The 108,155-nt window shown below is 39.5% G+C and overlaps 1 protein-coding gene, 2 non-coding genes and 1 pseudogene across 3 annotated transcripts; 2 read left to right on the forward strand and 2 right to left on the reverse strand.

Annotated features, from left to right (window-relative positions):
* Window positions 1–21,531: 21,531 nt before the first annotated feature.
* LOC120596456 (5S ribosomal RNA) lies at window positions 21,532–21,650 on the forward strand. The gene has a single exon (XR_005651152.1). It is a non-coding gene; the product is annotated as a 5S ribosomal RNA (ribosomal RNA).
* A 5,568-nt stretch (window positions 21,651–27,218) lies between these two features.
* On the reverse strand, window positions 27,219–27,337 carry LOC120596429 (5S ribosomal RNA). Its single transcript, XR_005651148.1, has one exon. It is a non-coding gene; the product is annotated as a 5S ribosomal RNA (ribosomal RNA).
* Window positions 27,338–37,251: 9,914 nt separating this feature from the next.
* On the forward strand, window positions 37,252–97,345 carry CLIC4 (chloride intracellular channel 4). The gene is made up of 6 exons (XM_039854546.1): window positions 37,252–37,514; window positions 69,176–69,285; window positions 77,675–77,800; window positions 83,542–83,648; window positions 92,923–93,104; window positions 93,867–97,345. The coding sequence occupies exons 1-6, from the start codon at window positions 37,443–37,445 to the stop codon at window positions 94,029–94,031; spliced, it is 762 nt and encodes a 253-aa protein (XP_039710480.1). The 5' UTR covers window positions 37,252–37,442; the 3' UTR covers window positions 94,032–97,345.
* On the reverse strand, window positions 88,018–88,136 carry LOC120596358 (uncharacterized; annotated as a pseudogene).
* Window positions 97,346–108,155: the final 10,810 nt, after the last annotated feature.

Below are 108,155 nucleotides of genomic sequence, written 5' to 3' on the forward strand. Positions count from 1 at the left end.
AGATGGCTGTTGTGACTTAATCCCTTCCAATATGAACAAACCAGTGATCATCCCTGGGGTACTTGAATACATCTAGCCAATCCATTCATTTACTTGTCCCTTTATTCAATAGGCTTTTATCCCTTCACTTGACTGAACTGCTCTTGTTAAGGTGAGCAGTAACCTCTATTTTTGCCAAAGCAAATGATTAAGTCCCAATCCTTATGGTACTAGCCCTGTGGGCAGGATTTGGCTCTGATGTCTCCTTTGCTGAAACACTCTTCACTTGAATACTTTCTTCACTTGGGTTCTAGGAGGCAACGCTGGTTTGCCTTTTAGATGCAACAGCAGTGTCTTCCTGCCTTGTTAGCTGTCCTTTTTATCTCAAGTGGATTCTTTCAAGCATGAAGTGATGGAGTTTGTCTTTCTTTGTCCTTGGTGGCTTTCCCTACATTTACTCTCCAGTCCCTTGACTTTAAATGGCATCTTTTTGATGTGTCAGATTTCTTTCCAGTCTAAACTTATCCCTGACCTAGGCCTCTAGCCAGCTACCTACTCAATTACTACATTCGGACGTCTGAAATGCGTACCGAATTGAACATGTCCAAGATAGGGTATTCTTAGTACCATCTTCTGATTTTAACCTTGTCTCATTTCAGTACCTGTCACTCTCATGTACTCAAAATTGAGTCAGTACTGACGGCAGTATTGTCTACCCTCCAACACACACACAAGCCACTCCACTCAACATCCTGAGTCAGATCATAGTATTGCTCAAAACCCTTGGATTGCTTTCTGCCTCAGTAAAATCTAAATTTCTTACTGTGGCTTGCAAGACCCAGTAGCATTGGGATGAAGCTGCTTTGGCAACTTCATCTTTTCTCAATCTGCTCAAGCCATAGCAGCCACCTTGCTCTTCCTTTAACCCATCAGAACTGATTCCTCTCAGGGCCTTGGTTTCTTCTGTTTCCTCCTCCTGGGAGGTGCCACCTCCTAATCTGCTATTTTCTTGGTTTTCCTCAGACTTCCCTAACTCCTTAATTTTATTGGATAGAAATTATTACTACATGAGATGATCTTTTTGGTTCCTAGGAACATGGTCTTGTTCTGGACTGTCTTTAGTGCCTGGTACACAGTGTAAGCAGAACTTTTTGATGAATGGGCGAATACATAAGTGATTGATTGTCATCGCCTCTGCAACTTGCCAGGTGCTACCAGGGTTTGAGGTAAAAGAAAATGAAAAGATGTGAAGATTGCTGCCCTCAAGGACTATTTGTGTATTGGAGATGTAAACATGCAAACAATTTGAAGTGGACAGAGCATAGTTTAGTAGCCCAGGATTTCTGCCACAGCTTTCTACTGTGTAACCTTGGTCAAGTTACTTGACCTCTAAGTGGTGTCATTTCCTCTACAGGTAATGATGGAATCTACCTCAGAGTTTTTTTTGAAGATTTAAATGTGTTAATACATATAAAACAATGATAGCACAGAGGTTTGATTTTCTTAGTACCATGCCATTCTAGTAATTATGGCAGATTTTAGATTAGACGTCGAAAAAGGATTTTAATAGGTCAATTTCTATTCAATGCAGTTTTTCTTTTTTTTTTTTTAGATATAACACCATAAAATTCGCTTTTAAAAGTGCAACTAAGTGGTATTTAGTGTATTCACAAGGTTATGAACCATCATCACTACCAGCGTTCTCAAGAGTAATGTGTTTGATGTTCAACCATGGTACTTCATTTCTTTTTATTGCTACATAGTATTCCCTTGTATAGGTATATCACATTTTGTTTATCCATTCATCAGTTGACATTTGGGCTGCTTCCACTTTCTGGCTGTTAGGAGTAAAGCAGCTATGAACATTTGCATACAAGTTTGTGCTGACATGTTTTCTCAGGTACATAACCTAGGAGTAGAATTGCTGGGTCATATGGTAACTCGACTTTTCCATCATTCTCACCAACGATGTGTCATTTTGATTATAACCATCCTAGTGAGTGTGACAGTATTTCATTGTGGTTTGATTTGCATTTCCCTGACAGCTAAGGATGTTGAACATCTTTTTATGTGCTGATATACCACAATGCCATTTTAAGCTGATTTGTATCTACACGAGAATATTTCTGAAATTGTGTCTGTAGGTTTAGGTTTGTGGCTCTCAGAGTCTTTGTAGAAAGTAGAGCTAATAATGCGTTTGTAAAGTGCTTTGTAGTCATAACCCATTTCAGAGGTTGGGGCTGGGATACTGGCCAAGCAAAAATTTGTTTCCATTTTATAAAGATGATCAGGAGACTCACGGAGAGTGTGGCTTAAGGTAACAGAGCTGAAGGTCTAGTTAATATTACTCATCCTACCATCTGATAACCCAATATTTTTTCTAAATATACAGATCTGGTATTATAACAATCACATAAGATGATACAGAAACACTGCCCAAATGTGTTTGGCTATTAGAAGAGCCTTGGGGTTTAGGACGTAGCTTAATACCTTGATATCCAAGTTTAGCACTTGAAAATTGCATGGCATTTATATTTTGAGATTTCAGCTCTGCTCCATCCTGAAAGATGAGCTCCAAGAGTCCATAAGTATATATTACCTTTTGAAAGCTTATTTGTGGTATTTTTCACTGGAAAGACCCATCTTAGCTTATACCAGACATTGATTGCCTTTTAACTCAGGAACTCTCTTGCTGTGCTTCTAATTGATCTTCCACACAAATCTGTTTTCAAAGGAAAGATGAATTGATTGGATCTGAAATACAGATTTTTCCCGAAGGTCTCGGCAAAAAACTTCCATATTTGTCCATCTGTAGCAAGTCAGCAGGCTTTCATATCATGAGGGTTTTTTTTGTTGTTGTTGTTGTTGTTGTTTTTGGCCAAGATGCCCTTTTATTTTAGGTGTGTGAGGAGCAGGACTCGATGTGCTGATTCGCAAGAGTGGCGCCATACATGCAGAGCTGTGGGCACCTTTCACCAGATGGGGCATTCCTAAACTCTTCAGCTAGAAGCTACCTTAAGGAAGTGTTTTGGAGACTGCAGGTCGAGACCCAGTAGGGAATTGTAAAATTTAATGAGTCGCAACCGGCATTAAAAGAAAAAAATGAAATGGTAAATTTGAGTGTTAATCACATAAAGCAGGTGAGGTATTATTTCATGAAATGTGTGCATCTGTGCATGCATGCGTGTGTTCGTGTTCTGCGTTGCGACGTAAAATGTATTCTAATGCAACTTGGTCAACAAAATAGAAAGTTACTACCTTACAGATCATCTGGTCTACCAGTTTTTAAACTGCCTTAAGTGGAGAGAGTTATGCTTCAGATTTTCTAAGACAGGGCCACTAGTGCTACCTACTTTTGTTGAAGGACTGAGAGATGATAAAGATAGGCCTTGCAAGGTTTATGTATGATAGAAACACACACATTTTTCTTTTACTTTGGGCTTTCCTGTTGGATTCTGTTTGAATAAAGGGATCCACAACTGAAATCGCTGAGTTAGCCTAGCCCTTGTCTTCTATGGAGAGGAACTGACTGCCCACCCACTCACCACAGGAAAGACATGGCTCCCCCAGGCATTTTCCATTCCATCGCACTGCCTCAGCCAGGGTGTGTTAAAGTTACCCACCTTTAATTCTGTTGTGAAAGGAAACACATCAAGTGAGGTTAGCCAGGTGCCTCTGAAGCAGGAGCAGAAGTAACCTTTAGTGGATGCTGGTAATGTAGAAGGAAAAACCATCTAGGAAAAGGAGGGTTTTTGTAAATCCAAAAGTTTGACATCTGTTCTTTCAAGCACAACCAGTCAGAAACTCTTCTGGCATTTTAAACATGGAGGCTTGGACCCACCCAGAGCAGTGGGACCTCCTACAGCCAGGATTTGCTTAGCAGCTGCCAGGTGCTCAAGGCCGCTTCAGGCCTCATATCTTGTGATCTCCACTTCCGTACCTTTGCTTTTCCTATTCCCTGCTTGGAATGTCCCTTCTTGTCTCCTGATGTCCAAATCCTTTTTTGGACTTATAAATGTATTCGAAATATTTTCTAATTATAAAAAAAAAAAATGCATGCTCACTTTTAGAGAATTTGGGAAACAAAAATGTAGAGAAAAAAGCTGTTGGCAAGCCCATCCAAATATAACCAAGGACACCTGTCCCAAGTCAAGTACTCTACTTGACAACAGCTGACCCACACTGAGCACTCTAGTCTATGGAACAAACCAGGTATGTTCCTATATATTTATAAGTACATAGTAGCTATAAATATCAGGATCATACCATGTATACATGATGTTTAATATTCTTTTTTTTCATTGGGCATATCATGAACATATTGCAGAATACATTTTAAATGTTTTCTATAACCAGGAAATCTGGAAATTAAATTATACCATACCAACATTAAAACATAGCTACAGTTCTTTTTCGTGTATTTCTTACCTAGTTATTTAAAAAAAAAATTTTAGACACCTCTCTATTTAAACTTGCCTCTGAGTAAAATGATAATAATGGTACCCACCTCAGAGTTTCGGGGAGGATTAAATGAGATGATGTTGGGTTGCAACCTGCTGAGGAGCTTCCCAGGTATAATCCGAAACTGGTCCAGAGAGAGACCAAAGAAAAAAACCACTTCAGACTGGTAAGTGACACTTTTAATAAACAAAGGAACTTAGAAGTTTGTCTTGGCAGCCTAAAGATGAGTAGGTTTCCGTACACACCTGTCAAATCTTAAAAGTTCTATGTAGAAGACTTAACTGGGGTCAGTCATGTTGTACCCAGTTGAGATAACATTTTTATCTCAAGGCCGTATCCTTGGAGCAGCTTCTCAGAGCAGGGAAGGCAAGCGGACCACATATTCCAAAGCACCAGGAAAGGGAGTGGGGAGCCTCGAACTGCCTGGGTCCAGTTCAAGGGTCAAACATCTTGTTGAACCAAATGCAGTCCCTGCCCCAATGGAGTTCATGGCATTATGGCAGAGAAGGGGCTGGGGGAGCAGAGGAACAATCAGTAGTGATAAAACAAACCATATAATTGGGGACATAAGGTATGGGAGCAGTGCACTGCATCAATAGACAAGAACAATGTTCTGCAGATAACTTCTTAACCACAGACATACTGTTGAGACTGGGCAAGTGACATCACCTCCCTCAGCCTCAAGATTGGATTCAAGAAGGTAATGCATATAGAGGGCTTAGTTCATGCCTGGCACATCATGAGGGCTCCATCAATGGGAGTTATGACCATGTTTCATCAATCGTGGAGGCTGGCAATTGGAGGATGCACTGCATCCCCTTCGTTGTAAAACACGTCGTGATTTCAGAGAGGTTAAAATGTAGGGGGAAAAGTACCTTACATTACACATTATAATGTATATGTCTTACATTATATATCGTGTTATTTTGCACAGTAGAGTCTGTGCCCAGCGACACACTCACCTGTCTGTCAATTTCTCCATCCATCTCTGCTCCTTCATTTTGTCTCCCATTCTCTCTTGTTTCAGCAGTATTCTCATGTTCTTCCACTAGGTGGCACCCTGCCCTTGGGCGCCTGCACCTGGAGCTGCCACCTTAGAACTCAATTCTACTTCTGCTCTCCCCTTTTCTTCCTCTTTCCCTTGACCTCCATCTTTTTTCTTGGCAGCAAGAGGCTCCAGTTGTCAGAGGCTTTCTGGAGAATTCCAGAGCTTGAAGAACAGTTACGGGGCCCTACAGTCCACTGTTCCCAGTTCATCCCAAGTTGGAATTCCTTCACGGCTACCCCCAGCTCTCTTAGTTCTCACTTACACACCTTCAGTGACAGGAAACGCACTACTTTATGAAGATCCTGTTATGGAAGGAATTCACGTAACAGTTGTTCATGTGGGCTCTGGAGACAAACCTAGCTGGGTTCGCATGTCTCAGCTTTGCTCCTTGCTCAGCAGGTGACTCAAACTCTTGTCTACTTTGTTTATGGGTGAATCTCTAGGGCCTGGCACAGGAGAGGCACTCATTTAGTGAGTAAGTGAATGAACAAACTCAATTTTGTGCATCAGTTTCCTTACCTGTGAAATGGGGTTAATAATAGTATTTGCCTCATAGGGCTGCTAGGATTAAACGGGACAGGACCTATAAACAAGCTTAGTCCCACACCCAGTACATAATAAGTCTTCAATAAATTCTTCTTTTATTTTCTTTTGTACCTATGAAGGGCTCTACTCTTATTATCTGAAACTTCTCCTTTAGAGCAAATTGAATTCTGAGTCTTAGAACTTCTACACAACTGGCCTAGGTCTTAGCTCTGTCCCTTGGAACCACAACTCATTCAGCTCAGTTCAGCTCAGCGTCCACGTCTTGCCTGTGTGCCAAGCCCTGGGGTTACCAAGACGAAGACATGCCAGAGTTCCTTCCTTTGGGCGCCTCTTGATCTAGCCAGGGAAAGAGATAATTGAGCAGCAGTGTGTACCTAGTGAATATTTTGAATGAATGATAGGATTTTTTTTTTTTGGTAAGGTTAAGAATTTTAATTTAAAAAAAACAAACAAAAAGAAAACCGCCTTCTATGCAAATGGAATTATACAAATGAACCTAAATGGATAAATGTGATCATTCATACCTCCTTTTATTTGGTGTGTTCGAGTAGGTTTTTCTCTCTGATAGAATTTATTAAGCCTTTACTGCACCTCATTTTATCCTTCCGCCTTCGTTCCTAGGCATTCTATCCCCATTTTATAGACAAACCAGGGCACAGAGAATTCAGGTAAGCTGGTGAGCAATAGACCCAGGATTTGGATCCTGTCCAATTCCAGAGCCCACACCTCACCCTCTAAGCCACTTTATCATTACACTCCAGAGGATGCTCTGAGGCTCATGGGAAATTTCTTGTTCCCGAGCAGTCTACCGCCACTACCTGACATTGTGGCTTCCGGCCTCTGTCCCCCATCAGAGCCATGTTTCATTCAATTGGAACCCCATGCGGCTGGTAGGGTGGTAGCCACCCCAGCTCCAGGTGGGCTCAGATGGCTTAGGCCAAGCCACACGTCATCCCATCTCCTCAGTCACCAAAAATGGACACTTCTTCAGTCAGAGCCAGTGACTGAGGAGAAGTCACTCTGGCTTTTAGGGAAGAGCAGCTGCGGCTGGCTTCTGCCGGAAGCAACTCAGAGAGCTACTCTGTGTCTCTGGACCCGTGTTGAAGGGATGTGAGAGCTACAAGTGCAGCAGCTCTCACTGACTAAAGAGGATCCCTTCTGAGGGTGAAGCTAACACAGAGGAAAGCAGAGCTCATGGACTTTAGGGAGAAATAGGACCTAGTCTGTGGTTTTATTAGGTACCTATTGTGCAACAAATTGCCCCAAACTTAACAGCTCAAAACAACAAATGTTTATTACCTCACACCGGTGAGGATGGGGAATTGGAAGAGGCCTACATGGGGGGTTCTGGCTCATGAGTTTATAGGAAGATGTTGGTTATGGGTGCACTCATCTGGAGGCTGGAGGGTCCACTTCCAAGATGGCTTCCTCACATGGCTGTTGGCAGGAGGCCTCAGTTCCTTACCAAGTGGGCCTCTCCATGGCTGATGGCGTTCACCAGGATGGGTGATGAGAAAGAGAGAGGTAGAGGGAGAGAGAACCAACAGTGCCTTTTATGACCTAGTCTCTGAAGTGGCATATTGTCATTTCCACTTTTTTTTATTCTCTGGAAGCAAGAGACGGGCTTGGAGTAGGCTCTGAAGTCAGACACTAAGTCCGGCCCACATCAGAGGGAGGACAATTAGGCTTCTTTTGAAGAGAATGTCAAAGAATTTGTGGACTAGTTTTAAACCACCACTGTGGTGATGTCACTTGAGCTGCTGGACCAGCCCACACCTGAGGATCCATCTCTGAACTATATACATTAGTTAGTTAATTCCCCTTATTGTGTAAGCCAGTTTGAGCTAGGTTTTCTGATCCATGCAAATCAAAGAGCCCAGTGCCTCATGGGAAGTGCTCTCATCTTCCTTATCTCCTTCTCCAGACCTGTCTTGTCTGACCGTGTTCCTCTCAAGTGTACTTGTCAGAGCTGGGCCAAGCTCCAGGAGAGAAAGGACAGTTTTTGGTCCTTTATCCCAGGGGTCCCCAACCCCTGGGCCATTGACTGGTACTGGTCCAAAGACTATTAGGAACCAGGCAGCACAGCAGGAGGTGAGCAGCCGGCAAGCACGTGAAGCTTCATCTGCAGTCGCCCCCAGCATTAGCATCACCACCTCAGCTCCACCTCAGATCATCAGGCATTAGAGTCTCATAGGAGCACCATTCTCTGGTGCCAGAAAGGTTGAGGACCGCTGCTTCATCCTACAACAAAGTATATGCCACAGTTCCATGACCGCTGGTAAATATAGCTGTGGAAAAACCACACTGTTCTGTTGATTCATGACTCATATATTCATCTTTCCACTGGCTGTGCCTGCTAAGACGTGACTTTTCCATCCCGGTCTTGCTCTTAAACACGGACAGTTCCAGCTTTCTCTGGGTCAGTCCCCTTTCGGGGGATGGGGATGGAAGATTCCCGTGGCCTAGTGGGAAGCGTTCTAGGTCAGCCTCCACCCTGTCTTGCTGTGTGACCTTGAGCAAGTCTTTGCTCCTCTCAGGGCCTCAGAGTCCTCCCTATGAAACTAGAAGTTTGGACTAACAAGCCTGAGGATGCTTTAGGATTTTCTTAGTTCACCTCTGTCCAGAGGAGACATGAAATTTAAGGAGTAGACTTCAGATAATTGAAGTCTTGTGCGGCCATTCACTCCTTAGCAGAGATAAATCCTCGCACTTTCTGCCCTTTCTCACCTGCCATCTCATTTGATCCTCCCAGCAACCCGGGAGGAGACAGGACAAGGCGAAGCTGCAGGATAGACACAGTCCCACCCCCAGGGCCTGTGATAAAACAGCCGCTGTCATTATTGAGTGCTTTCTGCCCACTGTGTGCTAATTACTTTATATGCGATCATTTCGTTTCAAGCTCACCCTGATGGGCAGTTACTATTATTAACCCCTTTTACAGATAAGGAAACAGAAATCCAGAGGGATGAACTAACTAGTCCAAGGAAAATACAGCAAAAGTAAGCAGTGGAGCTGGAATTCAAACCCATTTTCAAAATCTCCGAGAGACTCGGGTTTTTGAACAAATTCTGCACACTTACTCATTCTGTGGCCGAGGTAAACCATGCATCCCAGGGAAGGAGCCTCAGTTTCCTTCCCTGTAAAATGGGGATAATTATTCTCATCTGAATTGTGAAGGTTGGGGAAAAGTGTTTTTAGTGAGGGAATGTATGTGAGGAGTCTTTGTGTACTGCAAAGAGCTGTCTGAATGTAAGAAATCGTTGTTTTTCTTAATCCCAGTGCAGGAACTGGGTCAGGAAGTGGACAGGCTGAGCAGGGTGGGCCAAGCGTCCCCAAGTGGCTGTTTCCACCCTTGGCATACATGAAGTCCCCAGGAAAGGAGGGGGAAGGTCAGGAGAACAGGTCAAAGCTCTGGGTCCTTATCGAGAACATTCCCTCTACACCAAGGCCCTCCAGGCGAAGAGAAACTTCTGGACTGTCACCACTGAGTTCCAAGCATTCCAGAGGACTCAGTGGGGAAGAAATCTGTCATCACCTGACCTGGCATCAGCCAGAGAGGCCAGGATGGGTTAGCTGTCCTCCTCCCCTCTCAGCCTCTGTCCTTGCCTTGCCCTGGTCTCACTGTCCGGCACCCAGCCCGATGCCCAACCCCCACAGCCTGTCTTACCAAGCTGAATGCCAGGCTCCAGAAGTGAAGACCACTGCCCAATCTTACTGAACGGCAGCTTTGGAAGGTGACTAGAATTTGGCATCAGGATGCCTGACCTCTGGTTCTGGTTTAGTCCCTTCCCCTCTCTGGGCTTTAGTGTCTCCACTGTGAAATGAGGAACGTTAGCTGGAGGGGACTGACATATTGCTTAAGTCTTGTCCTGGGTTTAAACAATAGCCACCTGCTACTATTGTCACCGAGTGCTGCTCCTCATTCCTTCTTCCTTGGCTGCTGAAGAAACTGCTTCTTCTACACATGCAGCCCTCTTGGTTAGTCGTCAATAGTACTCTAGCCCAGGGATTTTTACACTCGAGCCATCCTGAAAAATTTGTGTCTCTGATTCTTCCTTGCTCTAGTCTTTCTTGCTCCCAATTAGACTGAGAGCTCCTTGAGGACACGAGACTGGAGCCTGTTTACTTCTGCGCTCGTCTCAGAGCCTCGTCCAAGGAAAATGCAGCACAGAATAGAACCGCAGACCCGTTGGCGATGGTGCTGTTGGACCATCCTTAAGGTCCTTGATGAACACCCACTCGACCCGCAGTACCTGTAGGAAAGAGTTCTGGCCACCCAGAAAGGAAACCCGGCTTCTGTCCCTGGCTCCACTCCATTCGGTTTATATGACTTTAGGCAAGCCCTTCCCCTTCCTCAGAAGCATCTGTGGTTTCTCAGAATGTGCTCCGTGTGGGCCAAGCATGCAGTGGATGTTCCTCAGGGGTGGGGAGAGGCCACGGGCATGACCTGGTACTCTAACCCTTACCCCACCACCCAGAGCGACTCTGCCTTTCACTTTTAACTTTTACACATTGGGCTTTCACGTGAGATTTTTGTTTTGCTTTGTTTTTAGTTTTACTGAGGGAAAACTGACATATAATAAATGGACATATTTAAAGTGTACAATTTGATAATTGTTGATGTATATATGCTCATGAAACCAACACAATCAAGATAGTGAACATATCTGTCACCCTCAAAACTTTCCTCATACCCCTTTTTAATTCCTCCCGTTACCCAGGAACCACTGATCTGCTTTCTCTCGCTGTATGCCAGTGTGCATTTTCTAGAATTCTGCGTAAATGGAGTCATACAGGATGTACTCTTTTTTCGTCCGGCTTCTTCACCCAGCACAATTCTTTTGAGAGTCATCTATGTCGGCACATATATCAGTGGTTCATTCCTTTTTAATGCTGAGTGGTATTCTGTTGCATGGATATCCCATGATTTGCTTATCTATCAATCTGTCGACAGGCATTTAGGTTGCTCTCAGCTTTTAGCTATTACGAATGAAATGGCTATGAACGTTCCTTCATGCAAGATTTTATCTGAAGACATTGCATTCAAAAAAAATAAAATAAAAGCTGGACAAGATGATCCCTGAAGTCACAGGTTTTTAAGAACCTGGACTCTGAGGCATCGAAGACAGGGGAACTGCCATTTCTGAGCCCCTATTGGTGCCAAGCACATGACTGCATGTGCTCATTTAATCACCGCAGGTCTGCGATGCAGGTGCCATTGTTAGTCCCAGTTCATAGACAAAAGAGCTGAGTCATGAAGACCTCAAGGTAGCTGTCCAATGACACACCTCTAGCGGCGACTCAGACCCAAGGTCTGGCTGCTTGAGAGCCCAGGCTCGTACCCACCACATGCCTCTGGTTCCTTGCCTTACTTTGACTCACTGTGTGGTTGACGTTAATATTTGTCTTGGCTCTCATCGTGCCAGACCCACTGGGGACATCCAGTCAAGTTTAGGAGGCACGGTGGGGAGCTGGGGCCAAAGAGTGGCAGGAAGTGAGTCAGCCACATTACCCAGTGACACCTGGTCCTGGACACTGAAGAGGAAGACAAGAGGGAGCCCTCTGTCAAGTAGAGGCCACTGGGCTTTTCACACATGTCCTCTCCTGTGATATTCACAGCAACTGTGAGGTAGGAATGATCATCTCCATCTTATGGGTGAGAAAACTGAGGTTCAGGAGAGTCTATTAATTAAGATTCTGTCAGCTTCAAGGAACAGAAACACCAACTAAAAGTGGCTTAACTTCCTCACTGGGTAAGGAAGTGAGACCCCACATGGCCCAGACCCATGGGGAGCCACCTCCTGGGGCTGGGCTCTCCTGCAGGCCAGGAGAACTGTGAGGAGGACAAAAAGTATCAAAGTTTTGCTCTTGAGGAAGAAAGAGCAAAACTTTGGGAAAAGAGACTTACTCAAGGTCATCCAGCTCGTCAGAAGTGGAGCTGAGCCTTAAAACGCGCAGTGGGTTTTGCCTTGCCCATTATTCTTCCTTTGTTATTTTCCTTGTTTCATAGAAGAGCAATTTGAGGCTCCTATTGTAAACCCAGAACAGCTCCTTCGCTCCATTAGGAGCCTAATACTACTTTATGTGCCTGCCATATATTATCCCAGCACCTATGAGGTAAGATGCTACTATACTCATTTTACAGAGAAAAACACACGGGCACAGAGAGAATAAGAAGCTTGCCTGAGATCACACAGCCAGAAAGTGGTCGTGCTGGCATTTGAACCCTGTCTGGTATTCCAGGATTCTACCACACCAAAAGGTCAAGGGTGGACAGTGGGGGAAGACTGGGTGGGTTGGAATAGTCCCCAAGCTACATAGGGAGAGTTGAGCAGTAACAGGTGAAGGCCAGCTGCTTGGGAAGCCCAGTGGCTGGGAATGGGGCTGGGGCCAGGCCAGCTGGCAGGCCCAGCTGAGCCTGCAACATGAATCCAGGAGCCATGACCGCCCACCCACCTGCCTCTCGGGTTCCAGGACTCCTGCCCAGCTTCCTCCAGGAGCCAGAAGTACTGATTCAGGTTTAATGGGCAAGAAGCACTCACAAGACAGCTCAACGAACCACAAACCCTTACAGCTCCGAGGAACTCCAAGGAGAATTATGTCCAACCCCCCATTTTCCAGATAGGAGAAACTGAGGCCAATCTCACACAAAGAGTTTTCTTTGTTTTTGTCTGTTTTATTTACTGCCTCATCCCTGTTGCCTAGAACACATATTAGGCATTCCACAAACATGCGTAGAATGAATGACTGACTCATTGAATGTGTGGTTTTTATGAGGCATTGAGCATTGCAATAGAAACCAGGCCTTCCCAACAGAACCTCTTCTCCTCCAACCCCTCAGGTCACAAGTGGGAAGATCCTGGTCGGAGAAAAGTGCCTTGTCCACAGTCAAGAGTGTTATCTTGACAAGCCACATAGGTTCTCACAGGCACGACATCGAATACATTTCCCCAGCACGTAGACACAAACACACACACACACCTCACTTCAGTTACAAGGACAGAAACCACTCAGTTCACTTAGAAATAAATGGGGATGGGGGTGTTAATGGCAGGATCTTTGTGCAAGAAACTGCAGCCAGAGCCCCTAAGGGGCCAGAGACAAAACCGGAAAATATAAAATGACATTACCCGCCACCACTCCCGCCCATCTGGTCTGCACGCCTATTTTTTTTCTCCCTTTCTCTGCTTTCACTAGCTTTCACGGTGCTCCTGGCTGCCCCAGGCCCAGCTAGCTACACGAGTCCTCTCAGACACCCACCAGACACCGGTGTCTAGGTCTCGATCTTAAATTCTAGGAGAGTAAGCCTGATTGGCCCGCTGGGGTGGGGAGTCGCTCCCAGTCCGGGAACTACTGCCCACGACCCAGGACTGTGGGAGCAGATCTCAGAATGGGGGAGCCGGTGGCTTCTCTCAGAGGAATGTGGACGGTGGAGGAAGCGATGCCTCCTAGGCTAGTCAGCTGGTCTAATCCTTCCCCAGCTCCCATCTTCCCAGACAAGAAGTCTTGACTATCTCTCATGATAGAGTTCTTGCTCCCCACATGGCACAATATCATCCATTGTCTCTAATTAGTCATTATCGGTTGAGGATTCTGAAGTCATCCTTACTTTCGATCTAGGCATTACTCATTTGCTCATGCCTGTGGCTACATCATTTAAGCAAGTTTAAGTTGAGGCAATCCAACTGTTTGTTCCCTCATTCTACCGGTTTGGCTGCTATAAACAATTTTACACCTCGTAAATCCAAACATCATGTAAGAGGGGATCTGATTGGTTCTCCCGCTTGCCAACTTGTTAGGGCTGCCCCTATTAGCCGGAGCATTCACCCTAGCCCCCACTCCCCACCTCCCGCCACACATTGGTTGCCAGACGACCTATGGAATTGTGGGAGAACCAGAGGCCCACCCATCCCCGGGCAGTGAGGGGTGGGGTCATGTTTAGATTTGTTTTTTTGCAAACGTTTTCTCTGTTTCTCTTGATTTTTCTCTGGGCCTGGGTCAGTTCCTTGTGTTCATACCCCAACCCTGAGTCTTTGTTCATTGTTTAGAGAGGCGTATTTCCCCACCTTTTTCCTGCCGATTGCACATTTTGGACAGAGCTCTGCTAATTTTGAGCATGGCCACGCATATAGCTTTGAGAAAATCTCTTCTCTTTGAGCCTCAGTTTCCCCGTGTGTATATTGGGGATACTAATTCCCACCTCGCATTGTTATTGAGAGGATAAAAGGAATCCATTTATATGCAAGTTCCTGCCACAGAGCTGAGCCCTAAAAAAACTCAGCGTCGCACTTCCTTCCAGCTTCAGTCCTTACTTAGAGCTGACAAAAAGCTAGAAAGGCAGAGATGGACGAGGGGACAGAAGAGTCCTGAGTTCAAGCCGTGGCTGGGCGTGTAACCTGCTGTGTGACCTGGGGAAAGTCCCTTTCCCACCCTGGGATCTCCCCATCTGTCAAACAAGGATTGGACCAGAGAGGAGCATTTCTCAAACTGCAGTATAGGGTTAGCACAGCATGAGAGAGAGAGAGAGAGAGAGAGAGAGAGAGAGAGAGAGAGAGAGAGAGAGAGAGAGAGATCAAACCTTGGCCAACCATGTTGGAAAAAGCCACTTAACACCTATTAAAATATTAAAGACTCCAAGGCCGTGCTGTCCGATATAGTAGTCACTAGCTACATGTGATTTTTTAAAACTAAAGTTAATTAAGATTAATTGAAATTTAAAATTCAATTCCTCAGTCTCACCAACCACATTGCTTGATAGACATGTGTGGCTAGTGATATCATACAGCACAGGAGTGATTAGAGCATTCCTTTGATGGCAGACAGTGCTAGTTGATGGTGCTGCAGACAGAAGAGGCCTGTTTCCCTTTAACCCGGATTTCCCACACACACTTGACCACACCACCTCTACAGAACACCTTTGACCAATGTAAGAAATGACACTGCCTCCAGGAACACGGTGTGGAAGGCGCTGAGCTAGAGAATCTCTCGGGGCCCTTCCAACTCCAAGAGTGGAGAAAGGGAAGCTTCTGGCAACTGAATTCCTCTTAGGGGAGAGAACAGCCTGTGTTCAGCAGGTCTCTTGGCTAAAAAGACATTGTGATTGTGGAGAGAGTGCCGCCTCGATTCAGCTGGGATGCAATGGGAAGGAGAGAGGGCAGAGAACTTAATTGTTCAGGGTAACAAAGGAAGTGGCATTTGGAGGGGAAGATGAGAGAGGAGAGGAGAATGGGGTTCAACTTGAGAGAGGGTCTGGCAATCTGGTGGGATGATGGAGCCAAGGCAGAAGGGAGAACCAGGGGCCAGGCTGGCTGAAGGACTCTTAAGAACAGAGCTCTGATGTTCAGTCATCTGTACACAGCTACATCGCAATGCAGCTCTTCTCACCCACCACTCATGAGTCAGTAAAAGTCTATCACATTTTGACACATGACCTTGGCGAAAATCAAGAAAAAAAGGGCTATGTTCCACCTTTGGACTTCCAGTAAGATAGAAAGGGCCTTCAAGGGAGTTGAGAGCTGAAGGAGATCAAGAATTCAGCAGAAGCAGGTTATATGGAAGGAGGAATTGAAGAGGTTCCCCTTCCCAAGAGTCCCCTGAGAGATTAAGAGGTGTAATGGTTCTAAAACATGTCCCACAAATGCTTTGACACTCTTCCCATTGAAATGCGGGATTTTGTACGTCCTCCCCTCGAATATGGATTCTGTGACTGCTTGACCAATAGAATACGGTGGAAGTGACCCAACTCTTAAGAGACTGGTAGGTTCCACTTCCTGTTTCTAGGGGCATTTATTCTTGAAATCCAGCTGCCATGTTGTGCCTAGGGCACATTAAGAGGCCATGTGTAGGTGTTCTGGCCAACAATCCCATATGACATTCCAGTTGATAACCAGTGTCAATGGCCAGACATGTGAACAAGGAAACCTCTAGATAACTCCAGTCTCATTCATCATGACTGCAACCGCACACACACACACACACACACACATGTCAAATACACAAACTCCTTGAGAGAGAACGCCTTAGCTGTGCCCAGTGAACCCATAGAATTGTGAGAAATAATATTAAAATGTTATTGCTTTAAGCTACAAAGTTTTGGTTGAATCATTTTGCAGCAATAGTTTAAATGGAAGAGAAGACAAGTCATTAATCGCATCACAGTGAGATAGGGTAGGAGAGCAAATTTTTCATGAGATCTGAAAGCATAGGGGGTGCATCAGCAAGGTGCTACACTTGGAGGATGATAGGGTGACATTTGGATGACTTGAGGTGCTGGCCCAGACACTGCCTAGGTGAGAGAATGAAAGGAGTCAACAATGACTCTAAGTTTCTATTTTGAGCAACTGTCCTCAGTGACAGCATGAGCTGAAATTGCGAGGAGAGGAAGAGGAAGAGCAGGTTTGGAGGAAGGTGATGAGACCAGTTCTGGATACACCGTTGCATTTGCAAAGTGTCTTCTGTAAATACCAGAATCTGCCGATAGATTAGTGAAAAAGATAAATTCTTCCTGGAAGCTTCGGCTCATATTTCCAAAGCAAAGGTTTGAGAAGTCCTAACCCAAATCTCATTCATAAGTACCCACGTTCATTAATTCACTCATTTTGTCCGTCATTCAGACAGGTAGATTCATGCTTAAGAGCACAGACTCTGGAGACAGACTGCCTGCATTCAAAGCCCAGCTCTACCTCTGAAGAGCTGCATGGCCTTGGGCCGATGACTTAATCTCTCTGTGCCTCAGTTTCCTTATCTCGAGATAGGAATGATAGTAACAGCACTTCTTTTCTTATAAAGATCAAAAGAGTATATCCAGGGAAAATTTCTTGGAATGGTGCTTGGAACATAACTACATAGTGCATGTTAGCCAGTGGTATTTAACAAGTAATTTTTGAGCATCTGCTATGTGCTGGACCCCATGCTGCACTGAGGATACATCCATGGCAAGACAGACACTGGCCCTGCCCCGTGAACCTTACATTCTAATCCTTATTTAGCACCTGGGCCCTATGTTTCCTCCAGCCCTATGTTTTCTTTCATATGTATTGTCCCATTTCCCCAATGGGGTAGGCACAACAGTGACTTAACCCCCATTTGACAGAGGTGGAAACTGAGGCCCAGAGGAGGCCATCGATGTCTTCTTTGCATAGTGCCTATCTGATGTCATAAATCTCTGTGTCCCTTCAACAAAGGCACTGTGACATGAGTGGCCTAGAGCCTCCATGTCTCTCTTGGTTAGCTGTGCTTCCCCTGCTTGCAACCCCTCCAGTGAATGAAATCACAAACATGGCCAGCCCTTGGCCGTGAGAAGAGATCTGCGTAGCCTCTCACCACAGAGGTTCTGGAGCCATGAGGTTGGGGGCATTGAGTTCGTCCTGCCCCTCTCCCTGCTCGGTCTCCTAGGTAAGGTGGGTGTTTTCCCACTTGCGATCAACAAAACCTTACCCAGTATCATCTTCGTGGATGCCTGGAATTCCACCATTCGTGATTCATTCTCTCGAGTTGAGCAATTGCTCCCAGGAACTTCTTTTCATCTCCAAAATTCCTCTGGGATGGGTTACTAACACCTTAGTGAGCTAAGAACTGGCCTTAAAGATGATCACCTTCCTTTTATAGATAAAGTCTTTCATAGATCCAGAAGGAGACATGACTTGCCCAAGGACGCATAACCAGTCTGCGGCAAAGCCAGCATGAGAAAGTAGCACTGCTTACACTGCTTCCTGTCCTGGTCAGAAGGACAGAGAGACACATGCTGCTCCTATGTGTCTTGTGCTGCTTTGCAGCCTGCAAAGAGCTTCCCCACCAGAACTCACTTGACCCATCCCTACAGGCAGGTCCGCCTCTTCCCTGATGTGGACATGAGTTGTCTGGGGGCTACCTTGACTGTTCCCTCTTCTGATGACAGAGCCAGTTTCATTATTTAGGGAACTAGCCCAAAGGTACTGTTCACTGGTCTGCCGCTGGATCCCCAGAGTGGCCCTTTCCAAGGCCTAGTTTAACAACTCCTTCCATTCTGTGGCAAGCTCCAGAGCCTTTCGATGCCATCTTTTTGTTTGTTCGTTTAAGTAAGCCAAAGTTGGTTTCTGTTGCGTGCTTCTAAAGAACTCTGATTGATAGGCCCATGTTACAGATGAGGTGAATGAGGTGTGGAGAGGAAACGTATATAAGAGATGGAGCCAGGACTCCAACCCAGGTGTCCTGCCTCCCAGCCCAGGCCCTTGCCTCACACCTCACTGCTGATTCTGAGCAGTTGGGGCCCGAGGAAAGAAGACAGAGAGGAGTGCAAGTGACCAGGCCTGAACCCAGAGAAAAATGTGGTTAATTGTGTGGTTTTGGAGTCAGGCAGACCTGAGTTTAAATCCCAGATCTGTTCCTTACTGGTGATGGGGCCTTGGACAAGTCATTTCATCTTCTCAGAGCTTACCTCCCCTCGGCTGTAGCATAAAGAAAATAGGACATTTTTATAGACATAGATCTTCACGGGGTAGATTTTAGTCTTCACACACCTTCTTTGGCTGGGTCCCCTTATGCAGCGAACAACCTGGACAACTGTACACGACAGCCCTACAGATAGACAATATCGCCTTTCTACAGTCGTTATGAAGACTAGATGAAGTAATGTACATAAAAGTCTTAGCACCATGCCCAACATTTAGTAAGTGCTCAATAAATAGTGGCTAGGTATTGTGACACCATCACCACAGGCTCATTCTGGAAGGTCTGTGGCAGTCTGTGGTGAAACTGCAAATCCTAAGCTCCTGGCTTTCTCACCACCCATCCCCAAACCTTACAACCTTTCCTGGATGGCCTCAGTGCCCTGCTTCTCCCTCCAGGGCTCTGCAGGTTTGGCCAGGCTACCGAGGAACAGAGTTCTGGCCTTGTCTAACACACCACAGCTTTCAGTTTGGCGAAGGCACAGCAATGCCAGGGCCCAGCTAGCAAGTCCTTCCAGCTCCAAGATTCTGAAGGTTCTAGTGGCCAGACTTGCCCTCCAGCCTCCTCTCTCAGACCTAAGACAGATGGAAATCAGAGTGCAGCGCATCCTCGGGCCCAGATGCAGCAGGCCCGGAAGCCCGTAGAGCAGCCCCAGCCCCAGCCCCCTCAGGCCTCCGCCCTCCTCTCTGGGCAGGCCCAAGCAGCCAGCGACAGGAATGGCTGGACTGAGGGCCTCTGGGAGAGCCACGTGTGCCAGCCCAGTGCCTGCCAGCTCTCAGGCTGATCTCACAATGGCTCCTTTCACCAGAGAGAGGAGCCGGCCCATTTGGAGCCCACGGGGTGATGTCCCAGGCCCCATGGGCATGGAGTGGGAGGTCAGGAAATAAGGAAGAGGTTGCTAAGGCTGGGAGAAGTGAAGGTACTTAGCAAACTCCCCCTCCCCCACCACCTATGTCAAGGTGACCACCCCACAACAGGGGCCATTGGGCCCAGCAGGGGGCGAGTAAGTGTGGAAGCAAATGGAAGGAAAGAGTTAGTCATGGGGTTCTGGGGAGCAGGGAGGCTGGCCCCTCAGCCCACACTCTTGCTGACATCTGCAGGCCCATAGCAAGAGGGTGACGTGGTCTTACTCCTTGAAACAGCCCTTCTAGTAAGAACTGGGGCATCCCAGCCAGGCATCTTTTGCACCCCCAACCCCACCCCTCTCCATGCCTTCTGCCCCAGGCCTCCAGGATCTTTTAAGTGAACTTGCATATTCCTGCAAGTATCTCTGCCCCCATCAGCATCCCTTCCTCAAAGCCCAAATATAATCTAAGCTGCTCAGTCCCTTAATTAAAGCCCTCGCAGCCTCCCTATTGCCCAAAGAACCATGACCTCTAGGTCCAGACCATCATTTTTGTCCACTCAGCTCCCATTCCTTTTCTTGCTAATCTCTAAATCCTTCTACTCCTGGGAAATCATCCTTCCCCAACTCTCAGTTCATGTGGTTTGGGTAAGACTTATGCCTAGGCAGAGGCATGTGACTGCAATTCGTCCAATCAGAGAATTCCACCACACTCCCACACAGTGATTGATTCAGGCATAGTCATGTGACCCAGTCCAGGGAATTAAATTCCAGAACTTGTGTTTAAACATTTGGAGAAATAAGTTTTTCCTTCCACCGGGCTTGGGACTGGGAGGGTGTCAGCCCGGAGCTGCCTCCATTTGGAAAGGGCTTGTTCCAGAGTGATGTCAACACATGGAGAAGCAGAGAGATGGGAGACCAAGTCTTGGTGGCATCATTGAACCCCTAGATCCAGCTGTACCTGAAGGAGATAAACCTAATTTTTTCAGTTTCTTGAGTCAATAGAGTGGCTTTTCATTTAAACCCCTTGGGATTATGTTTTCTCTCTCTCTCTCTCTCTCTCTTGCAACCTAGGAGTTCTGACCAACACGGAGGCCCTGTCTTATCTGCCATGCTCTGGACTCGTGGAACTTACTATTCATTCTCCCAAACACCACATGTATCCTGTGACTCCTGCTGGGCTCTCTGCTGGGAGAGGCTCACTTTTTTCCTTTTGTAGTCACTCAACTCTTAAAGGTCCAGTTCAAATACTAGTTCCTCCAAAGAGCCTTTCCCAACTCCTCCCAGGGAGAATTTGCTCCCTTTCTCCTGTCCAAAATAAAATGATTATTTGGCTGGATTATAGTGATTTGTTGGTACATTTGTCTCCTCCACTAGATTACTGAGTTTCTTGAGGGCAAGAATTGTGATTGCTCTTTCTTTTCTCAGTGCCCAGTATCTGGTCTGGCACATAGTAGGTACTCAAGAAATACTTGTGGCATGATCTGGATTGCCATCAGCTGGGAGGGCCCTGGCTGGGTGTTGACACTCTGGAAATGGGGCCCTGACTCTGGCACTACTTACCAGGCAGCTCTGGCTCATTTCCACCTCTGTGCAAATGCTGTTTGCTCAGCCTTAAGCGTCCGTCTCCCTTCAATCTAAAAATTCTGCTCATCCGTCCAGGAGCTCGGTGCCTTTAACGGTGTGATGAGAAAGCCGCTTTGGAGTCGGACAGCACTGGCAGAAGAAGTGGCAGAGTTGGGGTTGGAACTCAGGTAGCCGGGCTCTTAAGACCATTCTGTCTCGCTTCTTGCAAAACAGGGACAATACTAGAACCTTCTTCAGAAGGTGGCTGTGAAGTTTAACCTTCACATAAGTGTGAGGAGGATACCGCGGAGCTGAGCACTGCTGTTCTCACTGGTGTGTTCTGAGCCTGGTAGAGTCCACTCTTCCCAGAAAACCCTGGATCTCGGGGTCAGGCCAGAGGGAGTAGAGCTGTGGCTGGTCCAGGACGGCGTCCACTTGGCTCAGGCGGCTGCACTATAGCACTCTCTCTGCTTGGCAGAATGACTCTGCTCATAATGCTCATTTGTCCAGACGGTGGATCCACGGCGTTTGCATTCTCCGCACGAACTCCCCTGGGCCCGGAGGGGTGGAAGGGGATGGTGTGAGCTCCAACCAGGCCAGGGAAAGCTGCTGGGAATAAAAGGGGTGGTGGGATAGCCTCGTTTCTAAAAGTCCCAGCTCTGTCTACAGCCATGCCACCCTGAACATGCCGGATCTCATCTGATCTCAGAAGCTAAGCAGGGTCAGGCCTGGTTAGTACTCAGATGGGAGACCACCTAGGAAGACCAGGTGCTGTAGGCATTAAAAAAATAAAATAAAAAGCAAAAGCCTCAGCTTTGCCACTTTCTAGTTGTCAGAACTTGGGCAAATCACATCGTCTCCCTGGGCCTCGGTTCTTCCATCTGTGAAGTGGGGAAAGTAATGGTACCTCCTTCATCTGGTGGTGTGAGGATGAAAGAAGATGATGTATTTTGCAGTGTGTGCTGTGGGTACTCGATAAAGAACAGTTCATTCTTAGTCTCATTCTGCCGTTTGCTTAGCCAGGCCACCTGGGGTTCAGATCCCGCTCCACCACTTCCCGCAGTGTAGCCTCAACCAAGTTACTTAATCTCCCTGTGCTCAGTTCCTTGCTTATAAACTGGGGACAATGACAAAACAATAATAAAACTCCTAGGTGTCTGACGCATTGAAAGGGCTTCATCAGTGTTAGCATTGTTATTATTCTCCAGATCTAAGACCTTGGGCAACGACCTGCCCCTCCGCAAGCCTCCCTCCGTTTCCCCATTTGTTCAGTGCAGTTTAAACTTGACTGGAGGTGCCATTTGCTAACAGATTCCTGGGCTCCACCCGACTCTAATGACTCAGTCCTTCCAGGGGAGAGGCCACATGCCCTTTCTTCGAGGGCAGCTACTGTATCCTTCTTGTTCTTGCTCATGGCTCTGTCCCTGGAACCTAGCCTGGACCTGGCATCTGGTGGGCTTCACTAAATGTTTACTGAATTTATGTTTATCATGAAACAAACACTGACTTAGTGCTTCTTATGTGCCAGGCACTCTTCTGAGTGCTTTACAGGTATAAATACATCTATTCCTTACAATTTTGGAGAGAGAGACTATTATTATCTCCATGTTTTTGTTTTTACAGATGAGGCAATTGAGGCAGAGAGTTTACGTCATGTGTCCAGGGATTCAAACCCAGACCCTCCAGCTCCTGGGAGAATTCTCTAAACTTCTCTGACCCTGTCCCCTCTGTTCAGCAGGTGGAGTGCACCGTGTACCAGGTGGCATCCATTACTCATCTCCTGGGATGGGATTCTCCCATCCTCAGGGTGAGAGGCGGGGGCTGGCTGTGGGACGTGGGGAACTGAGCAATGGGCCCAGCCTCTGGGGGACAGCCTGCCAACACCTGTCACTCCACCAAGTTCAAAAAGAGCCTGGGCGCAGCTCACATCCTGCTGTTCTTCCGGAGCCCAAGAAGAGAACAGGAAAAGCCAAGAGGCCTGGCTTTGGCGCTGACTCATCAAGAAGTGGGCGAGCAGCCAGGTTGGGAAGGGTAAGGAGTGTGTTAGATCCATCCTTCCTTCTCTGGATACTCACTGGAATAAGGCTGAGCCCCAGAGCCAGGAGCCTGAATCCACCCCACCCAGAGCCGTGAGATGCTCAGACTGTGAGGGGAGGAAACATATGTTAGATGAAATCCTGGTCACGTAACTAACCCCTTTAGGAAGATGAAGGTCTTCGCTTGGCCAAATATGTCTGTGGCAGTCTTGGCTGTGAAAGGCACCACCCTTCCCCTGGCCACAGCCTGGAGAGCCGGAGGGCCAGCGGGGAGGCCTCGGGTGAAGAAGTAAGAGGAGACTTAAGAGCTGAAAACAGAAGGAGGGGGTGAGAACAGAGACATGGAGCCTGAAAAAAGAGCAACCTGTCTGTCTAGAGTCCATAAGTTCCTGGGGTGGAAATGTTCACTGGACTTTGAAGAATTGGGCTGTTTAATATTTGAATTCCAGTTGTTTAGTAGTGGCTCCCTCCACCGTCACCACCAACCTTCCAGAAAATCTGCCACACCCTAGCCTTGTGGCAGTGGTAAACTTGAGGAAGGGAAGAACGGGGCGGTGTCCCAGCAGTGACAGTGGCAGTGTGGACAGCACGCTGTAGAGCCAGATTATGTAGGTTTGACACACTATATGTGTAAACTTAGGTCTTGTCAGAGACTCTCTGAGCCTTGGTTTCACCTGCAAAACGGGAATGATAACGCAAAGACCAATTTTTTTCAGCACGGATATGAGTACCTTATGTGGATTATCTTATTTAAATACTTTCTACAACCCCATGAGGTAGGTGCTGTTTTCACATGAGGAAACCGAAGCAAAGCAGCTGGCTAAGTTTACACAATAAGTAGTAAGACTCAGGAGGTCTCACTCCAGAAAATGTGCTATTGACTATGACACAGATGGCATCTACCTATTAAGGTAGTTGTGAGTGTCAAGTGAATTTATGCATATAAAGCGCTCATAACACTGGCCAGGTCATAGTAAGCTCTTGTGCTATGATTAGTGAAAATGTGAATACCTAACTCAATTGGCTTAAACATTAAGAGAACTTATCATTTCACCACCAAGAAGTCCCACAGCATTCCTGGCCTCTGGATCAGAGGTGATTCAGTGGTTCAGTGATGGCATAAGGAGCCAGGAGCTTTCTGTCTCCTGCTCTGCACTCTGGCTTCCGTCCAAGGGTGGCAAGGTGGCTGCCAGCAACACCCGGAGCATCTTGCATCCTTACTTTTCTCCAGCAAGAAAAAGAGGCTGTGCCCCTAGCCAGACAGCTAAGGCCTGCCTTTCAGTCTGATTGGGCAAGGTATTGTGGATGCAACTTTAAAGAACTTGAGACACTTCTCAGCTGGAGGACCTGAGAGACCCCTGGGTTACACAAATAATTTCTATACAATGTGCTCATCTAGTGTCTAGTGGTGCCGGATCCAGAGGAGGAAGAGGTTTATTTGGACTGAGGGTGGAGGTGTGTTTGTGGGAGGCTCCCTGGAGGCTTTGCCTCTGAATCCTGAAATATGAGAAAGATTTCCTCAGCCGGGAAAGCCTGGGCAGAGGGTCAGAGGGTACAGCCTGAGCGAAGATCTGTGGGCTTCGGGAAGCTGGGGCTTGTGGGCAGGATAGGGGGGTTGGGGAACGTGGAGACAAGACCCTCAGAACACAGAACTCTCTCCTCCCTACCTCACCTCTGGGCTGGGAGGACCAACATAATAACAGCTAACCATACTGAGTGCTTACTACATGCCCGCACATCACGGGCATTTAATCATCATGACAGCTCTTTGAGGAAGTCCTGTTACTCTCCATTTTACAGCTAGGAAAAGTGAGTTCCGAAGAGGTTAAGTAATTTGCCTCAAGTCACACTGCTGGCAAGGGCAGAGCTGGGATGCAAATCCAGGCAGTCTGACCCCAAACATGTACTTTAAACATGTCCTGAACCTCCCTGGCCAAGCCCCCAACCCAGTAGGGAGCAAGAGAGCAGAGGGCAGGAGAGAGAGAAGTCCCATCAGGCCGTGAGTCACTGCAGCTGGTGGTGGCCACAGCAGGGGGAGACCTGCATCTGGCAGACAAAGGCAGGAAGCCAGGGGTTTTGTCTCTGATGGCCAGGAAGTTGTCCTCAAGCCCCCAACCACGGGCCTGAGAGACAGGGAGAAGATGGGGGAGCTGACCTGTAAAGGGGCTCAGCAGACCTTACTTACTTCATAGGACTTGACTTTTCCATCTTCGTCTTCTCATTTGAAGTAATAATCATCCTCGTTATTTCAAATATCATGCCATTAGGAGGGGGCAACTGGGATGCAGTAAAGAATGCAAAGCTGCTTTTTACCATGTCACTTAGAGGTTATTTATTTTTCTTATTAAAGCAGAAATCCTGAATTGAAAATGGTAGCAGTGATTGCCTTTGTGGCTTAGCTTTTCATTCGACTTTTCTACTTTTTGGGGTTTTGCCCAGTATTCTTTACAATAAACATATTTTACTTTTTAATGGGCTCCTCCTGAAAAGAAGATCATTAAAATTCATTATGAAAATTCCTCCATGGGATACATCTACATAAACCTATGCATATATGCATAGAATGTCTTTGGAAGGCAATCCAGGGAAATGATTAAGTGTGTGGCCTTGGGGAAGAGAAAAGGGAGACTTGGGTGCTGGGGAGGGGGTGCCTTTGAGTGTAGGCTTCATGAGACTGCTGGAATTGTTATTTATTTATCTTACCGTATGCTCGCATAACCTGTCAAAAAAGTTTTGTTATTATTATTTTTTTAAGTCAAGAAAAACAGCCAGACCCAAGTCCCAAATCCCTACTGGGTTCCACAGTTGTCACCCTTGGGATCCATCTCTGGGCTCCCCCTCTCATTCTCTGTTCTGGCTCTTTAAGAGACACCCCTTTTAGAGAGACTCTGGGTCTGTGGAAGTCTCCCAGCCAAGTGCCTGTTTCCACAGAAGTAGGTGCCTGGCATTTGAAGGAGCAAAACTACAAAGATGCTCCCCAGCCTTTCCCACTTTGCATACCCTTCGCCGAAAGTGTTCACATTAATAAGGTTCCCCTCCTCCCATGCCATCGACATGGAGGACGCTGCCCATGGGCAGGCAGCTGCTCTTCACTGGATCCTCAGGGTACCTCCACACCAGGAAAAGAGGCCCCATTTCTCAGAGCAGTACAAGGCCACCCCAACTGGTCCCTGCCCTTCTATCTAGCTTTATCTTCTCCACTGCCCCATCTCAGACTGATGGCTGGGCACCAATAGGACCTGCCACCTCAAGTCACTCACCTCTTGCCTGTGCACGAGCTGTTCCCTCTACCTGAACAGTCCCACTCCCTCACCTGCCCAGCTAATATCTACTCATCACACGAACCTCATTTTAGATGGGTTCTCCTCCAGGAAGCCCTCCTTGATCTTGTCAGGGGCTCTCTTCGGTCTCCCATAGCACGTTGGGATTTCTGAGCGCAGAATTCTAGCTGTGCCACTTTGACATTGACTGAGTGACTCTGGGCTAATTACCTAACTTCTCCGTATTTCAGTTTTCTCATTTATGAAACAGTGCTTAGCTCAGAGTTGTAAAGATTACACGACTTAATCCAGATAAGATGCTCAAAATAGTGCCTGGTACATAGTAAACACTTGATAACTTTTGGTTCTTATCACACCATACTTGGGATTGCCTGTTTATCTGTCTCTCCCCCTAGACTGTGATGAGCTTCTCGAATACTGCGGCTGGATCGTGTCATCCTGATGTTCAGTCAGGGCCTGGTACATATTTAAACAAATGAAATAATCCATTCAAATCAATCAACTTTTTTGAGCATTTGCAAGGCATGTGAATTATCTAATACTCCGTGTCAGAGACTGGGCTACACACTAAGTACTTTCTATACATTATTTCATTTAATCCTTGTGATGAGGGTTTGAGTTAGGTACTTGCAGCCTGCCCATGTCACAGATGGGTAAACTCTATCCCCTTTATCGGTTTTATTTTTTCATTGCAGCACATATTATGTGTTTATTTGTCTGTTTGTGATAGAGCCAGACTCCCAACTAAAACGGAAGCTCTGTGAGAGCGGAGACTATTCTGTGGTATTCATGGGGCCCAGAACAGTGTCCAGCACGTAGTGGGTGAGCAACTTATATGTGTGTGAAACACCCTTTGCCTCCGGAAAACCTTGATTCTCCTCCACCCCAGACTGAGACGATGCCCCCACACTGTGCTTTCATTACACGTGGCAATTATGTGTACTTCCCCCAACCCAGCAGGTTGACCTCACAGGTTGCAAGGACCTTGTTAGCTTACAATTCCTTATTTTTAATTTTTAATTTTTTTTTTATGCCGACAGCACCTGGTTTTCCTAGGTGGTCTCCCATCCAAGTACTAACCAGGCCCGACCCTGCTTAGCTTCTGAGATCAGATGGGATCGGGCACGTTCAGGGTGACATGGCCGCAGACTTTATATTACTTCTTAAAATGTGGTTTTCTTGGCCATCCCGCCAACTCCAAAAGGGCAGGGCCTGTGGTTAATAATAAGAGTAATGACGAACATTTGTGGAGTATTTAGCGTGGGCCAGCTCTCTATATGATGTATCCCCTTCAGTAGTTCCCAGAAGTCTCTGAAGTATGATGTTGTCTGCACTTTATGGGGGAAGAAACTGAGGCTTGTGGAGGTGAGGAGGCTTGCTGCAGGCGAAGTGACTAGTGAGTCACTTGCTAGCCGTGCCTGACCCAGGCAGTCTGAATTTAGTATTGAGGTCCTTAACCTCTTCAGAAAAGACAGCAGTCATTTATACCATAAACTGAGCAGGGAGCACTTGACAAGTGTCTTCTGACTGCCCCCTGACAAGCAGGAGACAGAAAAGGTGGTTCCTGGCTCCACTCCAGACAGTAGGGGTGGGGTGCTGGACCCAAGTCCCCACATGGGCATAACATTTCTCTTTCTCCTCACTCTCCAAAGTGGGTCCTACGGGCTCAGAATCCCTTGTTTTTTTACTTTGGAAAGACCAGCGAGTGAGCTCGTGCTGCCATGTTTCCGAGCTGGCCCACCTAGAAGGTTCCACCCTGACTGCCAGACTCCGTGGCCCCAGTGATGTTGATGTAAGAGGGCTGGATCGTCTTCCTGGCTATTAGCAAAAGGAAAACCAACCAACCCACAAAAAAATTGCTTCAAAAGAGAGAAGCTGTAAGACGAGTCTGCCACCTCAAGTCACTCAAAAAGGAAAGAAAAAAATCCTAAAATTTCAGCTGGGGATCCAGCTTTTCCTCCTCTTGGATCCCTTTGGTGTTTATTTTAATTAAAAATACTTTCAAACTGCCAGAAAAGTTGCAAGAATAATACTCAGAGCTCTGAAATACCCTTTACCTAGATTAACCATTTGTTTTTTTGCATTTGCCACATTTATTTTCTCTCTCTCGACAGATATTAGACAGATATAGATAGAGATGTAGATAGATAAATAGGTAGATAGATATAGTTACATATATAATTATGGGACATATATTATTTCTGAACCACCTGAGAGTCGATTGCAGATATCACACCCCTTGACCCCATAATGCTTCGGTATGTATTTCCCATAAAAAGGCTAGCCTCTCACCTAACCACAGTACAGCTATGAAATTCAGGAAATTTAACCTTCATATAATACTTCAATCTACTATCCATATTTTTGTTCTGTCAATTGACCCAGTAATGTTCTTTATAGTATTCTTTTCCCTCTAGTACAAGATCCAGTCCTAGAGCATGTATTATGTTTAATTGTCATGTCTTTTTACTCTCTTCTAATCTGGAATAGCAACCTGCCTTTCTTTGCCTTTCATGACATTGAAATTTTGAAGAATACAGACTAGATATTTTATAGACTTGTTCAGTTTGGATGTGCCTGATTTTTCCTCATAATTAGATTCAGGTTATGCGTTTTCAGCTGGAAATTACAAAACTGATATTGACTGCTTCTCAGGGTGTCACTTCTAGATGCTCCCGATGTCTGTCTGCCTGAAAAGGGTGATATTCCTTTTGATTTCTTAGTTAAGAGGCAGTCTGATTTCTCCACTGCATAACTTACAATTTCCCTCCTGGTAAGTAATAAGCAATCTGTGGGGACACTTTAAGGTCATGTAAATATCCTGTTCCTGCTGATTTTTGCAGTGTTTATTTCTGATCAGCAGGAAGAGGTGCCTCACCCCGTTTCAGTTTCTTTGTCCTTGTCATCCTCCCGTACCCGCCCCTCCCCACCCCCAGCCTTGTGGGACTAGGATGAGGCCACTCTTAGCATACTATGTCAGTGTTATGTGGGGCTTGGAGATGCTCATCCACCTTGGGAGCCCTGCCGGGTGACTCTAGGGACTCTGGTCTCTGCCTTGGCAGGGTAAATCCAGCAGTTGAAGGGTCTGGGTGGGTTCAGAAGAAAGGAGACTCATCTGAAAATGAAGATGCAAACCAGATGGGGAGAGGGGGATTGGGGGGAGACAAGCTTTGGGCTCAACTCTCAGGACCCTGATCATGTCTGTGATCAGGTAAGGCTCAGGTAAGGCTGTTGTCCTTCTGTACCCACTGTGGGTACAGTGTCCACACAAAGACTGGCAGTCCTGGTCCAAGTATGAACATCGCAATAGAAAATGTAGCTCTGTGTGAGGAGAATAGCAACTGTTTAATATGGGAAACAAACCAACCAACCAAGCCGGGGCCTCCAAGTATCACCAAACCGTCACCAAGTGAGAGAGGTGGACCGCCAGGGTGTGGGACGCAGCTGAGAAAATATGGACTTGCTGCTTTTCCTTTTCCCCTGCTTGTGGGTCTCCGGCTGCTGAGACTCTGGCACAGCTCAGGGCTGGGGAATTCGTTTATTCTTTTGAAGCGTGAAGGACACTGCTCGACTTTGAAAAAACACAGTTGCCTGCTTGAATTTCAAATAGTTTAACGCCGCCTCTGCTACCTAGCTGTGATCTATAGGGCTGATTGTTCAGGCCTCAAAGTACCAAATAAATGAACTGTGAACATCCAGGGATAGAGAAGAAATGTCCTTATTCAAGTCAAACTTTGGCTGGAAAGGATTGTTGACTTTTGCTCTGATGTTGCAGGGAAGCAGCTGGGACGGGGTCTATCACCCTTGGGTTCTCCTGGGGCAACAGCTGGCTGCTCCTGCACCTTTAGGCAGTAGGAAATGGGCACCTCATCTGAGTCAGCTCTGGTGGGGACCCTGTGTGGTGAAAGCTATTTCTCTAGGTTGGAGGCCATATCCGTAATCTTAGGTCAAGGGCCAAAGGGCAGAAAAGGCACCTATGGGAAAACTGCTGAATGCAAGGCACTGCCTAGAATGAATGTGGGTGATGGATGGGAGGGGGCAGGACAGTGTAGTCAAGTACACCATCTGAAGCCAGAATAGACTTGGGTTTAAATCCCAGCTCCGCTGCTTACTTACCAGCTATTTGACTTGGGCAAGTGATTTCATCTCTTTAAGCCTCAGTTTCTTCCTCTGCAAAGTGGGGAGCAATAATAATACTCAACTTGAATTACAAGTATTAAATGAGATTGTATATGCAATGTACTCATTCAGGCATTTAAGTGCTCAATAACCTTGTAATAATAGTGTAAGTTCTAATAATAATATTAGTGTTGATGACGAGGACGGTCATTATTATTTCTGAGCCTCCAGGCTGCTGTGTTAGGCTTGGCTAGAAAGTTGGAGCTGGAGAGGAGGTGGGAGTGGGGCTATGAGCCAAGGGAGCAGTGAGTGGCACTGAGCAGAGGCCACCAGGTACAGAATAGCATCATCTTGGTGGCTGACTCCACTAGCTCCTACCGCTATTAACAGCTCTGTTTTCAGCAATCTCACCATCATTTTTAATGACCGGGTATTATTCTATTATATAGATAAACTGTGTTTTATTGAAGCAAACAATATTTTTAATAACTGTAGAATATTCCAATGATTTGGTTGAATCATATTTTGATAGGGAAGCAAAGCGGCGTATCTGAATCAGAACAGTCTTTAAAGATAGAGATCTTCAATTATTTACTCAACATATTTTGAGCGTCAGCTTTGAGCCAGGCCCTGTGCTATGGGCCACTCATACAAAGGTAAAGAAGATAAACATGGACCTGCCCTCACAATGCTTATGGTCTAGAAGGGGAGACAGGCATGTAACTGGACCTGAGTTTAAACTCCTGGCTGTATGATCTTAAACAAGCCACACATCTTCTCCGAGCCATAGTTTCCTCATATATGGAATCTCAATGTAGAAGTTACAGGCACAGTATTCAGCCAACAAACATTAGTTCTCTCTTCTAATGATTAGTAGTTTTAAAGTTGTTTTTAAATTCTTTTGCCTTTATGGATAATATTCTCCTAAACATCATCTTTTTTCTTGGGAAAATTTCTGTTATCTAGCTAAAGAGGTTTTTCTAAACGCTCTGCTACTCTTCAGTGTTCAGTAGGCAGAGAAGTGGACAAGAGCCACTGAATTATTGGCAGGAGGTTTCAGGAAATAAGTCACCAAACTGTCCACATTTTTGATTTCTCATCTGCCTCTTTTATTGTTCCTCTAATACACCAAGAACATTTCTGCCTCAGTGCCTTTGCACTTACTGTTCTCTCTGCCTAGAGCACTATTTGCCCAGATATCATACTCACTTCCTTCAGGTCTTTACTCAAATGTCATCTTATTAGAGAGGTTGTTCCTTTTCCCTGCCCCCAACATCCCTTACTCTGCTTTATTCTTCTTCATAGCTTTTACTACTCTCTGACAGGCATATTGGCCTGGGTATCAATTTGTTGTCTGTCTTTCCAAATAGAAGTAATCTTCACGAAAGCCAAGATGCTGCCTGCCCTGGGCCTGGAATAGTGGCTGGCACATAGTAGGGCCTCAATAAAAATTTGTGGCCTGAGTGAATAAAGAGATCAAATGAAATGACTCATAATACTTATAATATTTGTTAGTGTCTAGAAACAGCAAAAAGTATTCAAACAGAAGAAATAATAATAATAATTGGAAACTTAATACAGTACTTTATTTGGGTGGTAGCCACCGAAGATCTTGGCTGGGGTGTCTGTAAGTGGGGGTTGGGGTGGGGGAAGATGTGGTTCTTCTCTTCCTAGCTGCAGCAAGAGGCTAATGGCCTCCACAGGGATCCAATCCAATTAAGGCCCTGGCTCCAAGTCAACTCGGGTTCCCTTCCTGGCTGCAGCAGCTTCCAAGTGACAAAATGAAACCTGTAACTTTCTCGAGATGAGACAGTCTCCAGGCGAGCAGGGCGGAAAGGGGCTGGGGGTAGGGTTTCTGCTCCCTGGGGAATAGATCTGCACTGTGTCCAAATGGTTTTAATATTCTGTGTGTGTGTGTGTGTGTGTGTGTGTGTGTGTGTGTGTGTGTGTGTGGAGACAGAGACAGAGAGAGAGAGAGAGAGAGAGCGCGAGTGAGAGAGAGAAAGGAGCCTCCTCAAGACCAGTCCTCGAAGGGATGCAGATGGATGCAGTGGAAAAGAGTGAGATACAAAGCAAGGAGACATGAGTTTTTCTGCTCCCACCCAATTGTATGACAAGGCAGGAAACCAAGATGGCAGGGAGGATAAGCCCTGCCTGAGATCACATTGCTCCCTCCTGCAGAACTGGAAAGGTGACTGTCCAAAAGTTTAGGCTTAATTGTACTTTAGAATGCTCTTTCAACTGTTTTTTTTTTTCGCTTTTTAAAATCAATTTTGGATAGGTAATATATATTCATAGGACAATATTTTAGAGTTAAAAAAACTAGTATAATATAGTAAACGAATGTACACCTCTGTGCCCAGTGACCCAGGTACCCTCTCTGTGGGTAAATACTGTTACCAATTTCTTGTGTTTCCTGCCAGAGAGAAGTGCGTATGTAATATACAGTATGAAAAGATGAAATACAGGTATACAAATGTGATATACAGGCATGCAAAAATAATATAGGGGTATTACCTTAAATTATATAATGAAAGAATATAGAAAGGCCTAATTGAATGAGTTCGAGTCTCTCTATCCAAGAATAGATTATGCCTCTCCATTTAAGCATTTTCAACATTTTTTCGAGAGTATATATATTCTGTCATATACATATATGTTTCTCAAAAGCATTAACATTTTTTCAAATGAAACTTGCACATATTAGTAAGATGCTTTCCTATTTCTCAGATATGTTTATATTTTTGGTTGCTTTTAATAAATGAGGACTTTTCTTCCATTATAGTTTTTAACTGGTGGGGCTTCACAGAAAGGCACTGGTTTCTAAAAAACATATTTACTTTAATCACTTTCATGAGGTTTCTTATTGTAGGTAATAGATGTCCAGCTGTTTTTCTTTGCAACTAATGTTGAAGACAGCTGGCCCAGTAGATGCTATGCCCATGGATGTTTTGTTAATAAATTTTTTTTGTTAATAAATAGTAGCAACAGCTAGTCCCTACAGAGCACTTATCACATGCCAGGCACTATTCCAAGCACTTAACATAGATTTACTTATCAACAATCCTATTAAATATGTACTATTTTTAAACCCATTTTACAGAGGAGAAACTGAAGCATGGAGAAGTTAAACAAGTTATCTGAGCTAGCAAATGACAGAGTCAGAAGTAGAACCCTAGTTGTCTGACCCCAGAGCCCATTTACACAGCACTTCACTCTGCAAAATGGAATCGAGACAGTCAGCCAGCAGCACTACAGAGGGATAAAAGCCAGGTCTCAAAAAAAGACAGGTTTTCCAAAGGACAAGATGATGTCTCCATAAATCCTCCCCTGATGAAGAAGCAATTATAAACAAACACAAACCACCCGGCTTCTCAGATTGGGCGAGCAGGACCCTCCAAAGAGTATGCCAGGGGTACAGGAAATCATAGCATAAATATGGCACATCCACTCATTCCATAAGTTTTTATTGTGTATCATGAGCTGTTCTATGAGCTGGGAATATTAGCCATAAACAAAATCAAACAAGATCCCTGGAGTGTAGCAGCTGGACGCCGGTGAGGCAGAGCCGTGATGCATGGAAGCTGGACCCCCAGGAAATGAAACAGAAGATGCATGAGGATGTGATCTCCTGCATATGGAACTTCCTCATCTACATGGTCCTGTTGCGAGTCACTTCATTTATCTTAAAGAAATTGGACAGCATATAAAGATTGGGCATCACATGTGACTGCATAATATGAAGAATCTGGTTACAGTTTCTACTCTGCAAATCAATCTGCAAATGACTAGGCCTAGAAAGACATAGAGACTCTTTGAATGGACATAAAACTTCTACTTGTTAAGAACAAGTTTGGCTCTGGTAACTGATCTTCATAGCTAAAATATAAAACTATTTGGAAAGTGTGGAAGATGTTTTGTAGCCATAGTATGCCCTTCTACCTGTGATAGTCAACCTCCATGAATGTTAGTATAATTGTAAATAATGTCAAATTCCATTTTCTAGCAAGTATTAATTATATAAGGGAATTACGCCTGCAGTGGCACTGTCTTGTCAGTCATTTCTATTTACCTTTTTCTTCTGTCTAGAGTATATTTTGTGAAGAGCTCCTTATGATTAGTTATGTTTTATGGAAACCAGCATACGACAACAACATTTATGCACGGGATCATTAGTCTATATATTTTAAATAATTGTACCAATTAAGAAAAAAAAAATCCATGCCCTCATGGAGTTTATGTTCTATGTGCAAATATGCATAAAGGATAATATGCAAATAAATAAGTAAAATATATGTCAGAGGGTGGTAAGTGTTATAGAGAGAAAGTGGAGGGTGGAATGAGATAGAACAGGTTGTAATGATGAATAGGATGGCTTTTGGAGAGAGTTCTCTGAGAAGGTGGCATTTGAGCAATCCGGAAGCAGGCAAGGGAGTGGAAATTGCAGGAATTCTGGGGAAAGAATGTTCTATGGAGAAAGAATAGCAAGTGCAAAGGCCCTGAGGCAAGGGTGTGTTTGGAATGTTCAGGGAATAGTAATGAGGCCACTTGGCTGGGGTGAAGAGCAAAGGGGAGAGTGAGGAGAGATGAGGTCAGAAAGGTGTGTGTGTAGGGGAGAGAGGAGAACACATCTCCACCCATCTTCGAGATTAGTGTGTACTGTTATAAAAAAATACGAGTATAGAATGCAAAATATGCATGCTTTTGAAGGTCGAAGATGAGACTTGAAGGCTATGTACTTCTGGACCCTTCCCTGAATAAACATTGTCTAGAGTATATTTGGTCAAGAGCAGACCAGCTCCACCCTCCACAGAAGTGGAAATTGGGAAATCCTGGTGTGAGTGACTGACCAGATTTCTAAGCAGAGGCTCTGTGTCTGAGCCTGGGAGATCATCATCACTACCTCAAGGCTCTGTGGAGGACAATGCTGCCAGCTTCCTCCCAACTAAGATCTGGGTTTAGTCAATGAGGCCTAAAGATCCCTGGTCTGCTCAGTCTTTTAGGCCCTGGTTATCTTTATATTTTTGTGCCGGGAGGCCAGCTTTGGGGCCTGCAACAGATACCGCAGTCAATATTCCCTGATTCCAACTGAATTTTCATAAACCCTCAGGCATACATCCGAAAACAACCTTGAAATGGTATTTTGCCTCAGGGCAAGTCTGGGGCTTTCTTTGAGATTCCATTTGATCTTTTAGATCTGGATCTTCTTGGATCTCCTTTGACCTGGTTCACCTTTTTGGTTTCTTTTCAGGCGTGGGGGAAGGGGGAGGCTGGAAGGGAACTTTGGTATACCTTGTGATTCCATGTAAAACTAACACTGGGTTCAGAGTCCAGCCAAGCATTCAGTTTGTTTTCTGCTCACATCCCCATTTAGGGGGAAGACTCCTGGTGTTATTTTTTCAACAAACAAGCTGGTCATGGAGGGAGTTCAATACGATGTCATCCCAGCCTATAGGGGTGAACAGGGATAGTACAGGGCCCAATGCAGTGATAACAGCCATCACTGACTGAACAGGACAGTGGCAAGTTCCAGTAATTGCCCTCCCTCTCATCCGCTTTCTTGATAATGAAACTGAGGCTTAGAGGTTTAGAGGCCTGGAAATTTCAGGACAATTTATCCAGAACATGTGTTCCTTAACCTATGGGGCCCACTGTCTCTTTATTAGAGTCTCTAAACAATATGTGAGCAACCTGCATTGGTCTGGGAGAGAAAGAAACTGCAGGTTTCATTGATTTTTATGCATACATTTAATTTTTCAAACATTAAATCATCCATGAAATTTACTGCTAAGTGAGGATATGGAGACAAACTCCTACGTTTGGTCTTCCCAGGAACCATTCAACCTAATGCGGGAAGTGGGAGAAGCTGAGTCCAGCATTAAAGAAAGTCAGAAGAGGGAACAAATAACTTGCTTCCAGAGGGGGTGACATGTGCCCAGGCACTCAACAGTAGCAAACCTGGACATGGTGTACCAGGTTCCTGGCTCAAAGAATCCCTGCTCCTGTTCACAGTGCAGTTTTTCTGGTTTGAGGACCCCTACATCAAAATTGTCCTGGTGCTCGTTAAAATGTGCATTTCTCCTTTCTCTAAAGTAGAATCAAAGAATTGGATAAAGCAGGTTTGGGTGTAGCACCCAGGTGAATCTGATGCACATTTAAGTGGCAGGTGAATGGGGGAAGCAAATCGGTCTAGGCAGGAACAGCATTGACAGTAGTTTGGGAGTCCCGTGGCCTGCAGACAATGAGGTTGCAGTTCAAGACTAGGCTCTAGGAGCAGAGGGATCCTATCCCTACTGTTTATCGCTCCAGTTGGGAACACAGTAGGGCTTCATAAATATGTTAATACGCTAGCTCCCAAAATAGAAAGTCAAAGGGAAAAACGAAGACATCGGAGGAGGGAAAACGATGTGTTTCTAAGGGGATGAAAACTTTCCAAAAAGTTGTTCTGGAAAAGGCAGCTCCGTCTAACAGAGTTGGGGAAGAAGCTTCGGTAAAAGGGCGGTGAATCCTGGGGGGCTGCAGCTGGGGAGAGGTCAGAAGGCGTCTTCTCGCCTCTCCAGGCCCGCTGAAGGAATGAGATCACCTGGTGCAGCGCCAGCAGCAGCTGCGTGGCCGCGCCCGCGCTGCCGCGGGAGGCAGTGTCAGGCTCCGGCCCCCGAGGGAATTTTCTCTCCCGCTCCCTCGGGAGGTGGGCTCGGAGTCCCTCTCTCTCTCTCTCTCTCTCCGGGCGCCAACGCCTCGCCCCCGAGCCTGGGTCACGCCCCCTTAGGTGCCTCCTGGTGGTCTGTCCTCCGCCCCTGCCCAAGGCCTCGCTCGCGGAGGTCCGGCTGCCGGGTTTCCTCCAGAGAGTTAAGGGACGCTGGCCTTGGCCCCGCCCCCAACGAGGTCCCGGCCCCGCCCCCGGGCCCCGCCCCCGGGCTCCGCCCCGCGGGGTGAAGCGGCTCGGGCTCCAGCCGTCTCGGAGTCGCGCGCGAGGCGTGGGGTGGTGCTGAGCAGCCGACGCTGAGGCGAGCTCGACGCTGGGACTGTCCAGGGAGGCGCAGCTCAGCGCAGCGCAGCGGGAGCCCACGCCAGAGTAGCCCCGGAGCAGAAGCAGCCTCCGCTACCACCGGTTGTGGACCCTAGCCGAGCCGGCCATGGCGTTGTCGATGCCGCTGAACGGGCTGAAGGAGGAGGACAAAGAGCCCATCATCGAGCTCTTCGTCAAGGTGAGCGCCCGCCCGCTGTCCCGCCCGGCTTAGTCCCCGGCGCCCGCCCGGCTGCACCGGGCGGCGTCCCTGGGCGCTCCTCAGCCCCTGCGCCCCCGCGCGGCGCCCCGCACCCGGGGCTGAGGGAAGCGCTTGCTCCTGCGCCCCCGACCCATTGTCTCGGGCCAACCCGCGCCTTCCTGTCGCCGAGGCCTGTCTAGGGAGCGGGGGGTGGGACCGGGACCCCCGAAAGCCAGCGCTCCGGAGCGGCGGTCACCTCTTCCAGCCGCGCAGGCTCCGGTGGATGCCAGACAGTGGTCCCGCGCCTGGGTGGAACGAGCTGCTCCTCCTCGGGCCCCGGAGTTCCCCAGGACCGGGTTGAGGGTGGGTCTGTCACTCCTATCACCCACCCCCACCCTGGCGACCGGCCCCAGATCCTCCATCCCACCTCTCAGCCCTCCAAGTCCACTCCCAGCCGGGGAGCCGGAGCCTCCAGTCAGTGGTGAGGTGATGAACTGAACTTCTTTGAAAGGTTTCTGAAAGAACGTTTCTCTCTTCGCTGGTATGAAACTGTAACTTTAATTTTTAATGCAGTTTTAATTTTTTTTTTTTTTTAAAGAGCAGACATTCCTGGGCTCCCGGAAAAGCCCGAGATTCCCAACTTGGGTTTTCCTGTCTTAGGTATTTTACCACCATCTGGTTTTCTTGTTTCTCAAGTGCAGAATGTTTTGTATGATGCAACATTTTGGCTGCTCCCCTCGGTGTTGCTGCTTCGGGAAAGATTGTGTGTGCCCTTTTGTTAAAAAACAAAAACAAAAACAAAAAAAAAACCGGCCGACGAGGGAAAGAATTCATAACTTGCTTGTGCCTTAAAGGATTGATTTCTCCTCTAGTCTCTTCAGTTTTTATATCTTGGAACTACCTTATTTGCTTACAAAGAGTACCTCTGTCCCTTTTTTTGTAATAATTTTCATTTTAGCAAAGGAGAGTAGAAGTTACTAACATCTGGATCCAGCTGCCTCCCTCAAAACTTCTTTAAAATTCTCGAGATTCTCTTAGTTACTTTTAAGCAGGCTCATTCAAAGCTAGGCTCTGAATTGAAAAGTTAACAGAAATCCAGAACAATTTTGTTCTGTTTTTCCTGAGTTTTTATTTTAAAGAAGGGAAGACATTGAAGGGTGTTTTCGGACATGGAGAGGACTGATCTGTGAGTGATCAAAACTGTGCTTGTTTTAGGATTTTCTTTCAGTTATCTGTTTTAGAAACATTTTAGTCTGGGGAACTGAAGCAAGAGACTGGTGTAGAACCTCCAGAATATCTTCAAAGAGTCTGTTACTTTGGATGGCAGATACAGTACACTGAGGTGCAGGGAATGTAGGAAGGAGCTGAAATGAAAGGAAGAGGAGTGGAAGGCAGCATGGAGAAGGGTGAAGGGTGGGTCAGAGATTAGTATTCAAAATGTTTTACTGAGCTAGGAATAAAAAGGAATTTCCATAAACTCAGAAACAGTATATCTACTAAAAATCTAAAAAAAAAAATGATACTTAATTGGTGAAACTTCAGAAGGAGCATTAAATTAAAAATCTGATAAGGATACTGTCAGCAATGGTTTCTTTTTAGTATTGTACTGGCGGTCCTAGCCAATACAATAAGACAAGAAAAAACAAAATGTATGAATTTGGAAGAGATCAATGCTTAATGCCCTGTTTACTATATTAACCCTTAAATTAGGAAGGGCGTGGCTCATTGTTTCCTAAATTTGAGTCACTCGCATACCCCCTTCCCAGTTTTTCATATTTGTGTTAGATGGGTATTACTAATTACTCAATACAACCTTCTTTTTAAAAAACATAGCTTTACCTTAAGCAATAATATTTGTGAAACTATGGATTAGGTGTGATGATTATATTTCTTATAAATATATGATAGAAAAATGTTTGTGAACCAGCTAAAAGCATCCTATTTACCACTTGTTGTAAGCCTTTCTCATGGGCCTTGGTGGCAAAGAACCAGAGTTCGGGTCACAGTTCTTTTCTCACTGGTTGGATTATACTCTGGGTGAGTTGTTTTTTCTCTCTGAGACTTATTTTTCAGTTTGTGAAGAGGTGAAATGTTTTCTGCTGCTATGTATAGCCAAAAATTTGTACTGATATAAACCAGAGTAGTTGTTTCAAAGGGCAAAAAAAGTGCCAGATAAATTGTGGTAAAGAGTATTTTTCATTTCTTCTGAAAACCTATGTGTGGGAAATGCAAATGGGAGGGAAATACCCTTATAAATATAGTTATTTTGAAAGCAGTGAGGGGACAGAGGCCTGGGTTCTCCGGTGAGATGTGTTAAACAGTGTTATTTACTTTGCTAAAAGATACCTGTTTGTAGTAGAAAACTGTTATCTACACTTCAAGCACAGGAGTAAAAAGATATTGAGCCTATCTGTTTAAGTATCTTTAAATTTAAGAGAAATCTGCTAGGGCCTTCCCAACTAATGCGACTGGACTCAAAGCTATATCTCTTTCTTTGTGAATATTGTTTTTGGAATTATTTGCCTATGAGCCCAGTGACTCCCCATCACCTGTATAACAGCATTTGTCCATTTTCGTCTGTTTACCCCAACACTGAGAGGATAGGACACATTCCCAAATAGTAAAAGAAGCTTATAAAGACAGTCATCCACAACAGTTGGGGATGCCCAATTTCCCATTCTGAGGGACCTGGTAGGTGTATATATTTTGGTAACACCAGCCCCAGTGGGGAACAACCAACCAATAGGGTGAAGTTTAAACCCTTTAGCAAGGGCATAAGGTCTTACCTGACCGCTGCCTGGATTTGTAATCCAATTTGTCCACTTAACTAATTGTTGTGTTCCAAGACACATTACTTAAACCTCTCTGTGCCTCATCTGCACAGTTGGAATATTAATAGCCAACCTCATGGGATTAAATTAGTTAATATATGTAGCATGTAATAAGCTTAGAAAAGTGTCTAGTACACAGTATATAAATAAATGCTAATTGTGTGTTATATTTACATATTTATGCAGTTCCCCCTACTAGATAGACAGTAAGTTCCTTGAGGGTAAAGTCTGTATATTGTTCTGAGTGCCTGGAGTATAAGGGAGTACAAATAGTTGAAATGAGATTGTTTCCTTCTTTCTGACCATTTGCTATCAATGTATGTCTGCTATGCTTTGGAATCGGGAACTACTATACTTAGATCCTGATGGTCTGAGTCTCAGACCTTGGTCCTTCTTTGCCTGGACTCCAGTCTCCAAAACTCCATGTGATTTTATCTACTCATCATGTTTCCCACCTCCATTATTTATTACTTCTAGTATTTTCATGTATTTACCATAATTAACCAGTATTTCTTCTTGGTTATGTTCAGAATTTGGAAACCAAGATTTCTGTATTGGGTAAAAGTAAATATTAACTGTTGAACCACAAAACGAGAAGTTGAAAAGAGACTGGATTTTTGAATTTTCCTTTTGCTTGTATAAACCCAACTCCTATGGACACTGCTGCCTTCCCCACCCCCCACTAGTAGCTTTGGTATGATGTGATGATATTCCTGATCTTTGTTTAGGAAGAGTCTCTCTGCAGATTTCACTTTTATTAGCCGGAATCTAAACTTGTTGGTGTGCCATTTTGAATTGGGGCAATCACTGTGGATAACAGTCACTAAGCTGGTAGGATTGGGGTCGTGGGTAAAAATAATAATCTTGTGCAAAGTGACTTAACATATAAGACTAGCTATTTCTTTTGAGTGATTTGGCAGGAATTTTAATGTGCTTGGACCCTGGAGCCAGACTACTTGGCTTGGATCTGGCTTCCTGTGGTGTGTCAGGCAAGTTCATAAATTCTCAGTATCTTAGTTTTCTGACTCTAATATCAGGACAATAATAATAATTTTATAGAGTTACTGAGGGGATTAACTGGTAATCTATATGTATTAATCAGGGTATTCTAAGCTGCTGTTATAATCCACCCCAAACAATGGTTTCTATAAGATTGAAGTTTATTTTCTTTCTCACCTAGCAGTTCAGTTGAGGTGTCCTAGATGTTGGTGTGGCTTTCCTTCTTAGAGTTATATAGGGATTAGGGCTCTTTCCAGCTTGTTTTTTCACCAATCCCCAGAGTATTACCCTCTGAGTAGTCAAAGCTGGTGGCAGAGAAGTCCTGATTGCAGCCAGTGGGAGGTGGAGAGTATAGAGGAGGCACATCTCTCTAAAGGGCCCCAACCAAGTTCTACCTGTCACTTCCTTTCCTATTCCACCAGGGAGAACTTAATCGCATGGTTTCATCTAACTGCAAGGAATGCTGGGAAATATGATCTAGCTACATACCACCCTATGTAAAGCATTAGAGATAGTGCTTGGTATACAGTAAACACGTATTTTTTGTTGCCGATGATAGTATATTCTTAAATATGGTCTTCAGTAGTAAGATTCAGGGGATTCTCTAAATCCTTGAAGTTACATAAAATATTCTGTATGAGTCTTTTATTTCTCTGCAGATTCCTATATAGCCCAAAGGTTAAGAACTATTATTCTAAGAATATAAATGGTAGCATTCTGATTGTCAAGCATAATTCATATAAACAAGGTATAGAAGAAAGGTTTGGGCTAGATGATCATTAAAGTCACTTCTATATGATTATCTGTGACTTAAAGCATTTACTGGCATAAACTAAGTGCCTAATACTGAGTTAAGCACTATGGAAGATATCAGAAATTATTAAACATTTCCTATCTTTAGGTTTATAAATTTTATTGGAAAGAAAACAATACAAGACGGTACATGCTTAAGGAGTCAAGTAAGGTTCACATTAAGTTGGGCTTCGAGATATGGGGAAAGATGGAAGTAGGCTTGAACTTGACCTTGAAAAAGTGGGAGAAATAGGTGGATCAGGAATAGCCAAGAATGGGAATGTTAGTTGTGATAATCATTTGTAAATTCCTTATGCAAGAAACAATACGTAGATTGATTTTTGAACGTGGAAGGAACCAGGAATGATTCAAATCCATAGGGCCAAGGAGACAAGTTATTTAAAAGTTGAGGATGAGACTTTTAAAACCTAACCTAGGTTTTTGCTAATACATACAATATTCCTAGCCTTGTTTATTCTAACAGCACTTCTCTATTTTTTTTGACTGCTGTCTGTTCAACAACTTCCAAGTGGCATTTGTGAAGGTGCAAATGGATCATACAGATGGGTAAACTCTCAGCTGTTTTTCCAGCATAAAGTGGGAGTTCTTTATGTTTTGTGTCAAGGGCAGGCTTTAACCTCCTTTTTTTTAAACACACACACACACACACACACACACACACACACACACACTCACACACTCACACACACACAAACACAAAATGAAATACATTTTCTATAGGAAATGATGCTGAGAACTTTGTTCTGATAATTGAACAAAAAACTAACTCAACATAAGTACAGTGTTAACTTGGGTGTAATTGCTTTGCCATTTATTTTGAGGTTTCCAGAGGGGGAAATTCAGGAGATAGAAATGAAGGCGAAAACATAAGGTTAGTGGGAACTCTATTGCTCTGTTTTGTCTGAGCTGTTCCTGAAGATCTAACGATGCTACTCTTGGCAAAGGCCAATGTGATAATTTTGGTTAAATGTAAAAATCTAAGAGAAAGGAACCCAAAATGAGGAAGAAACAGACTTCTGAGCCAAGGGGACTGAACACATGAGAAGCCTAACACAGTATGAATAATAATAGAGGCAATGAGGACCTGGCTGTCATTATAAGTCACATTTGGTTTTGAAGGATGCTTACAGAGATGCCTAGAAGCCAGTTAAAGGGTGATGAGCAAGACTTTCCCACTTCCTGTTTCTCAGTGTTCTGGTGTCTCCTGAATGGGGAATTAGTGAGTCCATCCATAAAAGGGAAATGTGTTAGACAGGATGGGAAGTGTGATTAAGACGTGAATTAATATTTCAGTCAAGTAAGGGAGTAAGTTAAGATGGGTTTGCCCATTTTAGAGGCCGTAGTACAGAATGGAAAGGGAGTTTCTGATAAAAATAACATTTAAGTCATGATTACAAACCATCATAAGTATGATTTAACAGAAATCTAAATTTAATTCAGGGCATCAGTTTGTGAATTCTCTTGGAACTTTTAATACTGTTGTCTTTTTGAGACTTGGCTTTTATCCCTCAGTGCTCAATATCAAGTATTGCTACAAGGAATATCAATTAGCCTTATTTGGTTTCTGTTATTTTCCTTTATTTAAAATATAAAACCAAGAGACTGTATTAGTCTAAATTTATTAAAATAACAACTTAATGTAGATAAATAAGATTATTTGATAGTTATGCCAAAGATGGGCTAGGAGCATCTTAAATATTACCGTTGATATTTTGAAGAAGTAACAATATTAGAACCAGGGTCAGGTTCATCATGCATATGTTTTGTTTCATAGATATCTACCCCCCCTCCCCCGGGTTTTCTTGAAGCTAAATACAATGTGATTGTAAACAAGGAGAAAAACAGGTTTTCTTCCCCTTTTTTTGTAATAAAATTGTTACTTCCAACTTTACATGTGAAATAATTCATTCTTATGAAAAGGATTTAGTTTTCATTATTATACAATTGTGAAAATGTCAATCATCTGTAACTGAAGTATTGAAATTTACCACCATGCAGCATAGCTATTTATTGGTATGCATGAGAGAAGACAAAAAGAGAATCTGAACAAATATTGGAGAAAACAACATCAAACAATTAGACGAAAACTGCAGTAATTAAGAACTTTTAAGGATATGTAAGTTCTATGCATGTTTTCTTCCTTTAACAACCAGTTACTTTATTTTGGATGTGGAAACCAGGTGGTAGATTATTGAGGCGAAGTTCATTAAAAACTAAAGACAACCAAATTAGCTTGTTGTGCTGCTTAGGAAAGTGGAAGAGTGGTAGCCAGGAGAGTGGACTACATAGACTAATCAAGAGAAAAAGAAGGTGTTCAGACGTAAATGAAATTTTGGCCTTGAATATGCCCAAGACTGAAATGAAAATTTTTCAAAGACATAAACTTATGAAGAGTGTGAAGTTTTATATTACTTGATGTTCTAGGTTATAGCATATTTTAGGTTACACGGGAATCTAAAATTTTGGTTTAAAAATGTTTAGGGCTTATTGATTCTTAATTAAATCATGTCAAAAGTATTGTTAGTCGTCAATATCTTAGACGTTATTTTTTACGTTTGTAATTATCAGCAGGACCGTTGATTGCAAATATACTTAAAAAAAGCTTACCATAAGTAATAGCTAACCTCCAAATTTGAAAGGTAAGTTCTTTTCTGCTTCCTAGTATAGTCATTTGTATGTATTATGCTCTTTTAAAAATGTTTTATTTATAAAACACATGTTTATTGTAGACAACTTAGAAAATAGAAAAACGCAAATAAAAATCACTTATCCTTTCTTCTAGAAATGTGACTAATGTTACTATTTTGTTATATGTCCTCGTCTTTTTTTAAATAAACTTGTGAATTATTGATGAGAATTTATGTGTAATATTTTAATGTTCCATATGACAGCGGAAGGAATACTTGGATAAATGAAAAACGAAGTCCAATCTAATATGAAACATGTATTAAGTGAGTTGGTTTTAAGAAAAAATATTTAAGTTTCATCAAAGAAATTCAGATTGTATCTGGATTTATATTTTTAAACGGCACCAAAAGAACATTTACTCTGTGTGATCTTTGCTGGAGGAAAGCAAGCTTTTATGTTGTGAAATCTGCCAACACTTAAAATTGCTCATAGTATATTTAAATGGTTTGACGTTATGCCCTCCCTTTGTGCTCTTTAGCAGAAATCTGTTCAAAAAATTTTAATTTTTTTAGTGTTAATTTTCTCCTTGAATAATCTATGTAGTAGGTAAGATATGCCCATTTTATAGTTGGAGGATATAAGATACAATCTTTGCTTTGAATAATATAGGGATCATGATAGAAACAAACAATTGAATACTTTCTATACACTGAGTGCTGGAAGGAGAAAGGAATGAGAACAGGTCCCTGTCTTCAGTGGACAGTCAGGAGAGTAGATAAGCCATGGTATATGATAGCTTTTTCTGTAGAATACAGTGACTTTTTGTTCCATATGCTTTTTAAAAATCTAATTGTAGTAAGACCTTAAGAATCTATTTATGTGGCAACCTAAATGAGATTTTTGACTTAGAAATGAGGGAAATGTTTATGTATGCTAACAGATGAAGGGTAGTTTGTTTACTGAATCTACTAAGTGTGGTATAGTAGCAATTGTTTAAAGAAACTTTCATCTTTTTACTCAATAATTGTGTTATATGCTATCATTTTAATCTACCTTAAGTAAAACTGTTACTTCTTGTCTCAAATCTTAAATGGATCCTACTTTCTCTGATTGTTTATTAGTTACAAACTCCTTGATCTGGAATTCAGAGTCTTTCAGATCATCTCAATTTGTGTTTCTAGTCTTATTTCCCACTTTAGCAGCAGATTTACCTCATATTCTAGCTAGATTGGTCCTGAACATGCCCTGTACTTACTTCTCTGCCTTCATGGAAGATTTTTGCTGGTATTTCTTCATCTGAAATATTTTTGGCTTCTTCAACCTTTCCCTCTGCTTCCAATTTCTGTCTGCCAGAATAATATTCTTCTTTCATGCAGTCATTTAACAAATATTGAGGCACTGGTCTGGTGGCTTGGATACATCAATCGTCACTGTGGCATTTATATTTAGTTGGTGGAGGCTAACAATTAATATATGTCTACTAAGTGATAAATGCTATGAAGAAAAATAAAGTAAGGTAAGGAGTATAGAGAATGATAGGGGGCGTTATTTTCTCTTTAACAGGACATTCTGGTAGCCTTTCAGAGAATAACATCTATAGAGGAAGGCAAGGGCAGAGGCAGGGAGACTAGGAGGTCATTTAGTAATTTAGGTAAGAGATGATGGTGACTTGGGACTAAGGTGAAAAGTAGCCTGTTTCTGGATCTATTTCTAAGGTGGAGATAAAAGGATTTCCTGATGGATTGGATGTAAAATGTGAGAGAGAGGAATCAAAGATGATTCTGAGATTTTTGTTCTGAACAGCTAGAATGATGGAATTACCATTGAGATGGAAAGGCTGGGAAGAGCTAGTTTTGATGGAGAGGAGATCAGAAGTTTAGTTTTTGACATGTTAAATTCGAATGTGTTAAGACCTCATGGAACCTATTTATTTAGTGGGAGAAGCTATATTACAGGAATACACAAAGATAGTACATACTTACATTAAGGACAAGAACAGGATGTCTTGAGAAAGAACAACAGGAAACTCAATTTAGATGGAAACTCAGTGGGGGCTTCTCTGAGAAAAGGCATGTAGGATGAATAGTAATTAGGAGAATGAGGGGGTAGAACATTCCAGGCTGGAGGACTCAGCATAGGTAAAAGCTGGACATAAATTCAACAAGTTGAGAGTGTGCCTGAAATAGAACAAAAACGAAGTGTAGAGTAAGGAATAGATGGGCCACATCATGGAGGTCCTTGTACATCATGTGAATTTTGCCTTTAGTAAAAAGAGTAGTTCTCAAAGGGTATAAATAAGCAAGAGAATGTTATGGTTCTATTTGAATTTTTAAGATGAATAGTCTGGCCACTCTGGAAAATGAATTGCAGAGAGGCAAGAGTGGAAGCAAGGAAAACCCATTGGAGGCCATTGAAGTCAGGAAAGATGATGGTGGCTTGGATTAGAGTGATGATAGAAGAGAATGGATTTGAGATAAATTTTTGAGGTGGAGTCAGGAAGATATTGAAGAAGGAGTTGTGTAAGAGAAGTGTGAGAATGACTTGGGTTTCTAATTAGAAGCACTGGTTGATAAAGATGCCTTTTATTGATATGGAGGGGGAGCAGACAGTATTCAATTTTTGACTTGAGTTTGAGATGACTGAGATGTCAAGTGTGTGTGTGTGTGTGTGTATGTGTGTGTGTATGTGTATGATATTTATGTGTTTCTTAAATGTGTGAGATCATTCTGTGGGTGAGTGAAGAGTAGGGAAAATGCCCAGGACCAAATTCTGAGGAAATACTCAGGGGTTTAAGAAACTAGAAAAAGGGAACAGGGAAGAATTGCAATAGAGCAGTAGTGGGAAGAGGAAAACTACGAGAATGAGGTACGGAAGGATCTAGAAGAGGATTTTAAGAAGGAGTGGCCAGTTGTGTCAGGTAAGGTGAGCATTTGATTTATCAGCCTGGAAGTCATCGATAACCTTACTAGTAACAGCTTTGGGGATGTGGTGCTGGGGAAGCCATAACAGAGTGAGTGGAATAGTGAATAGGAAAGTAAGAGTAGATTCAACCTGTAAAGCCAACTCTGAGAGGAAACTTGGCTTGTTAGGGGAGACGAGTTGGTAGCTGAAGGGGATCTATGTCAAGGAAAGGCATTTTTTTTTTTTTTAAAGTGAGCTATAAGAGCTATAATGTTGGAAGGAACAGTATACACCGTCATGTTAGAGGGGAAAATGTTTCCCACGAGTCGTCATAATTCACTGATTGGAGGCCTTTTTCACTGCTAGGAAAATCTGATTTGTGTGTATTTAGAATTGATGCTTATTCCCACTGACTTATTTTTTTGTTGCATTTCCCAAATGCAGGAGATAGAAGAAATATATAGAAGAGTATTTTATACTTAACTGAAATAATGTAAACATTTACAGGGTTGCTATGTGCCAGGCATTGTGTTAACTGCATTACTTGTATTAATTTATTTGATTATTTTATAAACTGTTTGCTGAAAGAGTATACAGAAGCCTTTTTTTTTTTCTTGCACAGTGTTGATTCCAGAGGAAGCTGGTGTGAAAAGAAGTAAAATATGATATGACTGGGGAAAATCAATTAAATTCACAGAGATATTCATACAAGAAGCCAGAGAATAGGCTGAAAGTGTGATGCAGATCACTGGGTTCAGTTCATGTTTGCTGTTTTGATTTAGTGCCTCAAAATGACTCTTATTTTAGATTGAAGTGAACAGATTTATTTTTTTTTTCCTTTTGAAATGAAAATGATTGAAGGAAGAGTCCACGACTGTGTTCTGGTCCGGAGTATGTGTCTCAGCCACTGAGATGGAGAGTGGCATTCATCGTCCAGCAGGGACGATGTGCTAGATTATAGTGTTGCCTTGGTATTGTTTGTAAAGGTACTTTCTGTACCTTTTTGGGATCTGAGATTCCAAAGTCAGAACCAGGGGATGATTGTTGACTTGAAGTGTCATTTGTATTCTCTGTGTAGCACTAAATAGTCTATTTCCGAGTCAAAAATGGTTAGAATTAATATTTCAAGTAGGCAATTGAGCTTTCGTTTGAAAGAGTGGATCTTAGTGTTACATTGTTGTCATAGTGTAGTGGTTTAGAGCATGGTCTGTGGAGTCAATGTTTCAGTCGTGGTTCGACCTTTCACTAGTTGCCTTAGTGTCTTCACTGGGGTAATAGTATCTGCCTTGGGCTTTTGTAAAGATTAAAGAAGTTAATGTAAGAAAAACACTTAGTGTCTGACACATAGTAAGCATTTTCTTCTAATTCCATGTTGAAATGCTGAGTTAAGACCGTATTGGCCTTATAGTTATAATATAGTTATTATAACTTATAATATAGTTATATATTCAATATATGTGGTTTCAATCTCCAAGATACTACTAAGAGAAGCATCTGCCAGGCTGCCACTACAAATAGGTGGTGGAACTTTCCGTTCTTTACCAGAAGAGCAGGCTTAGTGCAAAAACAGTTTAAGATTAGACTTGAATTTATTCCCGAATTAACTTCAGTGAACCATGATCCAGTCGACACTTACTAGGTAATAGATAACTAAAGGACAGTCAGTTTGGACTCTGGCATCTTAGACCATCTGCCTCAGCAGCTCTTTCTGGACTTGTAGCTAAAGCTGAGAGTCCATTATTAGTAAGAATGTTTTTTTTTTCTTTGTCTTCTTTTTTTGTGAGAGCACAAAAGAAGTATAGAATAATCTATGGCATATAGGATCTAGTGGATCTACAGAAGTTCTTTTGAATTATGAATTTTTCCATATATATATTTCGTTAGCTCCCTCTGTTAACTACATTTCAGTATTCCTTGCTTTTTATGATCTTCACTTATAAAGTTGAACTGGTCACATATCAACTGGCATTTATCTAATGCTTTCTTTAGGGGATATGCAGAGGAAATGCAGGAGAGATTAGGTTCTTTCTATTTAATTTGTAGCAAAAGAAATTGAATTAGTGTATATATACAGGTTTTATGCTTACTTAATTTAAGGGATAAGGGTAGAAAGAGTTCAAGTTTCCTAATTCCTAATTTATTTCTAGACCCTAAGATTATTGTAATTTTTAATTTTTTTTTTTAACCTTATCTCACAATGGGATGATGTAGAAATTGAGCATGGCTGTAATTGTTAGATGATCATAAATGACTTTAAAATTCTTCCTTTTATAATAATGTTATAAGCTTCTTGAAACTACTTAATTCCTATATAAGATAGAGTAAACCGATACATAAAAATGAACAGTAGGTGTTTGTTTTTGTTAATGTCAGAATAATAGCCATAAATTAAATAGATAGTATTGAGTGTTCACTATGGTCCAGGCACAGTATGCCAAGCCCTTTACATATTTTAGCTAATTTAATCCTCATATAAACTCTGAAATAGGTGCTATCGATACTGTTTTACACATCAGGCCTAGAGAGGTCATTGTTTGCGTGTGGTTGCAGAGCTAGTAAGTAGCGATACTGGGATTTGTACCAAGGTCTTTGTGATCCGGAGCCTAACTCTTAACTGCTCAACTTTTTTATTTATGTTCTTTTTCTCTGTTTGAAACTTGAATTTTTTACCTACCAGAGTTTCGTTTTCACTATTTGCTGTTTTCAGTCACTCTGAAAAATAAAAAATAAAAAAATTATGAGAATATTTAAGGATATTTCTAAAACACAACCAGTGAGCCTAGCTGGTTTGTTAAATGAGTTTGGTTGCTTTCAGTTCTCTCAGTTAAATTTGAAAGGAAACTGTAAAATTTCCATTACCTCACCTCTGTGCATTTTTGGGGCTTGGTTAATTAGTATTTTGTAAAGGCCTTTAAAGGAGTTATTTATAAACTTGTAAAAGAACTTAACTTGAACATCACATATTTGATTTCAGGATTATTTACCAATTTAGAAGTGTCAAACCAATCCCAGTTTAACAAAAAGAACATACTAAATTGTTAATATTTTTCAGTGTATGTGTGTTTTTCTTAACCTCTCCCTTCAGAGGAGTCTACACTAATCTTTGCATTGTTGATAGAAAAAAAGCAAGGAAGTTTCTTTTTGTGGAGAGAGGAAATGGCTGTTAGTTCGGGACTTTATCCATATTAGGCATAAACTAAATATAGACGTGTAATCCAGGACTGAAGTCACATCTATAAAGTTTCTTAAGCAGAGCTAATGAGATCAGCCAGTGCTTTGGGATCTGGGTTTTGTTTTTCTTTTTCTATTTTTTTCCTTAACTTTTGTCTCACTTAAACGATTACCGAACTATTTATTTCTATGGTCTGCCTTCCTTTGTCCCTCAAAAAAACACAAACCATTTACAAGGAATATTTCTTTAAAATAAACACACAAATAAAAAAAATTCTGCTTTGTGTAGAAAGAGTAGTTGCTTATGTCTCTTTGAGGGAGGTTGTAAATATGTTAGTTTCTTTAGTTTCTTGACCCTGTTATCATTTTCCTATCGACAATTTTTTTTTTAAGTTGGTTTTATTCCTAAGTCTTTTTCATACATATTTTTACTGTGAGGCTAGATTTTTGCTGTCTTATGTAAGAAACATGATTTACTTATTATTTTCTTGATCTATTTAGTTTTTAACCAATAAGTTAGATCTCATTGTGGCCAGGATTCTTCTGATGGTTGGTTTATAGATATTGGAGAAGAGAATGAAGGAATAAATCTCCTGTTTATGGCTAGAGCACATCTTGTTCTTTAATAGGGACTTTTAAGAGCTAACATATCATTTCAGAGCTTTTTAGTTCATGAAATCAAATGCCCTCCTAAATTAATGTTAAATGTCTTCTGAATCCTTCTTTGACCCGTTGCTCCCTTAGCAGAGCTAATCCTTCCTCTTGTCTGGAGCAGTTCGTGCATTTGCATGTTCTGCCACTCATCTGAATAATTTTTCATCATACCGTTGTCCCACGCTCAAATGTGAATTCTAGGAAATCAGAGAGCAAGGACTATTTTCTTTATCTTTTATATCTTCCACCTAACATAGATCTTGTATAGGAGAGAGCTCATTATTAATTCAATAAATATCTCTTAATGTTTGTTTTTGGACAAATTGGTATGTGTAGTCTGAAGCATGTAAAGAGTATTTTCTGTATTCTATATTACCTCATAGTAAAACACCAGAGATAAAAATAGTATTCAGTTATTGAACATGAGACTTGTAATTTGGGTTTTTTGACTAGCTGCTCATTAGATAAATAGCCATTGGCCTAAATTTAATAACAGATTGGGTTAGAAGTCTAGAGTCTTCAAATGATATAAGTGGAAGACCAGATTCAAATTGTTCTCATCTGTAAAGTGGGTGTGTTTCTTAGAAATGATGTCCTTTCTAGTCAGGATTAATTTTATGTACTAAAGTAGCCTTAGTCTCTGTTGTTTAGGCCCAGATGGAAAGTCGAGACCCGAGATTTCGAAGTCAGATCTAGATAATTCAGTTCTCATAATTAGAAGCAGTTTATTAGAAAACAAAAATGGAGCCAATAAAAAAAATCTCAGTGATAATGGGGGCAGTTTGCCAGAGAAATAAACTATTTTGAGTGAATTCTCTTACTAGAAAGAATATAGTATAGTTTTCAAATGAACTACCTGAAAGGCAAAGGGAAGATGATGTTTTGTCTAAAGTAAAATAGATACAAAACTATTCTAAGATAGAATTTGCCTTTATCATATTTAAGACACCTGTGCATTGAAATGGTAAGTAAAAATTTCAGTAATAAACAAGCTATCTTGTACTATTTAGATATTTAAAATTTATTTTAGGCCAACCAAGAAGATAGACAAGAATTCTGAATGTTAACTTTCCACAGCTGTAATATGTTGTTGATTATATAATTTTAAAATACACTTATTTTGTAATATATTTTAATGAAAATTTTAAACATGGATAATTCAAAATAAAAAGCCAGAGACTCACTCTTTCATGTTTATTGAGTGTTAATATTTTACATTAAAATATTCTATAGCATTTTTGACTACAGTTTGTTTGCTTTTATCTTTATTAATCCACTATTTATAGTCATTTAGAGATCCCAAATTTAGCTGTTAAACAATACTGTGTTGTATATTGTTATAGACAATTTTCTGTGTATAACCATATTATGTAATTCTGTTTTTAAAGTTCCTCACATATCTCATTTATCCTCTGAATTCTTTATTTTCCTTTGTTCACCTAAAGTGAACTCTCTTAGAAAAAAGAACTTTCTGGGAAATTTAGATTTTTTATAGAGGGAAAAATTTGATTTTTGATTCTGTTGCTGAACTCTTGGTGAAATTTCTAGATCTGGGAACTTGTTGATAAAGAAGTAGAGCTCTTACCCACTAAAGTTAGGTAGCTGCCTTAGCACAAATGGGGGAAGAGGAGTATTTTTCAAAGACTGAATTGTTTTCTTTCTCTCCCAGGACTCTTTGAGTCTAGTTTCTAGTACTGCATATATATTTTTAAACTACCCTTAGGGAAAGTGGGCTGCTGGGTTTTGACTTGCATAAAATTTTTCTATTTGGCTTTTGCTGATAAAAAAGGGAAGCCTCTGGCAGTTAGTGAATTTATCTTTGGTTAAAAGATGTTAAAAGAATGAGGCTTAGACAGTGAAAACATCTGAGGTAACTTTTTTTTTTATGTGACCAAAGGGAGAATTGTAAAGGACATATTTTTTTTTAAGTAAGATACTCATGCCTTAATATAATAAACACATATTAGTTTTCTGTATTCCTGAAGTGAACTCTTTTAAATGTTAAACATTTAAATTATACTTGGTTTTATCTGAAAATGTCTTGATTTCACCTAAATTCTTTAAAGATGTTTTTATTGGCTATAATACTTTGTGGTGATTTTTGTTGTTTTTGTTATTTTTATTTCAGTACTTTAAAAATGTTCTCCATGTTTTCTGGCCTCTGGTATTTCTGATGAGAATTCACCTGTCATTCAAATGATTCCTTTATATGCAGTATGTAGTTTTTGTATAGCTGCTTCAATTTTTTTATTTTTCTTTGCTTTTTAGCATTTTAATTATGCAATACCTAGGTGTGACTTTCTTTGTATTACTCCTACTAGATGTTCATGAAACTTCTTGAATCTGTAAATTTGTCTTTATTTGGCCATTATTTCTTGAAAAATTTCTCTGCCTCATTCTCTCTTTCTGAGACTCTAGAAATACAGACCTTTTGATATTTTCCAATTAGTCTTTGAAGTTCTGTTGATTTTTTTTACTTGTTTTTTCTATTCTTTAATTTGAGTAATTACTTGGACTTGTCTTCACATTAATAGACCACTTTCTCTCTCTTCTCTGTTCTACTGTTAAGATCATCTAGTGATTTTTAAAAGTTTCAGATAGTGCATATAGTTTTAGTTCTAGAATTTACATTTTGTTCCTTTCGTGGGCTCTTTCTACTGAGATTTCCTATCTTCTTTTATCATGAGCATATTTTCCTTTATGTCATTGAACACAGTTACAATAACTACCTTAAAAACCCTTGTCTGCAAATTGCAACATCTGGGTCAGTTTAGGGGTGTGTCTCTATATTTTTCTCTAGACAGTGAGTCATGTTTTCCTGTTTCTTCCTATGGAGAATAATTTTTGGATTGTATTTTGGTTATTGCAAATGATAAGTTGTAGAAACTTCGGATTTTGTTATGTTTCTCTGAAGAGTGTTGATTATTTCTTTTCTCTTCTAAAGCAGGTAATTTAGCTGAACTCAGACTGCAAAACTGTCTCCCCTGTGGCAGGTGCCAGCTTAAATTTTAGTTCAGTTGTTTTAGCTAGCCTACTTGGAGTCCACCCTGTGCATGTGTGTGTGTGTCAAGGGTCAGCCAGAGATTTGGACAGTTTTATGCAGATTTTGCTTCTCCCGCCCCCTTTCTTTTTTATGCTGTTCTACCTTATTTTCCTGTGGTGATTGGTGATGGTGGCTCTGAACTCTCCTTTGGTTCTTCGAGCCAGCAGGATTGTGAATTTTCCGTGGGAGTTTTAGCCGCTCTGCATGGCACAAAATTACAAGATAAAAAGAGGAAACTTGTCCAGTGTATTTCCCTTCTTCCCAGTGTTCACTCCCCTCCAACATCTGTCTGCTCTTTTTGTTTACTCTCCAGTGCGATCAGCTGGTTGTTTTGTCTAGAAGTTATCATTGTTATGTGTGCAGAGGGCTGATCCTGTGGAATCTACTTGATCATACCAGAAGCCTCAAATTGATTTTTAAAAATTAACTATAATTTTAGAATAGTTTTAGATTTATAGAAAAAAATGCAAAAATAGAGTTCTCAAATTTAAAAAGAAATATTTCTAAAACATTAATGCTTCTTTAACTTCTTTTTTTATTCAATACATTTTTTTTTCATTTTTTATGGTGACATTGGTTACTGAAATCCAATAAGTTTCAGTTGTATACTTCAATAGTAAGGCATATATGTATTTACACTGTGTGTTCACCTCCCATAGTTAGATTTCTTTCTGTCACCACATATTTGACCCCCTTGACGCTGTCTACCTTCCTCCTCCCCTCTGGAAACCACTAGTCTATTGTCCATGTCCATGTGTCTCTACTTTTAGGTTTATATCCTACATATAAGTGATATGCGATTTTCAACTTTTTCTGCCTGGGTTATTTCACTTAGATAATTATCTCGAGGTCCATCCATGTTGTCGCAATGGCAGTATTTCATCTCTTCTTATGGCTGCCTTCTTAAAATGCTGAATTTAACTACCTATTAATGTCAGCATTCTGAATACACATTCAATAATGCAGCACTGGCCTTGGGAACTACTGAGCTGTGTAAGACTGTTTTTGCTTTTCTGCTAAATGGTCTCGGCTGTTACGCTTTTTGAACCGAGATCTCCTTTGTGCATGTGCATACATGGGTGCGTGTGTGTTTTTGTGTGTGTTTTCTATTTCTTCCTTTGCCATCTTAGCTCTATTGATGCAACCAGTTTACTTTTCTGTTGCAAACCGTTGTGCTTTGCTAGTCAGATAAACTTGTTAAAATCTGTTTGAAATAATAAGTAATTTCCGAGAACTTGAATATTGAGTTGATGAGTCAGGTATGTGACTTTTAGTACATGGATTTGGTGACCTTAGTATTGGTTGTTCAGATGCTTTTTCTCTAGACACGTACTGTTCAATATGGTAGCCATTAGTCGTATGTGGCTATTGAGTGCTTGCAATGTGTCTAGTTTGAGTTGAGATGTACTATAACTAGGGGTCCCATTGGTCTGTGGCCTGTTTGGAATGGGGCCACATAGCAAGAGGTGAGCAGCAGGCTAGCGAGCAAGCTTCATCTGTGTTTCATCTGCTCCACCGTGCTGGCATCACCGCTTCAGCTCTACCTCAGATCATCAGGCATTAGATTCTCATAAGAGCACTGGTCCCTGGTGCCAAAAAGGTTGGGGACCACTGCTATAAGTATGGAATATACACTAGATTTTAAAGATTTGGTACAAAGAAAAGAACGTAACAACATTTTTGTTGATTCCATGTTAAAATGATAGTATTTTAGCTATATTGAATTAAATATTTAAATAATTTCACCTGTTTCTCTTTACATTTTAAAAAATAAGGCTATAAGAAAATTTAAAATAACCTTTGTGGATTGCATTATAATGGTGGTAGTTCAGGTAATTTATCTTGCTAGGTAATGTCCATATGAGTGAGATAGACAGTGGTCGTACTATTGGAATCATTAGACTAAGCAGGTGAGGTTCCAGCATCTCTCTTACCTTGGTGTAAAAAACTGCAACAGTGGTTAATAGCATGGACCTCAGAGTTCAAACTTCACTTCTGCCACTCCTCAGTTGTATGACCTATGGCACGTTACTTAGTTTTCTAAATCTCAGTTTCCTTATCTGAAATATGAGGAAAACAACCTAACAATATGGTTATTGTGAGGATTAATATATATAACTCACTTTCATATAGCACATATCAAGTGAGAGATAAATTGATAAATTAAATGGTAGCTATTAACTTATTTGTGGGTAGTTTCAGTGACATTTTTACTTATCGTAGTTGATTCTTATAGGGAGTAGAATCAAGGTTGATCCAAACAGGAAAAAGGTATACCTTTGGCCATCTTTTTTTTTTTCTTTCTTGTCATTCAGTATTTTTAAGTTAATTGCTTATAATTTGTTCCGAAGAGATAATAGACTTTGTACCTCCTATTTTAGGCTTCTGATAAGTGAATGTAAACATTCTAGCAGAACTTGTTTTCATTATGGTTCTGTTATGCTTAGATGAAAAGTCTGGTCATTGTATATCTGACACTTTGTTTTAACAAACGATATTGGCTGAGACAGTTCAGATTTGATTTTAGTATAGATTAGAGCCTTTGTTTTTATTTTCAGCATATGCTTTGAATATGCAGCAGAACAAAAGTACTCAGTAGAATTTTTCTCAACCGTCATTTCAGTTAGTAGTTTTGGAATGGCTGCTTTGCATTCAGCATTTTTTCAAGCAATATGAAGAATTCAGAAGCAGTTCTATTGTATTAAATAGTTTAATATTTTGGCAGTGATTAGGGACAAGAATAAGATTATCATTTGTAAACATTTGGAACATTGCCTTTTAAAATTTTCTTAAATCTAAAAAGAAGAAAAACAACATTACAGAAGTATATAAAGTTAATACCCTTTGTCCCTTCCTTCCACAAGTTTGTCCTGAGGTGTAAACTGTGTTAATTTTGGTTTGTAGCCTTCCACACCTAGAAATATTTTCAAGCCAAGGCTGAAAGCTCTGTGGTTGTTATCTCTGGAAGGGATTTCCCTTTCTGTTCTCCAGCAGAGTATAGGCACACTCACCCCCACCGTGAGGCTTTCTTCTACCCAGTTGCTCAAACTAGAAATCTGTTATTTGATTTATTTTGCTTTCCACATCCAAACCATCCACAAGTCTTTAGGATTGTACCTTCCTAATTCAATTTAATCCATGCATTTTATTTCAGTCTGCATTCCCTCTACCTAATCCAAGCCATATTCCACTGGAACCACTGCAGTAGGTCTCCCAGCTTCCAGTCTCTATCAGCTCGATGTCTCCAACACTGTTTTCCATGTGTAAAGTGTTATTTATGGTCATAAAATGGAAGTTCGATTTTACCCTCATATGCCCTCACCCACCAAAATCTTTCAGTGGTATCTCATCACCCTATTCTCTGACACCCTCCATGAAGTCAGGATATGTTTTCTACCTGTCACCTAGTTTGTTACTGAGCACTTACCACCTGCTGGGCATATTTTAAGAGATTTTCATATATTAACTTATTTGATCTCATAATAACGCTATGATATTCCCCATTTTACATGTAAGGAAACGGAGTCCCCACTTGGTTAAGTAACATGCCTAATATATCACATAGTAGAAGAACCTGTATATCAAATCAGGCACCCTGCTTGCAGAGCCCTTGCTGTTAACCATTGTGTTAAATGATTTCTTTCTACACAGTAGGTACTTGGTAAACATTTGTTAAATGAATGAATAAATTGTTCCCTCTATAAGCATAAAATTCAAACTCCTTAATTTGGTCTAGAAAGTCTTTCATGATCTGGCACCTGCCAACATTGCTTTCCCTGGTACAGCAATGTAGTTACGCTGGTTGTTTTCATGGCTGGCTCCTCATTCTTTAAGTTTTAAGAGATTTTCTATGACTGTCTTACCTAAAGCAGGTGCTCCTTGTCTTCTCTCTTAGTACTTTGTTTCCCTTTAGGCACTTATTGCAGTTAACAGTTTTATCTAGATACATTTATCATCGTTTCTTCCACAAATAACCTTTCATGAGGTCAGGTCTATCTGTCACCTTCACAGCTGTTTCCCCAGTGCCAACTCTTAGTGCTGGGGAAAGGGTAGGGCCTCAGTAAATATGTGTTACATATTGAATAAATGTCTCTGGGTCCTATACAAGGAAGTATTCTGTAAGATGTTCTGTGAATGGGAGAGAGCCCGTAGCTTGAACTTCAGTGGCAAATGCTACTCAGACCACTGAAATCCTAGAGCAATGTATATAAATGGCAGCCTATGGAAAATAGAATGAATTGTAAACAAACCAGAGCCCTGGAATGGCTATTATATCTCCTTTAACTTATATTGAGGTTTTCATATTTCATATTTTCCTTCTTCCTGATAGTCTTAATTGGAGATAAGTGGCGATACTGGTTTGGATGCTTATGATTGTGAATAACAGAAAACTCCACCTCAAATTGTCTTTAACCACTAAGGAAATGTATCTAACGAAGTGTAGGAGGATTGCTCCATGTATAGTATGTCAGGTTCTGGCTCCCTTATTTGTGATTCTCTTGGCTTTGTCATCTTTTGGTGTTGGTTGTAGCCTCAGGCTACTATTAAGTTAGCCACAGCAGCCATAGCTTTCACGTCCAAGGGTTTTCTATTCTGGTGTCTTTGACTTAAGAGCAAGAAACTTTTCTCTGGAAACTCTTATCTTGTTGATGAACTGGGTCCCATGATTACACTAAGTCATTGGCAGAGGAATGAAATTATCATGACTGGCTTAGAATCAATCAGGATTTACCCCTAGAATTGAGGATTGGGTCATCATCTCCTGTGTCCCTTGTGGGAGAGGAATAAATGCCTGATCAAAAATAGGAGTTATATCAGAAAAAAATAAAAAAGTGAGAGAATGGATATTGGGCAGGCAACTATCAGAGTTTGCTACAGTGGTTTTTGCAGTTTGTTAGCTCTGTTCCAAGATGATTTGGAGACCTAATTTTTGAGAAAAATTATTAATCAGGAAGGTTTGACTTAATAAGTTTTTTCTATACTAATAACCTGGAACATTCTCTGTAGCTCAAGGGCTTTCATTGTTAGCAATCAATAAAACGCTAATAAATAGTAAAGTAACTGCAGCAGAAATTATGCTATGGAAAGATTAAACAAAAGTATTGTATCTCAATGAGTTTACAGTTTGCTCAGGAGATACTATGAATAGTAAAGTAATAATACATAGTAACAGTTTAAGAAATTACAAGGCAAGTCATTAATTGTTAAATAGGTGACATAGACTTGTTATTTCCTGGGAGTTTGTATGAGATGCAGAATCTTGGGTCCCACTCCTGATCTACTGAATCGGAATCAGTGTTCTAACACGATCCTCGGATGATTTTCGTTGACATCAGAGTTTGAGAAGCTGGAGTAGAAGTGGAGAGGACCAGGTAATTGGTTTGGGCTAGTGATCTAGAAAAGTTTCTTGGAGGTTAGTTTTGAGCTTGACCTGAAGGATAGGTATGGCAGTGGACATTTCAGGTGGAGTTTGATAATGTGATTTTAATCACATAAGATTACAGACTCATGCGGCCTTATTGCACAGAATGAGTGGAGGGGACACTCATTCCTCAAGAACATTGGTGAGAAAGTCATCCTAGGAAAGGAGAAGAGAGAACTTTTGCAAAACCTCATTTATAAAAACTATTGTGTGTGTTTACAGATTTAAAAAAATTAAACTATCTGCTTCATGAGGTAATCAAATCGTAATTTGGTCATTTACTAAAGGAAACAAAACTTTTGAAACTGCTGGGAGATGAATGATTTCTCCTATTAGAAAAGTTTAACTATGCATAGTTGTGGGTGGAGGAAAGTGCACAAAAAAGTTATTTTACTAAACCATGACATTTTGTTAAAACAGTTGGCTAAAATGCATATTTTAGCTATTACTTCGTAATAGTAACTTTGTAAAAGTAACTTTGAATCTTGATGACTTTAGTAACAACTATAGATTTTAGTAGGTTATTTCAGATAGGTAAGCATGATAAACGTTGGCCATACTTTTAGTTGTTCTTTCCTTTTTTAAATTTAAAAATAAAGTGAAAAGACATTTTTGTATAGTTTTGAATGATTTCTCAATTTACAGTGACTTAGGCTAATGCAAGAGAACATCAAGTCTCAGAAGTTAAATCACCAGCTCAGGAAGAGCCATGGCAAGACCATAAAACAAACTCACAAAATTATGAAACTCACAATTTTGTGACACTTTTGAGGAACTGTTCAACAGGTGTTATTTCAGTTGTGATAAGGTGTGTATGTGTGTGTGTGTGTGGGGGGGGATATTTTGAGTTTTATTTTATCCTATATTGAAATTTTTCACTTCTACCGTGTTCTCAGATTGTTAAATTATTCAGATTAAACTTTGTAGACCATTTAATGTGAAGGTAGGAACAATGTCTTCCTTTGTTCATCACTGTTGTTTAATGTAGGTCCTCACATGGTTGATGAGTGAGTAAAAATGTTTTTTTTTTAATTTTAAAAGATTGTTTTTTATCTGCCCTTGGAGATAATACATAAATTGTATAATAAAAGTGAGTTATACTATAATTAGAAATTATTAGGATGGAAGTGGAAACTAGATTAATAATTTTAAAAAATTATTTGGAAATAATTTCAAATTAACAGACAAGTAGCAAGAATAAGAACAAAGAACACCCTTTACGTAGATTTACTTGTTAATATTTTACTCCATTTGCTTTATTATTTTTCTTGTCTGTTGCATACAGAGTAGCCCTTTACCCCTAAATACTTCAGTGTGTATTCCCTAAGAGCGATGATATATCTTGCATAATATTACAATTATCAACTTCTGTAAATCAGTCTCCATCCTTCCTCCCATTCCTCCCCTTTCCAGAATTGAAAATGAAGACCCAAAAAGATTAAGAGACTTACCCATGGTTATATAGCTTCAAAGTGGAAAGTCTAGCTTATTTTGCAAGTCAGGCATTGGTCTTTGTCCCTAATATCACAGCAGAATCTTTTCTTTTTTTCTTCTGACAAGTCAGCTTATTTAGTAGTATAATATAGTAATTAAAATTTGTAATTGTTCTTCTAAACCACATACGACCACCCCAAAACATAAAGGACTTGATTTATAAAGGACTGTAGGTCACCATAACTGTCCTTGACACTATATTTGGTCTTAAGAGTGGTCTTAAGACAAGCTCTTAGAAACATTAACGTTGTACCATTTTGTACTTGCCTCTGCTTCTTAGTGTGTGTGGAATAATAATGTTCTTGTGTCTGCATGTTTAGGTTTTAAGGGGCTTTGGGCTGGCTTGGTTTAAGTCTAGATATGCCTAAGTTTGAGGTAGGATAGTGAGGCATTCCTTTAAAGTGTGGGAGGCTGTTATTTACCAAATTAGACTCTAACAAACCGGTGACCAGCTTGCTGGCTTACGAATATCAGACTCAGAAAAGCATTATGAGGAATTCAGAGTTTAACCACAGAGTAAACTTCTTTCCAGTCTTTACTTTTTGGCATGTTTTCTTCTATGTCAGTGTTTACCAAAATATGGCCTACCCGCCAAATGTATCAGAATTAAAATTGCTTGAAATGCTTGTTAAAAATTGCAGATTTCTGGACCCTACCATAAACATACTGAATCAGAGTGTCTGGAGGTGACACCTGGTAATCTGTGTTTTAAACTCACTTCCTTGTGGATTTTTATGTATCTTGAGATTTGAGATCCTGTGCCTAATTACATGTTTTTCATCTTCAGAGCTTTTCTACATTCATTCTATAACTTGCATTTTACTTCATTTTCACGTGTTTAGGGTGAAAAGGTTTTTGTCTGCTTGCTTTTTTTTAAATGAAAGATTCACGTGCATAATACAAATATTAAAAAATATGAAAAGATATACAATGAACAACTCCTTCATTCCCTGGTTTTAGAGCATTGTGGTGTTCTAAGCCCTTTAATGTATAAACTCATTTATTTCCGCCCAACGATCCAATGAGGCAGGTCATGTTATCATCTCCATTTTGAAGAAGAAGCTTGGAGAGATGAAATCACTTTTTTAAAGTCAGACAGCTAGGAATGGGTGGAGTTGTTTGGGAGTCTGGCTCTTAATCGCCATCTGCCGAGTGAGAGGATATAAGAATTAACTAGAATAATACATGTGAAGAGCTAGTTTGGGGAGAGTTCACCCTCATTAAGGTAAATGTTTTAAGTGAATTCTAACAGCCCGGCCTGGAGTTTTATCTAAACATGGTATTTGGGTATCTTCATGAATTTTCAAACTAATCAATTCCTCTCTAAATTGCACTTACTGGAGAGTAGAGTTCGTGAGTTGGTGATACTGAGCAAGAAAATGGTAGCAACTGAGATTTTTCCAGTGTCCTGCCGTTGGCTATGTCTTATTTACATAGGCAGAGCTTGGAATATAGTAGTTCTTCCATGACATGTTCTTTGATTTTACTTATAGAATTAGCGATATGATGTGGTTGTGCCGGGAAACGATATATTGTTTGGATGGCCAGAGACTTTTTACACCTCTTTGAGTAAAGGATATCTTTGCTTCACTCCATTTAGTGGATTATTTAAACTTTGTATAGAAAATATTTCTTAAAGCATAGGGCCATAATATACGTCATGTGAAAGAACTTAATGTGAAAGATTATTAGATTCTTTTCCTTCTCATTTTCTGAAAAAAAAAGTAATCTAGGGATTCTACTGACTAAGTGCTTCAACTGAAGAACAGGTTGTTAGACCTTGAATTCTGTGCATGACATCTTTAAAGTTAGGTAACATTTACTAAAGTTACCATCTGCCAGGAACTGTGTGTGTGCCTTAACTGATTTGATCCCCGTAATAACAAGGTGTAGGAAGTCATGTTTCACAGATATTAAGTAATTTGCAGAAGATGACACAGCTAATAAGTACTGAAGTCAGGATTCAAATCCAGGTATGTCTGATTCTAAACCTTGTTATTTGCCATATACTCTGCAGACCTTGTATAAGAAAAACAGCTTACTAAACCTTTAGACTCTAGACCTTGGTTCCAGCATATTTGTGTGTAGCAAAAACTGAAGGAATAGACAATATGAGCCAGGTGACTGCCCATTTATCATTTTGTTTTGTGACTTTTAATCTAAATCAAAGCAAGCCATCTTGTGTATTCAGACAGCTAATTTAGAATCTACACTAAAGGTAAACGAGGTCTTTGAGTTCATTCTTTTGGCAACACATTGTTCTATATATTCCCTAGAAAATGTGTCAAGGGAAACAATTTAATGGTCAGGAGCCCATTCTTACCTTCAGGGGAAGCTTCTCTTTCCCATAGTCATCATCACCCCTCAACCCCAGACCCATAAACACAAAGAAACAGAGAGGAACGAAGCTCTTCTTCTGTGTTTTAAGATCTGACTTTCTATAAACTGATTAAACTAGGTTTTCTAACTGAGCAGTTCCTTAACCTTGTATTAGTAAAACATTAAAATATTTATGGCATCTACTACTGACCCCTATTCTGCAATGTAGGAGTTAATCCAGCAGTTTCTGATTAAATACTGGTATTAGGCAATTCAAGAATTACAACAGAAGTCCGGAGGGAGGAGGGTGAGGAATAGCTGAGTGTGTGAGAACCCCAGATAACAAGTTAAACAAAACTACCCCTTTTATAAGAACAAAACCTAAATGCATGCTACCTCATCCTTTACCTGGAAATTAGTGGTTATTTCTGTGTTAGTGGATGTATTCAAATTTTTGCTTTATTTGGGTTTTCTGACTTTAGAAATAGGAAACATTATAGACATGTATGTTTATAATATGAAATCCTAATTTTAAAACTACATATTCTAAATTAAAATCTTGCCAGTACGTGTATATTTTACTTGTAATCTGTGTCTATATATTTTTGAATCAGCTTTACTGAGATTCATATACCATACAATGATCCTATTTAAAGTGTACAGTCATTGATTTTTAGTATATTCCCAAAGTTGTACAGCCATCACCAGTCTAATTTTACCATTCCAAAAAGAAACTCTGTACCCGTTATCAGTTACTCTCCAACCCTTTTTCCCTCCTTCCCTCCCCACTACAAGCTCTAGGCAACCAGTAATCTACTTTCTGTTTATAGATTTTTCTATTTTGGACATTTCATATATGGACACATATACTATGTGGTCTTTTGGGACCGGCTTCTTTCATTCAGTATAATTTTTCAACGTTCACTCAAATCATAATGGCAGGTATACTTCATTGCTTTTTATTGTCAAATAGTATTCCATTTTCATTTTGCTTTTCAAATATAATACTTCTGAGAGACTTTTGCTTTTGGTAAGGTAGTGAGTTTCCTGTTTTTGTTTTTCCCTCATACATCACAGACTCGGAGCTATAGAAACACCAACCCGGAAACACTAACAAGCTCAGACAAAAGAAGTTTCAACAAAAGTCGGCTCTCTTTAGCCAAAGAATCAGGAAGGGGGCTGCCTAAGCAAGACAGAAAACTTTTAGCCAATAGCTGCTCTACTTCAAACACCTCAGAAAAAAGCTATGGCCCTTTACCCACCCATGTCAGCAAAGGCCAGATGGTTAGCCCAGACTTCCACTCTGTGGAGATGGTCTATAACGTAGATCCTTTACTGATGGACATTGGGTGGTCTCCAGTGTTTTTTGCTGTTAACAAACAATGCTTCAGTGTTCTTTCCTCTTATTTATCTTTAGGCATCTGTATAAGTCTCTCGACAGAATAAATTTCTAGTTGTTAGATTGTTGGGTTAATAGAATGCAATAAAACCTTCAAAAATGACTGTTGGCTAATGTAAAAATATGGAAATATATAGGAAGTATTACATTTTCAGTATACCTTTTCTGTGTTCAAACTGGGTACTTGCTATTCTGTCTTCTAGTTCAGTGATTCTTTCCTCTGTCATCTCCTTTTGGCTATTGAGCCTATCCTCTGAACTTTTGATTTCAGTTATTATATTTTTCAGTTCTAAAATTTCCATCTGGTTCTTGTTTACATCTTCTATTTCTTTGCCGAGGCTTTCCATTTTTTCATTTGTTTCAAGCTGTTCGTGATTGCTCATTGAAGTATTTTTATTATGGCTGCTTTAAAATCTTTGTTAGATAAGTCTAACATCTCTGTCATCTTGAGGTTGACATCTGTCGATTGGCTTTTTTCATTTAATTTGATATGGTTCTTGATATGACAAGTGACTTTCAATTGAAACCTGGATATTTTCATATTATGTTATGAAACTCAATCTTGTTTAAACCTTCTGTTTAAACTTTTCTGACACTCAAATAAGACTTCTCTGACAATGCTCTGGAGGTGCTTGGGAGGGGAGAAGGGCAGTGATACTGCCTTGTTACAGCCCGGGGGAGACAGAAGTCCAGATGACTCACCTGGCCTCCATTGATACCCAAGGTCGAGAGCCTCTTCATTATTGCTGCACAGGGGTGTAAGTTCCAGTTTCCTGTGTGGTCTCCACTGACACCCCAGTTGAGGTGGTCTCATTACTGTCAGCCACCTCTGGTTGATGGTGACAGTTCTGACTACTCTCTACTAGACCTCCTCTGACCCTCACCCTAGCAGCGAGGGAGAGGAATTCTTTGTTACTGGCTGGCAGGGTTGTACGCCCTGGCTTCCATGCTGGTGGGGAGCATTACAGCCTCCAGAGGGTTGATTACATTAAACTGGAGTTATAAAGATATAGCGTGATCACATTTTTAAAAGAAAAAAGTAGTATGTATATAGAAAAAAAACCTAGACAAATAAGTAACAAATTAGTTGAATGGTTCAAGGGTAAGGGAAAGGAACTCTGACTTTCTGTAGTGTTTCAGTTTTTATTTATTTTTAAAATAAATGTTTATATTGCTGTTAGAAGTAGTAAAAAGCAGTTCTTTTAAAATTGATACTTTTATTAGATGATATTTATTGTTAGATATACCTATGTGTTAATTTTTATTAGTTATCAATAAAAAACTCAGTGTAGAATAAAGGTATTCTGATTTCCAGTGTGAAATGCTTTATACTATGCCATAATATCCTCCTTAGTCAATTGTACCAATAGGTGGTATTCAATGCAGTTCATACTGGAGAGAGAATTTTTATCCTTAAACTTGAAAGGAATTTTATTGAAATGTTGAAATGGAATTTTATTAGTACGACATGGATTAAAGGAGGAAATTTTTGACTTGTGACTTCTGGAAATCCAAATTTTTCCATTTTTTCTGGAAAAATTTACAAAAACATCATCTAGTAGCTCCAATTTTCTAATGCTATTAAAACTTTGGAAAAACTTGTACATCCAACATTTATTTGAATTGTGAGTTTTGGGAATAGTTAATAAAAAGGCAGTTTTTCAGTTTTATCTTGAATAGTACCCATGCTTTTATTTTTGGGTGCATAAAGGAAAGTAGTTTTATAAGGAATGTAAGATGTGTAACAGCTTATGATACACCTGAAAGAGAAGTAAATTGGTAACATTTGCTAGAAAATCATAGACAGAGGAGGTGAAAGCAAAGGAGCATTTGTATTTTGACCAGGTCTTCTTGAAGCAGTCTACATTCTGAGATCCTTCTGTCGTACTGTAGGGATATGCTCTGCAGACCATTGTAGGAAAGTATGGTGTGTTTTTCATCTATGGCCCGTCACTTTTTATCGGCAGCTTGCCTTTAGTCTAATGTGTTTCCAAGTGCCTACATGTAACATCTTTGTTACATCTTCTTTACCAATTTAATTATTTTAACATTCCTATGACAGGCAGTTTGGGAAATAATATTACAGACTGAATAAATGGAATAGGATGAAGATCTTGAGTCAGACTTGTTCTTTGTCTATCAAACTTAATTGCTTTTCAGTAAGTCTTAAGTTTGGTGTACTTTTTTTCTCGTATTTATACTTTCGCTGTTAAGCGTGTTAAAACCAGGAGGGGAAAAAAGCAAAACAATGATGATAAAATTTGGGTATCTAAAGCTACAAGCTTATGTGAAAATATTAATCATCAAGATATATAGGAAGGTAATGTATTAACTTTTTCTTATCTGTAATAAACTGTATGTTATCAGTGTTCCACATGTGTTGGGATAGTGAGCATCTTCAAAAAAACAATTTGAGTACCAGTTTGTTATATAGTAGGACGACTTAATCCTAAAAACTGACTTGTGCTCTGAAGAAGGAATATCGTCCTAACCTTCCCACACCAGTGTTTCTCAGTGTGTCCAGCAGAGGCCTTACTTTGTGATCTCCTTAGGTGTCTTAACAAAATGAGGATTTCTGGGCCCCACTGAGGAATTCTTCTAGAACCTCTGACTGTAAGGCACAGAAATTTTTCATTTTAAATATTTTCTTTAGGTTATTTGTAATCACTATAAGATTTAAACTAGATTTCTTTAGAAGTAAATTTTTGTACAAGTTGAAGTGTTAGAAATTAATATGATTCATTCTGGCTATAATTCTGGGTATGTTTTGTTACTGATAAAGAATGATCATTTTTTTCCCCCCAAGCTCAGTTATAACCGTCCCATGCTGTCTGATTAGGGTAAGGTTCTGGCATTCTCCTTCTGTGTCCATGTGTTTTGTTGGTTATGTTATATCTAATCAGATAACTGCTTTTATTTTTCATCCCCTCCCCCCATCTCACTAGTTAGGAATTAATGCCTTAACTGATATAGCATTTTACTGAACTGGCCTCTGAGTTTTTGAGAGTTACTTTAGGATAATAAATAGTACTTTTACCAGCATCTTTGAATGACTCGTTGAAAGTTAATTCTGGCTTTCTCCATAGACTTCATGGTGAAGAGGACTGTGATTGTCCCTAGCAAATGCCAAAATGTTCTCTTCCAGCATGCTGGCTCCCCGCCGCCCCCATTTCCCACTTCCCCTCCTCCTTCCTTTTTAAACTTGGGACATACACGATGGCATTAAAAATCGGTTCCACTCTGATTTTCAGGAAAATTCTACCTCATTGTTGAACTCAGGGAAGTCAACTGCTATATTCATTAAGTGGATTCCAAATAGCTTATGATAAAGATATGTTTTGTTATTTTCTCCCCGAAGGAATGTATGAAACAGGATATGTAATTTTTATAGTGAATATTTTTTAGATTGTGGCGAGGAGGTTGGCGATTATTTAACTCTTTGGAGACAGGGACACCTACAAGTTCCCCTTTTTATGTTGCCCTATAAAGAACATTATCTCATAGACAAGAAATGACTTACATTTCATAAAATGTACCATAGACTGTCTTTTGCCTTGAGGCAAGGATGTATCCCCTAGGGATTGATCACACTTATGCTGTCCTATGTGATAGCCATTAGCCATGTGTGACTATTTAAGTTAATTAAAAATAAGATAAAAAATTCAGTCCAGTTGAACTAGCCACATTTTAAGTACTCATTATTCATATGATACAAATGATTACCATTTTGGACAGTGGTAACATAGATAATATCTATCATTGCAGAAAGTTCTCTTGGACAGTGCCATGCTAGACTGGACATTTTTAAGAAGAGAAAGAGGCAAATGAAAGAGCAAAATAATAAAGACCCAAATTTCCACTCTTCCTTTCACAATGCAACTTTCCATGTCTTCTTGTACCCTTGATTAAATTTAGAAAAAAGATCTATCGTTTGGAGTATTATCACTTTGACCTTATTTTTTTTAATGTTTTTTTTCTGTTTCCCAGGCTGGCAGTGATGGTGAAAGTATAGGAAACTGCCCCTTTTCCCAGCGGCTCTTTATGATTCTTTGGCTCAAAGGAGTTGTATTTAGTGTCACAACTGTTGACCTGAAAAGGTAAGTCTTGGTTGTAGTTTGGGATCCACTTGAGTATATACTGTACTGTTCAGTTTGATCTTTCCCCATCCCTCATTTTGCTTGCATATGTTCTCTAAAAATATATTAAAGTTCAGATGATTTATAGAAAAATTTAGCTTGTATTTAGTATTACATGGCAACTCACAATGTCAGTAAATTGCATATGGCCACTCAGTCTTTTTAGGAACTTATTGTATATTTGCCTTAAATTTCAAGAGCAGCACCAGGAGCTAAGTTTTACTGTGGATGCAGTGAAATCTTCGACTTTCCAGTATAAACATGGAGCTATGAAGAACTTTCTAAGCAGATAGCTTTTTAGTCTCAAGTGTGCTAAACAAGTGGCCTATATAATTAAAGACAAGAATGGGATTTTAGGAGGATAAATACTGCTGCAGTCTATTTCATTTAGTCTACTTTTCAGGGAATAATAGGAATTTTTTATAATAAGATCTTAACTATGTTTAGTTAAATATAATTGTAAAATAAGAGCAATCGTCCATGGCCCTGTGATTGTTCTTGCTGGTTGAAGCGTTGCTTTCCACAGACCACAGTGGTGAGGGCTGAGAAGAGTGCTAATAAGTAGTAAGCGCCTTTTACTCAGGAACTTCTGTTGTTTCTTAGCAAACAAGTCGGAGGTGAAGAACATTCACACTTAAAAAAAAAAAAAGGGTTAAGAACAATTATACCAACAGAAAATCTAGGATTCAGCAGTGGAAATATATTCTTCTTGACACAAATGCCACAACATGGTTTGCTGCTTATTTTTTAAGCATATCAGACATGAACAGTGCCCAAGAAAAAAGTATTGACCAGCTGTCACTTGATGGGTGGAAGAATTCATTTATATTATCCCTCTGGGCATCACAAAGTGGGAGTTATTTGAGAGCTGTAATCCCATTCCCAGTTCTAGGTTAGCATTCCCTGGGTCCTCTGTCAGTTCCGTAAAATGTATTCTTACTTACTGCTAGTGCACTTATTTGAGATTTCACAGACTTAAAATTGGTTTATTTTCAATAAATAATGAAGTCTTCCAAGAACTTCTTTAGTTATGTATATGAATGTAGAGGTAAATCTTTGGGGCTAGTAAGAGTTCAAACTACAGGCACTTTCAAAGACATATTTAGCTCATATTGGACAGAGAGCTATTGTAAGAATGAAATAATTCATGTAGTTTCTCTTCTATTACTGTTTTTTTCCTGCATGCATTCACAAAGTTTCACAATATAACTCCTAAAAATAGACCATGCCACCAGGCACACACCCTTACTGTGTCTTAAAATACATGGGTTTCTCCTATTCCATTTTTGGGTTGGAGCAAGTGAGTTGACTGTCATGCTTCCAAAAATCCTTTGAACAGTTCAATACAGTGCTTGAATGTGGTACATACCATTAATGGTGTCATTTGGCTCAGAAAAGGAAGTGAACACATAATGGCTATTTTGGTCATCAGTTTCACTTTTCATTTACAAACTTTTTAAGGCATTATTCCTCTAAGTTGATTAATATTTGATTTATGTGTGTTTCAGAGTAATGTACCCTACACGTCAAAAGTGACACATGGGAAAATGAAAGATTCAAGGCTTCCTATTATAAAATACTACCACTCAAAGAAAATGTATGTTTATTTTTGTAAAATCAGCAGAGACCACTTAAAATTAGAGCCTATATATTTTAGTTTTCTTCAGAAATCTTTTGTCTACCGTACATTAAAAAAAGTGTTTCTTAAGGGCAATTAAAAGTATACAAGCAGTACATGATAATGAGTCCCCTACACCTCTAGTTCCTAGTCCCCCACTTCCTCTTCACAGATATCATTGCATTTAGATTTGGTCTTTATCCTTCCAATTATTTCTATGAGTTTACCTACTTATAGTCTTGAGTTAGATTTCAAGGAGAAAGTACCCCAAGAAAGTGAACATTGGCTTAAAAAGTCAGTGTAAAATAAAGTCATGAAGGAATAAAACATCCTGTAGTAAAAAATACCTTTCATAATATATTCTTAACTTTAAAACTTTAAATATAACTGTTTTTAGAAAACTGGGGAGGGAGGAGGAAATGCCTACAGTGCTTATTTTCCTGCTTTTCCTGATAATTGCTCAATTCCTCGGTGAAAAGTACTGATCTGAGAACAAACTGGTGGAGAGCAGTAGAGCTCTTCCAAGAGCTATTTAGAAGCCCACTCTACGCTCTGAAAAAATCATTGTTACATGACATTTTATCCATAGAAACAAGCCAGTTTCTAGTTCTGGCACTGAGTGACACATTCTCTTTGAATCTCAATTGGTATTAATGAGTATGCCGGTGGTATTCATGTGCCCCTGTGAAACTTGGAACAATATCCCATTGCTTGCCTGCCAGCCAGTGCTGCCTTAATGCTTTAGTGGGAGTCATTTCTAAACCTACTTTTCTGTTCATGCTGCAATTATATTACAGAATTTTAGATTAAAAAAAAAGTGCCCAGGTTTCAGGAGGAATTTAAATTTACATCAATCACCATTCGAACAAAAGCTTAAGTTTATATTCAGATAAATATAAGTAAAAATATTAAAATTTGGGGTACATATTTAAAGATGTTATCACATGTCATCAAAGGGGAGCAACTGTGGCATTGTAGAAAGTATTAGGGGTATAGACCTTCTGTTTGGAGGGAGCCATGGCACCAACTTCCCGAGACGTTGGGCAAGCTACCTCATCTTGGAGGTCAGTTCCCTCATTTTTAAATTCAGGAAAAAGGAAGAGAAAAATAAACTAACATTTCTTCAGTGTCTACAATGTGCTAAACACTGTTCAGTATTTTTACTGTTCTTATCAAACCGTTTTCAGACCTGTTGTTGAATAGAATTCATTGTTCTATCACCATGATATTATAGGGCCTTTCTGGCTAACAGCAGGAACCAAGATCTTTATTTGAAGACTTTGACCATCTTCATTATGGCCAGAAGTTCCTAAATCAGAGATCAGCACCTCTAGAGCAGAGAGAGAGAGAGAGAGAGAGATATATATATATATATATATATTAATAAGAGATATATAGTCAGAGAGACAGAGCATTTAGAGACAGAGAGACAGAGAGACAGAGACAGAGACTGACTTGGATATAGCTAAGTGTGGCCATATTTTTTTCATACTTGCCGAGATAAACTTTTCTGGTTTAGTTTGTCTTTCTTTATTTCTTTTTCTTCATTGGAAACAGAAATGAAAGTAGAAACGATAACTTTAAGAAATTAACTTTTTATTGTAAAAGCAGTGATATCTGCTCTATTAGCAGTAAATAAAACCCCTTTTCCATGATATTCTCTGAGGAGAAAAAAAGCGTAAATTGCAGAAGGCCACTTTTTAAAGGTCTGGGAAAAGTATGTTTCCATTTTCCTATTCCCCCCTTAAACAACAACAAAACGGTCTCCTCCTTTGCACTGTCATTACTTATTTTCTTTTTCAAATGTTAACATACCATTGTGTGAGTCAGACCCACATGAAGGTTGCCATAATGCATACATTTTTGGGAGATTATTATGATAGTTTAAACTTTAACAATTTTGTAATAGTTTAAAATGTTACAGTGAAATGATAAAACAGTTCTGCATATCTTAAAAGACGATTATAAACTCAGAACAAAATCTGATTTCCAGATAGATTCTTCATATAGTTTGTTTTCATTATCAAGTCTCTGGTTCCACCAGTCTGAAAACAGCCTTCAGGAAGTTGAGAGATCAGTTTGATTTCCAGGTAGATCTTCAGTAATAGCAGTGTGAATGATAAATATAGAGGCCTTTTCCATTCTATTTCCTGCTGCTGGCCAGTCAGGAAAGTACAGACTCTGTTCTTCCCCTTTGTAAATTTGACTTGAGTTATCTGAAACCCTATTAGAATAAGTGCTACAATTCCAGATATGTCTCATGAATGCATTCTGAATCACTTGCATGCCCTGTGTGTATGTGTGTGTGTGTAAGAGAGAGAGATACATAAAGACAGAGGAGAAGTTTGCTGACACGCCTGTATGTTCTTTTTCAAGATGATTTTAAAGGTGATAATTCCTGTTGAGATCACTAAGAGCTGAATTAGAAATATGTTAGTGAATATTTTTCTAAACCTGTTATCAATATAAACTCTGCTTATAAACTGTGTTATTAAAATCTGTTAAGAATTATAGAAACCGTATTTGAAACCTTTTCATGGGAGAGGGCGTGCTGTTTTGTTTTAAAATGGCTTGCTCTGCAAATTGACATTAAAGTAGACAAAAATTAACAGTATATCACATTTAATGTAAATAAATAAAATCTTTTAACTGGTTGAACTGGTACAGATAGACAATTGCTTAGTAACTGGGATCTTGCATGTATTTTGATGAGTCCACAATTCACTGACTCAGTAACTTCGGAATATAGCAAATCTAGTAAAGAATAATTAATTATAGTAAATTGAAACAAACTAGGGATTCGAAGTGTTGACTTTTTTTGCTTATTTGCTGTATAGTGTCCAATATCCTCTGGATTTGGGTGAATTAATGTTATGCCTTGAAAATCAGCACCTTCAAAAGGGAAATCCTTAGCACTTTTTTCCCCATTTAGTGAGTCAGCTAGTTACAAACAGGTCACCTATAAGAACCAGCTTCAGTGTCCTACGGTTATGTTGTACTCATTTTATACCAAGCAGCTGGAACTGAGCCACCAGTCCGATGTCCTCCAATTGTTGCAAGTGTACCAAATTAAATTTTAATTGCAGTTCAGCCACTTAAGTTGCTTAAAGTATTAGCTCCTATAAGGTTCCTCCTCATTTCTTTCTTTCCCTTTCTTTCTGTTTTCTTGTTTTAGTTTGTTTTTCTTTATTTCTTTTTCTTCATTGGAAACAGAGAGAGAACAGAATTTTTTTTTTATCTAAAAGACAACTATGAAAAAAAAGACTACTTTTATAAGTAACATTAAAAATAAAAAACCCCAAACATTGAAGAAAATTTGTGTTCTTAAGGCTGTTTCTAGCTATCACTCATGGGAAACATTTGAATGAGTTTGAAGGAATTGTTGAATATTTATTGAAGGCCTTTTATGATGTAAACCAAAGATGTCTTGAAATTTTTAGCCATTGCCTGTTGGTTCAGTTTCATTTATCTTATACTGCAGTTCCTGAAATGTTAAGTTTCTGTGAAGCATCTGTAAAATGAGCCTTTGTGAGTCAGACAAAACACCTAAGGTCTCAGTGCCAGGTGAGGACTAGAGGTTGAAGAATCTTAGATTCTGTTGGCTTGATAACTTGATATAGCTTCTAAGTGAGTCACCTCAGTACTTACAACTTGCCCATTTATTTGAAGTCTTCTAATCTAATCAATGTAGAGGCATTAAAATTTCTTCTCATGCCTACTCTCACTTGAAGTCTGGATCTAACGTGATTGTTCTTCATCTCAGCAGTTAATCCTGGAAAATAGTATCTATTACCTTTATTATTTAACACTCTATATAGCCTTTCAGTAGAAACAAGGTGGATTATTCACTAGTCACTGATATTAATGGAAAATTGGTAATCATATGCCTGGTTTTACTTCACTTACACACCTCTGTATTAATCAGATTTCTTATTACCAATCAAAACTGGATAACCAGTTTTGAACCATCAGAGTCAAATAGAGTTTAAAACTGCCAGTCTCATCTCCTGCGTAATGCTTTGTTAATGTGATAATTGAAAGCAGTAATGACTTTCATTTGCATACTTTGGTTTAGTTCACTTTCACATGCATCATCTGGTTTGATCTTTATGGGCAAAGCAGGTCTTATAGCCATAGTACAGATGAGGAAATCCAGAGCCAAAGAAATTGTGACTGACTCAGTCATTTAGCTGGTAAATTGAATGGCAGATCTATTTATTCAATTTGGGATTTTAACCGAGTGCTTTTTATTCAGTCTTTGGTTCTTCTTTACCATGCTAACTTTATCTGTCCTGTAATAAATATTTTTGTTTAGAGAGTTTAAAAGCTGTCATAATTTATTACAGAAGTAATAGCTGTTATTTATTTCACTGCCCTCCCACCATGGGTTGTTTAAAGCGTTGATCTCTTTCTTCCTCTTACCCTACTCCACCCTGTTCATGAAAAAATTATTTGTAAAAGACACAGATGTAAGTTATTACTTTATACTTAGGCATTTGATGGACTGTTTATTAGCCCAAAAATGTTGATGGGTATGTTTTGTAACTTGGAATAAGAAAAGTGTTTTCTAGGTGATCACAATTTGTATATGACAAAATTAAAGAACATTCTTACTCCTCACTGGCATTCATGGGAGATGTGTGTGTTTTCTTTCCCATGTGTGCGTTTTATACAAATTTTATTAACCCTGCCTGCTTTGATGAGATACCGTTGTTCTTTTTCTTATCTTTATGCTACGTTTTTTAAAACTTTAAAATATTAAGATTTGAAAATAAATATGTAAACCTTAAACCAGTGTTCCCCAACCTTTCTGGTGCCAGGGACCAGTGCTCCTATGGGAATCTAATGCCTGATGATCTGAGGTGGAGCTGAGGTCATGATGCTAGCGCTCTGGGGAGTGGCTGCAAATACAGATGAAGCTTTGCTTGCCCGCTGTTCATCTCCTACTGTGCAGTCCAATTCCTAACAGGTCACGGACTGATACTGGTTCGTAGCCTAGGGGTTGGGGACCCCTGCCTTAAATGTTAGGGTTTCTGGACTCTTGATAATATACAAGGTCTTCTTGAGTTGAGGAGGAAATAAATTATAAGGGGAACAAATGTGAGTCTATGAATGAAAATGTGACTGAGTGACTTGAAGACTGACAATGACTACGGTCTTAGACATGCTGGACCCTTCAGTGATCAAAGAACAGGTGGTCAGGAGGATGAGTGAAATGGAATAACCAAAAGAATCCAAGGAAATGAAAAATAGAAAAGGATTAGTATTTCTATAAGTTACTGGAATCTTATAGGTAGACCTATTCAAATAAATGTGGACCTGGAATACTTAAGTTTCATGTATCCCTATTATTTTGTGCTCACTTTACCTTAGCAGACTAAAGAATGCGCATTAAAAGAATCAAATTTAAAAATCAAATCAGATTTTGACTTAAAAGTCTTTTTTTGGAGCTTAGGTTTTTATAGAAGTTGATAGAAAATATGTCTTCTTTCCCTTTGCCTTGGGAGTGAGATAGGCTCTAGAATTTGGGTAGAGAGAGTCTCTGAGTTAGAAAATTATGGCTAATTGGATAATTAATAGGTCTTTGTATCTTTGATTAGAATGTAGTCATAGAAAGATGAGGTACTCTCCAAACCTAAATTGAGAGACAGGGTTTGGGGTAAGGAGTGGGGAGGGTAAGAAAAGAAGAGAGAGACAAGGAAAAGGAAAGGAGAATGAAATGAATGAGACCAGGGGAAAACGATAAGTTGGGCTAAGTATAGATTTTAGAGTACCCTCTATTTTAAAAATTCTTTTTAATGACAAAATATTTCACCTCTATGATACACTTAGAGATATCCTTTATGCATTTGTGGTAAGGAGAGAGGAAAGGAGGGCTTAATAGGAGGGGGGAAGTTCTTTAAAGGAATCAGTATATTATATATTTTTAAGTTAACCTTTGTAATTATGAAAGTTTTCAAACATACACAAGAATAGAATAAACTTCCCTATAACCTCAATTCAGTTACCGAGATTTTGCCCATTCGTTTTGTTCTTTTTCTTCTATTTCTCCTCTTCCTAAAATGAATTTGGATAAAAAAGCTTTATTTAATATATATTTTAAGGCTTTCTTATTCACTATAATATTTTTTCCATTTTATGTTGCCTGTTACCTTTGTTATGCTGTCTTTGTATATCGAAGTAATTTCAATTTTAGATAGTCAAATCTGGTCATCTTTTTCTTTGTTAAGTCTAGACTTCTAGGAAAAAGAGGTAGCACCTGAATTTGGAATCATAGTTAAAAAGGACTATAGGAATCAGCTGCTCTTCTCCCTTATTTTATAAAAAAAGAGGAGGGACAGCCTAGGTGTGAATTATGGTTTACCCATCTTTATACAATGAATTGGTACCAGAGTTGAACTAGATAGTGACTTTCCCAATTCCCAAGTCTTTTCCCTTCATTCTACCACCATTTCTAATAAGAACCTCAGTTAAACTTGGAATGAGAATAAAGGACTTTGTTTTTTGGTTAAAATCAAAGACTCCTAATTTTTTTTTTTTTATCATAAATTATGTGCTTTGTGGAAGTTTGCTTATCAGAGTGCTATTACAGCTGTTATACTTAGTGGGAAAATACTATTATTCATTTTTATGTACTATAAAAAGTAGAAACACTCTGAGAATTTAAAGTATTGTTTCCTTCTCAATTAGAGTAAAAAATGTTCCAATTTTGACCACTATTTTGCCTAACAGGAAGCCTGTAGACCTGCAGAACTTGGCTCCCGGGACCCACCCACCATTTATAACTTTCAACAATGAAGTCAAAACGGATGTAAATAAGATTGAAGAATTTCTTGAAGAAGTCTTATGCCCTCCCAAGTAAGTATCAAAGAAAACATGCAAGGAAATAATTGCCATCTCTTTAAAGCTTTGTCTTATCTGCTCCTTAGAGACCTTTCTCCTAATGATACTTGAGTTAAATTCTCACAGTATTAAGTTGGAATGACTAGGATAGGACTTCATTCGTTATAATTAATGCTACCCAGATATGAGAATTGGCCTCTGGCTAGGCCAGTAGCCATACTGTGAAAGGTAGGAATCTGATTAAGCTGTGTAGAGTACGTGCTTAAGGTAGGTTTGGGACATGTGAGATAGGTCAGGAAAGATTTGTAATTTGAGGAATATAGGTTCCAAATTGAGAGAGAAGTTTAGCGAGGAGAAAAGATGGGAAGAGACTGGTTCAGACTGAACGCAGCCAGAATGTCTAAGCAGGTGTGTGGTACAGGTTGCTGGGGAATTTTCTGTCAGCCATTTTAAAGGTAACTTTCTGAAGCTACCACTCAAAGGAATTGACTTTTTAGACTTGTGTCCTCGGGATTCAGTTTCTGTTTATATATTTGAGGTGTTCTAGATCCTCAGATCGTACATGGTTAACGATTTTAGAGTACCATTTCCTGTAATGTGAGGTACATTTGAGGAATAGATGAACTCTAATGACAATACCTAAATTGCAGTTTTGCATCATACTGTCATCTTGGCATAGGTTCAGAGCATTTTTGGTTTCTTTTAGGCTTTTCCAGTTTTATTATCCTGAAAACTGAAATGTTTCTTTTGGCTCAAGCCTTTCTTGCTAGTTAATTTGACTTCTATATCCAGATAAATTTCCCAGGAATGGGATTATTGGGTCAGAGGGTTCTAAAATAATTAATTTCTCAATATTCATTCATTCATTCAATCAATCATTCATTCTGCAAAATAGCTATTGGGCAGCAAAGCTCTGTGGACACAATAGTGAATAAGACACAGTTCCCACAGTACAGTCGACTATGGATGGTGGAGGTGCTTTTATGGGAAAGTGAGTGGAATCAGGAAAGGCTTTCGAGAAGAGACAACACTTGAATTAAACTTTAAATTTAAAAAAGTAGCCTTTGGCAGATGAGCAAAGGAGTGAGAGTTATTCCAGGCAGAATTATAATGTTGAATCAATAGTGTTTCTTTTGGGGACCTGACGTTATGGCTGGAGCGTAGAGTGCAGGATTGGAGATGGTAGTTTGGAAGGCTGCTAGGAGAAGTATGAATAGTGATACCTCTGTCTACAACTAGCCCATCTCTTATTATGAATAGAATTGCCCTCTGTTTAGCAGTCTTGTACTAAGCCTAAAATTTCATTTTCTTAATCCTTTATTACAAAAGCCTATCTTCTACCTTCCATCCTGTCTTTCTAAGAGCCTCAAACTTCTTTTATCTCTGCTTAGCAGGAGTTCAAACCTTCCTTCCATTTGCAGTAAAGTTTCTCCAGACCAACATTAATAAAACCATATCTTGATTTTTCCTCCAGACCTTGTATGTAAGTAGAAACCAATAAAGTCTCTAAGGGCCAATACATCAAAACTGGGATCTTTGTAAAATATAAATTCAAACTGTATACACAACAGTAAGGAACTACTATGAACATGTGTTCAACTTAGTGGAAATAATTTTTGAAAGATTGTTGCATCATAAAATCTACTAGATAGATCCCTTTTTATTCTTAAAAGTCTGTCAGCTTTGAGGGAACTTTCATATGTGCCAGGTTGTCCTCAGACACTAATGAAAGCAGTCTTCCTCTCATGTAACTATAGATCATTGTACCAACATTAAATTATAAATAGAGAACAGTTTGAATGACTTGTCATTCTCTATGAAGAAAACTGTATTTTGTTTCAAAGCATTGTCTGAAGTGTTTAATGTGTAAATTCTTCCAAGGGTATTTAAGTTTTTGAAATCAGTATGCTGATAACATTATATACCATTTCAGTGAAATGGACATTTTCTCATACCGTCTTCTAGTCTTCTTCAACAGCAACAACAAAAATAATTTTTATTTTCTCTTGTTATTTTTCTCAGAGGAAATAGACATTAGGAGAAATAATAAAGCTAATATCAAATTATTCTGGTTTCTTGACATCACAGCTTTTTGAATTGGACTTTGAAAATAGTTTCACTTTGCTTTTTATATATCGAAATTTCAGCCCCATTTTGTTTGGAAATATTTGTAGAGATAACTCTAACCAGAGATGGTCTTTTCTTTCAGTTTAAATAATTTAATTTAAATCTTAGATATTTCTGTTATAAAGGTTTCACAATAGGCTAAATTCTCTCTAAGGGTAATTTCCTTTTTTATGTGTTTTAGTTTATATTCTGAAGAGAGTTTCTAAAGAGCTTTTATAATTCATTTTTTTTAGAAGAGAGGATTTTTTATATTGCTAATGCCTCTGCTGTTATTAACTAACATTCAAGTGCTAGTTATGTGCCATGCACAGTGCATTGTGGATTATTTTTCTGGATTATCTCAATCCTCTTTGAGAGGATCCAGAAAAATGAGTAATCCAAATAATTTGTCCAAGGTTAATTGACAGAGCTGTCATACCAACTTTCAAAGCCAGGTCTGTATGACTTCAAAAGCCTATGTTTCTTCTTTCTATTTTTCATTTCATTGAGTTTGACTTTTATGAAAGAGGTGAAATGTAAGTCTTTAAACTGAGTTTTGAGTTTTCGTGAGTACCAAATTGAAGGCTAGCTAGCTCAGGCTTAGAGGAAGAGTAGGAGAGATATCCAAGATAGTTTTCTTTACTGTGATGAACAAGTTGGACTAAAGGTGGTGTCAAACTGAATTTAGTGAATCCTTTTAAAAAAGTAGGTGAGGTTTAACTTCTGATGCATTTAACTTAAATCAAGCAACTTTTGCTGGTCTATGTAAGTATAGGTTTTAAAGAAGAAACTTTCTTTGAGGAAAGTTTGTGTATGTCGTTGTGTGTGTGTGTGTGTGTGTGTGTGTGTGTTTCCCTTGCTTGAGTGAAGGAACTACTTTGCCTCCTCCAGTTCCCCCACTCCCTAAAAAGGCTTTCAAAAAAGCTTTGAAATTTGGATTTTTAACTGAAGCAGGCCTGTATACTTGGCTAACTTACTGATAAAAGAGATGGATAAAGTTAGATAATTTGGGGGAAGAGCTCTATAAAAATGAGAAATAGAGACAATGAAAGTTGAATTTATAAGGATAAAGACTATATAACTAGACTTTACTCTTACATTAGCACAAGAAAGAAAATATCTGAGATCTTTCCTAAAAGAGCGGAACTATTCTTAGCTAGTCTACCACTAATAGTTTGTGGTATAGTACAGAAAAAAGGACTAATCGGAAAGTCTAAATACCATGAATGCTCATGTCTGTTCTGTTATTGACACATAGCTTTTATTAATTATTTGCTTTCCCTCGTTAAATGTTAATATGAATGTTCACAATAATTGAAAATTATTGCTTTATCAAGCTATTTGCTAAAATTAATAATGATGAATTATTAAAATCTAGTGTGTGCAAGGGGGAATACAAAAAGAGTTGACAACTGATTTTGGACCTGTTGGTTTAGAATTTGATTTATATTTTAGAATCTGACTTGTCATAAAACAAAAACAACACTAGGGACAGGAAATCTGAGTTTTAGTTTGGTGATACTTTTAACTAATCCAGTGACCTGGGGCCAAGTATGTAAACTTCCTGGAATATAGTTTTCTTTTAGCAAAATGAAAGATTGAGATGAATGGTCTCTTGTAGCTATAGTATTTTATACATTAAATTAATGATACAAATTTAATGGTTTGTTTTAGAAGGGAAGAACAGGGCATGTTAACCTGTTTAGAGATCAGTGTTTTTTAAAGAATTTTAATAGCATCTCTTTCCATATTAAAGGGGACGTGCTGATTGAAAGCCCTTTATTCTTACCTGTTCATTAAAATAGATCTCTAGTAAGTATGCTTCTCTGTGCTCATCATTACAACTTCAGCACGTAATACAATCCCTGACACATAGTAGATACTTAATAATTAGAATAAATGAGTATATGTATGAATAATGAATATATAAAAATGATCTGTAATCCAAACCTGCCTTCCTCTAAGTTATTTTGAGAATTTTGAAGTTTACTTCATTAGAAAAAGTTGGCACAGCTAATTATTGGTTGAGGAAAAGAAGACTAATTTTGGAAACTTGGCTAGAGGAAGACATAGACGTATTGAAGAGGCACTTAAGTTCCTTGTACTATTTTTTGTTTGGAACAAGTCAATGAAGGTACTGTATTACCAGTGGTGAAAACATTTAAATTGGAGGTTGGTTGTTTTTATAGTCAAGGGAAACCCAGGGTATGTTGAAGCAGGGATTAACTGTTACAGCTCAGGCAGGAAAAATAAACTCAGGTGAAATTCATTTACTATAATTGCTCGCTGAATACCTTGTTATGTAAATAATTTTGTTTATAAGAGAAATCTTTAAGCTTAAAAATCGAGATATTAAAAAGATAACTTGAGCATATAGGTGTTCAATAGATAGTTTATATTCTTCTTACCAATTTAGTACTATGTCCACTTTTTAGAAGATATAATTCTTGAATTCAAGATAGTAAGTGTAAAAGATATGAATATAAACTAATCCAAACTGTATCTTGCAACTGAACTAAATTTCTATAGAAAAATACTTCATTTTTAATTTAAAGTAGCAAGACAGCATAAAATATATGAATAAATCTAAATTATTAACTTTAAGACTTTTTTCCAAAGTCTGCCCATTTTCTAGTGAAATTTTGTAGGACCTTTTAGCTGATGTTCCCTGAAATGGACCTGAGAGTCCAGATTCCTCCGGCCCTGCCTCCCTGGAGCTGAGGCTGCCTCTGCTGAAGGAAGGAGTGAACTGTTGAGCTTTTTCACATGTATTTTCCAGTTTGAGGAAGAAATACATGGGTGTGTGTTTGAAATTTAAATTTGTAAAATACACATTTGCGTAGTTTTTTTAGAAACTTATGACACAAGTGTCTCTTCTCAAAGTAGAAAAACTTTGTAACAACGTAACAAAGCCGTTGTTAGCAAAATTCCCAACATCCTGTTTTACTGTTGCTCAGTGCCACCCTTACAAAATTTAATAAGTGGAATGTTTCGGAAAATCCCGAGTGTTGTATAATCTGAAGTGAGTGATCTGCCTCTTGCTGTTTTTGTCCCTAACCTACTGTGAGTGTGCTTGAGCAGCCGAGATTCTTTTCCTACTGTCAAGGTTCTCTGGCACTGCTGCACAGGGCTGGTTCAGTGCACGGGACTGATTCGCATTCCTATTTGAGAAAGTTCTGCAGTTTAAATGTGCCTAGTGCAACTGGGAAAGCGAATTTTAAACTTTAATTGTGATTAATTTAAATTCATGTTCAAACAGCCACATGTCACAAATGGACTACTGACATGGAGAATTCAGATATAGAATATTTCCATCATCACAGAAAGATTTCTTAGAGTTTTCTAAGACTCCCAGTGGCTTTGAACAAGTAGACTGTTTACCCAGTATTTTAGTTTATAAAATAGAGGTGGAGAGCGAATGCCTTTTTGTTGCCAAGAATATTAATATGTGAAAAACACCGTGCAGAGCTTTGCTTCTTAAGGAAAAATACATCTTTAAAATATCACAGAAAATAGATGATGGCATTTCTTGGAGTAATAACAGTTAAAAGCTGTCTAGTAACTGCTAGCACAATGGTTTGTTGATTGAGAGAATTTACACTAATGTATCTTTGGAGGACCTATAATCCATTATCACTTTTTCCATTTAGGTACTTAAAGCTTTCACCAAAACACCCAGAATCAAATACTGCTGGAATGGACATCTTTGCCAAATTCTCTGCATATATTAAGAATTCAAGGCCAGAGGCTAATGAAGGTAAAAAAGAAATGATTTCTATGTTTTAAGCTCGTGGGACAGTGCCTAACAAGTAGGTGTGTGATAAAATGTTTATTGAACGAATTTGTTCTTATATTCTTAATAGTGCATCAAAAACAGTGGGAGTTGGGTGGTTAAGCTATAGATTGATATAGTTTAAAACATTACTAAATCTTTATTGTTGTGTGCCAGCTTTCTAAAGTCAGCCTCCGTTGATTTTTATGCTAATTACATTTAAAAAGCAATTTTTGGAATTGCTGTAATAGAGCCTTTAGATTCACCAGCCTTCCAAATTTCTCTGTATCCTAAAACAAAGATTTTAGTTTCAAGTCATATTTTCTTGGTGAGAATATTTTAGGTAGTATAGATACAATTTTCTTATTTCTTAAAGGGCACTCTCTTATTATTTCATTTATCAAACTTACATTTGATATACTGAAGGGAAAGCCCCTTTAAAAGAGGTCCCATTTAATGAACTTTGTTTTAACCACACCGTCCAGTAATTTCTCTTTTTCTTCCCTTTGAGATATTAAAATTGTTCTCTCTGGAGAAAACTACAGAGAGAGTATTAGTGTTTAATTAAAAGTAACAGCAATAACCAAAAAGCCAGCTCCTAAAGATGCTTTAATGCATCATCGTTTTAGACAGTTGAGTTTTTTCACACATATTTTCCAATTTGAGGAAGAAATATATGAGTGTGTGTGTTTGAAATTTAAATGTGTAAATCACACATTTGTGTGTGTTTTTTTTAAAGCTGTTGTGTCATGAATGTCTCTCTCAAAGTAGAAAAACTTTGTAACAACACAACAGAATCCTTGCTAGCAAAATTCCTGACATCTTCTATTGTTCCGTGCCACCTTTACAAAATTTAATATATGGTAGGTTCTGGAAATTCTGAGTATAGGGTGATCTGAAGTGAGTGACCTGCCTCTTGCTATTTTTGTCCTTAACCTACTGTGGATGAGCAAGGTGCTTGGCCAGCCTAGTGGGGTTCTTTTGGGTAGAAGTTTATGGCAGCAAATGAACAAGGAATACCAAAGCGGGGAAAATATTAGTTCTGGTCAAAGAAGAATAAACATATTTTAAAAAATTGAAACACTTGCTGATTTCCTTATGTTATTTCAGTAGGCAGATTTCCAAGTTATTCAGGGTTTTTTTTTTTTTAATTATTAAGTTTTAAAATTGTAGCACTTTATAATTGAGTATTGAATTTCAGTGGTTCCTGGAATAATAGTCAATGCATGAAATGTTGGGTTTTTTTTTTTTTTCCCCCCCAGCGAAGGCAGAAAAGGGAAGAACATTAGTGCTCAGGCCTGGCTTACATCTCTTAAATGTGTTCCAGTAGCTACCTTGGTTTGGGAGCAGTTTTTCTTAGTAATTGGCTTTTTTCCTAATGTTTCTGTCTAAGCATTTTAATATACTAAGTAAACTGTCACAGTGGAGCCTTTCCTATCCACACATAGTATCTTTTCTGTTCTCCCTTTTCCTTTATGCAGGTGACTGTTTTTTCATCAAACTATCTTTTGCGCCTGATGCTCTTGCTGCATAGTTCTTTGAACTGTTAAAATCATGATGTTTTTATTTCTTTATGTGGCTCTTGGAAGCTGGAGGGTGGTTGAAATTTCTTTTGACACTTGGTACGGAGGAGAGGGGAATAAAATGTGTTTGCTTTAAAAAAAAATTGCTTTGGTAAATAGCGTTGAGGGGAGGGAATAGGAGGAAAATGAGTCATTTAAGTATAACTTTGTATTCTATTTTTTCCTATCAATTTGTTACTGTCTGAAGTAGCCACCAACGCTTACTGTCCTTAGAATTCTGTAACCAATAAGAACAAACAACATAGTGGATTACACAGTGCATAACTTAGAAGGCTTTATATGAAATTACCTATTGGTAAGTAAGAATTCCAGTTGCCAAGCAACTTCCCCCCACAGGGGCCTGTCACTGCTATGAGACTATAGAAAACAATGTTCCAAATCATTTTGGAGCTTAATGGCTCTCCCTTTTATGTATATTTGATGCAGCTCTCTTATTTTTCTGTTTCATGCAATCGAATGCTTTAAATGAGCCTAGGAAATCAGTGCTCTATCTCCTTATTCTCCGAAACAGTAGAGAGTTTGCGTAAAGATGGATTTGTCATTTTACATGGAAAATCAGAGTAGGCAGGTCTTTGATTAGTTTTATCAGCCTATAAAATGTTTTACAAAATCGAATAGATTTGGGAAATTTTAAGACATAATTCCAAGTAAGGGATTGGATGCTTAGATGCTACAGTATTGCGCGAGGGAAAGTGAAACAGAAAAGCCAAGGCTTGGATTGGGGTGTACAGTAAACAAGATGTAAAGACTAGAACGAAGGTAAAAACTGATTATAGACAGACAGACAGATAGAATATATAATTCTTTTGGTAACGTGTCCAAGTTGGTTGAGAGTAAGGGTTTGTGTAATCTTTTGAAGCATCAAGAGAAATTAGGGAATAATAGATTTTACAGGGATGGGTTAGGTATGATCTGTCCCAGATCTCCTAAGTCTTTTTCAGTCTATGATTTCATTAATTTATATAATTTATTAAGCTCCCCAATGTAACTAGTAGATCATTTATTAGTCTGTTTGGTATTTATAATATTCTTGAGAGACCCATGAATTTAGCAGTGGTGAAATCTGCCATTATATGCTCTGAGGCCTATTCTATAATGTCCAAATTCCTATTTTTAAATGGAGACAAGGAGTCTATAGATTCTGATTGCTTCCTTTTTATTCAAGATTCATTTTCCCTCCCTCTCTTCCTCCCTCTCAACCCCCACCTCCCCTTTCTGGAAAAGTGTTTGGAATCAGGATGATTGATTATTCATCATTGTAGCTATGAAACTGCATTGTATATTTAATCATCTTTAAATACTCATTATCTCTGCATGTTTTCCTCTAATGGGTTACCTGGCCTTTAAAAATTGTGTAAGATTATCCTTTATTAAAACTAGCAATAGCTTTGAAATACAGTTTTATCCATGTAAGTATTCATAATTTTTCTTCATTGTGAATTATGTTGTTTTTCTCCAACAGATAGGGACTTGTTACATATAATGTTTTCTGTCTTGCTTTATACTAATTCAAACTATACAGGTAATAAAGTAATGCATGCTTATTGAAAAAGTTAAAATAGTCTAGAAATAAATGTAAATGAAATTTCAGTGCCCCTTAATCACATTATAAAACCTCTTCCTCAACAGTTAGTATGTATCCTTTTATTCTATGTAATTTTGCAAACATTGTACATAAATATGTGTGTGTGTATTTGCACCATGCAGTTGTATTTTTCCCATATTATGTGGTGGGAATCCTTCACCTCATTATAGTTCTACCTCATTTTTTATAAATGCTGCTTAATATTCCATAATATGGATTTTTATTTAACTATTTCTCTGTTGGTAGACATTTAGACTGTCTCAAGTTTTTTTTTATTATGACAGACAAGTCTGCCAATGAATATCTTTGTGCTAGATTCCAAATAGGTCAAAGGTTTAATTCTTCAAAAATCTACACCAGTTAATATTCCCACTAATGTGAAAGTATTCATTTCCCCACACTCTGGTCTTGGGGGCTGTATGTGTGTGTGTGTTTGAATTTTGCTGTATTCTCATAGGCAAAAAAGTGTTTTGATTTTTCTAATTCATTTAAAACTGACTGTACGGCCTCTATTGCACTTACTAAATTTTTTTTTTTTTTTTGAGGGCTTTTGAAAGACCTTAGGGATGCCAGTGTTACTAGAGCAGGGATATTGGAGAATAATAGCACTATTTACTTATTAATTACAAGACAAGGAGCTGCTCTCTGATGGCCTGCTACTGCCGTCTAGTGGTTAATCCTGACATTTTCTTTATTTTAATTCTTTTGTGATGGTTTGTCTTCAAAACTTTATGATGTTTATTAGTACTTTAGAACTGCTATTTTTCTCTGTTTTGTTGGCTGTTCCTTATATTGATACATAAAAATTGTATCAAACTAATTAAGCATTCTTTTTACTAATATACCCTTTGTTCTGATATTCTTAAATATGAAAAATCACCTAACATTCTAGTCAGGTACAGAAATTTAGCTTCATTGCAGGTGCTGTGCTAAGTCCAAAATTATAGAAGGAAAAATAATTGTAATGTTTTGTTAGCTTAATTTTAGTTTCTGCCGTACATCTAAGATTATAAACATTGTATGTTGTAAACTTTGTAACTTTAGGATATTTTATTTTCTTATTTATGTATTTGAGAATTCAGGAAAAGGACTAATTTAGAGCAGGTCGAAGATTATTAACTTGCTCAAACTTAGCATACCACTTAAGTGTAATTTGGGACATTATCATTATTATTATTATTTTTAATGCCTACAGCACCTGGTCTTCCTAGATAGTCTCCCATCCAAGTACTAACCAGGCCCGACCCTGCTTAGCTTCCAAGATCAGACAAAATCGGGCACGTTCCGGGTGGCATGGCTGTAGACCGGGACATTATTTCAGTGTTGAATTCAGACAATATTATTTTCCTTAGAGGCAATGATTCTGTTCATTGTAATTAGATTAAAGACCAAGTCCTTATATCTAATATGTATTTATTCTGTATTCACTGATTTTTTTATATTCACTATTTTTAATAGGAAGCATATTGAATCTTATAAACTATATCAGCTATCTGTATGCATTATCAGTAGGTTATATTTATTGCCTTTGCATTTTCGATCTTTTATTTTTAAATGTCTTGATTCTCTGTTACTTTTCTAGTTGCAGTTGAACTCTCCTAATTCCTCAACTTTATTTTACTGAGTTCCAGTACCCTACTGGTTAACTATTTTCTCTGAGGAATAAACTAGCTTGATCCTGTCTAGAGTAACCTTTTATTAATAAAATAAGTAGTTCTTTGATCTTGATATTGTTGTCTGTCACTTGATATAACACATTCCAATTGGTTTGATATTTACCTAGTGAAAAATATTACCAGTTCTTCTTTACATTCTTTGAATGGCTGTTACGTTCTATATCAATATGTGGTGCCTGCCTCATTTTCAGCTTCGCACAAAGATATAATAGTCAAGTACAATATCTTCACTCAATAACAATTAGAAGGAAGAAGCTCATGATTTAGCACATTATTAGTTTAATGTAAATCAGCCCTGAGTTTAAAAATTTAATGGTTTAAAAAATCTTAGTAATAGAGAGTGCCCATATCAAAGACTGAACATAACTAGTAAATTTTTTAAAAGCATATTAAAAACTATAAGATATTCAGTTATCAGATACTAGCTTTTTAAAAATTTTTATGCAATTTTAATTTAACCCATCATGGCAATTTAGACAATTATAATCATTATCCCCAATTTTTTAAAATTGTGGTAAAATTAGTATATAACATTAACATTAGTTTCAGGTGTATAACATAGTAATTAGATCTTTGTATACACTATAAAGTGATCACCACAGTAAGTCTAGTGTATAGTCTGTCACCATACAGTTGACCCCTTTTACCCATTTTGCCCACTCCTCAACCTCCTTCTCCTCTGATAACCAAAAATTGATTCTCTGTATCTATGAGTTTTGTTGTTTGTTTTGTTTTTTAGAGTCTACATATATGTTAAATAATACGGTACAGGCATACCTCAAGATATTGCTGATTCTGTTCCAGATCACTGCAGTAAAGTGAATATCTCAGGAAAGCGAGTCACACAAATTTTATGGTTTCCTAGTGCATATAAAAGTTATGTTTATACTGTAGTCTACTAACTGTGCAAGTCTATTATGAGCCATAATCTTTTTGCTGGTAGAGAGTCTTGCCTTGATGTTGATGGCTGCTGACTGATCAGGGTGGTGGTTTCTGAAGGTTGGGGCAGCTGTGGCAATTTCTTAAAATAAGATGACAATGAAGTTTACTTCATCAATTGACTCTTCCTTTCACAAATGATTTTTCCTGTAGCATGTGATGTTGTTTGATAGCATTTTACCCACAGTAGAACTTCTTTCAAAATTGGAGTCAGTGCTCGCAAACCCAGCTGCTGCTTTATCAACTAAGTTTATGTAATATTCTAAATCCTTTGATGCCATTTCAGTGATCTTCATAGCATCTTTATCAGGAGTAGATTTCATCTCAGGAAACCACTTTCTTTGCTCATCCATGTAGAGCAGGCTCTAATCATAGTTCTCTTGCTGTTTCTACCACATCTGCAGTTACTTCCTCCACTGAAGTCTTGAACCCCTCAAAGTCATCCGTGAGGGCTGAAATCAGCTTCTTCTAAACTCCTGTTAATGGTGCTATTTTGACCTCTTCCTATGAATCATGAATGTTCTTAATGGCATCTAGAATGGTGAATCCTTTCCAGAGGTTTTCAATTTACTTTGCCCAGATCTATCAGAGGAATCACAATTTATGGTAGCTATAGCCTTACGAAATGTATTTCTTAAATCACAAGACTTCAAGTTGAAATTACTCCTCGATTAATGGGCTGCAGAACTTCCACAAATTTGCCTTTGCATTCACAACTTGGCTAATGGTTTGGCGCAAGAGGCCTAGCTTTTGGCCTATGTCAGCTTTTGACATGGCTTCCTCACTAAGTTTAATCATTCCAGCTTTTGATTTAAAATAAGAGAAGTGCAACTCTTCTTTTCACTTGAACACTTAGAGGCTGTTGAGGGTTCTTAATTGGCCTAATTTCAGTATCTTTGTGTCTCAAAGAATAGGGAGGACCACAGAGAGGGAAAGAGATGGGGTAGTGGCCCATCAGTGGAACAGTCAGAACACACACAGTTATCGATTAAATTCCCTTTCTGATATGGGCACTGTTTGTGGCTCCCCTAAACAATTACAATAGTAACATCAAAGATCATTGATCACAGATCACCGTAAAAATATAATAATGAAAAAGTTTGAAATATTGCAAGAATTACCAAAATGTGATACAGACATGAAATGAGCAAATCTGTTGGCACTGACAGACTTGTGACACAAACCTTCAATTAGTAAAAAGCATGGTAAAACAAAGTGTACAGTAAAATGAAGTGTGCCTATATTTGTCTTTCTCTGTCTGACTTATTTCACTTAGCAAAATACCCTCAAGGTACATCCATGTTTTCACAAGTAGCAAGATATCATTTCTTTTTATGGCTGAATGATATTACTCTGTGCGTGTGATACACACATCCATCGATGGACACTTAGGTTGTTTTCATACCTTGGCTATTGTATATAATACTGCAGTGAACACAGGGTGCATATATCTTTTTGAGTTAGTGTTCCACCCAGAGGCAGAATTGCTGGATCATGTGGTAGTTCCATTTTCAATTTTCCGAAGAAGCACCGTACCATTTTCCACAGTGGCTGCACCATTTTACATTCCTACCTACAGTGCACAAGTGTTCCAATTTCTCCACATTCTTCTGACACCGTTCATTTCTTGTGTTTTTGATAGTAAACATTCTAACAGGAGCGAGGTGATAGCCACAACTCCATTTTTGAGTGTAATATGAACATATGTGTACCTAAGATTTGTATAAGAATGTTTGTTATACAGTCATAAGGCCATAACTGGAAACAACACAAACTCCGTTAACAGTAAAATAGATAAATACTTATTATGTAATCATATGACAGAATGCTGTATAACAATGAAAATGTATTATCTGCCTCCCACAACATCACCGATGATGTTTCTTAGGGCTCTGCCCTAGGCCCTCTGCCTCTCCTTCACTTCTGTGGCTTCAACATTTATTTATGTTCTCAAGACTTTCAACTATATTGCTCCAGCCCAGTCTCTGTTCCAGACACTGAAACTCAACTGTCTATTGGACATCTCTACTCAGATGTCTTACAGATACCTTAAAGTCAGCATATACTGAAGTCATCTCCACATCCCCTGAATCTGCTTCTCTAGGAAGATAAGTGGCATCAGCATTCACCTTGGGGATCATTTATTTGTTGACCAGCTTCTCTTACTACTTCCACTCCCCAAAATGTAAACTCTAGAGAGTAGGAATCTTTTATGTTTTATTCAGTAGTGAATTTAACAATGCTTAGAACAAAACTTGGCACTTAGATGTATTTTGTTGAATATGTCTTTCCTCCTTTTTCTATATTCAGTTTGGTTTCTGAGCTCTATTGGTTTTTTATCTCCTAAATACCTCTAAAATGCATTAATTCCTTCTGATGCCTACAGCCCCTTACCTAGCTAAGACCATCATCTACTGTCTGGACTACTGTGAGGGTACCAAGGAATGAGCGGGTGGGAGCAATATGGAAGAAGAGGTATTGGGTTAGGCTATATTTATGTTGCTGGTGAAATACCTAGTAGGCAGTATGTAAAACTGCCTTTTCTCATAATGGATCCAACTTTATTCACACTTAGAACTATATTGATTGTTACCTTATGATATTTAACTTTTTCTGTGGCCAAGCACTATAATCATCTATGTGAGCTCATTTATTCTGGGAGTGGGAGCTGAAGGTGGATTGGGAAGGTAAAGGATAAGAAAAGATAATAGAAGATCTGTCTATTGTTAGTCCATATTTCTTTCTAATGACGGTCCCACCCCCTCTCTGCTGAGGGTCACTAATTTGACTTTTCAGATATACAGGAGTGGCTCTGTCCCATTTCTCTCTGAATCATAACAGTTATAGCATCTTAATCTATTTGGATAAAGAAGCCCTCAGTTCACTATTGTAAATTGAACTTTCTAATCCAACTTCTGTGTTTTTCATGTTATTATACAATAGTACTATTGTTGGCTTCTTGTGTAATATAAGACAGTGCAAAAACTCCAGTTTTCTGCTTGGATTGTTTGTATTTAGGTTTCTTAACACATTTTTGGTAAAAAAGTTGCAATAGTCTCAGGGGAGCAGGACTTAAAATTGGGGGCAAATATTGCTGTTTCAACAGGACTTTCTTCCGTAGATTTGAAATAATAAGTTTGTTTTTTTCTCACCGAGTTTTCCAGTTTAAACATCAACTAGGTTGGGCTATAATGTGTTCGTATGTGGGGTATTTAGTTAACACGTTTTTACAGATACCACTCTGTGAAACTGTTAGGCTTGTTTTTATATTTATCTGAACAAATTGATTTGTCTCATCCTCTGCCCCATATAAATAAGCTCCAGGAGAGCAGGAACATCATCTGTTTTGTTCTTAGTGCTTAGTGCCAGATGCTTAATGTTATGAGCATTCGACAGTTATTGACTGAAAGAGAAAGCCTTCTACTTTGGGGCTTGGGTGGTATTTTTTTCTTACAGTATTTCCATCTTTCTTTCAGCATTGGAGAGGGGACTCTTGAAAACACTGCAGAAACTGGATGAATATCTGAATTCTCCCCTCCCTGATGAAATTGATGAGAATAGTATGGAGGACATTAAGTTTTCTACACGTAAATTTCTGGATGGCAATGAAATGACATTGGCTGATTGCAACCTGCTGCCCAAACTGCACATTGTCAAGGTAGGCCTATAGGAAATGGTGTCTCATTGCCGTTAGACATAGTATTCTATCTACTAAGGTAGTACTTTCTTTGTGTGTAAAACTTTTCTGATCTGACATACCACTGGGAACCCCCCAAATCGTGTATTGTAGTGATGTTTAGGCAATAGTTGAAATACTCAATTAAATGGAAAATTATGTCTTAAAATTGAGGCACATGAGAAAGAGGAATATTATTTTTTCTGTGACTGCATAAAAATTCAAAGATGTAACAGGTAACATCGAATTGGATTTATATCATCAAATCCTGTTCTGTGAACACCTGGCTTTTTCTGTTCAAGGCAAAAGATATTTATTGAGCATTTATTGTGTGAGACACTGCTAAATGGAACAGTAATAAACACTAATTATGCAATAAAGATCAAGAAAAACAGATCTCAAATAGTGTGTGTATTTTAAAGTATCAAATGATTACATTTGGCTGGCTCTCTGCATGGTCAAGACAGTCATTTGTAATCATTGTTACAATTCTGAATCTCTGGTGGAGTTTGCAGTCCTTATCATTATTTAACATTCTAGTTAGAATGGAAGTGACTTCTAACTTCATTCTCCCTCTTTCTGATGAAATTGATGAGAACAGTATGAAGACATTAGCCCCCCCCTCCCCCCCAAATAGAAGCAGTTCTCAGAGATTCACAAAATTAATTGCCTTAAAGTCAGAGCTATGTCTGGTTTACAAGACATGGAAAGAAAATGTTAACTTCTGATCTCTTTGTATTTCAGGTGGTGGCCAAAAAATATCGCAACTTTGATATTCCAAAAGGAATGACTGGCATCTGGAGATACTTAACTAATGCTTATAGTAGGGATGAGTTCACCAATACCTGTCCCAGTGATAAGGAGGTTGAAATAGCATATAGTGATGTAGCCAAAAGACTCACCAAGTAAAACAGTACTTAGGCGAGAGATGTCTTCGCATCTTTCCCTGATTAAGAATACGCTTTTCCTAACAGACTGCTCCTCTTCCTTTAAAGTAGAAATTTTATTTTGCATGAACATGGCAGTTATTCAAGATTAAGATAAAGGATAGACAAGATATAGTAGCTATCTTTAAATATACACTCCTAAGCAGTATTATTTTAAAATTCTTTTGACCCTGCCTACCTTCCTGACCTCATATCCTCCTCATCTCTAATTTGGAGACTCTTCTTCACAAACTTTTCACTTTAGAGGTAGTTTGCCATCCTTTTGGAGCCCTCACCATTGCGTGCATTCACTATGTGTAGGTGGCAGGACTTTTGAGGTGCAGTGTTCAGCTGTTAAAATAGTAACCATGACCTCATCAGTCAGCCCCAAACTGGTGCATAATGCATGGTACAAGGAATATTTATGTATTTTTGGAATTTTGTAATATTTAGCAAGAGTATATGAAAGGATTGCTACTGTATCAAAATACTCTTTCAAATTAGTCTGTCTTGGATGTATACTAAAGGGCGTTAGCACTGGAGGAGAGAGCCTTCCACACACAGAAAGTCACTACAGATTTTGCTATACTTTGTACATGGAATTTTACTTTTCCTAAGAGCATTTTTTCTTTATACCAAATATAACATCTGACACTATGTAGAAGCTAAAAGTTTAGAGGGAGGAATGATATTCTCAAGATTTTCTCCAGCATTTTATCCATGTAAGGGAAACCAGTGGGCACCTGATACTCTAAATGTGGTTTTCGTTGTTTATTCTGCCCAGTGCCATTCATTTGGAACATAATTGCTTTCTTCATTTATTTTAAAAAGTTCCTTTTTAGTTAAGCGTAGACTTTGCTGTTTGTAGATCTTTTGAGCAACACTACATAAACTATTTAGTTCATTTATCTATAACAGTACAGTGATTAGTAAGGTAAAAATTAACACTTACAGACATTAACCTAAGGAATGTAGGATGAGTTTGTCAAAATATCAAGTAGAATTTTGTCTCTAAAGCATATTTAATGTGGTAATCTAAAGACTGCATTATCCAACCTATATTAAAAAAAATAGATAAAACATACAGATTACCAGCTTTCCCTTTCTGCCCCCATTTACTGTTAGACTTTGGGTAGCAGATGGGTCACTCCTTTTGGACTAAATTATAATTGTTATGGTGAGTATGTATTTACCACAGCTTTGCCTAATCTCAATCATTGTGTTTCCTTCAATTAAATTTTTCTATAGCCACATTGAGGAATAGCACTCTGCATGTTTGTTTTTTTAAATTGAAGTCATAAACCAGTAATTATTTGTGCTCTAACAAGGCAGGATGAACTTGGTGAAAATAGAACAAAAGTTTGCTATGTATTTATTCATTTTTTAAAAATTGGACTTTCTAAGGACTACTCCAAAGATGGGGTTGTGATTATATTACATTTTTGGTAATTTTTTATACCTAGCTTGTTTAAGAAGTGCTATTTCTCATAGGATGTTTTTGGAAATTTTAAGTATATTGCTTTAAATCGGCAACAGTTTTCCTCCTTTGATATGCTAACATTTAGTAAGCACTGGCTTTATGGAAGCAGCCTGATTTTTATAAGCATACTGCATTTTTTAACTTATCAGTAATTAGCTTAATATAGAAAGATAAGAAAAGCTCCATAATGTATCCATTTGGCTCAGGGAGATGTTTTTGCTTTGCCTTTCTTAGAACTCCTTGTTGCTGATCAAAGAGTTTGGCACCCACCTTTTTGTAATTAAATATTGGATGATGATTTATCTGGTTTCAGGAAGAAGCACTATAAAGTTATCTATTGAGAAATTCTATAGCAGCAGCTTCAGTGGGTGAAAATGTCACATCTGTCCCAGTACACAGATAGCCATCATCACTTTTCACCTTTTTTTTCGGGTGATATTGAACCTTGTCTCAAAGCTTTAAGTATGAAAAAGATCAAAAAGAAGGGGTGTCTGTTCTTTCAAGCGAATGATGGACTAAGTGGTACATAGTAGAGGGCAGCTGAGGAACAATATTTCTTAAAATAGAGTGATGAAAAATGCATTCTAAGACTTAGTTGTGAAGTATTTTCACCTTGGCTATTGTGCCTTTTTTTTTTTTTTTAAATTTACCCCATGATTACCCTTGGCTGTCTCAATGATCAAGGAGGGCAGGTCTGTCTATCTGTTATGATTTTGATAAGGACAGAATTATTTTCTTCCATAGAAAGACAGATCTTACTACTTTATCGGGGGAATTAGTCAAATGAAATTGAGATTGGCAATTGGAGAAAAGCTAGTAAAAGATGATTCTAGAATATGCTCTCAACTCCATCTTATATTTGTGGAAAGATCATAGCTTAAAATCTTAGGAAATTTGGGATAACAGTTTTCATGGCAATTTATGTAGTGTATGGGTTTACATAATGGAAATCATCTGATATTATTTCTGCAACTACTGAATCATTTCCCTTTTCATTTAAACTAACAAGGAGATTAGAGTCTGAACGGAAGCTCTCACTATTTCCCAAGGGATTCTGAGAATGTTTTGTGTTCAATAGTTGGAAAGCTCTCTACCATTTCAGTTGATATGACTTCCTTTTTTTCAAAAAAAAAAAAAAAGTGCAGATTTTCTATACAGTTCTGCTATCTTTTACTGGAATTGTTGACTTGTGATAAAATCATGTAAGATTTTATTTCTTGGTGACTTTGTCTTATACAACTTATCTTTAAACCCTTGAGCAACCTGTATACAATTAAGAGATTTCTGACATTTATTCTTACCCTAAGTTGATCAACTCTAGAATTTAGGCATTTTTACTTTCATTGAGTTTTGAATCTCTCCAGAGTTGCATGTAGATACCTTTTATTTCTGTGCATTTAAAATATCCATTTAGAAAATACCTACAAGGTAAAATGATAAGAAATAGACATGTATTTTTTCATGAACATTTTGATACACGTTTCATCAAGTTTATTGATTAGCCAATTTCGTACACTGGTTATAATAGTATTTGATTCAAAGAGAAGGAAGCATTCGTTATTGATATATGGGCTTTTTTATTCCCTTCTTTACAAATTATCAAGGTTGGGGCTGTCAAATTATATTTTTATCATGGAAAAAAAATTCAACTCCTCAAGTCATAATGTTGAACAAAATTGGAGTATTTTCTTTAGAATTACTTGAAAGGCAAATGAAAGCTTATTATAGAATGCTTGTATTTTCTTTTGTCTCTCTGGAACCAGTATATTGCTGGCAGCTATTGTATTAAAATAAAGTATATTTTCACTATCATAAAAGGGTCTTTTTTTTTTTTCCCTCATGAAAATAAATAGCAACTTGGGATAAAGTGTTTTATTTGAGATTTTTTTTCCACAAGTGGTTCAGGACAATTAATAGATTAAAGGAGAAAAACCATATCACCTCAATATGTGCATAAAATATTTCTTTTTTTTTTTGCATAAAATGTTTCATAAAAACTTTCATGATACTCATTCTTAGCAAAATAGATCAGAAGCAAAAAACTTTTTTAACTTGATAAAGACATCTGCCAGGAATTACAGCAAATTTCATATGTGACTGTGAAATAGAAGTCAGGAATAAGACAGGATTGCCCTCTATCATTGCTGCTACCCAGCTACTTTTCCATAGTTGATTAGAAGCATCCTAGCCAACGCAGTCAAATCAGTAAAAAGGATTAGGAATGAAAAAGAATTGACCAAATGATTACTCTTTGCAGATGAATGCATATATATAAGAAGTCCAAAATAACCTACTATTAGAAACAATAAATTTCAGCCAGAATACTAGATACAAGATTGAGGAACAAAAATCAATATAACTACTATATACTAATATTCACCATGTTAAAAATTAATAGGTAGAAACATTGCTATGAGAGGGTGAAAAAAACGGCGTAGGTGATAGAGGCTTTGTTCATACCTCTTGCGACCACATCAAATTTGTGATAAGCACGGAGCAAACAGCAAGCAAAGTCGCCTGGGATCTGGATGACCAGAAGCACTCCGAGTAGGGAGAAAAATAAGAAGTCACTCTGCAATGGTAGAAAGTAGGAGGGGGCGAAGACGCGAGGCTGCCTGGTCCCCAGCAGCTGACTGGGACAGAGGCTGCGGCAGCGGCAGCCAGTAGCTGTAGACACCTCTTAGAGGAGCTGTGTCAGCGAGTAGATTTTCGTGGTGATGGACCTGCTTGCTCTGAGTACCAGCGCTGGGTCAGCTGCTCGGGGGTCACCAGGGACTTACAGGGGACACTGAGTTGTTGAAGTGAGGACTGGAGACAAGCATTTCTCCCAGGTAGAAGTGCTGGCAGTATCCATTGTTCCTCTGTTGAGCTCTCCCCTCTCCCAGTGTGTGGATGCAGCACTGCCGTAGCTAATAAGTCATCAAACTGGTAAGAAGTCACTCAACCCACAGGATTCCCTGAAACTCCACCTCCCCCAGCTCGCAGCCCCACCCAAGCCACAACCAGTTATGTCTTGGGGGAGTCCGGTGCTCCTTGCTGAGCCAATTCCAAGCCTCTCACTGGTGGCAGCTGACCTCGGTTTCTGGCGTGGCCTCTTGAGGCAACTGTAAGCGCAGCATCTGCGGATTGCTTGTGGAGTCTTAATAGCTGGCCTCAGAGGGGCACAGGCTGGGGCTAAACTTAGCCTGCAGTTGAACCCCTCTCAGGACTGTGCCACTGGACACTTACTACACAAAGACACACTAATAAGGCTGCGAGACTTATGAGCTTTGCTTAGTACACAGAGACAGACACAGAAAGGCAGCCAAAATGGGAAGACAAGCAGGAACCATATGAGAGAACAGAACAGAGATCCAGGAATAATGGAGTCAAGCATTCTAACAGATGCAGAGTTCAAAACACTGGTTATAAAGATGCTCAGTGAACTTAGGGGAAGAGTAGATGAACTCAGAATTTTAACATAAATAACAATGAAAATGGAAATTATACAAGGGAACCGGTCAGAAATGAACACATCAGAGATGAAGAGTATATTAGAGGGCATCAACAGAGTGGATAAAGAAGAGGATCGAACCACTGATACGGAGGATGGAGAAGCCAAGGACACTCAATCAGAATGGCAAGAAAAAAGCCAATACTATAATTTAAGGAGCCTATGGGATACAAATGTAAAAATATCCATGTCATAGGATACCTGAAGGAAAACAAGAAATTGAAGAGCTATTTGAAGAAATGATGGAAAACTTCCCTAACCTGGTGAAGGAAACAGACATACAACCCCAGGAAGCTCAGAGAGTCCCAAAAAAGATGAACCCAAAGAGGCCCACACTAAGACATAATTAAAATGCCAAAGGTTAAATACAAAGAGAATCTTTAAAGCAGCAAGAGAAAAGCGGTTGCCTACAAGGGAGCACCCATAAGCCTGGTAGCTGATTTCTCAAACTATGCAGGGCAGAAGGGCTTGGCCCAAAATAAATTAAACATGATGAAAGCCCAGGATCTACAACCAAGAATACTTTATCCAGCAAAGCTACCATTTAGAGTTGGCCCATAAAGAGCTTCCCAGGCAAAAACAAGCTAAAGGAATTGATCAACACCAAGCCAGTATTACAGGAAATGTTGGAGGGACTTCTTTAAAAAGAAAAAAACATGTATCAAAAACAGGAATAAAGAATGGTAATAATTACATTCTTATCAACAAGTACCTCAAATAGAAAAGAATTAAGTGCTCCAACCAAAAGATAGGGTGGCTGAATGGATAAGAAAACAAGACCCGCTACTACATATGCTGCCAACAAGAGACTTCAGATTAAAAGACACACACAGACTAAAAGAAAGGGGATAGAAAAAGATATTGCTTTGATGGACCTAGAGGGTATTGCACTGAATGAAAAGTCAGAAAGACAAATATCACAATTTCACGAACATAGATTCCTCTAAAGAATAAAACAACAAACAAATAAAAAAAAAACTAGTAATATTGGTTCCTTCTGTAGGAAAACAGGGTGACTGAGGAAAATGGGTGAGAAATTATCAATGTATAATTTTTTGAGCTTTTAAAATGTGTTAAATATATTACCTATCTAAAGTGCTTTAAAAGATACACTAAGATATTTTGGTTCAAATCTAATAAAGACTATGTAATTTCTTTACTACAAAATATTAAGGGATCTTATAGAAATCTAATCAATAGATAGGTATACCATGTTCATAGATGGAGAACGTAAAAGCATAGGATTTCAATTGTTTCAAGTCATTTATAAATTCAATATATTTTCCAACAAACTCAACAGGTTTTTGGGGGGGAACTAGATTAATGGATTTAAAAAATTCATATGAAAGAATTATGCCCCCCAAATAGCCAACATATATCTGGAGTGGGGAGGGAAAGAAAGGAAACTTACCTGAAGATATAAAGACTTAAAAGCTTACAGAAATTGTTGCATAGGATATAGTAGGTCACAGCAATACAATACTCCTGTTGAAACTATCAGAAAAAAAGATTTACAGTGCCAAAATAATAGTTTTAAACATCAAAATTGTGGAAGGAACAAAGACTAAACCAATTGGAATTTCAGAGGAGTAAGTCTTTCTGAGGCAAATTGATGGTTTGGCCATTTTCTCCCCTGGGGGCATATGTTGATTCTGGGCCTGGACCTGAGGTTTAGGTTTAGTCCATGCAGAGGGGCTCTACTGGAGAAAAACAATCGCAAGGTTCTCGATTATAGGGCAAACTGGAAACTTGAGAACTCAGATACATGCTTCGTTTTCTAACAGGATATTTGCCGAACTCCAGAGCTGTATATGGCATGTTAGAAACTAAGCCAGGGGGTTCCAAAAGGCAGAGTGAAATCTCCTACAATCACAATATTGAGACAAAATTTCATTAGAGGGAGGGGCTTCCCAGTAACACAAATTGGCCTTTTGGTTTCCTGGCTCTGGGGGTTGGAGGGAGAATTGGTTGCAAACAGGCATAAGGGATCTTTTTTGGATGATGCAACTGTTCTAAATATGGACTGTAGATAAGGGTCTAGTATCCAGTTATATAAAAAATTCTTGCAACTCAATAATGAAATGACATCCCAATTAAAAAATGAGCAAGGATTTAAATAGACATTTCTCCAATGAAGATATACAAATGGCTAATAAAAGACCTTATTAGTCATCAGGGAAACCACAGAAAATACTCTCTAGGATGGCTGTAATCAAGAAAGCAGACAATTATAAGTGTTGGCAATGATGTGAGAAATTAAAACTCATACATTGCTGGTAGCAGTGTAAAATGGTGCAGCTGATTTGGAAAACAGTTTGGCAATTCCTTAAAAAGTTAAATGTATCCAGCAATTCCTCTCCTAGATTTATAACCAAGGGAATTGAAAACTTATGTCTATAGTCTTATACATGGATGCTCAGGGCATCATCATTCATAATAGCCCCCAAAATGGAAACAACCCAAATATCCCTTAACTGATGGATAAACAATATGATATATTCATAAAATGGAATACTATTCAGCCATAAAAAAGTAGATACGCTACAATGTGAATGGACCTTGAGAACATTATGTTCAGTGAAAGAAATATATTCAGCCATAAAAAAGTAGATGCAAGCTACAATATAAATGGACCTCGAGATCTTTATGCTCAGTGATAGAAATCAGACCCAAAAAGCCATATATTGTATGATTTCATTTATGTGACATGTACAGAATAGTCAAGTGTATAGAGACGATAAACTACTGGTTGCTAGGAACTGGGGAGGAGAGAATGGGGAGTGACTGCTAGTGAGTATGGGGTTTCTTTTTAGAGTGCTGAAAATGTTCTGGAGTTAGATAATGGTGATATTGCACAACTTTTTGAATATACTAAAAACCACTGAATTGGATACTTTGAAAGGGTGAACTTTATGGTGTATGAATTCTGTCTCAAAAAATTGCAAGGGAGAGTTCTGCCTTGTTGAAGATTTGGATAATCAGTGTATTGACATGTTGATTGGCAGAGTTAGTAAAGTGTTTGAATTAAAGTTCAATTTAAATGTCATCCCAAATATATTCTTAAAAGGGAAAAAGGGGGAGGGGGGAAAGAATTGTGCTAATGGTTGCTCAACTCTATAAATTTACTAAAAATAAAAATCATTTAATTTTGTTTACCTAAAATAGGTGAATTCTACAGTTTGTAAATTATACCTCCATAAAGCTTTCTTTTTAAAAAATAGCTAAAAAGCACAAATCTGAAATTAAGAATTCATTGTATGGGTTTAACAGCAGAATGGACACAGCAGAAGGCAGGATGAGTGCTTGAAGATAGATCAACAGAAATAATCCAAAGCAAAGATACTAAAAAGAATGCAAAAACAAAAAAACAACAAATACAAGAAAAGAACATAAGAAACATGTGGAGCATGATCTAAAGATATGTGTAATCGAAATCCCAGGCAGAAAGAGAATGGGGCAGAAGCAATATTTGATGAAATAATGGCTGAGAACTTTCCAAAATTGTTGACATATCAACTCACAGATTCATAAAACTCAGCAAACTCCATATGGAATAAAAACAAAGAAGCCAAATCTAAGAATATTGTCAAATTGCTGAAAAGCAGAGAAAATCCTAAAGACAGAGAAAGGACGCATAACCTTCGAAGGAGTAACAATAAAACCAAAGGCTGACTTGTCAGCAGAAAGTTTTGAAGCCAGGGGAGTCTTTAAAATGCTGGGAAAACCGCCAACCTAGAATTCCATACTTAGCGAAATGTTCTCAAGAGTAAAAACAAAATAAAGGCATTGTCAGACAGACAAAAGCTGCGAGAATTTGGCACCAGCAGACCTGTGCTATAAAAAAATACAAAAGGAAGTACTTTAGCCCAAGGGAAAGTGACCCCCGGAGAGAAGTATAGAACTGAAAGGAAGAATGCAGAGCAATGTAAAGGGTAAATATGTAGGCAAATATAAGAGAATATAGACTATTTCCTATTTCTATTCTATTAATGTTGTTGTTAAACAATAACAATGTCTTGAAAATATGCTGTTATAAAATATATAATGTGAAATTTAGAACAGTGGTAGAAGGGTGTAAGGAAGGTAAGTAAAGTAATTCTATGATCCTTACATTATTTGGCAAGTAGTAAAAAAGTACTAATTTAAGAAAATTATAACGAAGCACATAAATATTGTAATCTTTAGGGTAACTACTAAGATAATTACAAGAATAACTTAAAAATCTAAGATTTGAGGGGAAAATGGAATTTAAAAAACTAATGAATCCAAAAGAAAGGGCAAGAGGACTAAAGGAACAAAGGACAAGTTGGAAAAATAGCAAAGGTTAGCTATAAACTCTACACCATTAGTAATTATGTTAAATGTAAGTGGACCGAACAATTGGATGAAAAGAGTGTCAAACTGGATTTAAAAAAATCAAAACCCAACATATGACATTCACAAAAAACAAACTCTATAAGGACACAATAGGGTTGAAATTAAAGGATGAAATAGTCACCCTATGACAGTAAACAAAAGAAAGCAGTCGTAATTATTTATTATACAAAGCAAGCTTTGAGGCAAGAAGTATTTTACTAGGGAGGAAGAAGGACATTATATAGGATGTTTATAATGTCCTTTTATAATGATGTAAGTTTTATTCACTAGGAAGATAAAACAGCCCTAAATTTATATGCATCTAGTAACACAGCCTTAAATATACAGCAAAAGTTAATTAAGGTAAAAGGAGAATTACAAAAATACATCGTAATTGGAGATTTTAACATAGCTCTCTCAGTAACTGGCAGGACCATCCCCCTTCTCCCACTCCCGTAAGGAATAGCAGATTGACTGATTGACATTGGAACACTATATCTAACAACTGCAGAATGCACATACTTTGCAACTGCACATGGAACTTTTAGCAAGCAGACCATATGCTGGCCCATAAAGCAAGCGTCAACAAATTTCAAAGGAATGAAATCATATAAAATATGTTCTCTGACCACAGTGAAATTAGAAATATATGATTGAAAGACAGCAAGAAAATCCCTAGAATAAGGAACTAGTCACAGCAACTGTAACAGCCTTCAACCTAAACAGAAATTTAAAAATTTTAATTTAACAAATACGTGCAAAAGTCAGAAACTATTCTAAGCACTTTACATGTATTAACTCGGTCTCCCTAACAACCCTAAGATAGAAACTATAATGCATGAGGAAACTGAGGCATGAGAGGTTAAGAAACTTTCTCAAGATCACACAGCTAGTAAGTGACAGCCAAAATTAGAGCCCAGGGAATGTAGCGATGTGCAGATGGCGCTGTGCAATGTTTAGAAATGCTTCTGCTTTGCTCATTAGGGTGGCCTTGGCTCCTGGACTCCTGACAGCCAAGGTAATTGGGTCGCCAGGTAAGCAGAGCTCTAGCTGGAGCAAACCTATCCTTGTGTTTATTCTCTGGGGCAGGTCTCTTGCAAGGAGCAGAAGGAAGAGGGGCCCAGGCCCACCCAAGCCCTGCATTTCCCAGGCCGGCTTACTACTTTCTCCAGCCGGCCCTTGTCCCTGAAGCCCTAGCTTTCATTTCACCAGATGATTGCCGTTCTACAATGACCAGCAGGGGGCGCAGGCTCCATTCTTTTCGGCCCCGCGGCTGCAAACCGGGTGGTGACAGCTGCAAGGCCTCGTCAGTTTGGGGAGCTGTCAGTTCGGTTCCGCGGCGTCGCGGGCTTCCTTCCTCTTTATCAGATCGGTCAGGGCTGCTGCACGTTGTGAAGGTACCTCCGGCCTCCTTCCCTCCTTCCTGTGTCGAACGGACGCTCTCGCGCGCAGCCACTAATCGACACCTCCGCGCCTGCCGCCGGCCAGAGGCGGGGCCAGGGCCCCAGCTCGCATTCTTTTTTGGGGGGCAAGATCCTGCTTTGAGGTCAGGATGCCCGTGGGCTTTGACTTCCATCAGCCCCAGAGCCGGGCGTACGCCTGATTCGTGCAGGTCTTTAGCACTTCTGCACATCCTTAGTCCTCGCCGGCCAACAAGGCAGCTGGGGGAAGCAAAAGTAACAGGTCTGGGTGGCAGTTGGGTCGCGGGAGAGTAAGGGGTTATTCTGCGGTTAATTCCGGAGGCTCCTCCCCGCTCCTCTCCTGCCTAGCGGGCGCAGAGGCCCCTTAACGCCCCTGCGACTGAAGGCTGTGTGCCGCGGGCCTGCTGCGTGCGGTCACCGCACCAGGTGCTGGGACGCGGAGCTCCAGCAGGTAGACCACGTGGAAGCCCAGCAGGTGCGCAGAGCGAGAAGAGAGCCACCTGGAAATAAGACAGGCAGGGGAAGCCTCTCAGAAGAGGGGCTCTGCGCTAAGAGATGAATGGTATTGTCTCTAGGAAAAGTATCCCCCTCTGCAGACTTCCTTGGAGTGGCATCAAGTGAGGCGAGCTGGCGTTGGGGAATTTTGAGGGGGGGAGGGGGAAGGGAAAGCCAGCGATACATTTCTGATCCCATTTCTTGCAGAATAAGAAATGGATATACTTCAATTTCTTCAGGTGTTTTCCTCTTTCTCTGATTCCTCAGTCAAATAAGAATAAACAATTAGCATTAAATATTATGTGCCAGTTACTGTACTGTTTATATACATATGTTATCAATATAAACATATAAATTTCAGGTCTTTTAATTTTGTCAACAATCTGGAGGTAGGGATGATTACTAACCCCTTCCCCCTTTTTTTAAGGTAAGGAAACTTAAGCACTGAGAAGTTCAATAATTCGCCCAAGGTCGCACAGCCAGGATCTGAGAGCCGTGTCTGGCTCCAGAGCTTCACTACCACTGCACTGAGTTCTACACCCTCCCCCTCTCCCCCCACCCCTGTGTTGGGAGGAGCTCAAGTGGGGACTCAGGAAGACTGCTTTCTTGGCCCAGCAGTGGAGCAGCCTGGGAACTCCCTAAGCGGACTTTTCTAGTGCGACGTTCAGAAGGTACCATGTCCAGCACCCTCATCTGAAGCAGTCAAGTGAGGGCGATGCAAGCAGAGCTAGAAGGTTGCAATACCATGCACCAAGTGTACTGGCACTCCACTTTGTGTTAAAGGGGGGATCCTGTTTAGTCAGAGGGGATTCTGGGAGGCCAGAAAAAGAAGAAGGGGTCCCTTCACATCCCTGGCTCAGAGATAGACGTGCAACTCCCTGTTGTCTGCAGAGGTCACTGTAAGCCAGTAATATCGTCTGGCTATGGATGAACGGGAGGTTTCTAGATCAAGAAAGGAGCAGGAGAAGAAATACCCAGATCCCTTTCCATTCCCTTCCTTCAGCAGAAACGGTTATCTCAACGATGCCACCTTGTTCTCTTAAATAGTTCACTGTGAAGGAATTGTCCCTAATCTCTACCGATGCTCCAAGAACTCTGTGGCGCTTGCCAGAATCTTAAGGTTGCCGATTTTAATGATTCTTTTTTAGATCGGAGATAAAGACAAAAATGTAAACAAAGTGGAGTTCAACACATGGGTGCACAGTACTGGTTTAATTATCAATAGAGTTTTTTTTTCTTTTTTTTTAAGAAAAATTCTGCAAGATTCTTTCAACTGGATATTCTAAACCAACTTTCATTATCAGATACTTTTTAGAACACCTGGTGACAGCCAGATGGAAATACTTCAGTGCCTTTGGCTCATCAATGAAGGAACTAAGGGTAAGTGACTTGCCTAAGTAAGGCCCTGTAACTGGTTGCAGAATGCAGACTCCTAGGAGAGTGCTCTCAGGACTAGTCAGCAGGTTTTGCATAAACATTTGATGGCCACCAGGTAAGGGCAGAGTTGCCACTAGAACCACATCTCGATCTCTCCTTGGCTTTCTAGGAGTTCCCTGACTTCACAAAAAATGGGTTTAACAAATAATTCTTGGCATCTGGAATCTTTATCTCATGTTAAAACACACTTAACCATGTGAGATGCTCAATTAATTTCAAAAAAAAACTGTTGAGCACCTCTTGGATGCAAGGCACTGGCTGGATGTGAATATATGGAGATAGACACATGGTTTCTGCAGTTCAAGAGCTTCTGGGATCACAAGGGAGAAAAGACATAAACACTAATAACCAAGCAATAAAAACAGCAGGTCAGAAACAATTCCCAAAAGACTTAAAAGCACCATTCATTCATTCATTCATTCACCAATATTTATTGAGCCTACCTTGTGCCAATTCACAAAAGCAAGGATTGATTTGCTTGTCACTGGGAAAATCAACAGTGTATCAAGGAAGATGATTTTCTTACAGTTTTTTAAAACTGTTATCAAAGTAATTCTGCTCATTGTAAAAATTTTTGAAAGTACAGAAAAGAGTAAAGAAGCACATACACAAATTCCACCCGAATTCACTACCCAGAGGCAACCCATTTGTGGTGTGTTTTCCAGCCTATTGGCTAGGATTTTTTTTTTTTCTTCAAGAAATTGAGAGCTTATTTTCCATTGCAAATCTGTTATATCATAATCATTTTCCCCACATCATCTGGAATTGATATTATAAGGCTATTTATCGAATGCTGTCAGCCACATGGATGCATCATAATCGACTCATCCATTCCCCGAATATACGACGTTCAGGTTGTTTCCAGCTTTTTTTAATTACATATTTACATTGCAGTGGACATCTCTGTACATACATCCTCAGCTGTATTTCAGCTTCTAGATTTCAGAGGAAATAATCAGAAATGTGAGACAAAAATATGAACATCTTAAGGAAATTGATAAACATCACCAAATTATGTACTGCAAAGTTTCTAAAGAAATGGTTTAAAAAATAAGTGGGCAAAAATTGGGAACATTTTCAGGCTTTTGGTAAATGTCACCAAGTGGCTTGTCAGAAATATTTCGCCAGTTTACCCCCTAAACTCCAGCGTCTATGTGGACACCGCCTCTCCACGCTTCGGGTGGTAGAGAACAATATCTTTGCTGACATAATGTTACCTTATTGCTACTTTATTTCTTTGGCCCTTAGAGAGACTGAACACTCTTATCTTTCCCCCAAATGTTTATTGGCCACTTACATTTGCTTTTTATTATGTCCTTTGCCCTTTTATCCATGGGCATCTTTGTGGGTTTTTTTCCCTTTTGATTGATTTATGTGGGTTCTTTATAAATTAAGGTTTCTAGCCATCTGTCTGTGGTATTTGCC

The sequence above is a fragment of the Pteropus medius genome, unplaced genomic scaffold, assembly GCF_902729225.1.
Source record: "Pteropus medius unplaced genomic scaffold, Ma_sr-lr_union100, whole genome shotgun sequence".
In the NCBI taxonomy this organism is placed as follows: Eukaryota; Metazoa; Chordata; class Mammalia; order Chiroptera; family Pteropodidae; genus Pteropus; species Pteropus medius.

Excerpts from the sequence above, each read along its gene's own strand:
- CLIC4 (XM_039854546.1), top strand. The coding sequence starts at position 37,443 with ATGGCGTTGTCGATGCCGCTGAACGGGCTGAAGGAGGAGGACAAAGAG. Across the intron at positions 37,515-69,175 it reads TCATCGAGCTCTTCGTCAAG|GCTGGCAGTGATGGTGAAAG; the intron begins GTGAGCGCCCGC and ends TCTGTTTCCCAG. Across the intron at positions 93,105-93,866 it reads CCAAACTGCACATTGTCAAG|GTGGTGGCCAAAAAATATCG; the intron begins GTAGGCCTATAG and ends TTTGTATTTCAG.